Source organism: Phaenicophaeus curvirostris, chromosome 13 (genome assembly GCF_032191515.1).
Source record: "Phaenicophaeus curvirostris isolate KB17595 chromosome 13, BPBGC_Pcur_1.0, whole genome shotgun sequence".
Lineage (NCBI taxonomy): Eukaryota > Metazoa > Chordata > Aves > Cuculiformes > Cuculidae > Phaenicophaeus > Phaenicophaeus curvirostris.
This window is the reverse complement of record NC_091404.1, coordinates 14,597,154-14,711,252: the sequence shown is the minus strand read 5'-3', so window position 1 is coordinate 14,711,252 and position 114,099 is coordinate 14,597,154. Positions and strand designations below refer to the sequence as shown.

The following is a 114,099-nucleotide window of genomic DNA, read 5'->3' as shown; positions in this document are numbered from 1 at the left end:
TTTCCCTGCTTCCCCACAACGGCAAAGCACCGTTACTGGGACCCATCGTCTCAGGGCTGAGCAAAGCCCTGCTACCCACGAAGTGCTGGGAATCGTGCTCCCAGGCTGTTTCACACAAGGAAAATGCAGCACAAAAATTTTGTTTGTGGGGCGATTTGTCACCAGTCTCCCATCCTCTCTCAAAGCTAAAGCTTTTCCTGGCAACTCCAATATAATATGTGCCACCTTCAGATTCACAGACAGTTTCCAGGACAGAAAACAAACAGAAGGGATGCATTTCAAGTCAGTAGCCAGCGAGGAACCCAGCTGAAGAGAACACAGCAAAAATGATGCCAGAAGAGGAGTGTTTTCTTCAAAGCAGACGTGAGAAAAAGTACTATCAGCTAGCAAGTCATTCCTATTTTTAAACGAGTCTGCCTGTTTGCGCTGCATCATACCACACAAATCTGACAACATTCACATCTGCTTTCTTTTTCCCCTCCTCTCTCTATCCCTTATCTCCTTTTTTTTCTCCTGCTCCTATGTCTTCCAAGTTTGTCCTACTTTCTTCCATGCTTCTGCTATTGGATATGGCACCTACCAAGTAAGCGAGCTTGTTTTTTAACAGGAGGTGCTTGGGTTGGAGCTCTCACACTACAAATGGGCTTTTGTGGTGCCTTGGAGAGCCACAGAGCTTCTAACGGCACGAGGCGCTGGGCATCCCAGTGGCTATGCTGGATATACCACTGGTATCCCTGGAAAGCAGATCATTATCCTTGGGCCAAGGAATTTCTGTTTATTTAATAAAATGAAACAACCATCGCATAGATGCAAACACACTCTCTTTAAAAAAGCGTTTGTATTTCTGTGTGCCTCTATTCTCTCAACAGGTAAATCCCACAGATTCTTCCAACACCGCATCATCCATATTAGCAACATTCCCAGCAGGAACGAGAACATGGGGTTGCCCCAAGGTTCAAGGCTCAGACTGTCACCACTTGCCAAGATCAACTTCAGACACACATAAAATACAGATGCAAGACACCAACATTATTTATCATTATGGACTCAAGTTTACATTTGATTTCCGAAGGAATCTGAATACCCGTTTTAGTTTATTTTTCCAGCAGCTCTCCCAACAAGTATAGAACTTATTCACCATCAGCAAGAGCTTTTCTCTAGTGGCTGTCTGCAACCAACCATCACATTAACAAGAGTATTAGCAAAAGTCTCCTGCCCCCGGGCTATGATATCGCTTACGTGATCGCAGCTGGAGAGCTCTGGGATGCATGAGAAACGGCAGAGACTGAGACCCTTCAGGGATGGGACATTAAGACAGAACATTCCCAATTAGATCAATCAAGCCAAGAGCTCCAGGAGAAACCAGAGTTGTAGAGTGCAGGGTGCTGCATAGCTGTAGGAAAATGATACTGGGTCAAGTTACTCTGCAACTACGTCTTTCAGCATTTTTTCCTTCAAAAGTAGGAGTTCACCTTCTTCTGGTCATAGAATCATAGAATAACCAGGTTGGAAGAGACCCATCGGATCATCGAGTCCAAGTAGGAGGACACAGGATTAGCAAGAGCCCTGCTCCAGGGGCTGTGGGTAACATCATCAGGCTCTTCCGCCTCTTATTTAAAATATTCCACATACAACACAAACTAGAGATTTCACTGCCAAACCCTGAACACCAGCTACCATTAAAAACATCGCTAAGGCAGTGTGTCTGTCGGCCTGACAGAGCAGCAGCTAAATAACAAGCTGATCTTTTTAATGCACCTCCACCCCACCTTCAATACTGCGGCTCCTGACAGCAAGTGAGTGTTTGCAGGATCAGATTCTAGATCCGCAGGCTTCAAATGACCAGTATACCTGCCAGAGAAGAATTTAAACACTCTTAACTTTGCATGTGTCGCCACAGCAGCTGTATTCTGTTTGGAAAAGCACAGAAGACGATTTAGAGAGCAAGGACAGCACTCGACTAGAGTAAAGGAAAAGGCACAAGGGCATTGCTGTGTTACAGATACAATATAGCACTATAAAAATCTCTGCCAAAGCGCTGGATTAAAAAAAGAACAAACTGCAAGAATGACACAACTCATTTCAAAGGGTTGAGACAGCTCTGAGTCAGCCCCCACACTATCACCATTGCTTGCTAAGGAATAGAATCAGTTACCATGTGCGTGGATTTTTGGCAAACACAATAAATAAATTAAATTTAAAAAAAAAGACTTCGACGCTTGAATATATCCCTGACTAGTCATCCAAACAAAATGAGCTATGAGCAGAAAGCACTTAAAACCAGGTCCGTTGAATTACTCACTCAGATCTAACTGTTGAGAAACTTTATTTGGAAATGGTGGAGCTGCTGGAGCCATGCAGGGAGGTCGCCCTACAGCCAAGTGCTCTGCAAGAAACTCCATGGAGCAGGATGTGACACCAAGGCAAAGGGCTCACCTCAGAGTACGGTCTTGTCCACGGTGGTGAAGAGAGAGATGTTTTGCATCATCGGTTGGATCTCCATGCTCTTTTCATTAAATGCCTCTGCAGCCCCAGAAGGGAGGGAAGTCTTGCACACAACAGAGCTCATTTTTGCAAGTTGATGCTCTGCAGAAGGAAGCCACGTGCGTTTCAGGGTGAGTCCATGCAGAATGACGTTCACACATCGCTTGGGTAGGTTTGGCTGTCCTGGTTTCCACACACCAAGCTGGTACTGGAGGTGATGGACCCAGGCCAGAGCCAGCAGACGCAGCTTCAAGCCACCGCCCCACTCACCTGCTGTCTGTGGGACACAATGACCACACAACCACAGCACTTTCCACACCAACAAGGATGAACACCCCACACAAACCCTTCAGAACCCTCTTCTCTCAGCCTGCAGGCTTGGTGCCTCAGCCCTTACCCTCACCTTCCCCCAGTCCCTCCTCAGTTCCAGGTGAGGGCAATTACCACTCCCCCTTGTTAACCTTCTCCAGGCAGACCTGCTTTCTCACAAGAAACATTGCCCCTTCCTCCAAAAGAGGGGGAAGGACTCTTTTTTTTCACTCCAGCCTGAGGGATGCAGCTGCTTAGGGGCAAGGTGCCATCACAAACCCTCTTCCCTGCCCATCCACACTGGTACCATGGAGACACAGCCCTGTTATTTGCCTAATTACAGGCTTCGCCCATGTAAACACAGCCACCTCATTCCAACAGACCTTGGGAGCAGCAAATCCAGCCTGCCGGGGCAGCCGCATGCACTGGCTGCTCCTCTGCCATCTATTTAATTGTCCTTGACTCCGCATGGAAGTCAGAGTCATGCCCTGGTTTGGGCTGGTTGTTTTTCCACTTGCATATAAAGCCCCCGTGGCCCACACGGGACCTCCCAGCTGAAAAGGGAAAAAGAGAAGAGTCGCGTTGGAAAGCTGATCCCTTAAAGCCCTGGTGACGGCTTCCAACTCGATTTGTCCTCTGACTTCTCCAAAGGCTGTTTTTTAGCCCCAGATTCACAGAGGAAGATACAGCCCCCTGCAGTAGGCACTTCAAGAGACCTAAGGGAAAGGAGGGGGAAAAAAAAAAAAGAGAAAAATAAATAGGGAAAGAGATACAACAGCATCCACCCTGCAGAACCATCCCACCGTGCTGTCCTGAGGGATAACTTCAGGCCAAACCAAACCCCACCCTGCAGGCAGCTGGGTCTCACCTGCAACCAGCTAATTACCTCCCAGGCCATTAGCAGAATGTCTCCAGGCAGGTGAAGTAATGGAAAAGCTGAAACATTTCAGAGTCATTCCTCTCTGGGAGTAAGTAAGGGTGGGGCTGGGGGGGGGTTTATAACAGTGTGGTTAAACAGCAGTGATGTAAACCCTTTTTCCACCTAGTTTAGACACTTAACGGTGCTGCTTTCCAAGCTGACACGAATGAGAGCATTGCAACCTGCTGGCCGTGTCCCACAGGGTTGCCAAGTGCACCTCTGTACTAAACAGGCATCAGCCAGCTCTCCATCTTCGCATCCGCTGCGATTCTTCCTGTCCATGTGCTTGGGAAATCATATACATGCATAAAGTGAGCAGTTAAATTGCTGCTGAGGGGCATCAGTGGATTTGTCTTCATCAATGGTTGTGCAAACGAGGCCAGGACAAAGTAGGGAGTTCTGAATTTAGTGAGCAAAGCAGTAAGACACAAAAGAAAGGGCTGTGCTGGTTTTGGGTGACATGCATAAAGCTGCTCATCTCTCCACAATTTAGTGTCACAATATCTCTGCAGTGTAGCCTTACAACGCCACCGGCAAACCTGGTTCGATGGATCAAAGGAGATTTTTCAAACTGGACCATCACCTGCTGTAAGACCACGATCAAATAAGCCTGTGAGTAATTACAGTGATTCAAGGCATCACCGCTACTCAGACTTTCCTGAGTGACACCAGAATCTGCACATTGAGAGAGGATCTAGCCAGAGATCGTTCCCACCTTTAAAAAGCAACTGCCGGGATGGCTCAGCTATCAGATTAAGAGGAGCAGCTGCATCAGCCTGCTTGGTGTCCTTTGGCAGACGCCAAAATGCTTCTCCTGAAACAAGTTGCTTCTCTCATGCATGGAAAATTACAAAGGTGACTCCATTTATAAAAGATGATGCACCAGGGCCCCACAAAACCAGACCCATCTCTTGACTCTCCGGCCCCAGTAAGACTACATTTTGCAAAGGCAACAGAAACATAGGTTTCCAACTGTCTTTCCAGCAACAATATAAGTTTTCATGGAATGTTGGCAGCAGTCAGAGCTATTTATCTGCAGCCTGCAGGGGGCTATTCAAACTCACCAGGTCTTCTGCCAAGGGTAGGGCTTGAGATTTTCTGCTCCATGGTCATTTGAACCTCAGCGTTTCCGTCCACATTCGTGCACGGGGTCCTGGTGTCATTTCCTCTGCCTGCTGGATCCCAGGCAGGGACGTGGGAGCAGCGGGCAGGCTGTGGCCATGGGCATCACTCCAGCTGGGCGCGCACCCATGGGACACGTTGGATGGGGCCTTGGGCAGCCTGATCTAGTGGGAGTTGTCCGTCTGGTCTCATGCTTTGTGTAAAAACCCTGTCTAACCCTGAGCAGATCCCACAAAATGAAGCATGGGGAACAGTCTGGGCAAACAAAGAACTCCGTTCCTGCAGAACTATGGCTAAAACTAAAATTTTTCAGCCCCTGGCTGCTGAAGTCAAGTAAGTTTCCATTGACTTCGACAACTGCTGGGTCGCAATTTGCTTAAGTGTTTCCAGACTTTGGCCCTCCCAGCAAACACCTTGGCCAGCAGTTAAACAACTGAAATCCATCAAATATTTGAGTACTTGCATAAGCAAAACAGATAAAATATGAGACAGGGTTTGGTTCTTGTCTGTATCTATTGGTCAGCTTGGTCTTTATCAATTATCAGTTACTGGGTGGATACATATCCAGAGAGATTTAACACGGAAAGGATGCTAATAGCAACGAGGTAAAGAAACAGTGATATAATATAAGGTTTTAGTTTTAACAGCACAAAGGGATTTGTGATGGTATGGGTTATGGACATCTAAAACATGTTTATCTTTATCTTACTATACATAATTACCCCATCAGTGATCTCTTTGTTGGTGTCAGGCTCATCAGGTGTTTCACATTCTAGATTTGAAAAGATGGCTTCCAGGCATTAGCCTGAAATTAGGCCTTTTTATTAATTTTAGCTTTAGATTTTAGTCTCAGAAAAAAATTAATTCCAGGTACCCACAGGCTAGCGTTAGTAAAATGTGTGTTTTTATAGCAGAGGATGCTTCTGAAGCATGAAAAATTTCATTTTGCTTGAGTCTGCTGCTAAAACCAAATTGATTAGAAAGCCAAGGACCATGAAGATACACACACAACTGGATTAGATGACTGCAATGAACACGAGAAGTGATAGACGCAGCATGGGCTGGCACTTACAGCATCAGCCCACAGCTCAGGGGACCAAAATTCAATTCCTTGTCCTGGCACAAAGTTCTTGACTTCATCTGAGTCACACAGCATCTGTCCCTCAGGCTCTACCTGCTTGGCTCCAGGGAATCATACTTACTACTGCGGCCCACACTGATGATAAAGCAGAAAAGTCAGGTCACACCTTTCTGCCTTTTTTTTTCTTGTTCCTTGTGTTTGACAGCACTGGCCATATGAGCATTTTGACTTTCTCTGTGAGATCGATTTTCCCTTTGCTAAAAAGTTTGTATTAGAATTACAAGGCTATTTACAGAAGGCTTGGTCACAAATAAGGTTGGGGGGTTTTATTCCCTATGTCAAACAAATCAAGTGAACAGTATCCCCTCAAACTCTATACTTTGTGTTAGCTGCATAGTTAGGCAAAAAGTAAATCTGTGTATGCTTTTCAAAGGCTTTGTTTATCGAACAACAACAAAAAAGGAATAGTCATGGGAAAATTACAAACTACTTGGCACTAAGGAAATTATGAATGTAATTTCCTGAGCTCAGTGTGCTGAAGGAGCTGCAGTAAATAGCTGTCAGGCAGCTTTCCCTACCAAAAGATTTTAGACATGATACCTAGCTCTGAAGGAGATTTGTCTGTGCTGGACTTTTGCTTTTCTTCCAGTTCAAATGGGATTTTCAACTGATTTAGTTCACCTGGCACAAAGGGACCATGGGTTTGCTCTCTTTTTTTTTTTTAAATCAACTTTTCTGGGAATCACCTCTTACGTGAAAATGAGATAGCTCACTTCTTTGCTGAATTCTGCTGAAAACAGTGAATTAGAAATGAAGTCAAAGCTGAAAGCCACCCAAGAGAAAGATCTCAGATACCTGCATGGATATAGAGAACCTGTCTTCTTGCCACTTCCAAACATAAATAAATATCTTCAGTGAAAACAGATCATGATTTTTTTCCCCCCTCAGAAGCTCAAGACGGGATTTCAAACAGAACGAACTGAACCAACAGAGGGGGGAAATATTTGGCATTAGGCACTCTGAATCTGAGGGAGAACATTAGAGTTACACAGAGGCTGTGTAGATTTTGATGAAGAAGCCTTTCTCAGAAGAGCAGGTCTCTACAGCAAAGGAAGACAGAGCCATCCCTCGAGAGGAGAAGGGCTCTGGGTGCAGTCACTTCCCACCTCCCTCTTGCACACCTGAGCTGGTCAGTGAAAAAGCTTCTAGACTGAGTTTTAGGGGCTCATCAGTGCCTCATTTCCCCTTCCCAGAGCTGCTGGCTGAGATGCAGGTGCTGGGTGGGTGCAGTGGGTGCTGCTGCATGGCTCTCGGTGCTGGAATGAGTCGCCCAGTGCCCTGGATGCTGCCAGGCTGGCCCCGCTGCCTCAGAGGAGCATCGCAACAACGCCCTTAGCTCCCTTCGGCAAGGCTTCTGCCCCTTGAGCAACCCTCTGAGTGTCCTTGGCAACTCAGAGCCACAAACATCAAGTGGCAGGAGCCAAGAGGGATTGGTCAAGCGCGAAACCTGGTAACTGGGCTATAAATATTTACACGCTGCGCCTTGGCTTTACTCATTCTGCTGCATTAGGAGCACAGCCAGCCACAGAAGTCCAGGTATTAACTGTCCCACTTGTCGTGGTCCAGGACTTTCAGCAGGACCATAATACCCAACTTTCCAGTGTCCTGGATCAGATCCACTCCTGGGGAATTCAGCGGATGCTCCTCTTCCCAGCTCAAGGCTGCCAGTGCATCCCAATTTGATCTTGGTGTGCCTGCAGTATCGGATTTGCCCCACACTCTCCACATCAGCGGAGACTTGCAGCCCAGCCAGCTCAGCGCTGCTGTGAACACAACTGCTCTGGTGCCATCTGGGCACAACTGCCTCAGCCGTCCTCCTTAGAGCAATGAAATTCAGTCTTGTAAGCGTTACTGAGCCTTGGTGCTGGCTACGGAAGCTCAAATTAAATATCTCTAAAGCCAGAATGATCCATTTTTTCCAGGGGATTTTTTAATCAATCCCTACACCCTTGTCACAAGGGCCATCAGTCTATTATCAGCTCTGCCATCAGAGCACAGATTCCAGAAGAAGCAGCAAGTCACTGATGAGAGCCGGGTTTAGGCTCGTAACGGTGCCAAATGGCACTGGCTTCTCTCTAGTGGGACAAAAGCTTTCAGCCCTTTAAGACGTTGGTCCTAGAGCTAAGGCATTTTATCAAGGGCAAATATCTCAGCAACAAGGCTCCATCTGGTGAACCAGACCATGCAGAACAGAAACAAAATCACAAGGAAAATTCATTCACCTTTTGTGACAGTTTGAGTATTCTCGTGTGAGCAGCAGACACAGCTCTGAAATTCCAGGGTAGAAAACAGAACCCAGACATACCTTGTGCATTTGCAGTGTGTAGCACTTGACCTGTGTCCTCACCATAATCCTTGATTTTGCACCTTGAGAAATGGACACGAATGCAAATAGTGACTTTAGAGTCATAGAATCATAGAATCACCAGGTTGGAAAGGACCCACTGGATCATCAAGTCCAACCATTTGGACCACTTGGCCAGACATAATTTAGCTAAGCAGCTCTAGGGTGCTCATTTCTATTCCAAAGCTAAAAAATATGACAGTGTAGCTGGAAAAGGCAAGATTGTATTAAATCTGGCCCTTCTGCCATTGAGATCCAGAGGTATTTCCAATTCTCTCTTATTACAGCTCTCAAAAACTTCAGAGGCTGGGAGAATTCACACAACACATCCAAAAGCACAGGTGATTAATATTAACTGCCTAGCAAAGGGGAGAAGCAAGCAATGCTGCATCTGTTGCTCTCCTTCCACTTGTACCTCTGGGAGGTTCAGGAGTGAGCAGTATCACAGAGGAGCAGAGGTAGCCACCCATCGCCAAAGGATGCAAAGGAGACGCTCGGAGGTGCTGCAGAGAATGAGGATGCTGCAGGGATGTGGGAGACTTACTGCCCTTTGCTGTCTTTAGGTTTATGCCCATGGAGCAGCTAAGCAGAAAAAGTGCATTTTTGGTGTAGGCAGTGCCACAGGAGGGGTAAGGGAGATGCTGTAGGTGGGATGCAGAAGCAGAACCTACCTACCGCGACCTCCTTCTGATTTTCTGTGATTAGCCTATCTCAAATCAGGCAAAAGAGTTGCAGCTAGCGTAGAGGAGAGGGGGGAGGTCAGTGGGTTGCAGGACATTTCCTGCTACCAACACTGAAGGAGACAATAGCTCCTCTTATGTTTGGAGAATGAAGAGAGCAGGAGTGAGCCATGGGCTGCAGACACCAGGCCACTGAAACAGAGAGGAGGAGGATGCCCCTGACAGAAGGATCAGGCAGAATTCAGGATACAAAAGTCCTTTATGAACAAAAAGGGCTCAGGGGGAGCTTTCAGGTACCTTGTAGCTCTTGGCTGTATTCTCACAGTGCTTATAGCAGGAGGAAGGGCAAGGGGAAATATTTCTGCTGCTGTCTCAGTCTGGGCACATTTACATTGTGAAATGCTTTGATGCTCGGCGGGTTGGTATTTTCCTATTCACAAAGCATCCTTTGCACTGTGGTGCCTTCCCAGCTCAGCGCAGCACCGCGTGGGTAGGCTGGAACAACTAACCTCGCTGCGGCGGGTAGAAAAGCTGACATGCTGCATAAAGCTGACAGCTTTAATTTATACTCTTTTTTATCTCTGTCCGCGTTCCTGGGAGCTTATGCATACAGGAAGGGGAGCAATGTTCACACATATCCTTAAAAGTAGCTATGACCACACTATTCTGCAAAACACGCAGGGTTAGGAGATTGCAACCATATATGGACTCCTTGGGGCTGGAGCATCGCTGGCACCCCTCGGAGGAGGACAGCTGGTGGAATTTCCTATGAAAGGCCAATTAATAAAGCCCAAATCCTTTTGTTTATATGCATGTCTAAATATTGGACAACAAATGCAAAGCTTTGCTACCCCAGAGTCCTGAACCTCACAGAGTCTCCTGCAGTCGTTCAAGGATCTCGCAGACTCTGACCCAGGCTCTAAGTGCCCAGCACGGACTGTAAGGGCTGGAGTAAGTAAAAGCACCAAGATGGGCTGTACAAGGGCTGCATGTCCCAAAATAACATGTTCCAGAACCCCTGGTTCCCAAACACCCTTCTGAGAGCAGCCCTTTGCAAAACTTTGATGCCATCCCACAACACAGAGTGGTGACAGGCTGGAATTCTGCTTTCCCTGGCTTTGGGCTCCCTGGTCACAGCCTCACACCTGACATCTCACCTCCACAGCGGCCAACACACCGAGACTTCACCTTGCTTCTTATCAGGCTTATCCAAAATCTAGGAGCCTTCAGGGACACCAGTCCCACTGCATCGCTGTGCTGCTCTCCTTTTAGCCATGGAAGAGAGATGAGGATACTGGGATCCAGACTGTTCCCAGCGCTCCTCCAGCAAGGTGCAAAGCAGCTTCTGATGTTAACAAGGCTGAAGGCACCAGCTGAGTTGTAAATGCCTTTATATTAAGTGACACCCACATCACTCCCAGCTCAGCAGGGAGCAGAACAGATGAAAAGCAGCGGGCACACATGGTGTTTGCAATGGGCAGCGTTGCTATGCTTGCACTGGACACTGTCACACACAGACACTCCACAGCCTCTGCGTTCTCTCATCGCCTTGGCAGGTTTTGTTATAATCATCAGCAAGGACACCATTTCTTCATTTTCCTTTTACTTGCTTTATCTTCCAATTATTCTCCAATCACAGACACGTGTAGCCAAAAGGCTTTTTGCAATTTAGCACTATAAGGACGTATTTGTGCTCACCGGTATCTGAGAGGCACTTCCACCCCGACTTCTTCTCTTAATCTCACCAAGGTATTTCCTTCAGAATACTCCCCACATCTGGTGACAAACACTGTTTTGGGACTGTGATGAACAGCAGCCAAGCAGTGAGAAAAGTCCTTTTGCAACAGTGCAAACAGCCATTGTGACCACAAACTGGCTGCAGATGACAGCAGCTTCTAGTGCTGGAATGGCTTAAAGCTCAGGTGATTCCCTGTTTGTGAGAGCTGGGGAGCCTGGAAGGAGAAGTGGAGGAAGGTGCCTTTGTGGGCTTAGTGCTGGAGGGGGTGTTGAACCAGCTTTGATAAACATCAATAGCTCCAGCAAGGGCTGCAGCTCATCTCTGAGTGGCTAAAATTGAACCTGGAACTACCTTGTCAGCATTAGCCTTAAACTCCTGATTCTAAAAGCCTAATGGGGAAAAAAAAATGCCAACAAGCAGCTGGCCTTAAAGAGGAAAATAAGATGCAGCACAGATGCAGTCTCCGAGCACAAAGTCACCTCAGCCACCTCCGGACTCCTGGGTGTTTGCGAAGGTGATGGCTTCTGCAAAGAGGATCAAGGTGTAGGAACAGCTGGTGTTGCAACAGGATCTCTCCTCCTTTCTGCAGATCGAGACTCAAGCTGGGTGGTGCAGCAGGCGCGGTGAGCATGGCAGGGGATGGAGAGGGTCTCTGGAGCAAGGATGAGCCAGCAGCCTGGAGGGACACAGCAGTGATGGACAATTACTGTCCTTTCCAATATTGCCATCTAGAGGACCCAGCAAGGACAAGAGCTCCTTGCAGGCCACAAGGAGATAAGGAAGAATGAAGAGTGCTTTTTTTCAATTTTACCTCACACAAATGCTTCCCTGGTGTGACACGGAGACAGAGAGCTAGGTGAGCAGGACTGTCTGTGCCCTGGGTGTGACAACACAGGATTGCTCTAAAAAGAGGCTGTAGACACCTGGCATGGGCCCACTTTCCAGTGTTTTACCGATTCCTAGATGAATGTGCCTGAAAAAGCTGTCCTTCAACAGCTCAAATGGAACTGAACTAATAATGTGTGAGAGTGCACGGTGGAATTAGCATAATTTCATAGTAAGAAAATAAACACTGTTGTCTCCTGTCCCGCTCCTGTGACTTCCAGTAGCACAGGGCACCCGTAACCAGCACAGCTCTGGACAAGCCCTTTTCGCTTGCAGACTCGCGGTACTTTTGTGAGCTGCAGCCAAGGCCTTGGCAAAGCCCAGCACAAGAGCTCAGGACTTGCCACCCCACATGAAGTCCACAGTCATTTCATTAAGCAGAACAGACATCCCCACAGCCGTGTGCTGCGATGGATGGAAGGTGAGGGTGTGGAACTAGGTTCCCTTGGCTGCTCTCTTGCAGCGATACAGAGCTATAAGCAATGTATTTTTATAGCACTCAGAAGATGAAGGTTGTCCTTTGAGAACAAAAGCACTCAAAACCACATTCCTGAAGTTTCTGAGGTGCCATCTATACTGAAGATATTTGAACCACTAACCTCTGACAGCACACAGCATCAAAAAATGGTACAGATGGGAGATGGAGGCAGAATCACCTGACACAAGCCCAACTGCAAATGCAACAAAACCACAGGACATAAAAACCATGAAATCTCAGGAGCATCCGCCTTGCAGATGCCCTCACGCAGGTGCACCCACCACCCCCAGGCAGGAGCAGCCCTACCCCAGCTGGGTCCTGCTGCACCAGGAGCCCCAGAACCGCAGTGGCTCTTAGCAGACACCAGCATCTCTCCACTCCCCAGCCTGTTCCTGCAAGGGGGAGCAGCCCCAGGCTCAGCTGTGTCTCAGGAGCTGGGAGTGAAGGCAGGAGCTCCCAGCCCAGCAGCCCTCAGCGTTCAGCTCTCGCTTCCATGGCTGCTGCCTCACCCACCAGCCAAAAGCCAGGAACAAACTGGTCTGAGAAGGTCAACCAGCACGTCGTCACTTTGCTACAGGTTTATTTCCATGTGAATTAATGAAAAGATACACACAATTCCAGAAAAAAAAAAATTTATAGGCCCATAATCCTTCTTTCACAGTACAACGCCACAGTAAAGGATTTAGTCAGTGTAAACAGAAGGTCCAATAGTGATCATCAGCTATCACAGATCAGCTGCACAAACACCACAACTACGGAATTAATGCCATTACCACACAGATCGACAGTACTAGAACAAATCATAACTTTACCTACAATGTTTTTTCGTGTGCAAAAACCATGAAAATTCAATTTACAGAAGAAGAGCACCTTCTCTAAGCTGTAAACTCCCTCCTGGGGGCTGTCTTTATCTATTTGGCAAAAAGTCTTGGGGCCCAATTCTGCAAGGTACCCTTAATTTCATCGACACGCAAGCCCTCAGGGCTCTGCATCTGAAAACCAGGCATTCATGTATTCTCTGCTGCAGCAGGACAAAGAAAATAATCACCAGAGGATGAACCCAAGTCATTTATTAAATTGCTCCTGAACTGCAGCTTAGATTCATTCATCCACTAAGACTACTCAAAACAGTCCTGGTTATATTATGTATGGATTGTAAGAGTTCACAGGTAACCCATAAAATCACCATTTATCACTCTTTTTTTTTTCTCTAATGTACTAACAACCGTCAGTGGCGACAAGCTGAGGCTTATGGTAATGTGTTGGCAAGCTTAATGAGAGCAGATAAATTATTGAAGTTAAAGGGTCAGAGAAAGAGAAGGAGGCTACCAGTAAAATGTTGTGCTGTGGGCATCTCGCAGCCCTCGGCTGCAAATCTGCACCTCAGCTGGGGATTGCGATGGGGGGAGCCCGGCGCTGTGCCTGGGGATGGGAGCAGGGGCTCCCAGGGGGAGCAGAGCCCTTCGGCACCTCCGTCTGCTTTGTAAATTGAATTCATAGTCAGATTCTACAGGAAAAAACAAAAGGTAGTTATTTATCATACCTCTTCAAAAAGGCAAAACAAACATAAAACAGGATGTAGAAGTGATGCAGTAAACAGAAAGTCGACAGGTACCTACTTTTATTTTTTTTTCCTTTTTGTTTTTTTTAAACACATGAAGTTAAGTTACAGACATCATATAAAATGCACACTTTATGGAATTCCTGCATAGCAGGAAACAAAGAGGCTAGCGCTAATCCAACAGCTACGTTAACAGCAAGACTGCCATTGACTGGTGCAAGGAAGATGCCCTATCTAAATATAAACAGAGCGTTACCCCCCACTTCTAGAGGAGTCCTATGGCAACGCTTATACATTTTGTTCAGAATGGGGGAAAAAAAGCATTTTCTTGGGGATAAACTGCCAAAATAATTAGTTTGACATCCGTAAATTTAAGGCAATATTACTTAGACCTGAGAAAATGAAAAGAAAAAAAAAAATGTGTAAATTTGTTTTCTCAACTATACACATACACTGGGAATTTCAATATTTCCTGTCTCCTCCAACTCTTGGGTAATGCTGGGGAAAACAGCCCTGGGGACACTGCTCTGCAGCCTTGGGATCGGATCCCCCGAGCAGCAGAGTCTGTTCCAAGGAAAGCTAATAGGAGCTGTGAGTGCTCAGACTCACCCAGCTCTTTTTCATATATTTTCTTTTTAAACACCTCTGTTTAAGCCCTCTGGAGAGGGTTAACTCCAGAAGGGGCCTGTAGTGCACTGATAACCCTGAAAGGTTTGTATAGCAAAACTGCAGCTAAAATAGACAATAAAAGTACATACAGTAAATTTCTGTGATTCCTCCTTTCCAGGAGTAAAATAAAAAGGATGTCAGGGTTAACCGTTTCACTGTGCCCCTTTAGCCATTCCCATAACTACAGAGTAAATCCTGTAACACTAGTGTGAAATCGCAAATTGTTCTGTGCTCTTCCTTGGAAAATAAAAATTAAAATTTAAAAATCCCAAAAACAACAACAGAAAAATCAACTCGTGAACATTTCTCATTAAATGGTAAGAGATACAAGAGAGATCACGTGGGTGGGTGGGGATTACAGACACACAGCATGCTAAGGAGTTATTAAAACAAAGTGCAATGATTTTTTTTACTATACAAGAGGATGGACGGACAACTCCCCTTCGGCAGCACCGAGATGCTCAGTACCTCTGGTGAGGTCTGGAGGTACAGCGTCAGTCTGGAGCCATAAAGCTCACGTTCAAGGTCGACCAGGCTCCATGACCCTGCGTGCAACCGCAGTAGCTCTGCACATCTCAGCTACGTCTGTGACTGCAGGAGAAGGGATTTGCTCACACAAAGACACAGTGGCTTCCCAAATGTGAAATTTAGTTGAGGATTTGATGGCTGGTTCCAGAAAGCTGCTTGAGCCACAACTGAAAGATGGGCTCAGCCCTAAAATTTGTGCATGCCTGGTGTAGCTTTTGTGGGACCACTTCTTTCTCGTGAAAGTGACTACAGACACAAGCCATCCCTCCCTCCTGCTCCCATCCGAGCAGCCAGACACCTGCAGCGTTTGCCATCAGCTTTGGCCGGTGCCTGTCAGGAGGGCAGAGGCCCACTGAACAGCACAAAGTCTCCAGGTGTCAGCTCAGGTTCCTACAAAGCGAACAAGTTTATCACAAGCCGCTGCCTGGCAAGAGGGTCTGTGGGCAGATTTTTCGCTGATATCTCAAGTGTGACTATCCAAAGACCAGAGACAGGAAAAAAACCAAAACAAAACCAAAACTTAAAACATTCCTCATCTGAATAGAAAGCGATTTCCACTTCTCACCAGAACCTCCCTACCTCCTCTCCCAGGCTCAGACAATGAACAGGGAGTCCGCTCCTTTACTTACCCAGCTGGGAACTAAACCTTTCATCAAATCATACGTTAAAGAAGCTCACTGTGTGCAAAAGACTCTTACGTTAAAACAGTTCCACCCTACACAGTGCAGTCAACACAGTTTTTAACTTAAATTTGCAGCTTGTTCTTTACAAGTGCTTGGCAGAGAATATTTATATTCTTCTGACACCATATAAATAATATTTATACAGCTTAGACATTTTGAGACATGCATTAGACTTTAGGCAGTACATATTTCTTGATCATATATGCAAATATTACTGTCAATTAAACCAAGCAACCTTATGCTGGACCGTGTCTTGCACTATCCAGGACGTTTGACGGTGGCTCCGAATCGTCCATGGGAAGAACCAGGCGCGTCCCCCGGATTACAAGTTCATGGTCCCCAAAAGCAAGCTCCCGATCGAGCGCATCTTCAGAGCTGTTTCCCACGAATCGCCGCGACGTGCCGCTGGATGCGACAGAGTCGGTGTTGACAGTGGAATCCCCGTAGGTCAGACTGATGTCCCCGTCGTTCAAAATGAGGTCAGAGTCATCGTCCTTCAGCTGTTCTTGATTCTGGGCAACAATAAGGAGGAAAGTGCTTTTTAGCTCTTCCTGAATAGCTACGTTTGCCATCGCACGGTGGCAGTGAACAAGCAGATAAAGACATTGAATCATAGACTCCCCTGCACTGTGGCCATAAGCAGATGTGCCACACACATCTCTGCGACCGCTGCACTGAGCCAGTCAGTGAGGAACCACCATGAACACACTACGAGTTCCTTCATGACCAAACAGCTGTAAAAGCAAAATGCTCACAGGAATTAGCTCATCCCTCAGCCCCGCTTTCTCCCAGGCTCCCAGATGCTCTTTGCAGCATCCAAAAGCTACACAGAAATATAAACATATCAAAACTCCTCGGACACCATGACAGAAAGACACTGATGGACTCACTTCATACGCTTGCGGACTCGTCAGGCACCGGGCAATAGGCCCGCAGCACCCTGGAAGCGTGGTCGTCAGAGGAGGACCGCTGTGTGTCAGCAGAGGCTTTAGGTAGCTACAGAGAGGGTTAAGGAAGAGAGAGGAAGAGAACGATGCTGTTAAGCCAAGGGGTGGGCTGCAGAAGCAGCAGCAAGGGACTCGGTGTATCAAGGAAATCACAGGAAGGAAAGAAATAAAAGTCCCTGGAAGCACAAAAATTATCGAGATGAGCAACATGAATGTGACCCAATACAGTGGGACATGTGTGGACCAGGACACTCTCGGTAAGAAAAGCCTGGCAGCATCACCCATCCCATCACATCCTGTGCCTCTTAGCCTGACAAATTGCTCCTCCACTAACTCGTGGCAAAGCATTTGCAAGGGAGGATGGGCATGGATCTAGCAGGAGAGGTACAAATGAGAAGATCCCCTGCCCTTAGGCCTGTCTGCCACTGGGACTGGGGACTCCCTGGGCTTTCAGCCTTGGAGAGCCCAGCTTCAAACCAAGCTATTGCTGCATTCCCAGTAATGGCAGGTGGAGATGGTCCTTTCTCGCAGCTGCAGACACGAGGAGGTGTGAATCACATCAGTGTGACGGGAAAGCTCTGCTAAGCGGGGAGTGAGTCACGCCCCAAGTCAATGGAGCTGCTCAGGCAGACGAACTTGGCACAGCACGTGCCAACCACCATCCAAGGATACTTGTGATCGAAGTTGTACCACATGCGGAAGAGCCAGGCACTTTCTGCCTTCGTACTCCTCCTCTCGCTCTCCGGGACACCCTGCAGGAGAGCAAAACATCAAACAGCAGCAAGGCAACGTGCCACAAACAAGACCAGGGCCAGGAGCCCCAACGGGCACCAGGTTATCCCCAGGGGCTGGATGAAGACACACACCCTCCTACTGCCTCTTCAGAAGAAACCTTTGGGTGGCAGCGTGTATAAGGCTGTTCAGACCACAACAGGTTGAAGGTGCTTCCAGCACCACACTCTGCATTTAGCAGCACACAGCAACCTCAGGGAGGTGGTATCAAACCTCAGAGTGACCATTTTTCTATTAGAGCCTTCTAGTTTCTGGCTTCAAGGTTCACAGTACTTCAGAGCAAGCAGCTGCATCTAGACATCACATTTAATAGTGACTGACAGGTCCAATCTACATCAAATCTTGCCTGAGATTTTTGTATGCAAAGAATGGGGACTCCTGGCTTCCTTTTAGTTGGGAGAAAAAATATAAAACTGACTATGAGTACAACTACATATTTCACAGAAATTTGGCTTTCAGATTTATAGCTCTGGGCTGCCTTTAGTGTTTGACACTTTCTCTCCAGGAGGTGAGCCACTCAATAAATAACTGAATAAAACGAACCTCCAAGGCACAGAACCCACAATGAAACCAAGGAGAGCCACAGCATGACTGGGCTGCAGACGCACAAGTGACACAGCTCAGGTCTACCAGGCAGGAAAGCCCCGACGCTGCAGGGCTCCAGCATTTATCTCAGTATGGTCAGTGGTGCCAGGGGGCAAGGTTGAACGCAGCCCGGGGTAAAAGAAGGACAGAAAATTCTACATAAAAGGAGTCAGTAAATGATGTTCTTGCACTGCTCTGGAAACCAGGATGAGGCAGAAAGCCTCCACGTCATGCACATTTTGGTATTTTTTTCAAACCCAGCAAGGGAGAGGTGGAATCTGTTGCAGCAGTGATGTAGACTAAACAGTGTTTCTTCTATGCCCTTCTTTCCAAGTGAATAAAAGCAGCCTCATTATAACCACAGAAAACCCATGACACCCATTGACTGCAAACTCTTTCACCAAAGGAGCTAAACACTCTCCTACAGCTGGAAGAGAGCAGAGTATAAACGGGCATTCACAGCGTCTCAACGTAATCTCTGCACCAACAAGCCAGTGCAAAGTCCTCAACAGAGGCTGCCTGGCAGTGCCATACTCACCACGTTCTCCTGATCCGCGTCCACACCAACTCTGTGGAGGAGAAAACAAGCACAGGGTTAGCACCAGTAATGCCAGGCTGGTACATGCTGTGGTCTAGGAGGGGAAGAACACAATCTTCCCCTTGTCTCTTAAAAATTAATGTTAAGAGTGGGAAGAACAAGAGGAAGTGCTGTGCCAGGAAAGCCCCACGCATGCCGCACTCACCGGATATTCAGGCAGGACAGCATGGCTGTGGTGCCCCCACCAAAAACCCACACTGTAAAGAAGACGATGAGGAGCGTCGTGCTGAACATCATCTGCCGGGCGTAGGTGGCTGTGTCACGGATGGCCAAGGCAAACGCCATGGCTCCTCGCAGCCCTGACGGGGAAGGGACAGCAGAGGAGTTGCGTTAGCCCACAGCACAGGCAGCCCCACCCCCAACAGGCTTCCCCACCTGGGATTTACATCACACTGCTCCCCCATGCCGTCCTGTCCCTCGTCCTGTCCCTCGGATGGGACATCTACCACCAGAGACCACAGCACTTTAACAGTGATGACTCAAGCACATGCTGTGACCGCTGGGATTGTGGCCATTCTTTCCCAGCCCAGAAAAGCAAACCCTTTTCCTGCCCCACGCCGTGCCCTCAAGCGCGCAGCCGGAGGAGCTCATTTCTACATCTCAAACCTGGGGCGCACACACCACCGAGCCCTTTCCAGGCCAGCCTCTGCTCCAGACAGTGCCCCTAAGGGGTTTACAGTTGAATAAGGAATATTTCCAGGTGCTCAGGGGTGAAGAAGTGCAGGTTGGCCACATGGCTGGAGGCAAGGATGTAATAACGTACCAGCAAACATCATCATATGCTGTAAATTTGTTCCAATCTTATTTCTTCTCCCCAAATTCAGTAAAAATGACAGTGGGTAAATATTGGCAGCTCTTCCTAGGAAGATAGCAAGCTATATTTGCACATGTTAAGGAAATTGCTTTTCCTATGTCTCCCATCGCACCCCATCTCTGCACACAGAGCCAATTTCTACTGCCTGACAGAAATGCTGAGGAGCCTGGAAACACCAGTCCTCTGGACGCAAAGATAACAACCCAGTTCTGAGTGCTACAGCAGGGTGGGAAGAGCATGCTACTGCCTCACTGAAGCAAAGCATGCATTGCATTCACAAATATCATACCGAGACAAGCATAAATAAACAAGGGACACTATGAGAGGGCAGGTTAGACAAGTGAGAGAAGAGAAAAACCACCATTTCCTACTTTATGCTTTCCCTGACAGGCTAGTTTTCCATCCCAAAAATTCTTTGTCCTCTGCGAAGCTCAAGTTATCAGAGATACCACAACCCTTCTGACATTTGCCGGCACGCCACACTTCACAGCTGGGTTTGAAGCTTTAAGCCAAGTCCCATTCCCAAGGATAATTCAGCAAAATGAAAGCAGCATCAGTTGAGAAGGAAAAAAAAAAATCTAATACTCTTTCTGTTTTCATATCCTGTGAGATACAAGAATCACGAGCCCCTTCATATTGCTTTTTTCTTTGAAGCTGTGTCTTTTTTTTGCACCCAGATGGCAAAAATAATCTTGAAGCCAGTATTCAGCACAGCCTTGAATAATATGGATATGCTTCCAGCTTTTATGTTCTTTCCTGAACATCATGAATTTGCATAAGAGACGTATTTCATGATCTCTTTCATGAATGAGCTATTTCATCGGCGAGTCAGCCAGTTCCTACCAAAGAGGCACAGCACGAAATTTCAATCTAACATCCATATGGCATTTCTCTGCTCTCAACTCCCTTCACCCCACTGCAACCCTCCAAAAGCTCATTAGGGCAATCCAGCAGACCCCCCTGCAAACCCACATGCCAGCAGTGGCAAAGATAACAACATTTTATTTATCAGTATAAAACTGCTTCACTGTAGGCCAAGGGTGAAAATAATTCTGCACATCTGAACTGCCTTCCCTGCGATATGAAAAACAAAATCCTTCAAAATCCTTGTTTTTCTGAGTCATCCCAGGGCCAATAGCTCGTTTCCATTAGCATCAGCCCGCAGAAGGGAAAATCCTATCTCATTACATCATTCAGAGGCATCTACTGTCACTTTAACTGTATTATTTGACAAAAAAAAGCTTTTTTTCAGAGTTAACTGAATGGAATAGCAGAGAAAAGAGGAAATAAACAGCTATGCCAGGTTGTCCCCATTTGCAAAGCCACGTCTGGTGCCGTGCTGCTACATATCGAAGCCTGGTGCTTCAGCTACACGTTCACATTGAACACAGAATCCCTGTACGAGCTGATTTGAATGCCCACAAGAGAAGATAAAACAGGGGGAAGCAAAAAAAGTAGTAAAGCTGGGAAAAGAATCTCCATCTGCTTAAAATAACCAGCAAAGGCACCACTATGAAGGAGAAATCCCCTTTTAAAAATAATGCTAGACTGACTGAAGAAAACCCCACACATTTGAATGAAAAACATGAATTGGGAATGAGGCATCTCTCCCTTTTTTTTTTTGTCTTATGGTCTCCAAAGGATACGAAAGCCCCCACCACAAAAGTAGGGTTAAAGACGTGGTTCTGGAAGGTGAACAGTGCAAGTCCCATGTAGGAGAAGATGAAGTTTTCTGCCAAGAAATTCAGAAGCTCAAACAACTGAAAGAGAAAAACAAATTAAAAGTGAGTTAGACACAACAGATTTTATAAGAAAAACATGTTAGCCTATCCATCACACAATAAATACTTCTGCGGAAGCAACACAAGTTAAAATCCATCTGCAGAAAGACAGATGCACCTAATTCTAGCTAGAGGGGAGGAAAAAACATCAAATTGGAAATTCAGAGAAGCTGAATTAAGGTGGGCCAAGGAGCTCTCACCTGCTTAGTTCTGTGTTGGGACTCTGTAGATAAGTTGTTATAGGTATAATGGGCCTGTGTGATCCCACAGAAGAGTACGGCCACCACACCTGAGGAGCAGAGCATCACATTAGAGTCCTGGGCATGAAAAAGGAGCTGAGCTGCACCCCAGCAGCGCAGGGGACTTCACGCAATAAACCCAGAACCCAGAATAATTAAATTTCTGAAAGCAGAGGGAAAGCCCTGGCTGCAATTGATTCTGGGAGAAGGAAAACTCAACAGGCCCATCATCCCTGCAGATCTCCGTCCCAGATGCAGGGCTGTGCTGGAGCTTGCCTGTAAAGCCACATGCTTCGGCCAGCAGGAAGGTGCTCCAGGACATCAAGAAGAACAAGCCAGTCTCCAGCAATGGGAACTCCCGAAGTTTGGTGAACTTGGTGACGTTGAAGATGGTTAAGGACAATTTGGAGAAAAACTGTAGGCTAAGAGGATATCAGCTCCTGTGTATCACAGCAACACTCCATAGCCTGCCCTTAAAAATGCTATGGCATTGTCTTTCATTAATTTAAGGAAATAGAATTCTGAAGCAGTGGGTCTGGGTGAAATGCAGTGCAGACAAAAAAGCAGCTGTTATGGAAATAGTTGGAAAAAAAACAACAGAAAGGATATTAAAGCTGTCACGACTCCAGTAGCTGCTCCCATTGCAAAAGATCCACTGAATATCCCCAGGAAGATCCCAATGGACTTGAACATTGCTGTGACATCAAACGTGTGGCTGTTGTCGCCTGCTGGCTGGTACGCAACAATTGAACTGAAAGAGGGAGGAAAAGCACACACAAGAACAAAACACTGCATAGTCTGGAGGGAAAGACACCTCCACGGTGTTATACAAGCTTTGCAAACTGCTGCAACCACTACAAACACTGAGCCTGAGAAATCAAGGAGACAAAACCCAAGCCCCACACTGCAGTCCCTCTGCAAACACAGCACGCAGCTGCATCACGCTTGCCCCGTGAGAGTTTGGGATCCCCTTTGGTCCTGGCCAACTTTCTGCAGTTCAGCTGCCCCTCTTAGACAAGGCTCTGCATTTGCTCCTTCTAGATGTTAGAGAGCACCGGACCAGAGCCCATCTCTTGTACAATCTCCTGCTAATATGTTTGCTAGGTGACAGTCAGTCATTTGTGATGGTATCTGTGGGGTCTGGCATCAGCTCTCTACAAAATCAGACACTCTGGGACCACAAAGCATTCAAGTGGGAAGCGTACATTTCTCCATCCACTCCAGAGAGGCGGCTGATGTGAATATCCCCTGGAGAACTGCAAGTTATGCCATTTTACCACATTTAACATGCACTACATTTATTTTGCACTGCTCTGAGTTCTGAAGTGAAATAGCAGAGGGCAGCAAGGCAAATGGTATGGTGCTGGTTCACTACAGCAATGCTATTATCTTCATCCACCACAGCCCAACAGATCTTCGTGATTAAATAGCCAATTGGTCCGCCAGGCTGATCCCATCTTCGAATCTGCTCCCTCTGAACTCCTGATGAGCTGAGCCTTGCATCAACTGTTCCATTGCTTTATTTGGAAAGGCTGAGATACAGGTGTCCCCTATCCATCTCCTAAAACACCTTTTAATCTAAATCCTCCATGTTTTCTTCAACGCAAACTTACCCAAAACATTAACTTCCGAGTTAGCAATCCCTCAGCTGGCTCTGTGAAAACTCTCAGATGCGAACTTTGAACAGTCACTGTTTAACCTCCCTAGTTATGCTGGAACAGAAAGTTACTGGCCCCTGCAACAACCCTAACTACACACCAACATTTTTCTGTAACACGAATGACAATCCTCCCCTTTCCAACACGTCATGGATCACTTCTCTTGCTAAATTTCCCTAATTTTAATACATTTCATTCTTCTGCATCGTCCTTTACCTCTACTTCCCACTCAGCAATGTGCTTTTATTCTGGGACTTGGGGTTCTTTTTAAGTCCAGACGGGTTTCGTTTCCCCTCCAAAACCGACTGTTTGGATGTTGGGTTTGCACTCTAACCTGTTAACAGTTTTCCTTCTGGTTTTGCTTTTTGCATTGCTAATAAGACATTATTGCCAGCTGCCCTTTGCGTGCTTTATTTCCCCTGTACTTGCCCACAGGGCTCCCTGTGGCACTTAGCCCCTGTGAAACCTCCCTTCAGAAGAAGGAGGCAGAGCCCTCGTGGCTGCATTTACCTTACTGCTCCTGAACCACAGCCCTGGCAACTTGCTGCTCACCAGCTTTCAGTTCTGGGTTCAATTCCTCTTCATCAGTCAACCAGTTCCCTGCTGCCAAGCCAGGGCAGCCCCGGAGAGAACAAGGCAGGAACAGAAAGGCACCGATCCTGCTCCCCAGGCAGAGGAACAGATATCTGACCAGCACTGGAAGAGGGGAGGAGGTGCCCTCAGGGCTTGCAGCAGAAACTGGAGGAGTCCCAGCTCGTGGTATTGCCATCCCCTGGCTCCTCGTTTTCCCTCGGCATGGGGACAGTGCTCACAATGCTCACTTTCACCATGTGCAAGGAGCTGACGGTGCTTATCGATGCAATCACTGAATCTACACATTCGAACAGCCACAGCTGGAGCCCCTCTTCACCTCGTGGGATGAGGCAGGACCCACCACCAGCTGTCTCCCAGCTCCTCCATCAACACAGCCTGCTTGCCCAGAAACCTTGCAACTCTCTGTCTTCCAACTCACCCCTATGTCTCCTAACTGGGGAACAAGTCTTCTGCTTCCAGGAGCAGAACTGTCCCAGGGCGGTTCCCCACTGAAGCCTCTTCTGTGAAACACGCAAATGCCAAACTAAATTGAAAAAAGGGGAACCACAAACAGGTCCTGTGGGCTGCTCTTGGAGGAGCTCTCCTCCCTGGAGCAAGAGGCTCTCACCTCCTCCTTGCACCCAAGATACGGTTGTGTCCAGGCAACTCAAGGTTGTCTTTGAGCTACCTGCACCAACTGATACCTTCAGCACTGACCAGGGCTGCCCTGTGCTGCATTTTCTGCATTAGCCTTAGTTACACGTTAACCTGTCACCATTGTAGATATTATATATTTCCAAACACACTCCAATGATGACAACACACTGAAAATGCAGATAAGATAAGCCCTACATGCAGAGAACACAAAATATTAAAGAATATAAAACATTCTTTAGAAAGCCAGCAAGTTTCCCACATGTTCAGTCCAGGGTAATAACTCCAGCTATGAGAAATACCATCTTCTTTATGCACAGAGAGTGCAGAGAGAAAGGAAACAGCTGCTTCACCAACTATTTCCACCTAAACAACAGCAGGTTTTTGAGGATGGGAGGAAAGATAGTTAGGAGCGAAAGTACCAGCAAGGTGTTCCAGCGGGATTGTGTAGCTGAAAAGCAGACATGGTGCTTTTCCTGTTTCAGAGGGACATAAAAACTTCCTTCTAGCTGGCTCAACTGGCCATAAAAGCAAACCAAAACTATCCACCGTGCAGGGGGAAGTTGTAAGGACAAACCGCAACCCCAAGCTGTGGTCTGCAATGAGGAGATGCACCAGAAGGTCACTAGCACTTTTGGGGATATTTACCATGAAAATCTGCCCTTGCAAACACCAATGCTCCTGTTTTACAGGAGCAAGGCCAGGCAGCTCCCTCCCAACACCTGACATGTAACAAACATAATGATAAAAAATAAAAACAGAACACACTTACGAAGACAGCACTATGGCAACGGCATCATTGAGGACGCTTTCGCCAAAGAGAAGGGCATACAGCTCAACATCAACCTGGAGTTCATGGAATATGGCAAGAACAGTCACTGACAAATAGAAAAATAGAGAGACATTCAAAAAGGTGATGTTATTTTGGCGTAATCAAAGACAAAACACCCCTTTTTTAGAAAGCTGCTTTCTTGCACCTCTGTGCCCCTCCGCAGCAATGGTGCCAGCCACCCCCCATGCTTTCTTTGCTAGTCCTGCTCTTCAAGGTTTGTATTTGCTTTATTATTTCCCTCCCCCTTTTACTAAAAGACATCCTGAGCATTAGGTCTATGAAGTCTTTCATGAAGAGACGCACAAACTCCACTCTGAGCTTCCTGAGGGTCTGAGCTCGTGGGCTGGACCATGGTCGCATGCTGACACAAGCTGTCTGTCTTTTGGGCTGCCGGTTGCTCAGAGCATCAGGCAGAGCCTTCCTCCCCTTGCAGAAGGCCAGGAGGATGCAGGCTTGTCCAGGATGACAGCTGTCTTCTCCTTCCATCCCTCATACTCCAAGAAAAATCCTCAGATTCAATACAGGTTGACACACTGGAAATGCCAGCACTGATGTGTTAATATTTCACACCTTACTGGAAAAAGCGAGGTAATAGCTCAATAGGGGTTTCTTGTGATTTATAGCTACACTGCAGAGATCAGAATGCCCTCAAGCCCCTCCACAATCCAGCGACTCCAAGAAGATAATGAAAACGCAGCAGCTTTTATGTATCAGTGTTGCAAAAAACCCACATCATCTAAAGCAAGTGAGATACAACATGTGGTGCATCACGCAAAGGTCCATCTGCCACAGAGGGCTGAGCTAATTCCAATCAACATCTCTGAAAGTCCTTTAAAATAGTATTCAGGGACTCATCTGTGCCCACTGAAGGGAGTTCAGCGCACCTATGCACAGGGAAACTCCTTTTTCACCTGTAAAATCTCCTTGTTCCCATTATTAAGCATGAAGAAGGGACAGAACACCAACAGATCATCTGCAACATTTTTAAGTGTTACTTCTACCCACGGTCCTCGTCTGGCCTCTGCGCATTTGCTGTCAGGTCTACCACACCAGCATCACATCGGTGAGGTGCTCCTCGCTTTGCAAACATGCCCCTCCTCGATGTTGACCCTCCAGCTAAGTTACAGGGACAATGCTGGACCTCACAGCCACATGGAAACAGCTCCCTGCTAAAGGAACCCGTGGCTTGAATGCCCACCCATACAAAACACACTCAAGAGAAGCTGGGAAATCACTTTAGCTTGTTCTTTAAGTTTTTTTCTTTTTAAAATAAAAATATCACCAATTGTAGCCACGCCACTACCTGGCAAATCTTAGGGAAACGTAAGAAATAAATTATTAAAAACTCATGGGAAATGCACACCTCGCATCTCCACCTGGCAGACGGGTGTGGCTACTGCCACATTATGCTGCAGGTTATGTCTGCAGCGTTATTCTTGCATATATGCCTATAAATACAATGCTCCTCATTTTGCCTTTGAAAACAGAAATGACTCATTGTTAAGATGAGCAGGTAAAAGTTCTACTTAATCTGGAAATGACAGCCACTGGCATTTGCTTCAAAAGGGCAGATGACTTGTCTTATTCAGGCATGCAATCTCTCCTTCTATACAAAACTGACAAATATCTGCACATATAAAGTCCTCCCAAAGTTACGGTAACGTCAGGAAGTAGGTGATGCTACCACCCCCAGCCCCACCAGACTCAAATGGAGTAGCCAGGCTGAAAAGGAAGAAATTCAAGCCCTGTTCAGCAAAGGGCAGGAGGACAGAGAGGCTTTTTTGTGGTCCTGTGTTTATAGGTGAAGTTGGAACATGCCAATAAACAGCTACCATGTAAAAACAATCCTAAACTAAGTAAAATTCAGTTGGACAAGGCATGTTTTTCATAGTTTTGATTTACAAAGCACATCAGTAGATCAAGATGTCCGAACTGTCCTTGGTATTGCTCACTAAGATCAATTTTAAATTAGATAAGTGCCTTCCAAAATCACACCCAAGTGGAAACAAAACAAAATCACTAAACTAAAACTTCCAACTGAACCCTCCCCACATTACACATCTTGTTCAGCATAATCTGTTTGCGCAGGACGGCAGAGACACAGCAGACCTGTCCCAAACCCCAGTGAAGTTAAAAAAGGGACTGCCTAGGACTCCGCTGCAAACAAAAATTCAGGAAAGCAGAAGTCTGGAAGGGACACTACACATAATTGGAAGGAAATAAAAAGGCGTGGAGACAAATTTGACCTCTAAGAATGTCACAAATAAATTAAACTCCAAAATTCAAAAGGATGGAACTCACAGGGGTTTCAGACTTTCTTCCCTACTTCACCACAACTCAAAAAGAATCAAAATGAAGGAAAGGATACCCATCTAACATACCTGGGTCAGTAGCCGATACGATGGCACCAAAGAGGAGGCAGTCAGTGAAGTAGAAGTCTCCCCCAAGCTGCCCTGTGACTTTCATCAGTGCCACGCAGCCATACACAACAGAGCTGGTGATTAGAAAAAGCAATTACTCATCTCTGCAGTGCATTAAAATTACTTTCAAATGGCCTCAATTGCCCTGAACTTGCCAGATTAATCCCAAAAGTTATCCAAGTGTAGGAACACCAAGAACTGCACTGTGTGAGCTGAGCTTGGTGAAACCCCAGGACCACACACACCAAAGCGCCCGCTGCACTGGACCACAAACACAGTGTCAGCAAGGAACCAGGACCAAAACTCCTCCACGAGCGTAACACAGCTGAAGAAAAGCAGCAGCCAGGCTCATGGGGTCTCACAATCGCTTTGCAGTGTTTCACATTAACACATTTCAGCAGAATGACCTTGGCCTGACTTTGAAATGGCTGAAATTTTCAGTGAGGAAGAGATAATACGGATGCTGAGTTTGCTTGAATCCACTGGACTTACCAGTGGAAAACACCCTACGCCAGCCCGTGTGCTACTATTCAGAGCAGGAATCATCTAGTTCCCTCTGCACACAGGGATAAATAGTTTGAAACACAATCTGTGCTCACTAGGCATCTGCTTGCAGCAAGTAAGGACAGGACATGCATTTACCATCCTGCCCTCTACTCTGGTGTCTCACACTTGTTAGGCTGGGCTTTCAGTAATTTGAAGTTATTGACTGTTTTTTCAAGAGAATCTTCAAAGAATTGTGAAACTTTGCTTGCCATGTATATAAATATTCTGTATGGTATGCTGAGAAAGCACTATGCAACTAGACAGCCATCGACCTGTCCACATAGAAAGAGTTTGGGCAGTAAATAGTATTACTTGCCGCTGCTGAGCCGCAGTAGCAGAGAGCCCGTGTGATCTTTCAGGGCTGGGATTAGCAGCCACAGCTCTGGGCTCAGGGCACTGCCTCTGAGCACGGCTCAAACCCCCACAGGAGAACCACACCAGCTCCAACTACTCACCCGATCACCAGGCAGGAAATAGCAGTGCCGAGAAAAGCATATGCTAGGATAGATCCCAAGTTTCTGAAGAAGTGCCTCTAGAAGGAGGAAAAAAAACAAAACCAAAAACCTGAATTATATTTTGCTAACTATTTATTTCAAGCCTGCACAGGCACCCATGAGCTGGACAAGCACAGCTCAACAGTGCCCACCACAACACTGTACGCTGCCAGACCCGCAGATGTTAATGCAGCATTAATGAACATGAACATATCATTTTCTTGTACCCATGTACTTAAAGTGCTATTCCAAGTCCTGGGAACTGATTTCCCAACCCAGCAGCATGCCTCATTCCTTCTCCTGCAAGCTAAACAGGATCATTTTCCTCTCCTTCCAAATCAGTATTTTGTAGAGCTGCTGCTTTCTAAAACCTTCCCACTCTCCTATGCGTTTCAAAACTAAGGATGGCTGAAATGGCCCAGCTGACCTCAAAAACCACTGCACAAACTCATGCTGGAAAAGGCACTGACCCTTCCCAGGGCAGTGGGACAGACGAGACCCACTGGGGCACTCTCAGCCCAGCTTCCTACAATCCCACATGTACTGCGAGAAACCGTACCCAGCTCTGCAGCCTTGGCCTGCTGAGCAAGCATTAAAGCACTCTCAAGTATTACAAATGCACTGGAGGCAGAGGAACTAAAATCACAAGCACTGTAAAGGCACGTACCCTCTTCAAGCTGTAGCCTGCATAAAATATAATTGGAGGAAGCAAAATGTTGAAAAATACTTCAGGATCAAAAGTCACCTGTTTAAAAAAAAAAAAAAAAGAAAACAATAGTTAAATAGTTTCTTAAGAATTTGCAAGAGAAAACACAGATAAGAACATCACGTAAAATATATGGAGGAAACCCTGTACTCCCAACAGATGAAATGCTGCCAGGTGGACGTTGAGAGTGTGTGCGGGATCTTTTGGAGACACAGCTTAAATTAAGATCCGCTGAATGCAGAGTTTCATTACCTTGTGTTCAACGTAGATTTTATACCTGATCACAGTCCAAATGAGGTTAAAAAAAAAAACAATTTAAAAAAAAACATAACTTAATTCAGCAGATACAGGACCCATCCCCATGGAGGGAGGGGGGAGCATCACTCACTCTCCAGCTGCCGACTCTCTTACCTTTCTCAGCATCTCATTATCCTGGACATTATTGAGCTCCTGGGCGCTGATTTCCCCTTTCAGGGTGTACTCATAGTACTTTCCGCTGACGTTCACCAGCAGCGTGGCAGGACTGGTTTGCACTTGGCAGCTCAGTGTCACGTTGTTGACGTCGCTGGGGACGTGGATGCCATAGCGCAGGACCACACCGACCAGGACCCCTGCAAAGGGACACACGCTAGTGAAACGAGCCACAACAAACTCCTGGGATGATCTCTTTGAGCACGGGATGCAGCATCAGGCATGCCAGGATCCTGACCCTCTCAGCTGCTGAGTACAACCACCATCCAAATAATTGTCCAAGTGATATTAAACCACCCACATCCTCCAGTGAGCCATGCAAACACTCCATGCTTGCGCACACTTTCTAACACCAGGCATGGACTGGTCCTGAAGGCTTTTAATTACCCATCAACCAACCAGACCCTCGCTGTATTGCGGTGTACAGCCAGCTCTCAGAGCACACTGCTTTTCTTAGGGCAAACATCCTGTCATTGCTGGCACATGGCTGGAAACCTGGGCAAGGTGCTGCTGACATGTGCCCAGACTATGCACGCTGCACATGGAAACCTGACAGCATCATGTTTTGCCACTACAGAAACACATTAAATCCTTCATTTTTGTAAGGGATCAAAAAAAGTACCAAGCAACCAACAGGAATGCCTTGAGGGTAGTGAGCATCTTTCATAAGATACTGCAGCCTCCTCCTGCACCTGAGAGCTTTTGCAGCACACAGCAGCTATTCCCACTTCCTGAAAACCATGGAAGTTTCCCAATCCAGACCAATCATCTGGATCTGCTCCTTGCCCCCTGCAAGCTTCAGCTCTGCACCATGAGCAGCAGCCCCAGGGCAGCCCCATCCATGAGCCAATGCTGCCTCTAGCTCAGCTGCTGTGCAGGAAAATCGTGGTGTAATTTGCAAGTCAGCAGTTTATATGGCATTTTTCACTTGCAGCACAGCTGATGGGCTGCACTCTAAGGTCTCGCACCCAGATTAATGGCATTCACGCGGAGCAGGCTCCTCTGGCTCCTTCTCACCCACATGGTGTTCTGAGTGCTCTCCTGGCAGAGCTTTTTGACATCTGCAGGCTGGGGAGGAGGGATGTCCCACAAGACACCTTTCCACGTAGCCTTCAGCACAAAAGGGTTTGGAAATTCCTCGATTAAGGCAGCGCTAAGCCGCCACAGAAATTCTGGATCCTAACCCCATCTCTGAACCACACATTTATGAAAAGCTTTCAGACACGTGGGAAATAAACGGAGACCGCAAGACTCTGAAAGCTTCTCCGTTTGCCTCCCAGGATGCTCCTGCTTCTTTACTGTTGCCTTAATTAAGATTTTGTTCTGCGCTTTCCTACAGGCAGGGCACAACCCCGACCCAAGGGAACATCAAACTCTTCCTCTGCCGCCGTCTCACAGGAGCAGAGCCTGGGCAGGAGCTCTGAAGTGCCGGATGGGACTCTGCACAACCCCAGCACATACAGCATGCCCTGGATGAAAGGGAGGAAAGCCAGGCTGGAGAGTTCATTTACCTTCTACCCTTGCAACTGCTCTTCCATTCCTATGGAGCAGGTAGCACCAGGTACACCACACTACGCAGCCCTCCAGAGGTACCTGGACTGGCTTTTTTTAAGTCCTCTTTTAAAAAAAAAAAGAAGTTTATTTTAGAACTTCATGTGGGAGTCGGAATCCTCCAGCAGCAGCAGTTGCCTGTCTTTTCTCAGCTGGAAGGAAACCCATCCAACGATCCTTTTAATCACCCAGGCTCAGCACTTTGAGATGAGAGGCAGGAAGGACGGATGGAATTGCTGCTGGGAATTCAGAAAGGATCCTGACTCACCCACCTCTCCACTCCCAATCCCTGTCCCAGGGCGGTGCTACATCTGATAACACCCCTGCTGGTCCTCGCATCTCACTCACTCGGGCAGCTGTTCCCAGTCCCGCATGCCAGTCACAGCCAAATGCCCACTCTGGCTAGGAATAGGACAAGAGAAAACAGACCCATAAACCTACAATATCTGCTAACACCACTGCAGATGGGGCTCCAAAAATCAAACATTTTATCTTGCCCTGGAACACACCCCCTGGGAGGCTCCCAGAGCTCTCCAGACCACGATGGGAGGACACCCACATGCAAATACACATTTGCACAAAGGGCTCTTGGTGCTGGAACCAGCCAGCACCCCACCAGCAGCTCCCCACGCAGAGATACCATCAGAATTACCTAGCAGGAAAGCACACTCGCTCTGCCCAAAACCAATTACTCCGCCAACACTCAGATGACCCCCACCACCAGCCCCCCCTCTAGAGTGAACCTCTAATCAACCCTCCCCACCTAATAATGCTCACTGGAGGCATCGGGGACAAAGCTGATGCGGATGCCAAGTTTCTCCAGACAACAAATCCAGTCCCAGCCTCAGGCTGCCTGGACCAAGCCCAGGGGACCAGGTAGGTCCTCCTGGTTCTGAGAATCTCTCAGGAAATGGTTCAAACTCTCTGAGAGCTCAAAGGATCATCCCAGCAGCAACCTGTGAGCTGCTCTGCCAGTATCGACACGCCTTGGCAGCCAAAAGCTTTACAAAACTGAGCCCTGGGAGGGAGCCGAGCAGAGGGAACTTGACACTAAGGAAGCTGCCAGCCGAAAGCTGCAAGGAGTAGAGAAGCTAAAGGCAAAGCTGGTAAATTAACTGAGTTCTTTTATGCAAAGTGCAAGAGATTACTCTCATTGCATTTCTCCCAACTTCATTAAAAAGAACAAAAGCCCATGGGCTTTTTTTTTAGGTGCTGTTGAACATTTCCGAGGTAAGGTTTTAAATGAAGACTAACATATTACCATTTGGGCACTTAACAACAATGGAAGCACACAGGATCCCCAGGCAAGCGTTAATCTGGACACCAAAAGGAAAAAGAAATGCAGCAAGCAACTGAAGACATCCTGCCAACAAGCGAATTAGACGTATGCAGTCCAGGGGCCAAGTAGGAACAAGTACAAGGAAACAACTCCTAGAGAAGCTCCTGCTGCATCCACCATCAGACCCGTGGAAGAACTGAAACAAGATTGTTCAATTAATCATTCTAAATGTTGAGTGCCTTGGATGCGGGAACCTCATTTTAAACACTGGAATGAAGCTTAGAGGCTACTGAACGCCTCTGGCCTGTCACCGTGAAGTGACTCCAGCCTGTGCCCAGCTCTTGAGCACCAGCTCCGAGCCAACAGCATGACTTGTAAGACATAAATCCACCTGGAGCAAGAGCTTATAACTTCCAGTAAAAACACTGAAACTCTGATGTCTTTCAGCAGGACAGGATGTATGCAAAATTTTATTTGACTTAGCTGTTGGGGGAGGTATTAGAAAAAGACAGGCTTTTACAACTTGCTTCTCTTGCCCAGATTTTGGGATCTGTTTGTTTTGCAGCCTGCCTGCTGCTGCACTTCCACATTTTCCCCAAGTCTCGCGGGGCTGAAAGCATCTCAGCGGGTTGAAAGCATCACAAGGGGCTGGGGACAGCAAAGCAGAAGCGGTACCTGCTTTGCTCCCTGCAGCTTTTAAGTTGTCACAGTAAAACAATGGCATCTCCCCACTCCTTAGGAAACTACACATGCCTTTTCCTATGGCAGCTGTCACAACCTGAGAATGGAATGCCAAAAGCCTTGATAGAGGGGGAAAAAAAAGCCAGATTTTCTGCATGACCAGATGGGTAACACTACCAAACTAGCCAGCGATTCCTAAGCACAGCGTGCAAAAGAGCAGACAGAAAAAGTGTGTTTTACAGATTGACAGGAGACTCAAACAACCCCAGTTGTCCTCTGAGAGCAAGAGGAGAACAGAGGACCAGGAGGAAGAAAACTCCAGGAGAAGAACAAGGTTAAGGGCAATTTTGAAAGCATGAAAGGAACAGCACGTCAGCGCACTGGCGAGCTCTGGGGCAGAAGGAGGTCCTTCCATGCTGGAAGCACGCGCTCCCTCAGCACAGCTCCCATGTCAGGCAGGTGAGCACCCCCGCCCCAGGCAGGAGGTCAGCAACACCCGCACCCGCCTCAGCAGTGGCTCGCAGGAATCCAAAAAGGCAAACTGGTATTTTGTGCCTCTGGGCCAATGTGTCTCCGCCCCTTCGTCTGGAAGGACACTTCCCATTAACTGAAATTTAGGATCACAGAAACCAATGGCACAAGTGGTCCAAGACAGAGCCTACAGCAGAAAGCTTTCCGAGAGGGGGACTTGGCTACACGTCTGCTCAGACCAGGCTTGGTCACACATCACCCACCCCCAGCAAAGGCAAGGACAGCACAGAGAGACACAGCGCTCAGCAGAAGACGCTTTCTCAATCCTAAACTCAACAAATCCCGCCTAGATAAAGGTCCATGGCTGCGTTAGTCACTCGCCCAGCACAACTCCGAGTCCTACTTTGGCTGAACTCCAAATTATGCTAGATAATCTGGGCAGAGCCACGTATGGCATCTCCATACTGTAGTTAAGGCTGCTTCATGAGGCCACATCCCCTCCAGTAAATCATAGGCTACCACTAAAATCCAAATAACTGTGGAGCCATACCCCTGGCGTCACTCCACTTCTTGTGGGAGTACACACAGAGCATCTCTCCAAGAGGTCCTGTCACAGCAGGAGGAGGAACACCAAAAGTAGGAGCTTGTGCACACAGGTCCCCGAGCAGCAGGACATAAGGCTGCTGGCCCCGCAGACCCGAGTCATCAAAGGGTGGGAGCATGTCCCCATACGGCCTCTCCACTTTTCTTGGACAACTTCTGGAAATTCAGGTGCTGTAAACATAGGGTGGACACACAATCTTCCGTCTCAGCACATGGGACACAAGGCTCCTGACTGGGGCAAAACCTGCCTACATAGACTTGTGGCCCCACTCTCTGCCTTGGAGCACGGCAGTGGAACTTGCTGGTGCTCAGAGGCACAGTTTCAAGCCCATTTAGCACATGGTAAACCCCAGCCCCACCAGCTTCACCCACGCTGCGGCCACTGCGGAAAACCCAACCAGTTCCTCACCACTGGAAATTCTGGAGTAACGCTGCCCTTGAGATCTAGGGTTTGGAAACAACCAACCCTCCTTCCATCAACAGCCGGCACAGTGCATCTCCCACGGCAAGGCTGCCTGGGAAAACCTCACCAGTTCCTCACCACCAAAGATTTTTTAGTAGCACTGCCCTCAATACCTAGGGTTTAGAAAACAACCATCCCTCCCTCCATCAACACCAAGACAACGCCCGCCACGGGGTGAGCCAGGACAGGGCACACAACCCAGCCACCCCAGCAAGACGGGAGCAGCCAGGGCTGGGCTGGGATGCGGTGTGTGTGCCTGGATCCCTGCAAACACCGAGCATCAGAGAGGGACATGGGGGTCTGCTGGTCCCCAACAGCGCTGCCACAAAGGTGAGGGCTCAGGCATCAACCCAGCTGGCCCAGTGTGGAGCCGGGACTGGTTTGTATGGGGCTCCCAGCGCTCGGGACTGGTTCTCCCGGGGCTCCCGGCGCTCGGGACCGGTTCTCAGGGGCCGGGGGTGCCGCCGCCCCTCACCGTAGATCATGGCGAGCCCGGTCTCGTGCAGGAATCGCGCGCGGCGGTGCTTGAAGAGCCAGATGGTGAGGATGGTGAGGGTGAGCAGCAGGATGAAGACGAGCAGGTTGGCGCTGTCCTGCCGGTGGCTCTCCTCCGCCGCCTTCTCGGACACGATCTCCTCCTCCAGCGCCCCGGGGCGCAGCGCGGCCCCCGCCGCCCCCCGCGCCCACCGCCCCGGAGCCGCCATCGCCCCGGCCCCGCCGGAACCGCCCCGCGCGCAGGCGCCGCGGGCAGCGCGCGCGCCCGGAGCCCGGAATCCGGATCGGGACGGGACGGGAGGGCGGACCCGGAGCGGGGATTCCGGATCGGGAGGGAGACGATGGAGCCTGGAGCCCCCGGACCTCCCAGTCCCACCCCTGCCGGGCACTTCGTGTTTCTTCTTTTTATTACATTTACTGAATGCACCCTGGAATACGCAGGCTGCTTGTTGAACTGCAAAAGAAGCAGGAATATAAATTTATTATCACAGAATCACTAGGTTGGAAAGGACACCCAGGATCATCGAGTCCAACCATTCCCATCAATCACTAACCCATGTCCCTCAGCACCTCATCCACCCGTCCCTTAAACCCCTCAGGGAAGGGGACTCAACCCCCTCCCTGGGCAGCCTCTGCCATGGACCAATGACCCTTTCCGTGAAATTTTTTTTCTTAATGTCCAGCCTAAACCTCCCCTGGCGGAGCTTGAGGCCATTCCCTCTCGTCCTGTCCCCTGTCACTTGGGAGGAGGCCAGCTCCCTCCCCTCCACAACCTCCTTTCAGGCAGTTGTAGAGAGCAATGAGGTCTCCCCTCAGCCTCCTCTTCTCCAGGCTAAACAACCCCAGCTCTCTCAGCTGTTCCTCGTAAGGCCTGTTCTCCAGCCCCCTCACCAGCTTTGTTGCTCTTCTCTGGACTCGCTCCAGAGCCTCAACATCCTTCTTGTGGTGAGGGGCCCAGAACTGAACACAGTATTCGAGGAGCGGTCTCACCAGTGCCGAGTACAGAGGGAGGATAACCTCCCTGGACCTGCTGGTCACGCCGTTTCTGATCCAAGCCAAGATGCCATTGGCCTTCTTGGCCACCTGGGCCACTGCTGGCTCATGTTCAGTCCCTGTCAACCAACACCCCCAGGTCCCTCTCCTCCAGGCAGCTTTCTAGACAGACTTCTCCTAGTCTGTAGCTGCACAGGGTTGTTGTGCCCCAAGTGCAGGACCCGGCCTTTGGCCTTGTTAAACCTCATGCCAATATATACGCCTCGACCCCTTACAGGCGCTCTATGACCGCGCTCCCGCGTGGGAAAGCGGCAACGCAAACCACGCCCCCTGGCGCTCAGGTCGCGCCCACGTCGTACAAGCCCCGCCCCCTTCCGCGGAAGCCCCGCCCCTCGCGGCGCAAGCAGCGCGTCGCGAAGCCCCGCCCCCTGCGCTCCAGGCCCCGCCCCTCCGTGACGCCATCATCGCGCGCCCCTGGCGGCGGGGCGAGCGGCGGCGGCGATGGCGGCCGCCTCCTCGGTGTGGAAGGGGCTGGTGGGGCTCGGCCTTTTCGCCCTGGCCCACGCGGCCTTCTCGGCGGCGCAGCGTGAGTGAGCGGGGCGGGGGCGGCGCCTGAGCGGGGACTGCGGGGCGGGGAGACCCGCCGGGCCCCGACACACCGAGCGCCGGGCGGGGGCCGGGCCGCGGCGCCGTCTTCCTCACCGTCTCATTGTCCCCCCCTGGCCCCACAGCCCCTCGATCCCCGTTTCTCCCCCTCAGCGCGGGGCCAGCCGTGCCGGGGTGGCGGAGCCCCGAGCCGGGCCCTCAGCGCGTTGCGGTGTTTGATCCATTCGTGCGCTTCTGTTTTGCAGATCGTTCCTACATGAGGCTGACGGAGAAGGAAGACGAAACGTTGCCGATAGATGTAAGTTCAAGTGTTTGCAAAGTTTGAAGGGTGTGATGCCGTAGGGGGTGGGGGCGGGTGTCTCAGCTGGGGTGTTTTATGCGATAAGCAAGATGAAAGCAGGTTTTAAATTGTGCTTTCTTTTGAGCTCCCTCTGTCTGAAAGATCCGTGTGTCCTATGCCAGCCTCCCGTGTTGCGTTACATGTGTCAGAGAGAACAACCCTCACAGCTGGACCTCCCTCTCGTTTAGAGCTACCCTGAAGCTCCTTGTCCAGGAATTCCCTGATCGTAGCTCGGAGAGCTCTTGCATTTGTCTCCTCCTTTGCAGCATAAACATCCTCCTCCCTCTGGCTCTTGTTGGCTGACATCTATTTATCCACCGTGGCTGCGTGCCCATTTGAGCCAGCACGAGCTGCTTCAGAGAGGGGCTTTCTTTCTTTGTTTCATTTGCTTGCTTTTTAAATTCCACTTCCATTATTATCTGTTCCATTTTTGCTTAATCAGAAAAGTAAGGATGACACATACCCTTGACAACCAAGCTTGGTGTTCGGGCCGAGCGGCAGCTGCCACCGCTGCACAGCGTGTGTTGGCAGCCAGCTTGTTTCTCAGAGAGAATATTCAATCCTTCAGTGAACAAGAACATGGTGTTTTGTTCTAAGGATCTTGCTGGGGAGCTGTGTGAATCAATTCAATTCATGCAATGCAGACCGATGTCAGTCACCTGAAGCTCTTCTCAGCTCTGCCACTGTTTTGTCACGCTAAGCAGGCACAGTATTTAATCTTCCCGTGCCTCAGTTTCACTTGCAGGATGAAAAGCACAAGAGGTGCTGTTTGAAAGATGATATTTTTTGGTAAATATTCTGAATATTAAATAATGTGTGTGTTGCATCATGCTTCCCTCTGTTACAGATAGTTCTTCAGACGCTGTTAGCCTTTGCAGTTACCTGCTATGGGATCGTACATATCGCAGGAGAATTTAGAGACATGGATGCCACTTCAGAACTAAAAAATAAGTATGTTTTATTTCTCCTTTTCATAAACACCTGTATTTGCTGCTCGCTGTACAAGCTGAGTGCTGTGAAAGGGCTCGCTCTTTAGCTCAGGTTCTTCTCAAACACATGTTGTAGAGAATAACACTGAGAGGAACAGTCACACCTGGGAAAGCCAACAGCATCTGGAATTTCCAAGAGAGTTAGACAACTTCAACATGTTAAATAAACACATCAAATACATTTCTTGCTTTTCCTCATCCAAAATCCTGCTGTGCAGAGTTGGTAGAGGAATGAAATGTCTGCTTGGGAAGTAAGAGCTCAGCAGTCACGAACTGCTGTCGTTAGATGGTCTCACAGCCTGCGAGGCGGTGTGCCTGGCTCATCCTCTATTTGTCTTTGCTTCTTTACGTGAGTCTGATTTATTTGAATCTCGTAGTGCAATATTCAAGGCAGAATGTTGGCTATCTCAAAGATTTTGAGGAAATAAGGGATTTTAAGTCGAGGTTCTTAAAGGGATATGAAGTTGTGTGGGCAGACGCAGCCGCTCTGGGCATTCCCCTAAACAAGGGAGGTATGGAAAATTGACACAGTTGTGTCTCTTAGAGTTTACTTAAAACCCTCAGGTCAGGTGTCAAAAGGGATGGAATGTTGACAGTAAACAGCACCAAGGTGTTAACACATGTGACAGCTCAGCTGGGGCTGGCACATCTGGCACGAGCGCGTACAGTGTTCCTCAGGCCTGCCCCGGAGCTCAAGGAAGGAAATTGAAGTTTGTCCATGGGGCGGTCAACCTCTCTATTAAGCAGTCAATATTCTTCATGGTTGATTTTGCATTTCCTCTGTGGTTTGGTTTAGGAAACTTGTAATGTGAGCATGAGGTTTGGATTCAAAACTTGTGTTTCTGCGTCTATAAAAGCTGGTGTATGTGCACCCTAGAATGACTCTTCAAAAGCCCCTGTTCTAAACCAGTATTAACGTTGCCTTTTATATTTATTTTGAAGGACGTTTGACACATTAAGGAATCATCCATCTTTTTATGTATTTAATCATCGTGGTAGAGTATTGTTCCAGTCCCCAGACACAGTGAATTCTTCTTCAAACCAAGATGCTTTGTCATCCAGTGCGTCACTGAAATTTCGAAAACTTGAACCTCTGCGCCGCTAAGACTTTTACAGATGATAATAATAATCCAGGACACTGGGATGTAATATTCGAGTCGGGGATGTAAACACTTTTTTAATTTCTGGAGCAGTATTTATATTGATCTTCCAGACTTTATAAAGTATATATATATATAAACTAAGGACCTTCTTTGTACACTGTTAATGAAAATGACTGAATGGTGAATTGGCAATGCAGTGTAAATTATTCTACAGTTATGCTGTGAAACACGTCTTCAAATTTTCATATATTAAACCAAGTTGCAGCTGACTTAACTTCAGTTAAAACAAAAAGCAAGCTAGTTTTTACTGCAATTAATGTTCTTTGACAAGGGGGAATGTACGAGTGCTATTTGTTTTCTCAGTTTGCTTGCACTACAGTTTATGGAACTCCTTCAGAGATACTATGTGCGCTGCTTCACTTAACAGCAGAGAAAGGGGCAGTGTCTCCTGTTCCTAGAATGCCTGGGAGACCTGCATGGTGTAGGCACGGGAAGCAAAAAGGTTGCTTTCATTTTGAATTTTTTTTTTTTTTTTTACAGTGCTGAAAAATAGTTGCGTGAAGGTTTTTTTGTTTCCTAGTTTTTCCATTGTCACATTATTTCCTTGTTTAAGCATAGACTGTCCTGTGTTGCCCCAGGTTGCCTGGGATGTGGCTCTCTGTTCGGTGCCTGCCAGGGGAGGCATCTCACCTCAATCACATAGATCATCTACCACACGCAGCGCATTTACCCCCTGTATCCGTGTTCTCTTGGGTTGTGAGTACGGGAATGTCCATCAGACGTCTGAACGCTGTGTTGGTACCGCAGAATGGCACCAGATTCCAGTTCCCAAGTCACCTTCTATGAGAAGTATTTCAGTATCTGTGAGGAATATCCCTTTGGTCGGTGGGCTGGCAGTGGGCTCTGTTTGCCAGCACTTTTTTTTCTAGCTGAGCCCTTTATTAGTTCAACAATACTGTCTTGATTTCATGTGTTAGGACAGGTGATGCCGTTCTTAACTCTTACTGAAGTCTGAGCTCTGATCTCCCGTTAGGGGCTGGATCAGTGCCTAAATTTCCCTCGGTCTGGCTTTTCCCCTACCTGAGGCAGCAAAGGGAGGGTGGTTCGAGATACTGATGGGGCCAACCAGAATCTTACCTAGTCTGAGGGTGTCTCACTGCCGCTGTGGAAACTCAGCCTTTTGTCCTAGCATCTGTATTTTTTTTTTTTAACTGTTAAGAACAGTCAAAAGCTTAGCGAAAATACTGTGTAAACTGAAGCCTCTTTTTCTAGCTCTGCCCGTCCTATGGAGTGGGTGCCCCAGTGCTAGAGCAATATCCGTAGTTGCTGCTCTACAATCACTCTCGAGCACCTGGGTTGGGTTAGGGTTACTCTGTCAGCTGAAAGCCTCTGAGCTGCCAGATTACTTCCTAAAGCGTCCTGGTGCCCCCCTACCTGGTGACACAAACCAGCTGCTGTCACCAAAGGCCTCCGAACCAGTTAAATAAGTCTCAGGTCAGCTCTCTATTGCAGACCGCGCTCTTTCCCTGGGGAGGAGGGCTGCTGCCTGGAGGGAAGGGCTGAGCACTGGCCAGGTGAGGCACGGAGGAAAGGCAGAATTGGCAGAGGGAGGGAGAAACAAGACAGAAGGTCAGTAACCGCTGTACCACTGACACTGCAGCTGCGGTTGGCGGTCGGCCACGTGCAGAGGGTCTCTTAGAGCAGGGCTGCTCACCCTTCGTGGCTAAGAAGCCCCATTTGTAAGGTTACGTGGACCTGCCTGAGGCAGAAGGTGCTGCCGTGGGACAGGGTGAGTGGAGAACACGGTCTGCTCCTCGGAGCAGGGCCTGCCAGGAACACCCTGTTGGCTGCATCAGGCCTCTTCCCGTGAGAAGTAGCCTTACTCTTCAGCAGCAATGGTATATCACAAAGCTGTACAAATTATTTTTCTTATTGATCTCGCAATGTCCAATAAAAATTGATATCCTTGAAGTGTTCGGGAGTTTGTTTGTTTATTTCTGACCAGCCTGGAGCCTGCTGCAGCAAATCCCCTGTGACTGACTACTTAAAAGTGACTGCCTTGCATTGACAAGAAGTGATTGCCTCAGTTATGGCAGAGAGGCGAGATAAGATCTGTAAAAGGAGTAGAATAGCTGTGCTACACGTAGCTAAGCGAAATATTTAGGAGGGGAATGTTACCAGCCTGGGAATCTGCCTGCCTTTGAGGTTCCTAGTTGGGGCGTCCAGCTGAGCTGACATTTTCTGTCTTCCACTTAGCCACAGTAAAGGCTTTTTTACCATGTGCTCATCACGGTGGAAACGCTGTGCCTGCTCACAAGGCTGGAGACTGAACATCCTGGACTTGAGCAAGATCACTTTTCACTCCCTGTTCTGCTTTTCCGTTGGGGGAGGTTGAGGAGTTAGCAAAGAACTGGAGGAGTTTGCTTAAGGACAGCATCCACGGGGATTGCGCCAGAGTGCGCAGCGGGTTCACCCTTTGCTTGCCGAGCTGCTGCAGCCAGCGCTGCGCGGGAGGGTGACAAAAGGGGCACCAGCTCCCAAAGCTACGCTGGGCTTGCCTTGCAATGTGCAGTTTTTCACAGGCGAGCTTCCTTTCTCCAAAAGCAAAACAGAAGTTGTGCCCAGAGCTTCTTGGATTTGACTGCAGAGGAAGGGCTTCCCTCCTCGCCCTGTGTGCATTTACTGCCATTGCACCTTCACTTGCTGTGGCTACAGGACAGGATGTTTCTACTGGCTTAAATACTAAAAAAATGTGCTGATAATTTGCATTCGTCACTGGAGTAGCAGGTCTAATCTGCATCAATTTTGCTTTTTTTTTCCACTCTTCCAGTGAGAGCTCAGTGGGGAATTTTTGTTTGTTTAAAGCTAAGGAGGGCAGGAGCCACTCAGACCCTCACAAGGTGAGGAGACGGGGACCACAGTTAGTGTCAGAGCTCCTTCCCTGTCACTGCCCTTTCCATATTGGAGGCTTGGTGGAAGTGCAGCTGGCACAAATCCCTGTTCCTAGAAAGTTCAGCGAGGGCTGAACCGTAGCACTGCTTGTGAAAATAACTCCTGGTCACCCATGCCTGACAGCTGCAGAGGAGCTTTGTGCTTCCCATCCACACATCAGCAGAGACAGGAGAGCAAGGTGCAGCCGCAAGACCCGTCAGTGCTGCTTATAAAGGGCAAGGCTGGTGTGCCCTCTCCCCAGTGGATAAAGGTTTTCTCGGGAAAGCTGGTGGCTAATGGCTAGAGTGCCAGAGCACCAACACGGTACCGTCCCTGGAGAAAAAAAGGGAATGGCATTTACTTTCTTCTGTAAAGTGATTTTTGGCTTCCTTATCACTCACTCCCCTTCAGTTTGAGTTCCCTCGCCCTTCACTGTGCTGCAGCAGAGCTGCCCTTCTCCATCTCCGACACCTGCAGCGAGGACATTAGCTACAGGGCTGTCCTCCCGCTGGGTACAGCCTCCCCCCCTCAACAGGGGCACCTTTTCAGCTCCTTTTTGGGGGTCACCTGCAGCAGAAGGCAGCCAGTTCCCACCAGACGGTTGAGGAAGGCTGAGGCTCAGCCCACAGCGCAGCCCCTCAGCTCCCTGTCCCAGCGGTGCCCGCGCCAGGCTGGCACGCTGCCTGCACAAGGGGAAGGGCACAGGAAGGCGATTCTGAATGTTAAACAAGCAGAAAAAAATCTTTGCAACCAGCTTTCAACGGCCAGTGCCAATAGCAAAGGCAGAACACTGCTTTGATGTGGCCTTGAGGTTCACCTTGAAGCCACAGTCACCTGTGGGAGAACCATAAACCTGGTTTTCCGGCAGGTAAAAGCCTTTTAATCAGCCCCAGGTTGGTCTCTGTGATACGATGTCATTTCAAAACACTTTCATAGAATCATAGAACCACCAGGTTGGAAGAGACCCACTGGATCATCGAGTCCAACCATTCCTATCAAACACTAAACCATGTCCCTTAGCACCTCGTCCACCCGTGCCTTAAACCCCTCCAGGGAAGGTGACTCAACCCCCTCCCTGGGCAGCCTCTGCCAGTGCCCAATGACCCTTTCTGTGAAAAATTTTTTCCTAATGTTCAGACTAAACCTCCCCTGGCGGAGCTTGAGGCCATTCCCTCTCGTCCTGTCCCCTGTCACTTGGGAGAAGAGCCCAGCTCCCTCCTCTCCACAACCTCCTCTCAGGCAGTTGTAGAGAGCAATGAGGTCTCCCCTCAGCCTCCTCTTCTCCAGGCTAAACACCCCCAGCTCTCTCAGCCGTTCCTCATAAGGCCTGTTCTCCAGCCCCCTCACCAGCTTTGTTGCTCTTCTCTGGACTCGCTCCAGAGCCTCAACATCCTTCTTGTTCAAACCATCACTTTGAAATGCAACAAAAGCTACCTCCTTAAAATGGCAGCTACTTAATTTTCCTGTCCTGCTAACTTAATCTTTTTTTCCAGCCAAGAAAGGCAAATGGGAGTTCACGAGGCAGCCGGGTGCTGGCAGCGCGAGCAGGAACACGAGCCCCAGGGCTCTTTGGCAGCGGCCCAGGCCGTGCAGTGGCACAGCTCGCCAAGCCACGGTCAAAGGAAGGGGGGAGAGAGAAAAAAAATGTGAAAAAGGAGAGGTTTGGATTATCAAACCAATGGTTCATCCTGTGGTAGCGGGCCCAGGGAGCCCCCAGACCCGGCGTCACCCCCTCAGAGCCCTCTCCCGGCCTGCACTGTGCTGGCTTGGACCAGCTTCCTGGGATCCGCGTGCTGTGCTGCAGGAGGACTTCGCTGAGGATTAAAAGAAAAGGCAATAAAAAATTCCCCCTCCCCACCAAGGTATTTCTGCTGTGTGTTTTAGTGCAGTTCAGGGCCAGGCTCACAAGGGCAGCGCTCATATCGGCCAAGCCGCCAGCTGCCCCAGCATCCCCTGTGAGGATTCAGGGAGAGCACCCGGTGCACGCAGCGAACTCTGAAGCAGCGATACGCTCCCCACTCCGAGATGTAGAAGTGCGAACACAAGACGCTTGGATCAAAACGCAGTCCTGGAGGAGACCAGCTTGGCTCCAAAGCGCAGCTCGCTTCCCCACATCCTCACAAAGCTGTCACAGAATCATAGAATCACCAGGTTGGAAAAGACCCACTGGATCATCGAGTCCAACCATTCCTATCAAACACTAAACCATGTCCCTCAGCTCCTCATCCAGCCGTCCCTTAAACCCCTCCAGGGAAGGGGACTCAACCCCCTCCCTGGGCAGCCTCTGCCAGTGCCCAATGACCCTTTCCGTGAAAATTTTTTCCTGATGTCCAGCCTAAATCTCCCCTGGTGGAGCTTGAGGCCATTCCTTCTCATCCTGTCCCCTGTCACTTGGGAGAAGAGCCCAGCTCCCTCCTCTCCACAACCTCCTTTCAGGGAGTTGTAGAGAGCGATGAGGTCTCCCCTCAGCCTCCTCTTCTCCAGGCCATCAAAGGTACCATCACCTCTTTGAGGCAGAAGCAGGCGGCTACTTCAATCCCTGTTTGAATGCAGCAGCTTCAGATCACAAAGGAAAAGCCACAGCAGAGCAAAACACGTGTTCATCTCACACGGAAGGACCCACAGAAGGTGGTTAATAAACCCAGGCCCTACTACGAGCATGGCCACGCTGCTGCCCTGGGTTGGCAGGAGAGGACAACCTCCAAAACAACGTGAACAGAGCTCAGGGAGGTCTGCGAGGCTCTCTCCTCTCTGCCTTTGCCTCTTGCCCTCAAGTGGTAACTGCAGAGCTTGAAAGAGCCAGAAATGCGGCCCAACCGCGTTCCAGGTAGCAGCGCAGAGGGATGCTCAGCAGGGATCAGGTACCGTGCAGGTTACGACAGGAGCGCAGAGAGGAAAGAGGTGAGTCAGGGCACGGCAGATGCAGCTCCAGAAATAGCAGCACAGACGCCCATCAGCACAGCCCTGCGACACCCCACTCCCCAAAGACACCACCTTGGTGAAGGTTTCCACCTGAGATGCTCCTCATCTGAATGTCCATGCCTGAAGATGAACAGGGCAAGGCTTTCCCTGGCGTTTTCAACCTCTTACTGGTTTCCTATCAGGACAAGAGCCGTCCCTTTCCTTTCTTTGCTTTCACAGCCCTGTCTCGCCTCAACAGAGCAGGTGCACCAAGTCCAAGGGAGCAAGGAAGACCCTGGGAAGGAGAGCCCACTCTGCTTACACCTACAGGAATTGGGATTTGGCCACCTGGAACCACATAAAAACCAGCTTTCAGCTGCCCCACAAGGTCAGAGCCTCTTCGGGGTCCTGCTGTGTGCGCTTCTGGAAGGAGCCATCACCCGAACTGTTACCCAGCAAGTTTCCCACCACAGCCCAGACTGTGACTCACCAGCGACTGCCTTTCCCCAGGGGAATTCACGGCCAGTTCCCAGGAGTCGGTCTCACCCCGTTTCACCCCCTGCCAGCTGCAGGGAGAGCCACAGCAGCGGCTCGGTGAGCATCATCCTTGCCCACGTGCCTTTGCCAGCGTGCCGAGCCCTGGCACGCCCTGCCTGCATCCGGCTCCCGGCAAGCCAAACGCTGCAGCACAGCAAGTGCCACGCATTCCTATTCCTAACAGTGCTCCCACGGGAGGATTTGCTGAACAAGATGCCCTTAAAACAGCCTCATCCAGAGCTCTCATTCCCCCACTGCCTCCTTTTCCACTAACAATCACTTTGGATAGCAGCTTCTATGCTCCACTCTGCTCCTTGTTGTTCAGAGGGAGGGGCCCTGAATCCAGGGATGCCAGTAGAATTTAAAGACACAATTTACAGCTGAGAAAGAGGCACCGGAGCAGCTCAGGTCGGAAGCCAGAGCCTGACTTTAAAGAGAACACAGCACGCGTGCCTACAGGCTTGGCCAACTTCCCTACAGCCCTCCTACCTCCCTTTTTTCAAACTCCCACTTTCTTCTTCCAGCTCCAGAAGTGCATTTCCAGTGAAAGGCACCCACTGCAGCCACCTCTGCGTGGAGCCCGTCCCGTCCCCATCCCACAGTCCCATCGTGCCAGACAGACCCAGGCTGGCAGCGCGCAGGTTGGAGCACCTGGCACACAGAGCCCAGCAGCCAGTGGGATTTTCAACGCCAGGCAAAGAGTTCAGTGTGAGAGACCAAATAAGGACATGGATTTTATAACCATCTTTGCTAGTGACACGCCACACGACCTTGGGCAAGTCCCTCTATCCATCTTTAAAGACTCTCTCAGAGGAGTTCCACAAGACTTTAATTAGCAGCCCTAGAAGTACTTGAGGTACTTTGTCTCTCTTCCAAAATAACCAACTGCAGATGAATTGGAACAACCTTATTTTCAAATTCTGCAAGCGCCTGGGATCTGGGCTGCTCACAGATCAGTCACTTCAACAACATAATCAAAGTTAAATGTGCCAGCTGTGCATGAAGGATTTTAAAATGCTGTACAGACTGGAAAATAGCTCAAAGAACCAATGTTGTTTTTCCATGGCTGGGATGTCACTGTCAAGCAGCTGCATTACGATCATCTGCAATCAGCAAAACGCCTTTTTTTTTTAATCACTTTTCAGTCCTGGGGAAGAGAGCTCATTTTTATTTCTTTCCTACTTAAAAAAGCAACCTTGAATCCTGAGGCACCCACTACCACAAGATCAGGCAGCTACTACAGCAGCGTAGTGTGATGAAAACATCTCCACTGGCTATGGATCAAACCCTAATGACACAGGCTCCTAAGCTTAGAGGTTGCACCCAGACAGTAGCTGCTCACACTGCCACCCGCCACCTCAAGAAACACCACGTGCATCTCCATAAATCCAACAGAAAGCCAGCTCCAGATGCCAGGAGGCAGCTGCCTTTTCTCACATATCCAAGACCTGGGACGGCTCCAGGGAAAACCTGAGTGCAGCCCAGCATTCTCCTCTGCAAGGGCCACCTCTGCACAGGCAGATGGGTCACAGCTGCAGGATGAAGCAAGAGGGCAAGTCTCCCAACTCCATTCTTTACAAAAGGCTGAACCTCTCTCTGATCTATCTACATATTAAATATTTACAAAAAGAACATAACATTAAAATATGCATGTACTTTGGACAAGAAAAAGGCTGGCCACACAAATAAAGCTTTGCTCTTCTAACTACCATGCAAAGAAACCTCTCTGCCCACTTCACTGCCCTGTGAGGCTCCAAGCATTTTACAAATGGGGCCACACGAACAGCTTTCTGCCCCTCTACCAGCTGCTCGGCCGTGGCAAGCAGAGCACTGGATGCAGCAAACTGCCAGAGGTGCCCAATATTTTAAGGGGCATTATGCAAGACTGCTTGCGTTAGAGCAGCGACAGTGAGTGAATTGACAGCAAGCACACACACACGCCAAGGATCCGGCTATTTCCACGGCTGCTGGAGCTGCTCCAGGAGCAGGAAATAGCTCTGAAACTCCCATTGTCGATGTGGAGATGAAACTTCCCAAAGCTCTCAAAAAACCCCAAATCTCCAGAAAATATCTGATCGGGGGTTTCCATTCCACTGCTTTTCCCAGGCCAAACTATTCTTTTGGACTTCACCATAAATCAGTTAAGAGCCTCAGCCCAAGCTCAAAATGTTATGAAATGCAGCTTTTCCAAGAGCTTCCCAACTCATAGCAGAGGGGGATTTTGTTTTCTTTACATGGTATCAGCAGTCACCATTCCTGGCAAACCCACGTGGCTGCTGACTCAGGGAAGGTTACGCTCTTCCAGTGCGCAAGAAAATACCCTATGGTGAATTCAACACAAGACCGTATCAACAGCTTAACTCCTTCCTAGGCAAGTTCTTCTAACTCTGAACAACCTGCTGCTGAAGTGACCTGCACTCTCAGCCCCAAGGAGTATCACCAACTTTTAAAACGAAGGTTCTGAGGCTGAACAGATGAAGCTGAACCAGTTCTCACAGGATGCAAGCAGCGGCTGCTTTTACTGCCAACTGTACCCCCAGCCTCCTCTCATGCTCCCTGCTTGACAGACAGCAGGGCTCCTGCAAAACTGCCACGCTGTTTTAGCCACTACTAAGAGACAGACAAAAACATGGTCAATGCAGAAGAGAAACAACACTGCTAAAAACAAGCCAAGTCTACTTTCAAGGATGAAACAACACGCAATGAGAAAAATCACACAGGTCCAGCCTTTTTGGTCCTGTCTTCCCTCCCTGAAATAACAGCCTAAATAAAGCAGTCAAAAACTGATCACAAGATTCAGATTTACAATTGCAGCTCAACAACTTCGGCAGGCCACAGGATTTTTGCTAAATCCCAAGACGCTATTCTTTTCCAGTTTCCTCCTTTTTCACTTCAAACAGATTTCAGCTTGTTTTTGCAGACCTGAAAGCAGCAGCTCCTCTTAAATCCAGTGATTAACATCCTTCCTTCAGATCTCTGCCAAACCTTGTTTCTGCCAGATTTAAAGTCTTTGGTCTTGTTTTCAGCCTCACCAGGTTGCACATTCTGCAGGACAAGCGCTCTGGAGTCCATTTCTAAATGTGTGATGTTGCTGGTATGAAACAATCTAGTTTGGAGCTTTATAGGTTTTCCAATAGTCTGTTTGCTGGCCAGTGCATTTCTACTTGGATTTTTCCATCAGAAGTTTCTTCGTAGCTATTACAGGACAGAACAAGAGGAAACGAACTCAATACCCTACGTCATTGCCATTTCAGCTAGCCGGTTTAGAGGCAGAACCTGGAAAAATTACCACAAGAAACCATTAAAGAAAAAAAAAAAAGGGTTGGCTTTTCAGTGGTTTCCTGTAAAGGGAGTTACACAACTGTTTGACCATTGCAAAGTCAGGGATAGCACAGTAACAGCTCTGCAGCTTTTATTTTTTGGAAGATGCTGGTTAAGCACGGACAAGAACACACTTGCCCATCATAAACGCACTGTGCACACAAGCCGGGAACAGCAGCACCCAACAGAGCTCTGCCACCCACAATGGGACTGGGAGCTGCATGGCTAGGGGCTCGTGGTAGGGAAAAATGAAGATAAGAAGTACTTGTGACTGCCTACTAAGGAGGTCAGGACGTGAAGAACCAGAATACCTGCAGGCATTTCAACCCAAGTACCCATGTTAGGAAGATAAGCACTTAATTTGTTAATTCAGGTTGTTAAACAACGCTCCTTGCAGGAAACACAGCCAGCCATAGGTTCTTTCCCCACTTCCTAACGCTCCAGTTTAACTGTGCCACATTATTTCAACCTTAGGCAAGAGCTCAAAAATGTAAAGTCTGAGCAAGGCACATACAGCTTTCCAGGTTCTCTCTCTTGTCCGTATGCATTTGTGGACCCATGCTGGCTCCCCAGCCGAGGCTGAAGAACACTCCTGTTGTGCAGAGGCTCATCTGTTGCACGGGCAGAACCGGCTCTCAGTAGCGCTGCTGCTTCTGGGGTTGTGGTCTCCTCTGAGGAAAGGGAAGCCTTGGTACTAGTGTAACTTCTCCTGGCTCCACATCAAAGTGAAGCGTGCCAGTCAAAGCCAGAGGCTGCATTTGTTCAGTGAATGTTGTATCTGCATCCAGCATGGCCATTTGTCTTACAACGAGTCATCTCCCTTAAGATTCTCCTCAAGAGGGGCACGGAGCATTTACTATTTCCTAAGCAAACAATGTTGTTCTTGTATTCTATTTGGGTCACAGGGCTGTGTGCGCTCTTAGGTGGATCATTGCTGCTCCTTTTTTCTTCATCCCTTCACTGGCACAACCTGTGAGGAGAGTTCATCCTCCTTCCTTCTTACGAAGACTCACATCCAGTTCACTGTAAGATTTCTTGCCCTTATCCCTTGATCGAAATTCTCTTTATTAAGATAAAATAAGGATGAGGTAAAGGAAAGTTCTCACTGCTTCAACTCGAATGGACCGTTTTGTTTGTTCTGAGCATTTTCTGAATGTGAAGTGAATGAAAGCTACCTGCTTCCTGTAGCTCATTTGGCAGCCAACTGCATCACATCAAAAGAGCAAGTTTACATGCTAATGAGGTCACTAGTTAAAAACTCAACCCCTGCTCAGACACATTATCGAGTGAGTGTCTAAGGAAAGAGAATTAAAGAACCATTAACTAGATAGAAGAGAGCTGCCTCCTCTTACCACCTGCTGCTTCAAAAATAGCGTATTACAAGCAACTCCACACATGCAAACAGGCCATTTTAGAACAAGGTATGCACAGTATATCTGACCTTCTGTAAATAAATTCCCTTCTACAAGTCCAACACTGGGCATGGGAGGTCTAGCGTGGTGACATATAGCTTCCATGTAACGATGCTGAAAGAGTGAATCCCCCTCTTTGTATCATTCCAAGGTATTTCTGTGGTTTTTTAGAGATGTTCTACTGAACAGATGAATAAAAGGGACTTCTAAGAGCAAAATTAGGATACATTTATAGTAATGCTTTTCCCTGTGTCACTCCATTCATACAACACTGTGACAGAGATTTGCTGCTGCTGCTGGATTTTATTTCCTTCTTGAATTTTACTGGTATAGTTCCAATGGTCAAACTGTATCTTCCACAGACAAGAGCACTGCTTCAGAGTGGATGGAAAAGACGTCTCACAGGCTGGCTAGTACTATAAATATAAGTAGGAGCAGAGAAGTACAGGCTCACCAGCTAGAATCTGCTTCCCTGCCTCTCACGCACTGGCTAGTCAACCGGAATCCCTAGAGTATCTGCAGTACAAGGTAAAGAGCTAGTTAACAAAAGCACAACTTCAACCTGTCTTTAAAAGAAACCTGTTAAGAGGATAAGAGTATGTTATGTTTGAACAACTGAAAATACACAGCTATCAGCAGAGCCGCTCACTACTGGCACATCACTGGTACTGCTTTAAAGGAAGAAAAATATATTACAGGCAGGTGCTTCAGACTCCTCTGCATGTTCTGCAATCTATCAAATCACCTTGGGAGAAAAGAGTGAGAGGAACAGAGTAGAGGGAATCAGCTCATGTAACTAAAGGTCTGGTAAACTGGAGCCGAGTGAAAACATGAACCCCGTGCAGGCTGAGCTGAGTGATGGGGCAGGCGCTCCAGGGCACAAGCACTTCCAGCAACCGGAACCGCACGCTGTGCTTGAGGGGGTGCGGATCAGGTTCAGCTGCAGAACAGCTGCTCTCCTCACTGGTTTTACAAAAATATTAGCAGTCTGTCGCTAACAAACAACTGCAGGAACTCAGTGCTGCCCACTACAGACTCCTCAGATTAGCACTTATTAAAAATTAATAAAATGGTTTATTTTATATATACATATGTTCCAAAAAAATTTATACAGTTAAAATATCAAATTAGTGATCTGGTAACAATACTGTTCAAAATAATCTCTTTTGTATGAACATTAAAATACACGTTTTTAAAAGCGTTTCCTTTTAGTGCTTCCAAAGCACAGCGTGTGCCAAGGCCACCTGAAGAATCTCCGTCCTCCTCACAGGATGAAAGAGAACTGAAGTCGGGGACCTGGGAAGCCTCAGGTGCACTTTCATAATGTCTGCAGACAAAACAGAAGAGAGTCTGAGGTAGATTGTTTAGTGACCATCAGGTGGTAACAGTCACAGGGCTGTCTTTAGCTTTCATTAACACAATAGCAGTTTCTTTACTCTCAATCTACACTGAATCTCAAGTTTAAAGGCATGGCTAGCAGTTCTTGGGAACAAGACCCTTGTCTCTGTGGTGGCAACATGCAATTTTACCAGTGCAGGTGTTTCTGGGAGGGTTTTTTTGGGAACACACGGGCTCTCTCCACGATGCAGACAGTGTGTGCATTTGACAGTGCCCCATTTTAGTGCAACCTGCTGCCTACAGCACGTAAACGTCTAATGACAGCGTTCAAATGAGTAAATTCTCATCACCTGCAGGAGGGGCAGCAATGGTTATTTTCTTCAGCCTGTTGAGCAAATAGCACCCTCCACAGGAAAAAAGCCACACCTTTCATAGCAAATCCTTAAGGTTATAGCCCAGCTTCTGCCGATAGAGGTTCTTAAAGTTAAAGCTCCACTGCTTCTTCTTCTCAGACTGTGACAGTAAAATCACTTGACTGCCAAGATGGTGAGGGCGGCAGCTACATCCTCTTCCACTCTTCTGCGGCACAGCAAACTCACTCCTGGTCCGTATTCGTCTGGCCGGTACATTATTATCTACTGTTGACATGATTAACTCTGTTGGGTAGGCTGTTGAACTCTAGCTCCTCTAGTATTCTCTCTAAGTGTTGTATTAAGACCCGTTTTTTAAACCTAAGGAAGAGAGGGAGAGCAATTTAATTTTTTTTTTCCAAAAATACAGTTGAACAACTCAAGACTACTCAGTCACAACAGATGTCACTCCCAGAGGCTCTCTGTTTCCAGTATGGAAGAGCATGCTTTATTTCTGGCATTACAATGACCAGAAAATTCAATTAAATACAGCCACCCTTCTGCAAACCACCCAAATTTTGGGATTGTCTTCAAGAACGACCCATCTATTTCACATTTAAACTTTGAGTAAGGGCCATTTACTTCATAAAAATTTAACAGTAGTTTGACCACTAAAACAACTATAATAATTTAAGTATGTCAAAAAGAAAAAGAGAAAACACTAGTACTGGAAAAATTTATGAATTACTGTCATGATTCTAAATTAACATTTAGTTTAAGTCTCCAAGTCATTTAGATCCATACAAACCTGGCTGCTTCCTTTATAGCAAATTCAACAAAATACTTCTGAATTTCCACAGGCCCTTGCACCTCTTCAAGGAGAGAGAAAATTTTTTCATAATCTAAAAAAGAAAAAATCCACCCATGTATTAAAAATGCATCTTGCAAATGCATTTTCAATAAAGCTTTAAGAGCCAAAAGAAAAAACAAAGCCCCGCATTTCTTACTTCTGTGCACAGCAACACATGTAAGGCAATAACACCCCACATTAGTTTTGTGCACAGAAAGCAGGTGGTACCAATAATATGAAGTGATACTGACGATCTGGTACTCAAATGTGGCACCACAGAACGAGTTTCTCCTGAAGAGAAATGCAGAAAATGCAGCCTCGGTAGAGAAGCCTTGTGTCATCATGAACACAGTGCCACCACAAGCAGTTAATACACATGAAGGGCCACCAAGCCCTGGTTCCACCTACAGCTGTCATTTCTGAAAGCTGAGGTGAGGATTAGTTCTCTTAGAAGGACAGATTATCAGCTCTTAGAGCAAGCACAATTAATGGGACTCTCTTACACATACAAAGTGAATATATCCACTGCAAAAGAATGGACAGGACATATTAATGGAGAGAAAGAAAACAAATAAGTATCATTTCAATACTTTCCACAGTTAAACCCAGTGTATGGTGCTGGAACTATGCCTGCTCAGAGTGACACAGCAGGACAGTGAGGATGTATGTTCAGAATACGTGTACGTGTTTAACCCACTACTGTTTAGTTCTTTCTTTGATGACTCCCTGAACTCTGCAGCAACATGCGCAACTCACACTGAACACAGTGCTATCTTATTCCACACCACCATTTGGTAAAAGATTAGATGAGCCCACTTTGCAAAACAGGAAGCAAAGACCCGAGTACAGAGTGTCAAAACATCTTAAAAATTAAGTACAGATACAGCACAAACAAGACTTCATCTCTCAACAGCCTCAGTCTGCCACAAAGATTCTACATCTCAATGAAATACTAAGTTTGGGGAAAGCAAGGCAAGATCAGAAAAACATAGAAGTTAAGATTACTCCATTATAATAACTATTGTCACTTAACTTATTAGAAAAATATTCAGTAGTTTGATTTGTAGAAATAATTCACTCAGACACAGATCCATGTAAGGGCTGTCTGCCATTTAGGAAAAAAAGAAAGATTATGCCCATGGCAAATCCTACAGCACACACATTAGCTGAACTTTCAGGTTAGTGTTTTGATTTTGATCCTGTATACAGGCACATACAAAACACGTAACAAAGGCTGAGGAGGGAAATTACTTTTCCTCACTACATTTTAAATTTTGGGAGGGGTGTGGGGTGTTATCAGACCTTAGAAGAAAAAAAGAAGAAAGTAATTTTTAATTTTCAGTTCTTAAGGATTCCCAAGTGTGTTCCACCACTAATTACACTACCACACAAAGTAAAAAAAATACGAAGTGTTAAGTGCATCTGCAAAGGGCAGTGCAGCTTAAGGCCAAGCCTATCCAGTCTCATTAGATCACTGGTAACAAAACCAAAACCTCTGAAAGATGCTTTCACAGCGTACCTCTTACATCAGTTAACCTACCTTCAAGGGCAAAAAAGGTCATTTGGGACTGAACTTCCCAGGCACAGCTGTCTAAAAGTCAACTCGCCTGCCCAGCAGGCAAGATCTTTCTTCCTTGTTCTGTTCCTCCACTGATCATGTGGAAGCAATCAGAAATTATTCAAAATCTAAAGTTGTATGCTGAAAACAGCTCCTTATTTCAAGGAAAAAAGTCTTCTCTCTGCTACCATGTACAATATACTAATAAAAAAACAAACAAAAAAAACCCCAAAAAAACTTACTTCTTCCAGGTTTGCGCACCTCCTTCATCACTTTGATTTTGATGTCCGCATTGTTTCCCTCCAGCATCATCGGTGTTATTTTAAATGAATTTGGCACAGATTCGGAAGTAGATTCTGTCGCCCGTTTTTGGTCGTCTCCAGTCACGCTGTAATTTAGAGGCCCTCGAACAAGCGCGTTGGTACCAGGTTTATGATCCAACCCATCTTCACTTAAACAATTGAATTCAACAGGTAGAGAGTCTAAATCGTTGGGTAACATTTCATCCTCTCCCAGAGCAGCTGGAACCGAAGGAGCCATTGGCACAGGTAAGCCATCAATTTGTTTTTCCAGTGACTGACAATTCTCTGCTTTCTTCTCCCCGTTGCCATCCTGGACAACACTGTTATTGGCATCTGTAAGTGAAAAACATGTATTGTATAAAAAAACCACTATTGTATAACTGCAACATCAAAAAAAAAACACAGGAAGGAATACTTCTGTATCTTTTCTTGTTTGGAGTGTCACAATCTGACAGTGCTGGACAACCCTCCAATACTTTGATTATTTAACCTTTGACACAACCAAGGGAGTATTTACTTCCCTTTGGACTGTTATCATGTTGTATCACTAATACGAAGCCACCATTTTCGATATTTCTATTGCAGTGTTATGATTTCTAAGTAAGCTAATATTTTCCTTCCTTCCCTCAATTCCACTTAACAGTTTTCTTCTGCCTCCACATGCTGCAGGTGGGTAAGAAAAGTAATATTTGGGGGAAATGAAAACAGCCATATTTTACCTTTCCTTCCCCACCACAGATTGCACAAATGAGAACTAAAAGCCGATCTGAATCTTCGCTACTCCCAAACCCCCTTGGCGAAAGGCTTCAGTTTGTTTTCTTTTTAATATAGTTACTAAAAAATATTTTTTTTTCCAGATTTCATTAGCTATTGCAGCAGCCTTTTTCTCTAGGCCAAGAAAAGAAACTCGGTCCTAATTACCACTAAAGCATACATGTGTGCTGATATACCCTTTTGAATCAACTCAGAAAGCACACAGACTTGGTTGGTTTATTGGTTTTAGTGGCTTTTTTGGTTTGTATGTTTTACACAAAAATATTCCCACATGTGACCAAGCAGACTGCCTCACTGCAACTCAATGTACCTTTATTTGCTGGGATGCCTTTGAGGTTCAGATACGATGGGGATCCAGAAGCAGACGGTGGCCCTTTCCCACCAACATGGTTCGTTACAACAGGTGGCGACTGTGGCCGTCTCAACAAGGGTGACATACTACGCCTTCTCTTTAGAGAAGCTGGAGTATTGAGTTCTCCAGGACGCTTAATCTTATTCTGAGGCCCCGCGACAAATTCATCTGCTTCATCAATCATCATACCCTGAAAAGAAAAAAAGAAAAAAATTTTTCAAAACCAGTACAAAATAGAAATGGTTTCATCGATTCACCAATGGTATAAATTCCTCTATGGTAAAGTTAAAGTGGCTTCCAAAAAACTTCACAGGTCTCAGATCAGAGACACCTAATGTACACCGTAACCAGACAGACCAGTGCCACTCTGTAAATCAGCATGATTCTTCACACATTCCTCTTGGATCATGTAAAGACACCCTCTTTTCTGCACGTGACTGAAGAGCGACACAAGTTCGAAACGTAATTGTAGTTGCTGGAGAGAAATCCTACTCTCCAATTATCTCAAATCTCGTTAAATATAAAGACAGCATGGTTCTTCCTACCTTCTTGTCCTGTTTAAATGGATTGCCAAATGTATGAAGTCTTTTTGGTTGATCCGGGTCAATCTCCCGAAGCGGTGAAGGCATCATCTTCAGGTATTCCTGGTAATTTCCCATCTGAGCCACAGGAACGCTGTGAAGGCAGTCTGCAACAGAACAGAAGACCTTAAGTTAGCCTACGATCTTAAAACTAAGGCAATATGAACTTCACACATTTCAACTGCAAGCATTAGCATTTAAGAACTAGGACTGACTGTGTCTTCAGTACGGAGGAAGAGCTGAAGACTACAATTTTGGAAATAAGGCTGGTAAGAGCTGAACTTAAATGGTAGAAGAATGAAAAATAAGCAAGTTTGATCTATGCTAACAACTGCACCTTTAGATCACCAGCCCTTAACAAAGGTAAAACAAAATAATCCCCACTCCGCTTTAAGCTACCATCACTATAAAAAAAACACACCTACTGAACCTTATTGTATGGGAAAGCTCTCCCATGAAACATTTTCAAAATTCAAAGCAAGCATGAAAACCTGCAGGACAGAAGGCCGAAACTTCCTTGTTTCTCCTTCAGAATCAAGAAGGGGACACTGACCGATTCAACAATGACACAATGTCCATTATTTCTGCTCCCACACCCAGGACAGAAAACAGTTTTGGGGAATAAAATAACCTAGCAGCTACTTACCCTCATCCTGCCCCGAGATAAGCCTGTGTGTTTTCAGAAGATTGGCTCTCATTCTAGTTAGCTGGTCTAGAAGACTGTGACGAGGAATATCATATGCATTTCTGAATGCCTGTGGCTTAAGATCCTAGTTTTATAACAAAACAAATAACCTTCAGTTAACCCACTGGTTCTCAAGCACAAAGAAATTCCTCTATGAACTGTAATAATGTCAACTATTAAACTACTCTGAAGTAACTTCAGAGCTTCCTAACTGGATACAGCAAATTCAGTGACTGCCCTTCCAACAAGACCTTATGCAGCATTAGTACTCAGCTCTGTTAAAACTAAGCATGTTAATTCCTGGATGAACACCACTAGCTGTCTTTTACAGACTATTACTCAAAACACAGTAATTCTTCTTTACAACCATGGGGTTTTCAAACAGCATCCCAAAAGCAAGTGCAAAAACTTGCATTTGCTCTTCTCGCTATTTATGCCTATGCTGCACTCTTCACGATTCAGCGAAAAGCACTTACTTCCTTCTTCCACACAAAGTCCACAAAAGTTACCCATATATAACAGGTCAGATCAACTACTTAACCATGCAAGATCACTGTGCCATTTACCTTGTTTAACAGTCCTATGTGGAAGCCAGCAAATTCTTTAACATTCATTTCCGCCAGTCTCAGTGGAGATTCCCCAGTGATCCCTTGCAGCAGTTGCTTAAAATCCCTACTGTGTACCAAGGAGAGGCCACTGGAGTGGTTTTTCACTTTTATTCCAATTTCTTGTGGAACTTTCTTACCCACTGAACCTATTATCCGTTCCGACTCTATTTTTGTCTAAAATGGAATCACACCATGAGTTAAAGAATCAGCAGGCATTACAGATTTCCAGTATAATACACACAGTACAGTAACAGCATAAAACTATTAACTTAGTCCCCAACTACTCAACAAATAGGAGAACTACCTACCCAGGGATATACTGGACTATAAAGATTAGAACTGAAGTAGAAAGAAATCCTAACATGCTAGCATATGAAAAAAAAAAATTGGCCAACGTATCTAAATTTATGTGCCAGCAGGAGGTCTGAATACCCCTAATTTTGCTGGAAGTCTTGTGACTTTATTTTGTGACCCTGAAGAATCTTTAAAGGTAAAGAAAAAAGATAACTGAAGGTAGGATGCCTTAGGTTACTGTAACATTGCATCTAAAGCATTATTATTCAGATACAGTAACATAATTCCAGTTTTCGTTTTTGAAAAAACCTATGAACTAAGGTTTGCACTACATGTTTGCAACAAAGCAAGGAGTAAAGTCATAAAAGACATGTGCTTCATAAGGAAGTTTCTAAAAACATATTACTCCTTCCCCAATTAGCACAAATTTCTCATTATAGCTACAGGTAATTTTACTGTATTAAGCTTTAACTGTATTCAAAGTAAGACCCACTTAATACCTCCAAAAAACCCCAACCAACCAAAACCCAGGGTGACCACAACCCACTTCCCCCAGATCCCATTCTCTGCAGGGTTTGCTTCATTATCTGTGGGAAATTCTGAATTTAAGGACAGGAATTCTGGAATTGCTTGTCCCTGTACAGACGCTTAGAATGCATCCAATGTATTCAAACCGTTTCACATGCTGAGAATGCCTGTGAACACCACAGTATCCATCTCAAGCCATTCCAACTCCAAAATACAGATTCTTATTAATCTGCAATATAAGTTATCAAAATACAACAGGAAGCTTTATGTCTAATAGATGCTCAGCCATTCAGAGGCTTTTAGAATGTATTTTGTGCCTTCTTTAAGGCAGAGGATTTTTTCTTCGTAATTTTAAAGGCTGTGCTGCTTCCCCACTGCCTTCTAGATATTAAACTACTGTTGCAAGAACCATTTGTGCTAAGGAGGCACGGCTTTCAGACAGTTACACCTGAAATGGCATTCTCTACAAAGAGAAAAAGGTACAGAAGACCATTTCCCACCAGGTCGTGTTTAATACATAGCACAGATTTGACCTGAAGGAAAGAGGCAGCTCAGATATAAAGCTTGCCCCGTGGACAAGAACATCCACTTTTTTGAACATACACATTGTCGAGGCATATGTGGAAGTAAATATGAGACTGAGAGCAAGCCTCTGACTTCAGCTGCGAAGAACAATGGCAAGAGCAGTCATAAATTCAATCAGTCTTTGGAGTTCAAAGGTCTAGTGGATACTTAAAATGTAGCTGAAGAGGTCTCCTTCGCACTCCCCTCCACCACCTACAGAAGGCACAATCACTGGCTACAGAATCACTCTCTGTTCATCCATACGTGCAGTGGAAATGCTCAATCTTCAATTATAATATATGCTGTACACCCATATGAACTCCCACAGGGATTAAAGGCTTCATAATGAGATTACCACAAACTAAATAATCAACGCACTTCTAATGGCAAAGGTTTTATCAATACTACCTGTTGGCTGAGTTTTTTAAGGTAAGAGATAACACTGTAACTAAGTCCACAATCTAAATTATCTGATATCAGATTTGGAGCTCCCATCATCCTTAGGGCTTTCTTTAATGGCTATAAGGAAAACAAAATACAAAATAGTAAGAGAGTAAGTATTTAAAAAAAAAATTTATAAGATCAATTACAGGAAGCTAAGGCACATGGATTCGTGCTCTAGCTTTTCCACTTTTGGCCACTAAAATTCAAGTCTATTCAAGTAACACGTGAGGTGAGTTTTGTAGGCTAGCTAGCTCGCAATAGGCATTATGCCACATTACCAAGACACCACGCAGTGTGGTGCCACTGGCAATTTCCACTCGAAGGCTCAGTACCAGAATAGCCGGGATGATGCAAGTCCACATTGAGGTGCATTGTCCAAGCTACGTGCAAAAGGTGACACCGTGCCTCTCCCCACCCCCTATCTGGCCCAGCCAGCATTCGCTTCCCAAGTTCTAGCACTTCACCCACATTAATAAGGCAAATGCAGAATCGTTTATCAAGTCACAAACATAATGCCAGATTCAGGTTCTCTGAACAATCTAAAGTAGTTTAGATTAAAACTTATTTAATATTTAATCAACAGAAAACACATTTACTACCTTAATGTAGTTACTATTACTCAATATTACTATAAATTTATTTAAAATGTTTGACCTGATCTACATACCTCTGCAAAGCAAAATGTTTACTACCTAAAATGTCATCATAATTACGTAAACAAAATTTACTAGGAAGAGGTATGATGCACAGGCCTCTGGTCACACCAGCCGTTATACCCAGGAGGATGAAACGGGAAAAGGAACATACCAGTAAGTAGTAAGGAGGCATTGTTTTTAGGTAGTTGTCAAAAGCCTGTCGCCACTTCAGATTTGGCTTAAGTTTGTGAACCTTAAACAAGTCATCTGCAAAAAGGAAAACAACAAAAGGAAGTTTCACTTATGTAGTTCCAGACCATCAGCATTACCCAAAATTCAATGTGCCAAGTTTCCCCCTCTTTTCTTCTCCCTCCACCCATCTCCCAATGGGGCTTCCCCACAAAAACTGTTCTTAACCTTAAATTTGAAGGATTGTGAATCCCCAATCCTAGCTGCAGTGGACAATCCAGAACAAATCCTCGTTACAGGCAAACTTACAAGGTATGCCAGACTGAAACACTGCACACAACTACTAGCAGCATAGAAGGTGCAACAGATCCACCTGTTCAGAGTTTCACCTCCCCTGCCTCTCTCTTCCATCATCAGGGACTCCCTGTATCTGATCAAACCAAACAATACTCATTTGGTTTGATTTCCATTTTCAGACCAGCTCCTTTGTTCAACCTGGATGATGAATTCTGGTCTCCAATAAAAACATTCTTGGGCATCAAAGGGAAAGGAAAAAAAAAAAAAAAAAAGAGAGCAGGGAATCTTTCTGGTCAGGTTTGCTGGACTCTTGCTGACAGCAGCAGAGAAGGGGTGTTCCTCCAGCCACAATGCCTGCCTCGTGCCAGAGCTGCAAACTCCCACAGATCACAGAAAAGAGACAATAATTAGCTATAAAAACTGCTGCCCTTTAAAAGAGGGGCAGCCAGACAAATTATTTCCTTGGAGACAGTTTAAGAAACACCTTGCTTGTACTAGAGGTGCGCATATCGCTGTTTAGGAATCACTGAGTTGAAGCACATACCTACTTGCCATGCACACTATAAACCGTACAGTGATTTCTAAACATAAAAAAACCACCCTCACATTATCCTGCAATGTATCATTTGAAATAATGGATTATCAATCAAAATCAAGTTTCTCCTTAGTAAAGCTGTAACCTGCTGGCAAAGCAGGGTTTGGGAGGGTATGTAGGACTGGAGAAAGGGATGTCCAAAAATAAACTGGGGAGAGCTGCAGGAGATGGAGACGCACAGAAGAAGGTGTGCGAAAGACAGATGCAGCAAGGAAATTGTTTTCTCCAGACTGAGCTTTCATGAATTTGTATTTGGAGAAGAAAATTTGACTTGCATAGTATTCTAGACAAATCGAACAGATGTTAAGATGTGATTTGCCAAGTTGTCAAAGTCAAACCACACTTAATTACAAGTATTTTCCAATCTAAACAAATTCTGCATCACGTATAAAAACCACACTACAGATGCTAATCATTCTCTTTCCTGGCCAGAAGGAAATGGGGCAGTGTTTGAGAGGACAAGTTAGAACTCCATTAAAATCTCAATATACCACATGCTTAGCACTATTATCAACAAGAACTTGTGATGACACCACGACATATGGCAAATATAAAATAACATCCATTCTAATCTTATAAGTCTATTAACTTTTTGCAGCAAAATGGAAGTTAAACCACATTCCTCTCCCCAAATTAAAAATGAAAAAGAAAAAAAATTGAAATGTAAAATGTTCAGTATCAGAGCATGGCCTAACATTTTAAAAGGCTATAAGCTGGTTATGAGTGCAGCTTGAACCTTAAACTCCTTATCAGCACTTGATTGCTGTCTCACTTCCTGCACTGTGCAGGCTGTACCCTGCAGTTTGACTGCACAGCCACTCTAAAATGGCACAGAGGTTCTTGGTGCTCAGCTAGCTGCTATTTGCAATCCACAGCATCACTGCATTCTGAGAAGCCAAATGCAAAAGCACCTCCCTGATCTTTGCTACCCCAGTAAGAAGTTCTCAAATCTAAGCAGAGCTTCCACAAAGCTTTGTCTATTCAAAATGAGAGCCTCCCCAGAGCATGAACTTGCTGCAGGAACTCCTACCCTCTAAAAGGAAGACAGTCAGACAGTCATGGTGGTAAATGCAGCCACAAGCTTCAAAGAGAACATCACCATCTGCATCTTACCTGCCTCTATCATGAGCCTGAGACACGCTGTCAGCAGATTGCAACCCAGGCACTTGAAATGGACTTTTTCCACTGTGCCCCGGGTTGCACGTAATCATTTATAGAAGTGAGCAAACAAACGGTAATAACAGTTAACTCTTGTATTTCACAGATTAAATCGCAAACTTTTGTAGTCCGAAAGTATGGTTTAGTGACAGATAGAAATGGTTGGACTCCATGACCCAAGAGGTCTTTTCCAACCTGGTGATTCTATGATTCTATTGAAAAATCCTTTCTTAAATCAGTTTTGATCCAACCTATTAATTGTCAGATCCTACTCTGTACAGTCCACTTAATGCAGAATTCTTTTTAATTCTAAATTCAGAGGGAGCTAAAAGCACTGGATAATTGGGAATGTGGTATCAAGAACCACTGCAACAATTCAAGAGATCAGGTAAAATCACAGGCAGACCAGTTAATTTAAAACTGTGTTGCAAAGTCTCCATCCACTTCAGATTAACGTACAAAACATCCAAAGGGTGACAAACAGGATCCTGACACACATCTTTAATACCCAGTACCACATAAGGTGACTTGATGCACTTTCAAGCTCAGTGAAAAAGAGCATGAGAGAGAATGGTCAGTAGCTAACGACAGCAGTTCAGCTGGAGCCTAATTACAAGAACAGTTCACGTGGCAACAGTGCAGTTGTGAGTGACAGCTGCACCACAAAACCCACAGGAAAAACTTACTTTAAAAAAAAATAAAAATCACCACTCACATCCAATGCCACCTGAGCAAGTACACCACCATTCCCTGTTGATTCTTGTAATCCTCTCAGCTTTCTAATGCCTCTGCACTAACAGATGTACTCCTTTGTTGTAATGGAACAGAGACTGGTGATTTACACACAGGGAATGCAGTAGCCTTCCTTGCAAGCGCTCTAGTGAAATATCAGGAGCTACAATGTAAAACAGTATCCACCATTTAAAATCTGATTGTGGCACTCCCTTTCCATCAGCACAAATTGTTTGGCTCTCCCTCCCAGTGCCACAGCTTGCTATGTCCACATCTGTGAGAAATACAGCCCTTGGTTTCCAAAATATACAATCCTTACTCGCGAGTTCTCTCAAGGATGCTGTAAATGCACCAAAGGAAACTGTGATGCAGTCCTTCACGGGCAGACATTTTCTGAATGCTCATCCTTCTGCATATTTAGACCCACAGAGAAAGGATATTAACCACCTTCTCATGACATTTTCATCACAGTTGTTCCTGCTGACACTCCTACTGAATAACAACTCCTATTGCGCAGCACTGCCTGCCTCCCACCAAGGCAGCTAAGATCAGCCACAGAAACATCTTAGGCAAGGCAGGAACACTGCAGCAGCTCTTCACTAAGCCCTCTAACCCCTCGACTGACTTCTACTTTTGGAATTTAGCCATACAGTTGTTTCTAAACAGAAGGCTATCTGAAGCACAATAGCTTTGCTAGGATCAGATAAAGGCAGTGATGCTTCCATGGGAAATTTCTGTAATCCACAGGCCAAAAATATCCAGCATGAAAGTATGTCAGCATCTGACTGTGAAAAGTTCTGCATTCAGACGTTCTGCCTTGCACTGCACAAAAAGAAGACAAGAACTGCACACCAGCTTCTCAGTTCTCAGAGCAAACGGCCAGCCCAAGACAGTCATGATGCCTCTCCAGTCCTTCCTCTGAGATCAAACAGCAGCTGCTCAGTTGCAGCAGGACATCCCACACGGGCTCTCTTACCTCCGTGGAAGATCTAGAGATCACAATTTTTGTCTAAGCAATTTACCATGGCACATGGGTCAGGTTAACACACAGACCGTGCAGCCTCACTGCTTTACAAAGTCTCATTAATTGGCTCTTTTCCTTACAAAGCTTCTGACTCTAAAAGCAGACCCATTAAGTTACAAGCGAGAGGGTATAGCATTCCCAAATCCACTCTTGTAGGAACCAAGATACTAATCACCACAACAGGACATGGTGCAATTCACCACCTTTTGTCACAGACCACAACAACTCATTTCAGTTTGCTCGTCTCCTCCGCAAGCTCCCTCATACAGGCCCACCTCACCTGCCTTTTTGGGCTGGCTCTTACATTATTTTCACAAAGCAGAATTAAAGTTTGCCCTGCTCTGGAATGCAGGAGGAACACAAAAAAGTAAGAAAAAGGTTCTTAAGCATCTTGCTGTCTGTTCTAAGGCTGAACGCACGCAAGCCACTTGGTAAGACATTACACGCAATCCAGTTATAAAGTGGTTTTGTCTTTGTCTGAAAGAGTCACTGTAAGGAAGGGAGAGAGAGATTATCCACGGCACTATCCCGAAATAAGTCCCAGTCCTCAAGCACAATATTCTACCAGTAGGGCAGCAGCCAACTAGAACCTTGCTGATGCACCAATATGGGTAAGTAGTGTTTGAGCAGACCAGATTTCTCCTGGGCTTGGAAGTTCTCCCATCCTTTTTAATCTGGGTGAGAGTAATGTGGCTTTACACAGACACATCAGTCCTCTGCTGAACCGTAAGTATCCACTCTTGATGTGCATTAAGAGAGACAGGTGGAGGGTTGAAAAGCAAACAACGCCTCCCTACCCATAGAAACAGGGAATCACGATTTGTTAAAACATCTACAAATAATTTAACAGGTATGCTGCTTATCATCTTAATCATCTTCTGTACTGCTCAGTAGAAAAGAGGACAGATCTGCTTTTGTATCTTATGTATATTCCACAGAACTTGATCCTACCTTAGAGAGCAAGGATAAACAAAGCCCTGGAATGAGATCTAAAGGCTTCATGTATGTGTTTGCGTTAACAATATTGAATGTACAGTATTTGCATTCTAGAGAAAACATCCGCTTTATGACCCAGGCAACATGGAAGCTCTGCATTTTCTTGTCAACAGCCTTCAGAAATTTTAGACATGGGATACCAGGTGAGTAAACTCCAGAACAGCACTACATGTACTGAAAAATGCCTTTTTCCAAAGAGTAGGAAAGAGCTTTACACCCCTGCAAAAAAAGCAGGGAAGGGAAGACAAGAGCTGCTAGGGAAGACAGAGCAGAACTGCAAATGTCAACATCAAAATGAATAGGGGAATTCATTTAGCATCAGTGATGGTTTTCAGCTGGTGGATCTCCTGCAGCAATTCAACAGTGCCATAAAATCACAGAAATTCTCATTTGGTCTAGGAGTATCCTACTTGTACGCTTTGGGACAATTATTAGACTACACGGATGGCTGTATGAGACACATTCAGAATACCAGCGAGCATAAATTTCTTTTTTTGGTCATGACCAGGATTATGAAAAGGCATTCCTGAACTGCTCTGTTTTTTTTCAAGAAATGAATGGGAAACTCCTGTGTAAGGCAGTAAGAGTCAATGTTAATTCTCTTGATCTCCACTGTTATTCTGTATCACTAAACACCAACAAAAACCAGAACAAAAAAGCCTTATAGCATCTGAAACTAAAGAGGTTAGTAGCACCCAGCAAACTCTTTTCTCTGCCATCACCCATTGTGCCAGAACCCTATTAGCCACAGCTATTGTGGCAGTTATTCACACAGCATCTTTTCATACCACCTTTCCTGTAGAAAGTAATGTCACTGTGGGAGTGAAAAAAAAAAAACAAACACCAGTCCTTTGGGCAGGGAAGATATGTAGACTGTTTCACTACTCAATTCCTTCTCACTGCTCTAAACTGCATCAGGGAACTCCCTCTTCCCAACACCCATGACCAACACTGCATCTGATCTTCCAGTAAAAAATTAGCTGCTACAAGAGCAACTGCAAAACCTGGATACACCATACCCTAAATGAGGGAAAAGAATGGAGGTTGAAGCTTACTCCAGGTTAAGGAAGAGGCTATGTGTCTAGGAGGTGAACAGCATCAAACATGCACTGGAAGCAGGTAGCTCTCCTCCTCTGCTGGAGAGAAAAAAAGGGAGAGGGGGTATGAAAATCCTCTCCTCCCAAATTATGTTCAAAGAGTTTGCAACATTCTCTACTCTCTGTTCTCCATTATTTTATAATGTCTCAGACTAAGGCAGAACACCAACCATTATTGTTTTTCTTTTGCTCTGAAGTAGCTGTGTTCGCAGTCCAATGTAAATGTATTACCTACCTAACAACGGAAGTAAAACAGGATAGTTGTAAGGCATCACAAAGAGGTTTACACAGGTTAAAGTAGTGCTTGCTTTTAAATACCCAAACGGATAGCCAAGTTCGCTGTATTTTCCACTGCTGCTCACAAATACCTGGTAAAGAATAAGAAACATCGCTCATTAGAATACAAAAAATATTGAGCATGGGGCATTTAAAAATTAAACCCAAATCCAATTGCATTAAGACAGGAAATTATCGATAGCAGCCAAGTTTGCGGTGGCACACAGCAGGATGAGCATGCACTTACATTCTCCAGTCACAAAACAGACATGCAACACTTAGTTTGGAAATGCTCTTCGCAGCATAATCTTTAGAGATTTACTGAAACCACTTTGAAGTTTCTTTAAATTATTTAAAATAGGTTGGGGACTTCTGTTGAAGGTACGTTAAAAACCCATCTATTTGCAATTAGTCTCCTGACTCAAAATAGTAAGACTAAAATTTAAAACACTGATAAAAAAAACCTAACACTTTTTAAGAACAGAAATTAATCAAAAAAAACCCCAAATACTCAAGAAACGTCTTTTAATTATGCCAAGTGCCAACATCCTTAACATGTATTCGGTTTCTTCCTCGAAGTATAAGTATGTATGGGGGTATTAACTTCAGAAAGCAATACATGCAAACAATTATTTCAACAGGATAAAGATGGTAACATTCTTACCGGCACAGTCAAAATTACCCACATCTAACCAAAAATAGCTTTCCTAAAAAAAAGTAAACCTTGCAGTAAAAAGGAAGTGTTTTTCCTGTGTATTTTCAAAGCGTAAGGAACAGGGTTTGTTACATGGTTTCCATGACAGTGAGCCTATTTCTCTAGTTTGTAAGGGTCTGGTATGCAGCAGGGAGAACAAACAACATGGTTCTAGAAAAACAGAATTTTAGTAACTTCAACTAACGTACCCAGGAATGCCGAAAGGACATTTATGAACTTAGTTTATTAAAGTAACTTCAGTTTGTCTTCTGAATGTGCGAGTTATATTTTCAGTTAAGTTGTAACGTTTATTAGGTAAACAGAAATAATCAGAGACACATCCAAACCCATCCCTCCAGCTAAAGCACCATACTAAGCAAAATCTGATTGTACGTTGAGCTGTTCTTAAGAGCACCACTGAGAAGGGAACTGCAAACCTTATTTTATAGAGGATGCAGAAATAAGTCACTCATTCAAAAACAAGGAGCACACAACAAAGGATTTCAGCAACACAACTTTGACCTCTTCAAGGCCAGTCTGGTCAATAAGACCAACAGCTTCCATTCAATTCCCATTAGCAGCTTCAACATCTTGTGGAAATTACTTGCAGCTGTTGACTAGGTAACATGATGGAAAGTAGTGCTAGGTTTTCTGTGTAAGCAAATGGAAGCCTACAGAGAATTTCAATTTAGCCAAAAAATGGAACCTGTGGGACACGCTTCTTAGCAAAACGAGATGGACCCAGAAACACAATGAAATGAGATTACAAAGCCTGATGAGGGGACATTCATTCTGACTCCCGATAATTCTGTTAGGAAGGAGGTAACTGAAACCTTGACATGTTTTCCTCTCATAAACAGCAGAGCCTGCAACCAGACCCCAATTCTCTGGGTTTACAAAGACTGAAGTACCTTCAGACACCCATTATGTTCCTAGAATTAATAAAAGGCAAATACCTGCCAGCAGGTATGGGGAGACTTTCGTTCCAAGATGTACTGTGTTAAGGGTGAAGGTTCAAGCTCATACTTGTCGAAAGGAAGCTTGTCTATCACCATCGGCTCACAATCAACACAGGAGAATCTCACAACAGGGTGCGCTGTGCGCGGAGGCTGAAAAGAAGGGGAAAAACCATATCAATTGCCTGGCATTTACAGTAAATTTACAGTAAATCAATTTTCCTAAAAAGATTCAAACGTGTATTTTACCATCCTATGAGCTTAAACTCTCCATTTCTACTATTGCCTTTAAAAGGGAAAAAGATACAAGCTCCCAGAACAGATTAAGTAATTCTCTAACTTAAAGCCACACCCAGACGTACAGACCAAGAGAAAAACACAGTTAATATTCAACTATTTCTCTTGATATTTAAAAGCCTCCATGCTGATCCACCTGTAGCGTCACAGACAGGTTTAAAGAAAAACCTTCAACTCTGCTTCCCAGCTTGATGTTCACAGAATTAGATGTGAAACTGCTCCCTCTGCAAAGGATATAGCAAGATATTCCCTGTTAAGTCTGATTATTTTCCCTCTTGAATCATGGTGCGAGGGGCAGTACCTTGAACGCTTGCAAAGTACAGGAACAGAACACACCTAACAAGATGGATGTTTAGAAAGGCTAGGAAGTCATGTCAAATGCATGATAATTTCAGTAAGAAAAAAAAAAAAATCAGAAATGAATGCTGGTTTCCCGTCATTTTCTGAACAGTGTAATTCTGCTATTTCAATTTTAATTCCTCCTGCTAATGAAAGGAGTCCATAAATGAGATAACACTAACAGACAAAACAAGGCTGTTTTTCTATGAAAAACAAATACTCTCTTTTCATATAAATGCATTTTATAAAGAATTGAATAAAATTTCAGGTTCAATATGATTTGTGGTATGTGAAGTAATTCATAGTTAAATTTTATAACCTTTTAAAAACTATTTACCGAATTAACTAACCTCATACACTGACGTAAACCTTCCAGATGTAAAAAACATCACAATATATTGTGATATCTACCTTGGATTATACCATTCTGCCTTAAAATAGTTTTAATTACCCTTCTAAAGCAAAGTCAGATCATATTAGTAAACAAAGTGAAAGAATACCTTTATTAGTCATTTTCAGTCTGTTTCGTTAGGTGTAGAATCTTTTTTTCAGTGCTTATTTTACTTACCAGTGTTGGTGAATTCTGATCAGGCCAAAAAGATTCTGGGATCGGCCAATGCCCAACAGGAACACCAGTTTTAGGGTTAGGCCGTACATAAATGAGTTTATGACAACTATGCCACGGTTGAGAAGCAAATGAATTGATGGGCCTGGACGAATCAACAAGTCCATCTAAAATAAAAGAAGAGGAAAAAAAAAAGAAAAAGAAAATAAAAAAGCTGCACATAGTTGTGTCCCGGCAAAAATTCTGCATTAGCAAGCAATAGCATTTCATTACAGTTGTTTCAGAGACATAATAGATGTTTTACATCAGTGGCTGGTAAGATAATACATCAAAAAGTAGAACAGCATCATCTGAAAAACAATAACGTGTACCCTCTGCTCCTGTGCCATAGCCTTCAGACAATGAGTGCTGCGAGGCAAGCTCACACATTACAGAACAGGTTTTTTCTTAAGCTTGGTGCTTTGACATGGATTCAAAAGGCAACAGGAAGCCTACTGTTATTAGTACTGCAATCAATTATCAGAATTAAAACATCCAGAAAATTGAGCACTGAAACTACTTTGGAGATGTTTAAGTGTGCAAATACACTGGTCCTGGATTTAACTTTTTTAAAAGTAAGTTTGCACAACACTACAATTCAAACTTTACTACTTCCTGCAAACATGCACTTCTCTCAGTCCTCCAGAAAGAGGTGAGAAAGGAGTGACAGGAGAGCTGGCAAGCAGGTAGATCTCCACAAGACCACATGCAAACGCATGGCAGCATTTAACTTACAAAAGATCAAGCTAACTCTTGAAAAAATATAACAAAGACTAAACAAAAAAATAAAACTACACAAAAAAGAACAGTCCATCCATCACAATTTGGAGCACTCAGAGATAGTGGCTCTTGCCAAAGCACATAAGCCTGACAGTTAAATTGCTTTTTTAGAATGCAATGACCATTTGATGCATCTTGTATACTATGGTGAAAAGCTGGTAGGAGGGACATCAGACACTCTGGGACATTTGCACGCACACAAAACGTTTCTTCTCCAGCATGGGGGGGAAGAACAAAACAAAACAGTTACCATACCTTCTCCAACAGGAGCTGGATCTGGTCCTGACTTTTCGAAGTTAATAACAACTCCACTTTGGACTTTTTGAACTAGAGATTCCAAACACTGATTCAACATTCTTTGGGTCCGAACGCAGTAAGAACGACCTATGCAAGAGAAATCACACCGGGAAAATACAAAAGCAAGTTTTGAGTAATCTTAATTAAAGAAGATGTTTTATTGCATCAGTCACATTGCTAAGATCTGGGGTTCTATCCAAACAGCAACACACTCTGTACAAGTTCATGTAAAAGGCAAACCACTTTTCAAATGCAATACAAGCAAGGGGGATGAACCCACCAACCAGCTGAGCTTTTACTCATTGGTAAAAGAGGACTTTAGGACTAAATCAGGCTGGTCCAAGTTCATAAACATCCTTAAGAACACCTGGTTTCACAAGTCTATGCAACCTACCTGCTTTTGTCAACCCAAACCTTACCAACTTTATACCTATAAAATCCCAAACTTCCCCCTCCCACACATTGTCTTCAAGCACCAATTCAAAAAAATTCTGATGAACACCTCAAGGAACAGGCTCCAGAATTAATTCTTTTAAGATTAAATTTAGCTTATTAGCCCTGCAGCAGAATTAACATCTCAATAATACCTGTCCCACTCAATTCAAGATTTAAATAATATATCTCATGACTGAGCAAAGCCAACTTCTGGAAGGACAATCTAAGAAATTTTCCAGTCCCTTCTACTGGTGCATTAAGAAAATTCTCCTGCATCTAGAAGATCTAAAACAGGAATATCGTTTTATTTTAAGTTTCTCTTCTGCTACTACTAACCAAGCTCAAAAAACAACACCCAGATTCACATGGACACAGAGTAATTCAGATGGAAAAAACAGTAAGAGAAGTTGAAGCAGAGAAAAAGAAATAGTTTAAGGCAAATACCAAACGTGAATCAAAGCAAAGTAACACCCAATTACCTCCTGTAACTTCGCACATCTGTGTGATAGCAGATTCATCAGTAGGCACACTCCCAAGCTGCTCTGGTTCAGCAGATGCAGCTCCTGGCAAACGCAGCACTAGAGCAAACAGCCTTTGATCCCAACGAAATGGTTCTTTGGTTAGCTCACTTCCAGGCAAGGGAGAATTCAAAGGAAGATGAAGCTGGTAAAGAAAGATTTAAGAATATTTTCAAGTACTTGACAAATCAACACTCAAATTTACTCATTACTCTGTAAAGGACCCCATTTCTCTCCTATCCCACTAATTTATCTGAAGTTAATAGTCTGAAAACCCACACGACCTGTGAATCCAGGGGCTGGGCTATGACAGCATCGCTAGCTTCTTTTCAGTATTATAAGAAGGCTGATGAAGCAGAAGTACCATTAGCAGGAAAAAACAATTAATATTAACTTCAGCATAGTGCCAACTTGCAAGACTGTAACTTGAAAGAACTTAATGCATGTTTACCTCCTCTTGAACTCCAGCCGTGTTTGTCAGTTTGTTTCCATCTGTGATGGTAATCAAAATAGATGGTTCCAAGAAGAATGGATTCCTTCCCTAGAGACAAAAGCACAGGAATGCTAAGAGCAACCTTAACACTCAATTATAGGCTTATATATGGTGGGATAGATACTATGATTGGAATGTTGGGATTGAAGGATACAGACTCTTCAGGAAGGAGAGGCAGGGGAGATGCCCAACCTGTACACTGAGCTCTCCTACAAGCTCTCTGTCCCTCACACCCTGCAGCGTAACTCCCCCTGCTTGGCCAGCTTGCAGCCTCCTTCCCAACCAACCTTTCCTCTTCCAAACCTTTCTCTGCTCACTTCCAGCCCACTTTCCTCACTGTGAGCTCCCAAGCAACCCTCCTCTGCTCTGCTCCTTTGCTGGCTTTAAAGAATCCTGCCCTTCTCCAATCACACGGATCTGCTGGAGTGAGTCCAGAGAAGACCACAAAGATGATCTGAGAACTGGAGCACCTCCCATACGAGGACAGGCTGAGAGAGCTAGGCTTGTTTAGCCTGGAGAAAAGACTCCTGGGAGACCTTAGAGCAGCCTCCAGTACTGAAAGGGGGTCTACAGTAAAGCTGGGGAGGGGGTCTTTAGCAGAGAGCACAGGGATAAGGATGAGGGGGAACAGTTTTGAGCTGAAAAAAGGGAGATTGAGATGAGATCTTAGGAAGAAACGTTTATACTGTGAGGGTGGTGAGGCCCCAGCACAGGTTGCCCAGAGAAGTAGTGGCTGCCCCATCCCTGGAGGTGTCCAAGGGCAGGTTGGATGGGGCTTGGAGCAGCCTGGTCTGTGGGAGGTCTCCCTGCCCACGGCAGGGGTGTTGGAACCCGATGGGCTTTAAAGTCCCTTCTGACTCAAACCATTCTATGATTCTATGATTTTTGTCATTGTAAAAGGAATGGCAAGATGAGTGCTCTTTCAAAATAATCCTGTAATTTTCTTTCAACAGTTGTGGAGCTGTTCAGAACAATGCCAGAGCTGCTGCTCTGTGCACTCATACACACTTGCTAAAGATTTAGGATGACTTTCTCTTTCCTCTAGTAACAGTACAAAACTCCTCTAGCTCACACAAGTAGAAAATAAGACAGACAGCTCAGAACTTCATGACAACAGCAGAGGAAAAAAAAGTCCATTCAAATGGACTCTTCAAGTGTGAGAGAGGGAAGTCAAGACATGAACTACAGAGAACATAAAAGAGCAAAGCAGATTTGCTGCCTTCCATCGTACATACTCCTAGACAGCAACTGTGTATCTACAGTCAGAGTCATTTGTATTACTGCTTTCTTTGCAGTTCAACAAGGAAAAAGAGTGCTAGTATATTCCAGGGTATGTTCAGTTGATGTAATAAAAAGGAGGAAAAAAAAGTTCAGCTCAAATTTTAACACACACAGCTATCCAATATTTAAAAACAAGATCAACAGCAAAACCAAATGAGAACCACCAAATTCCCTCCACCATTATAATTTAAAAAAAACACAGAAAAATAAAAGACAGAAGATTTGTTACCTGTCCATAGTTGTCTATTCCAGACACTAATCTATTGAGATTTAACAAGTCAAACGATGACCTGAGTGCCTGACCAAGGGTTGTTAGTCCTGAAGCCTGAAGGTTTTTCAGTTCATTCATAAACGTTGCGTGGTTTTCCTTCCATCCAGCCTATTACATAAAACAAAGAAGGTTTTAAATTATTTTTGCAACAAACTGCAATTACATGTTGTCTTTTATCTGACTTCCAACCAAGTATTAGATGATATTCCTGATTACGGATATGCTGCATTATTTACATGCTACACACACCTAATCTATGTATATACTACTTGGTGTGAAACATAGTTAAGCCTACAATGGAAGTCTCGCAAAACACAGGCACCATCAAGCATTTGAAGAAATTTGCAAATACCCAGCTCTTGCCCATGAAACCTGCTGTAGAGGCAATAGAAGTATTTGGATTAAGCATCTGACTATTTTATTAGAAGAAACTGTCAGATTTGGAAATCAGAAATGCAGCTGCCAAAGTAACAGCAACAATAAAACAAAGATACAAGCAGCATAATATTGCTGTTTCTCCAGACACAGACCCATCCCCCTCACATCCTTTCTTTCCTCCTAGCTCCGATTTATGGAGGCAAGAATGAATTTGCAACATGTACTAATGCAGGAGGTACAAATCTAACAGTGGCAGTTAAAAAGAAGAAAGATAAATAAGTAACAGTAACTGCCCTCTTTTCTCCCCAATCACATCTTCCCCTTCCTACAATTCCCCTAAGCAGGACACAGCAAGCACATCAATTTAGCAGAAACCCCCTGCCTTCCTCCTGCCTTGGTATTCCGACTGCCAGTCCTCTAACTACTCTCTTCTGCTCCTACTTGTGAGCACAGAACTTTCTATGGAGCAGCTGCAAACACAACTTATAAGACAGAACCAAATCAATGCTACAGAGCTTCAGTATCACAGCCTGAAATTTCAGAGGTCATGAATAAAGCTGTTATTGAATGCTCCGCAGACTTTGTCAGCAAAGGACAGCAAAAAGAGATGAGGACTGACCAGTCCAACCAAGCCTTCTGGACCTAACAGATGCAGTGGTAATGCATATCAGCATCAGCTATGATTCACATTCCCTTCTCTTAAAAAGTGCTATGCTACACAGCTCAAAGTGACTCTGGAAACCATTAGCTCACAGGCAATTATGCAGGATTTAAGCTGCCTCACCTAAAACAAGCAAAGCTTGAAAACCCCAGATATTCACACAATTATCAGCCCTGCCATCACATCTTACTCCCCAAACCACTCTTGCAGTAAGGAAGCAGTTATATTCACCCAAGGTCACCATCAGCTGGGACTGGGGATGTTCCCATGTTCCAGCAGAAATCCTAGTTAGGCAGCTAAGGAGAGACTCATTTCAGACAGTCTGACTTTTGCTGGGGCAGCTACAAAAGGTTCTCTCCTCTCCAGTGCAGTGTGCTCAGCATCAACCACCTGCTGACTACACCAAGCTGTGCAAGAACCTGAAAGGTCAGGATGTTCCTGCACTGTTGAAACAGCTACATCCCACCACCTATCTCTCGTATGCCCTCTGGGCTCTGTAGATGGTCACAGACAAGCTTACAGTCACAAACAAACACAAGAATGGAGTAGATGTTTCATATTTCTGCTGACCTCTCCTGCCTAAGCTAAGTGGCCTTCTTTTAGAATGAGTAATTAACATTAGGAATTTCAAAAAAAACCCAGGTTTTGGTCAAGTTTAGCTCCTTGAAACAGTTCTTCAAGCTTTAGATTGGTGCAAGGGAGACAGAGAGAAAACTGCAATGCGTTGTCAACCGCCCGCAGAACAGGCTGCCTTAACAGAGTACGCTGAGGGCACAAGGAGCAGCTCAGCACCACTGGTTTGCCTTCTTAGAAGGCTCGTTTTCGTCTCACAGCCTCCCGCAGGATCCTTAAAGATAAAGCTGAGCAGAGCTGTGCCTCTTAAATAAACAGAGTAATAGTGAAGAACTTCTCATTAAGAGAACAAGGGCAGCAAATGCAAGACTTCCTAATTCCAAACCCAGTGTACCACACTCTCTAGGTTATTGTCTAAGCAAGCTTCTTGAATCAAAACCACCAATATCAATGGCTAGAAAGTAGTCTTCTGTGAGATGGTTTTTCCCAGAAAGGCTCTAGTCAATCTATATAATTAAATATTTATTTCAGGACTCAAGCTCCAAAGAACTCTGTGTGTTCTCCTCTCCATATATATAGTAGAATAGTTCTTAGGGCAAGACAGAATAAGAGTCAAGAAAGTAACACAGAGCACATACATAATAAGCTCAACAATGCACTTTAAAGTGATTTAACGATAATCCTCCATAAATTCAAAATACTGCCATTAATGCCAATTGGAAAAAAAACAAAAACCACACTGCTTTTAAGTAGCACTGCTTCCACTTGCCAGCAGAAGCACTAATGACCAAAAAACCCCCATGAATCAAAACAGCCGACCCAAACCCGACAAACCTAAGAAGACCAAACACAAACTCATCCTACAAAAACTATTTGTCCTCTTCAGGTCAGTAATTATGAGGTCAGAAGTATCATTAATCATTTTATTTGTTTATGAACCAATTCTAACAGTGAGAGCAATTTACTGCATTCCCACTTAGTCATGTTTATGCTCAGAATTTATTAAAAGCAATCAGAGCAGCCTTTATCTTGCCACTATGTTACCAGCTTCTGCTTTGGTAATTTACATGAACAAATAATTTTAGCCTGAATGCATATCCCAAAAGACTTTCAGAGATTGCTGGAGAAAAAAACCAAAGCACTGTAAGCAAAAACCTCACCCCGTCTGCCTATGCCAGGGACAGGCAAAAAATGCGGTGTCATTTAGCCTTCTGTGTTGACAACTGCCAGCTTTGGATACCATCCTATGAAGCCCTGAAATCTGGAAGCAGTATCCCACCTTCCTTCCAGCTCCTGGCCTTGGCCTTTGCAAGCAAATCACGTGAAAAAAATAACATGCTTGGAATGTAACTTTTTTTTATGGTGACTTAATTTTCAGACAAATCCATACCCTGCTTTATTTCACATACTGCCAGAGAAGCATTTCAGCTGTTTCAAGAAGCAGAGAAGGTCAAAATGGCTTATTTTGGTAGTAAACAGGCCTAGATTATCTGGAATTCAGGCAAGAGTCTAGGTGAAAAATTCAGTGGAGAAGGTTCTTCTTACACCAACCAGAACTAGGGCCAACTGGACAACAACAGGAACAGAGGTGAGCAGCAAACCAAAATCTTGCTCAGAATTGCTAGCTGAAAAAGACCTTCAGGACCTAGAAACAACAGAAGATTTCCCTTGCAAGATGCAGCAAAGAGAATCTTATAAAAAGCTTTAGTGGAAAAAAAACCAAACCCACACTACCTTTTATCACTCAAAAAGGAGAAACTTCAAAGTACAACAAAGAACATTTACTAAGTTTTTAATACACATACGTGCTGCAGTCTCAGCTGCACTGGCCTAACTCTTGTATTTGCTGTTTTTATTGGTGTGGATTTTTTTTTTCTTACACCTCACAACATTTTCAGGCAGCACAGTTGCTTTCAATTATTTTTTAGCAGAACCAAAGGTTGGGCATTAAAGCACAAGAATTACAGGTCCAATTCAGTCTCTCCTGATTCCACCAGCTCCATGAAATCCAGGCAGCTGCTGCTTTTGAGGCTGCAAGTCCCCATCTTTAGTGTTTCTACAGGCAACGCCAAAGGACAGATCTGCAGAGTTTCTTGTTCACTGGATTGCTTTCAGATCTGATTCAAAAATTGTAACATTACTAAAAATAATCTTCCAAGTAAGACAACAATTTGCAATCTAGCATGCCAATCACAACTGCCTGTGTACCAAAAAGCACTCATATTTATCTAAACATACAGATTTTGAGTTCTGCTAATGTTCCCCTGGAACGAAGAATTGCATTTCAGATACTCCAACTTGTTTGAGGTATTTAAGTTTTTCAATAATTCAAGCGTCTATTAAATGTAGGAAAACGAGACTGGTTCAGGACAACACGCCTGTGGCACAGTAGGTTGTCAGTGACATTCATTTGGAAAAAATAAGGTGAGAAAAGAATCCAGCTGTTGAAATCCGAAACCACTCCTGCTACAGAATTTCCAAGTACTGGGCGAAGACAATGAAACAGCACAGCACTCTGCCTTCCAAATCATCATAATGGTTAATTTTTAAGTTACCTGTACACCGCTCAAACCTGTTCTTGTCTGTGTGAGAACAGAGCAGATGTTTCTTTTTGACCCTCTGTAGTGCCAGAAGCTACTTCTCAAACTCCAAAATATCTTCAACTCCTTGTAATCACCTGAACACAGCTCCCGCATTTCTCAGTGGGTTCCGCAGCAGCGAATATCCTCCTCTGTAACCTAGAGCGTCCCTGGCCCAACTACACCAACTTTAGAGTAGAAAGTCTAGTAAACACAGACCTTTATCTTGGTCACCCTGGTTTTGCTATGACAAAACTTAGCAGAGGAGGAGAGGAGATGTGGTTCTAGTACCACGCTGTCTCTCTTCCCCATGACGGACAGGGGTAATGCTGCTTGTCAGTACAGCACAGTCAATGCCTACACTACCCCCACAGTAGAGATATACTGGCTAGAAATAGCGCACAGAAGAAGGAAGGTACTGACTATGCTATAAACATTGTGTACATTTTTATTTAACATTTAGAAGTCCTAAAATAAGTCAACATCACACAACCTACATCACCTACTAATTTCATCCTCAGAAATGTTTGTCTGCACTGTGCAAATGGGGCAGAAAGAATAACTCTAACAAGCACTTCAGACGTTGACATCCCTCCAAATACCTCTGAATGCCATTTTTGAGACAACAGAGCTCTCAGGTTCTACCTGTACCTTGCTGGCAGAAAAACTCTTCTCCCATTTCTGTACCTGCTCCAGTTACTTTTAGGCAACACACCAGCCCCATCAGTACACAGTATCAAACAGTCCTTATTAAAAAAAAAAAAAAAAACAAAATAGGTTCTTTTTTGTTCTTGGCACAAGACAGCATCACAACACCCACCTCTGAGATGCAAGATTAGCATAGCTCCAGCACAGAATGATACTGGCACACAGGCCTGCAATACGCTTAGCATCAGGGCGGTGCTGAACATAATGAGCCAGCTTGGATTTGAGCTGTGCTGTCCTGGATTTGAAGGACTAGTGAGAGCAGGTGCAGGTACATCACCAGATCTTACTGGGCTGATGCAAAGCTGGGATGATGTGGGAAGAATAGGAAGGTTTGATGGGACCAAGCCAGTTGTGTGCAACTACTATTGCTGCGTTAGCCTCTCCAGCACACAACATATCATTTGTATTATTAGTTTTACGCCTCCGTCTTCCAGCCTCCGCTTGCTTTAGGTAAGGGTTTGAAACACAGACAGCTGCTTCCCCTGTCCTTAACTAAGTAAGATTCTAGGGCAAGGAGAGACAAGAAGACAAATACATCTTGGTTAGCAAGCTAGGGGAGCCTATCTTTAGCTCTTCTCATGGAAGTCTGGAGTGGGAGTAGAGTTTCAGGTTAAAACTCAGACAGACATCACCCTACTGCAAGCACAACAGAAACAAGTCCTGGTCACTCAAGCAGGTATGCACCGCAAGTTACTATGGGACCAGCCTAAAAAAAATCAGCTTCTCAGTTCTCTTCTGAGGAAAATTTCAAGGAAGAGTAAATTCACAGGTTTAAACTATTTCCTCAGTCAGCCCACAGAGCACTCAAGTACAGTGAAGAGTCCACAAGAGCATCACTTGGTCCTCCTTACATCAGACCCAGTGAGCAGCAGGTTACCCTCGTAAGGTTAAAGCACTGTGAACAGTAAGTGACTGGTTTCTTCCCATCGATTATTTCTGCAGGTTGTGTAGGACACTCAAACTGAAATCCAGTGGTCAAGAGCTTCTTCATATCCAGAGTGGAGGGTTTTTTTAAATTTTATTTTTTGAAAAAGACTTGCTCAAGCCCTAGTCAAATAAAAATAGCCACAGAAATTTAATACAGATAAAACGTCTCCAAGAGAACAGAGAAACATGAACTGCTTTAATACTTCTTTGGAAAAAATACATCTTTAGGAAAAAAAAAAAGACACCAGAGTAGATGATTCCTTTAATCCCACACAGCTGAGACATTTTGACACTGGATTTCTACCAGAAAGCTGTCGCCTTCCTTGTCCTCCATTGCCATCCACTCCCAGGCACCACAATTATTCTCTTTTCTCCAGCTCTGGGACATACTTCAATAACAAACACAGAGTCTTCTCCCCTCACCCATATTCTTTTCGCCTACACAACTGGAAACCTTGTATAACTGTTACTGCCAGGCAATTACACAGGGAAGAAGTATTTCTTTATGCTATCTCAAAAAAAAAAAAAAATCACACCTTTTCAGATGACTTCAACACTAAACAAGATACAGAAATTCTTCTTCATCAAGAAGAATTCAAGACATTTCTGTAAGATCAACTCCTATTAATCTTTAAGCACACCATCCATGAAAAACACTAGCAGAAAGCTCTTAAGCTCTAGTTACAAAAGGAGAACTGGGTCCTTCTGTTAATGTCGGCATTTATGGAGAAGCAGTGCCTTCACCTGCTAGAAACATCAAAGATGCTGATAGCTGAAATTATGCCGGGAATCAAGTGATAATAAAATGCCAAGGAAAAAAAAATCCCAAACCAGCCTACATTACTTTTTTTATTCATTATCTGCTGTTTCTGCTTTAATCCATCTCCAGATTTAGCTTTTTGGTCAACAATATTTCACCTGTTTTGACAGCTACACTCGACACACTTTTTGCTGTACAAGGATAAAAGGACTACACATGAAGAAAGAAAAGTAGAAACACCAAAGAGATCATGGTATCACCCTGCTCCAAAAAGCATTCTTATTCAAATACAAGAACATTATCCAGTTAAAAAGCACTCATTTCTGAGAAACACTCCGCAAGCTAGGGTATTCCAGTACAGAGCTGAACCAGAACAAGCCACATTTCACACAACAGCTTAATGGAGAGGAACACAGAGGTAATCATACAATTTGCAGCTCTAGTACAGTAAGCAAAACAAGAGGCCGCGTGCTTCTGTTCAGTAGCATAGCAGGCGTTTTAGAAACACCATTATAGGTGCACCTGAAACAAACACTGTAGGGAGGGCAACTGCTGAGACATGGGCATTTCAATTAAAAAAAAAAAATCTGCATTTACCCCTAATGGCCATTGCTCTTCCAGACTATCAAAAACACCTTCAATGTCAACCAGCTCCGTCCTTCTCCTGGCACCTTCCTAACCCCAGTGTGGCTGAGAAAGTCACGAGGAATAAAGGCAACAACTAAGAGGTTATAGAGTGTGTGCTATCAGCACAAGGGATTCTTCATGGCACAGTTTTGGGAATCACATCGAAAATACCTGCTGACAATCCTCTAGCTTTAGAGCCCAGAGCTGAGATGACATAGCATGATTCACCCTCATTTTGAAAATTGTTGCATTCTTCCCCTCTCCTCCTAAAAGCAAATCACAGAACTGCTGCAGCACACCAAAGTGCTACAGGTATTGCAAGTTTACTTTGAATCTCAAGAACGCAGCAAATCTGGAAGGGGTCAGCTAATCAACCAGTTTCCTCAATTTATGTCTGAAATGCTATCCAAGACACTGCTGGGAAAAAAACCAACATATAATTAGACTTTAGATCACAATTAAGTTCATGTACTCATTGAAGGAACACAAGCTGAGCAACCTCAAAGAACTAGTCTAGCAAATAATGTCGACTTCACCTTCAAGCCTGGTGCAGCAAAAAAAGAATTGGTAGCATCATTACACTCAGTGCTGTATTTTAGAAAAGAGAAAGTCATGGCTTTCCTCTAGAGTCAGCCAGTTCAAAAGTAACAACCTCAGCTTTAGCTCTTTTCATCAGGTGGAGGCCCTTGCTGCCTCACAGCACCCTGCAGACTTCATGTGCTGTCACACTGAGGACCTGGCGAGCCAAAGACAGTACCCATGTCAGTCACCGGAGCTTGCAGGCTGCTGCCCCGCAGCAGGAGGGCACCCACCGGGCCCCTGGCAGCAGCTAAAGACACAGTGTTCTGCCCTGACAGATGCAGAGTTTCCCACAAAGCTGTGTTCAACATTTGTGCCTCTTTTTTTTTTTCCTTTAACTAAAAACTTGCCAGCTCTACCGCTAACATGCTGTGAAGACCAATACTAATGCATTATTCTCACTGATAAGCAGAGCACAACAACACCAGCTTAACCACACTGTAGATCTTTGTTTTCAGTCAAATTAGTTGTTCAACAACATCCATCTTATGAAGACTTGCATTTTTTTTAAACTATTAAGAGGTTAAAAGCACTTCTGAAAACACAGCCAAGTCAACAATCATCTTCAGAAAGCACAATTAAGGAGTTCCAAAGTGGTGTTTCTGTAGCCTAGAATGATATTTAATGCATTTAGCACTGCTCTACCTAGAGAGTTTGCATAGGAGCCCAAGCAAAGAAACAGTAACTGGGTAAAATGTGAAATTGCCCTTTAGCTAGAAAATAATAAGAGGGGGGAGCTACTTAAAAGAAAAGAAGGCTCTTACCTGGTAAGAAGTAGTTCAGGTTTCAGAGATACTTGTAAATGCCAATCTTACACCAGAAGAAATTTTATATTTCCAGGACTCTGCAGAGTGACTGCAAGGTCAGCACAAGTCTATGGGCAAGCACAGATTCTGCTGCACACAATAGCAGAGTTGTATTGCAAGAATGTACTCTTTCCTTGGCGCCTTACTACAACCTTAACCCTGGAACACCTACTTAGAGCTGAGTTGGTTGCTACACAGCCATTTTCTGACTATTCTAAAATTAGCAAGAAAAATGCAAAACACAAGATTCCTTTAAATTACTACCTGCTATGCTTTTTGGGGGGTAGAAGCACCCAAGTCATACACTAAGTGGTAAACTGTAAGAATAAACTTTAAGAAGGAAGAAAAAATTCCAGGACTAAATCACAAAGAGTGAATCACTTAACATTCTACATTTAAAATTCAGAAGAGCAGCAACTGCTTTCTTCCACTGATTTTTTGTAGCCTGTTATTAAACAAAATCAGGGATACAGGCATTCAAGATACAGAAAGTGAAGAAGAGCATCACTAGAGACTGGAGACATCCAGAATCTTCTCAGAGGGCCCTTGGACTTGCACTGCTCTCCCCCTCCAGAAGTACTGATCTTCCAGAAGATGGGATAGAAATGACATTTCTCTATTTGATTCTGCAGTAGGAGACAGCACTAAGTTTTGTCTTTTCTTGTCACAAGCTCAGAACATCATTCATGCACTATTGCTGCAACTCATGTTCTTTCTGGCAAGCTTTCTTGGGTGAACATTGTAGAAGCGTCTGCAGCCTGAATTACCTTTTCCATTGCTATAGTGTGAGTTAAGTCAGCACTTGACACCGTATTAGTTTTCACAAAGTCTAAAAAGAATAAATGTCCATTTTCCAGATATCACAGAAGTATTTTGTGCATACTTTTAGCTGAACTGCAAAGCCAGGTTATAATGCCAAGGCTTTCTTCCACAAGCATCAACAAAAAAGAAAACTTTTTTTAGAAACACACACACGAAACTCAAACACTAACGGCACCAAAGGGGAGGAGACAGCCAATAAAGATTACACGTGGCAGGAACCACTGACTGCACAAAGCACCTTCCTTCTTGCAGATCTCACTACAAAAATACAGCTAGAGATCCAACTCAACTGTCCGATTACACATTTTGAGCTTCTATTTTTAAAATAAAAGCGACCTTTGCACTGAGGATGGGTTAAGCCTCTTAGAGCAAACATATCTACTTTTGTCTAGTTTATCCTGCAGTCTTAAGGGCTTACATCTTTGAACACATCCAAGATCAAATAAAGAACCAAATAAAATATGAAAAAATAAACTGCTACAGTGGCTACAAACAACAGATGTTGGTTTCCATTCAAGGCCTCTGGCATCACATCAACAGTACAAAGCAGTTACCCACTTCAGATGAAAATGCAAGCTTTTTGTTTGCCAATTCCTGTAGAAACAGAACTGGTTAAATTATTTTCATTAACCTGGCAACACAACTCTCCCTCCCTTCCTGTAAGGCAGGCAGCAGGTGAAAGCACAGCTTGAAAAATTTAACTAACTTCAAAAACTAATCATAAAAATGACAGCCAAGCAGAATTCAATCCATCATATCTATCAAAACATTGTTAATTTCTGAACCACCCTTCCATTATAAATCTATTCCTTCCAAAAATGTAATCACTTTCTTCCATGAACTAAAATTTTTTACAAAAGACTTCAACTTCTGAACGCACCTACTTCTTTTAGAAAAGTGAATCTCAGTGATTATTACTGGTTTGTTTGTTTTTTAAAGGGAGCAGCACATTATTATGCAGAAAATTCCTTAGCATGGTGCTTTCTTCTCCTCACACCAGTTCCTGCAAAAGGGTCCTCACTGCAATGCTCAAACAAAAGGCAGACAGCAAGCAGCAGTGACTCAGGACAGGGAGAAAGAAGTAAGACTAGCATGCTTATGCACGTTTAAGTGCATTTTAACATGTTTAACACTACCCAATATGTTGTCTCTCAAGAAATGGAATGCGTCTTCCAAAGAATGCTTTCTATTGGAACCCATTTGGTCCTACCACACTTTATTGCATGCTTGCCATGAGGATGTCAACTGATAATTTCTAGGGTTTTAATAAAAGATTTTTAGACTTTGAGGCATGTGCTACAGTATATAAAATACAAACCTACCACTTGCACCAACAAGAACCTTTTAACTGCCTTTGGCTTTGCTTGTCTGATGTGAAAATAGTTACAAAAACAAAACAAGGACTTTTTTACACGCACAGAGACAGAGCACACATCCTTCATTCAAACGCTTAAGTGATAAGGCAGTTAGAGAAAAGCAGTGTTGGTGGGGTATTCACAAGCAGTATTAAGTGCATTTTATTTCGTCCTCAAAAAGAACTAGACAATCAGAATTTGCATGAATGCTTGTAAACCAATTCAGTTACTTCTGTTTCTTTTCCCAAATTCATTGTGTTTAACAGAGGAAGAGTGATCCTTGGCTTTAGCCTGCCAGTTATTTCCACTGAAAGTCAACCTCCTGAAAACACAAATTCCAAAACCCAAACTAAGCACAGCAGATGTATTTCAAAACTGGCGAACAGGTGTGCTTAGTACTTCACAGGCAATGGAAGACATGACTACTCAAAAATACTGCCCTCACTGACTCAAAACACCTATGTGGTAAAACAGGAACAGCTCGCTCTCTCTGCTAACACAGAACATCACCTCCCGAAAGAACAGACATTGCACATTCTACTTAACATTTCATCCCATTCTTAAGTACTAGATTCCGCATGGTTTTTTTTCTCCTTCCAATAATGCCTGTCTGGTAGGCTCCCTGAGTTTGTATATTATTTACAGTGTATGTGAAGAGAAAGATAGGCCTCTCCCAATTATCTCCCTTTTCTTTGCCTTTTGCATAGTTACTATTACAAAAAAGTGGAGTATTTTGATTTAAGCTAGAGTACAGTTAGAAAGTTAGACAGAATGTCCCTCTGATACTGTGTTTTCCTCCTCTGAGAGCATGGCTTCTTTGGACAGTTTTTCCCCAGATACAGCTCATTCTTTCAAGACAACACCTTTAATGAAGTCGGATCTGTGCTGAACAGACATCTCTTCTTCTGCCATCACCTCTGTTAGGAATCTCTTATCTGAAAGGCAAGGTCAAGCAGAGATCTAGAGCCAGCTCCAAAGTGGCAAGAGTTTTGACTGTTGTGAAGTTCCATAATAACATCAGAATTACACCTTGAAAAGTAAGAGAATATGCATAAGATTTCTGGGAAAATCTATACATTTGCATGTAAGCGGGAAACATATTCTGTAACTAACTTTGGTCTTGCTGCACTCAGTTGATGGAGATCACTCCCTTGCATTGCCCAGGCCTGATAAAGGACGCCTGCTTTCTAAAATTCTCTTAAGAGCGTTTGATTTGCCAGCATTTTCAGTATCAGTGTGTCTGATATCAGCTTCCCCCTCCTGCCCCTGCAGCTGCTATCTGCCTTGCAACAATTCTGCCTGCATATCTCACTACCAACTTGTAAACCACCAACTGTATTTCCAGCTGCTCGTACATCCTTCTCCACAGCACAGATCAGACCACCCAGTACTTGCATCTGCCAAAAGCCAGACCTTTTACATATAAAACTGATGGTTCTCAGCGTCTCAAGGTTCCTGTAAAGCCTAATCAACTTAAGATTATTCCATGGATTCTCTACAGGTTAGCTTACTAGGTATTGCTCTGGTTTTCTTCCTCAACAACAGTTAAACACACACAAATGCATTTCCCATCACCTCAGGCAGCTTTCCTGAATATGTCTGCCTCAAACCCAACAGGTTTCACAGCTGGGTTTCTCTTTCTCCCTGCAGCTCAGGGTCAGGAGCTCTTATTTCCTTTCTTCCAGAAACAGACAAATAGATCTCACATCTTTTTTTTGCAGCACAGCCTATTTGTTCGCCACCCCCTTTACAGAGTCAGTGGCAAGTGGTTATGTTCTGCACCAGCACAGCTTCCATGTGGAAGCAGAATTTAAAAATGCAGACCAAAGCTTTTGTGCCACTAAAAAAATGAGGTAGCAAAGTCAGTCTCCCTGAATCTGACCTTACAAACTCCCAGTTTTGAAGTACTATTTCAGTACCATAAATGAACATGTTATTTACATACTGCAAGAACTCTACAACAGACATTTAAGAGAGCCTTCTACAAATTCCTATTCCAGCCTCTGAGGAACCCCAATCCAACACCAAAAGACAAAGGTCTTTAAACTCAATCCCCTATGAAAATTTCAAGGAAAAGCAAGAGTCCACCACAAAGGGCTGCTTCCACAGGAGAGCTCTTTAGCACTGAAACATCAGACTAGCAGAGAACAGCAACAGAAGTGGAAGTAATTGTATACATCATTTGCAGCTTGGATTTATCAAACAGTAAATTGTTTCACATACACCGTATTACAGATTTTGAGCTACTTCTCACACAGTTACATGCATATTTCTGCACCCAGATTCAAGGAACCCATTTATAATGCAGTCACTGATTGAATTCAAGGGTCATACAGCAGGTAACAGAAAGAGGAAAATCTATATAATTTCAGCTTCAGCAGAGTAAACTTAAGTTCTCCCAGTCCTCTGACCTGTGACCAGATCATATATGAAGGTTAAACTACGTAGCGCCGCAAGAATGTAAAACACAAGCCAGATTTCTGTGCCCCTGTCATAATTAATATTTCTGAAGCACTGAGAAAAGGCGGTACCGCTGTCAGCAGCCAGGTATCAGTCACAAGGGAAAACAGGGCAGTCCAGTTAATCAATAACTTCACATAAGTCCACAACTTTTTTCCTGGGTCTGAAGTAGCCACTTGCAGCACAAATCCACAAGCAGACCACAAACTGCGGGATATGAGGTTTAACAAAAAACAAGAATGGAAAAAAAAAATCCAACCAAAGAGCTAAATCTTGCCTTCCTTTTCAAAAACTCTTCTTAGGCAGATTTTTGGTATAAGCTCCATTTACAGAGAAATCTAGGTAGATCTTGCTGAAACCTACCTCCCTCTTCTCTGCATCACTGGAAAACAGGAAATGCTTGAGTAACGAGGCGGATGAAAAGACTTTCCTTCTCCTCATACTTTTACCTTAGTACCACTACTTTGGGGAAAAAAAAATAAATGGCTTAAGATCCTGTCCATTTATCCCACGGTACATGCTTGGGTGTAGAGAAACACAGACATTGACAGAAGGGAAAAAGCATCTGAGGATGCTAAACGGTTCTACGATTTCAAAATAGAAATACACAGGGCAAATACAGAGAAAAAGCCATAGAAGGCCATCACTGGCACACCAACCCCCAGCATGGGTTTCTGAACTGCCAGTTGTGGGAGCTCGAGAACGTGCTCTGCAGAACCATCAGTAGCATGCTTGGCCTGTTTTCACGCCCCTCCCCAGGCATTCAAAATCAGACATGTTTTGCAGAAAAAGATGGGAAACATGGGGCCGGCACACAAGCCTTGGAGGTACTGCAACACCAGGTGAAAGCACAGGTGGGATGCAGCAAGCTCAATGTTCTAACAATCCATTAACATAAAGTCTCAAAACCAAGAACATATTAGGCACCATATTCACTGAATCAGGTAACACATCTATTTTAGCTACAAGGCCAAAAATGTCAAATACTGTGACAGACAGGGAGGCTATTTTTCTCACCCAGGAGAACTGGATACACTTGGGAGAGTAAATTCCTTCAATACCTAAATTTAAGCACTAGTGTTTTAATTGTAAGAGATACCTGACACATGCTGCTGGGTACAAAGGAGTTTTACCTCAGGTATCATCACTTCCCAAGCGCATCAAATACCCCCAGTCAGACTGGCCTCGCTTCCTTCAGTGCTGCTAACACACCACTAGCCCCAAATGGACTCACTTGACAGCATCCTATGACTATTGCAATCTTAAAACAGTGGAGGAAAAGCACATTATAAACATCAGGTTGAACATTTTTACTTAATGAAATAACATACTATTCCTCCCTCAGTCCATAAAACGAGAGTCTGACCCAACATTTACCAGAACTTACAGGCGTCTTTCCATTTACCTATACAGGATCACATCTTTTAACAACTACAAGTTAATACATTCTGTAACACGCTTTTAAAATATGAAATATTTGTCTCTTACTGGAGAGCAAAGCAAGAGCTGCAAATGGCTGCATCATAATTACTGTCACAAATCACCATCTATACATTACGTAACGAACAGGAGCAAAGCAGCTGGTGATGCTCCAGAGGCTTTTGCTGTGGGAGTGGAACTAAGATTCCTACCACCCCCATCTCCCTGTTCCCACCTTCCAAGAACAGCACCTTGTTTCCTCCTTAGACACACGCCACCACAGTTCTTTGTAGAACCATACACTGCAAACTCAGAGACTAAATAATCCCATTTTTAAGAGTGGCATGGAGAGCTACAAGCAGTCTATTAAAGACAGGAGTGACTGGGAGATGGGCCACAGGTCTCATAAATAATTTCAAACTCTCTACAGTTAAGACAGTTCCAAAAGCATCATCTTACTTGCACAGCTTTTAGCAAGTCACTTGTGCACTAGGAGGATCCTTTCACTTAGCACAATACCACCATGAGTGTGATGTTTTCCTTAAGATATTCTTGTCCTTCACAAGTGCTGTTGATTAAAAACACTTTGAGGCTACAGGTAAACAAACTGTGAAACAGAAGCAATGCACTCATCTCACAGTTACCCCTGCTTCAAGCTAAAGTACCCATAATGCTTCTACCTTCTGTGTGGTCAGCTCCACAACAAGTTTATGTCCCTCACTTGCTTCGCTGGCAACCTTAAGAGTTATCTGTGCTATTATACAATTTAATTAGTGTAAATCATAAAGAAAACAAGAGATAATGCAGCCACAAACTGAAAACAGCCACCACTGCACATACTTGGAAAGCAGACCTGCAAAATGCATTCACTTGTCAAGTTTGTTTTCTCCTTCTCTAAATAAAGAGAGATAAGGTATCTCGCTACAGCAGCATTAGGAAAGAAACTAAATTTATTTTTTTTTTTTAAAGAATGTTTTGTAGGACATAGAGATTTTGGCCTAGAACAGAAAGTTTTCCTGGAATAACACAGCAGAGGTGCATTATAAATACAAAGAAAACGTCTTGAGAACACACCTTCAAAAAGGGGAAAAATCTCATTATTGCTGTAAGGCCTCCACTGCTCGAATAAGAGAGGGTGACAGCCTAACCACACCAATGTATGCCACGAAGCCTTTACATAGTAATTGTACTGGAGTGTGATCATAATTATTACAAACATGTATTTATTGGATCTGCAGCCTGTTTCCAAACAAGCTAAAAAGTTTTGAAAAAATATTTTAAGATTGTTTAAGGTCCAGGATGCTAAAGGCAGAAAAATACATTTTTAAGGAGACAAATAACAAAACCCACAAAACATTTGGTTTTTCCCTTGGCTATTTACTGCGTGTCAAACATGATTCAACACTACGATGGGTATCACACAGTCCCATTTACTTAAATTGCTATTTACTATAACTGGGAACACAGTCAGATGCTCATTAGTACACAGAACGTACACAGATGCTCATTAAACCTAAGGATCTTCCTCAGCAAATCTGAGTACGTATGTGGTAATAAACTGTAGCATTACCACACACACCTCGAGCAGAAGGGCCACTTTTTTATTACATCACCAGTATGCTTGCTACCACTGCAGTGGAAGGGCTTCTTTCTCAAACTTAAGAAAGGTCTACCTGCAAAATACTTTGCACAACTAGGAAGAAAAAATCCTAACGCAAGAAATCTACAGTTAACACTGGCGTAACAGAGGTTTGGGTTTTGCATCCAGCCGTGGATGGGGAAAAGGATGTGTGCGTTACGTCTAAGAAAAAAAAAAAAACCCTCCTCTCCAAGACCCAGGTTTTTTGACAGATAGTAGGCTTCCGTTACTCAAGAAAGATGGTTCCAATTCACAGAACAGGATGACTTCTGCACCTTTTGCTGAGGAAACGAAAGACAAACAATAAATACTGAGTCACTAAATTAATTCTGTCACTTCAGAAAGCAGACCGTACTTCTTAGCTGTGTAAATACATTGCTGATGAAAGGAGTCAAGATTCATAGCTCTTGATGATTACGTTTCCTCATTATCAAAGATGCGATTAGAAAGCATCAGTGAGCACAGTTACTCTTAAGATTTCTCTTCAAGAAGTTTTAGCTGGGGGATCCAGAGAGGGTTCTCCCTTATTCTCTGGGATGACCAACAACCCATTTTTGCATAAAGCTCTTTAGCTTTCACAGTACAGGACTAAGGCCCAATGGTTGTGGTAACTACTTTATTAGTCATGGCGAATATAGTCCTAATTGCCAACCATTCACTCCCATAGCATTGATGCTTTCTGTGCCACGCTTTATTTAAATATTTTAAATTCAGTGAGACATTTCCATCAGCAAGCTGTAGGCTAGAGTTTAAGTGACATGGAGCCCTGATTTTTTTTTCCCTTGTGGTGTGGGTGAGATGATAAACAGTTGGGCCCTGCTTGCCTCAGCCTTGAGGAACAAGAAAAGAGGGACAGGAGAGGCTGGCGGGTGGTCTCGACATCAGCTCACCACATGCCTGTATGGGGATCTCTACTTGATTCCCACTTACCAGCACCTTACACAGAATGGTGCAGGTCACAGTGTGCAGCAGCAGGAAAACGAACCCCCACATCGCTGCTTCTTCTGCTTCGGTCCTTGCCCCTCGGGGAGGGGGAGAACAGCCCTCAGTGCCCCTCCACACTGGTGACCTTGTCCCACACCACAGCCATGCCCAGGGTGGCCTCGGACATGGTGGCACCAGGCCCTGGGATGGGGGGAGTGGGCGGATGAGCCCCGAGCAGTGGGAGGGTGGGAAAGTGGTGAGAGGTGTTTGAGTCCCATGCACTTTGGAGGGGAACCAGGGTGGCCAGTTGAGCCCCCTGCACTGGGAGGGGGAAGTGGGGTGGGGTGGGTGAGGTGGCTGAGCACCCTGAAACAGGATGAGGGTGTGCGACTGAGCCCCTTGAAATAGGGGCAGGGCGAGTGGGGGAGCACTGCGCGGGGGGAACTGTCTGAGCACTGACCCCCTGCACTTGGGGAGGTGGGGAGGGCTGAGCTCTGAACCCCTGCACTGGGGGAGGCTGAGGGGCAGCGTGGGGCTGAGCTCTGACCCCTGCACTGGGGAACGCTAAGGGGATAGCGGGGGGCTGAGCTCTGACCCCCTGCACTGGGGGAGGCTGGGGGGCAGCAGGGGGCTGAGCTCTGACCCCTTGCACTGTGGGGGAGGCTGGGGGGCGGCTGGGGGCTGAGCTCTGACCCCCTACACTGGGGAAGGCTGGGGGGCAGCTGGGGCCTGAGCTCTGACCCCCTGCACTGGGGGGAGGCGGGGGGCTGAGCTCTGACCCCCTGCACTGGGGGGAGGCTGGGGGGGGAGATAGCGGGGGGCTGAGCTCTGACCCCCTGCACTGGGGGGAGGCGGGGGGCTGAGCTCTGACCCCCTGCACTGGGGGGAGGCTGGGGGGGGGGATAGCGGGGGGCTGAGCTCTGACCCCCTGCACTGGGGGAGGCTGGGGGGGGGATAGCGGGGGGCTGAGCTCTGACCCCCTGCACTGGGGGAGGCTGGGGGGCGGCGGGGGGCTGAGCTCTGACCCCCGCAAGGGCGGGTGAGCCCGGCGGGAGGCGGCACCGCCCTCTCCGCACTGGGGGCGGCGCCTCTCGCCGCCACCGCCCGCCTCCCTCCCCCCCTTCCCCTCCTCCTCCTCCATCTCAGCAGCGCCCTCCGCCTCTCTCCTCCATACAAAAGCAAAATGTCCGCCATCTTCACGGGCCGCTGCTGCCGCCGCCGGGCGGGACGGGGCTGCGGGGGGGTGTGTGTGAGGGGGGGGTTACCTTGATGCAGTAGGGCGGCTCGTCGAAGGTGACCAGCATGTACCTGTCGCCGCGGCTGGCCGGGTCCCGGGCCCGCAGCTGTGAGGAGAGCGGAGAGAAGCGGCGCCGTGAGCGGGAGGCGAAGGAGGACTGAGGGGGGTTGGGGTGGGGGGGGGGGCGGTCGGGGCAGCCCCGCTCTCACCTTCATGAAAATCTCGACGGCGCCTTTGGCGATGTCCAGGTAGCTGGTGCCCAGATAGGCCCGCTGGTTCATGGACGCGGACGTGTCTATGAGGAAGAGGAGGATCGGCATGGTCCAGGCAGAGCCCCGGCCCGCCGGGCACCCCGCGGGGAGGATGGGGTGCGCTCGCTCCCGCCGCGGCTCCGCTCTGAGCCGCCTGCGCTCGCCGAGACCCAACTTCTCTTCCCTCGGCTTCCACCAGCACCACGTGACCAGCGCGCTCGCCATTGGCTGCCAATTATACCCGCATTTGCATATTCATGAAGGGAGCGAGGCGGGGGGGGAAGGGGGGTGGCGGGAGGGGGAGCGAGGCGGGAGGCGCCGCCGGGGCCGTGCGCGCGCGCGCGCGCCGCACCTGTCCCCCCGCCCCGCCCCGCTGCGGGGTTCCCCGCCCCGCTCCCCAGGGGCCGCCCCGCCCCGGGCTCCCCGGCCCAGTGAAGGGGGGGGGGGGGGGGGGGGGGGCGTAACTCGCCCTGCTCCTCAGGGCCCCCCCCCCGCGTTCCCCAAGGGAGGCCACGCCCCCACGGGAAGCCACGCCCACTCTCCAGGGAGGCCACGCCCCAGATTGACAGGTCCGTTTTCCATAAGGCCCCGCCCTCTCCTCATATAGGCCACGCCCCATTGGATGATCCCGCCTCCCGCCGTGAGGCCACGCCCCCAATAGCTCCGCCCCCCCGTCAGGCCCCGCCCCGCCACGAGGTCCCCGCTTGGGGCTGGGGGCGCCCCGCCTGCCCCCCCAGGCCCCAGTGCCCTCGGTGCCCTCCCTCAAGCCCTGACCCCCAGCCCTCCATGACTGGTTCTTTGCAAGGCTGGTGATGCTGTCGCCCAGCGGCCTTCCCGGTAAAGGCCGGATGGCAGCACAGCACCTGTGGAGAGGTTTATCTATGAAAATAGATAAAACCTGTGTGATTTCCTACAGCTCCAGCAGAAAACTAGAAGTCTGAAAAGAATCATAAAACTGTTAGGGTAAGAAGGGACCCCCAAAGCCCATCCAGTGCCACCCCCATGGGCAGGGACACCTCCCATAGACCAGACAGCTCAAAGCCCCGTTTAACCTGCCCTTGGACACCTCCAGGGCTGTTAAGCAGCGAGCTCTCCGGCTCCAAGCGAACTCCCATCCCTGTCCTATGCAAGGCCAGGAGTTGGGACTCGATGATCCTTGTGGGTCCCTTCCAACTCAGGTCATTCTGTGTTTCTATGAAAATACGGAGCCCCAGCCCCTTGCCGGGTGGTGCTGGGATGGGCCCCAGCCCACATACTGGCCCCCCAGCAGTGGCCACTGGCGGAAACTGGGCGAGGGGAACGAGACCGAAGAAATATTTAGCACTATGTCTGCTCCTGAATGCCTGTTTGCTTCCAGGATTGAATCCAAAGAACACAATAGCAGCACTGTCAACAGAGATCTTGGTTTAAAATAATAATTAAGTAACGGATAATATTTACCAACGTTTTTACATTCAAAGGCTTTGTTCACTGATTTTTTTTTTGCCATTCATTTGAACAACAGGCAAAGAATTGGTTTCAGTTTTCACTCTGTATCAGTGAAGCGTTTGGACAATGCTGTTGTTTCACACCACCACAGGTGAATTCCAAAACACCCCTTACAAAACATGACAAAATATGAGTGCTTGTAGAGATACGATTGCCCATCCTGATCAAAATAATCAGAGATGTAAATCTATTTAATTCAGGGATGTAGCCATCCCTTTTGTCACAAAAGAACCCCAACCCAACCATCTGAATACAGCACAGTGGCAGGTCTATGCTGTTTTTACAAAGATCAAACGGTCTTTCAAAAATCCTAGCTTCTGCAGATATTTTTCATATAACATTATGAAATTATTTAATTTTACTGAACCATACGGTGATAAATTAATAGTTGAAAAGCAGCTCATTTTGGAAACAGATAACTGTCAGACTTGGAGACTCTCCATTTAGTTATCCAAGCCCCCTCCATAAGTTGTGTATGTGCGAGTGCAACTGTGATCAAGGTTTCTGAGTTTTAGCAATCATACCAGAAATGCCGGGAAGGATAAACATAAATATTATTACGGAAGTGATCAGCACAGATGAATGGAGCCAGACTGAAAGAAATGGCATTTAAATCTCTAGGCAAGGCAAAAACGCAGATACCATAATTTTGCACCACTGCATGTTAGTCCAGAAAGACAATGCTTGGATGGGAATGGATTTGCTAAGGACTGAATGGAAACTAAATTGTTGGTAGAAGATTCCAGCTAATAACACTGGGTCCCAGCACCAAGAACTTGATGAGGCCACCTTTGCATCTCTCTCACAGCAGCCAGATGAGGTCACGGACTAACTTTTTACTCCAGCAGACCTCAGCCAATTTGAACTGGCAGCCCAGAGGCCCCGCGTCCCGCCGTGGCCTCAAATCAGACTACGTGAAAGGCTAAACAATTACAAGTTCATACCCTCGCTATATATATACATATATTAACTCCAGACTGCCAGATACCTAAAAGCCACTTCTCTTACATTCAAACATAGTATTTAAAGGTCAAGATGAAACTCTCTTGTTTCTTGTTTCAGAGGCTGACCTTTCTGAGGGCAGCAACAGGCAAGGTTCACATATTCTCCCTTTCTCTGTGGAAGATTTTGGCTTTCGGAGCCTGCTCCTGGTAGACACCACGAGAGCTGAAGTCGAGCGATTTTCTGGGCACAGTGCAAGGCATTTATTTAGTTTAATGAGACTTTCTTTATTCCTGAAAGTAACAGACACCATGTGCATAAATGCAGCTTGAGTGACTGGTTCTTTTCTGCTCCTCAATACGATTTATGTTTGCAGTACTGACCACCTGGCAGCTATAGCAGCAGACATTTGCTACTTCTATGAAGTTCAGACTTTTCTTGGGTTTTAATTGAAATTACACTCATCTATGCTACAATAGTTAAAGAAATGGTCTCTTTGAGGAAATTAACAAGAATAGCTGCTGCAGATTGAGATCTCCCACAACTGAAGATTTCAAAATTAGTTCCTCTGCACATATTCCATCACACAGTTAAAAAGGATCATCATCCTGGATGAATCATTTCAGTCAGCTTCTGACCAAACCGATCAGTGGTATTTCTCCCTGTTGTGCCGATAAGCTGTTATTTTTGTATTCCTTGTCCTAACAAAGCTTAACATCTAAGCTGTTGCCTCTAACAGGATTTTAGCTCTAACAATCTTCATTTCTTCTTAACACTTTCATATTGATTCACCTGCTACTTTTTTCTCACCTAGTTGCCTTCTGACCTGAACAAGTAATGCTCCTTTAGGCACTGAAGGAGGTCAGCTTTGGCACCGATTAGCCATCAGAATTTGGGGCACACTTGATACCTTGGTCAGAAATTATCTACTGAAAATCTAGATCAACAGCTAAACCCTTCAAACCTCCCTCGGCTTCTGCGATTCCCTATCTTGCTCTCGTAATACAGCTGCCCTGATGACTTTCCTGCTTGATTTAAAAGGCTTTCCAAGCCAGAACAGGAACAGCCACTGCTAAATCACTAGAAAAATACTGATTAATCCATCCCATGAGCTGGGAGGCACTATCCCTATCATACAGTAAAGAGGCTGCCATCAGAGCTAAGAGACTTGCTTGGCACCGCACAAGAGGCAATTTTCAATACCACAGTGAGAATTCAGAAGCATTTAGCTCTCAGCCAGCCACAGATCTATACTGTCCCTTTCGGAAAGATTAAATCCCCTATTTACAGAAATAATTTGTGTAGAGCTGAACCTCAGTCTGAAAGGTAAGAAATTGTGCTAAATAATTTCTCCCTCACTGCTCCAGTAACTGCATGGCAGAGCAAGAATACAGGGAATTATATTCAAGATGGCAGAAACCGAGCAAATTCCTTTGATATTGTGTGCTGTATCAGGGCTAAATATTCTCACCCGTCAGCAGTTCGCTGCTCTTAAGCCAGACACCAGAAAAGGCCAGGCTGCTTCTCCCAGTGTGTCACACAGCCCCTTTTGGGAAAAAAAAAAAAAAAAGAGCAAAAAAAAATAAAAAAGCAAGCCAATATATTCATTTTCCAGGATATTGCTCAGCAGCACCTTTTTTTTTTTTGTTCTATTTTGTAACTACATTACAAACTTCCACAAAATATTAATTCGCCCCTTAAAGATTTCTGCCCCTTTCCCTTACTCCATCTCCTTTCTGCTGTCATTCCACTAAAGAGAAGCAAGAGTTTGGGAAACTGATCCAAAACTTGCCTTTCAGGAGTCTGGGTTTGCAGACTGGAGGTGCAAAGCTGGCATTACTCTGGGCCGCCAGGCTTTGTGCAAGTCTCCCATGGAGGTGTTCACCTGAATTTCTTTTCACAGGCTTCAGCGGATTCAAGAATTCCATTTTCAGCTGAAGTGTAAGGAACAGACTACAGATACCTGCCCTGACTGCAGCACATTTTCTGCTGATTTATTGACTGTGCATAAATACTACACTATAACTGTCATATTTAACCACAAAAAGGGAAAGCTGTATGCTCAGGAAAATAATTCAGGGCAACTCTGAGATTTTTCATCTGTCTTCCCCGCACATCAGAAAAAGAGGCTTATTAGCCAAAGGGCAGAGTCCTGCTGGTTTTCTCCCCCTCTCCTCAACACATGAGTTAACCCTTTGCTGTGCATGGTGCAGAGTACCTTCCCTCTTTCTCCAAGGCTTTTATGCGAGCACAGCTAATACTGCCCACGGTCCAAAGGTGAAAGCCAGATCACTGTAGCCTGTGTAACAGCAGACACTGTTTAATTTCCATTTAGCTTTAAAGACCAATGAAAAGTGGATGAGGAAGTGATTTGTTGCCTAAGATAGTGGATCGTTTTGAAATAGTGGTAGATAAGCAACATTCTGACAAAAATCTCTCCAAGAAGATGCAAAATGAATCTATGAAGCAGCACTTTGAACAGCAAACCAAACTGGAACAAATTTCCAGACAGGCAAGGCTTTCCATACGAGGGCTGGTTTCAAAGTCCAAGAGCCTCCAAAGGAAAAACAGCACTCAGAATAAAAGCTTGAAAAACATTCTGGCTACTGAAAAAGAAACTGGAACCCTCTTGGTAAATTTAGCAAGCTGGAGAATTGAGTTACTCTGAAGGGGAAGCCGAGAAAAAGAAATTAAAGTCGCATACGCAGGGAGATATAAAACTGAAAGTGTGCACTTCAGCTTAGTGCATCTTTGTGATCAAGCGGCAAATAACATCAGATCAATGGAACGGGTCCCGCACCCGCAAGATTCTCTGTCCCACCAAGTTCTTCCCACATAAAGATTTATCATCACTCTCTCATAAATGCTGGGAGACAGCAGAGCTTGTTCGGGGTGGGGGCGAGGAGAAAGGGAGAAGAGTTTCTGGCTGAGACAGGAGACTTGCACCAGCAGCCACAGCCACGGGATGCAGGGGCTTAACGGGCTGGGGATGCTCCGACCTGTGAGTGCGTCTGAATTGACAGCCAGCCAAGAACTGCGTGAAATTCCATGTTACTTCCTTTTACTGGTCTTATGCTAAGTGTTGCTAAGCTGTACCTGGGAACTGGGCCAAATCAGCTTGGGATCTTTGGATGAAAGGCATTATAAAAAAAAAAAAAAAAATCCGGAGTATTACCCATGTGGAAAGCAACAATATGAATTAATTGAATGTGGAAAGCAACAATATGAATTAATTGAATATGCAAAGTAGTAGGATTTGGATTTTATTACATTCTACAAGGTAAAATATAAAGACAGCCAGAAAAAATTGTCTCTTCTGAGGAAAACTACATCCTTCTGCCTGGATTTGTGTGAAAAAGAGTCATAAAAGCAGTGTATCATTACCAGACTGATACCTGAAAACACACATTTTTAAAAGGACTGGAGCCAACAGGGACTGGTTAGGAAAGTCATTTTCTTAGGCTAGGCTACACAGATTTGTGCTACCAAGTGACAAGTTAGCATTGCTTCATCTATTACCTATCAGCATTTGTTTTATGACAAAGAATACCTGTATAGGCTAGGGACCTGCTCTGAACTGACAGGATTCATCACAAAGGGAAAGCCACGCTTGCCTGTTTCATTTCTGGACACAGTTATGATTTTTTACTATATACATGGCTTGCCTGAATACAAGTTCTCCATTACAGAGTTCAAAGTATCTCAATGACAGTAAGTTTACCTAACCCGATGGTGCACTCCACATCCTTCTCATGCCTGATCCAAAGCAGATCAGACCCTGCTGTGAGTCTTGGGGAGCTTCGGCCCTCATACAGACCCATCAGTCTCCAACTTCAGCTCTGCAAGTCACTTTTCAGCCTTCACCATCATTTCATTCCACCAGGAACACCCACTACTGTCCCCCCCCGGCATGACACCTTATGTCTCAAAAATAAAAGTTAAGGACAATCTCCAAAATACCAAGGGATATCACTCTGTAGGAGATAACTGTGTGCTGAGAGCACCTAAAATTGAGTAACTGGTCCTGAACTGGAAACCTGATATATTATTTAGGGATGAATTAATATTGCCAACATCACCTTAACAGATAATTATCATCACCTGGATTCTTTCAAAGCATCAGTACATTTATTTTGTCATCATTTACTTGCCCCCCAAAAAACAAAGCTACTCAGACAACACTGAGCAATAAAAGTGTTCCACTTCACTACCGTCATTCCTTGCAAAAATATTTTTTCCCCAAAGGAATCCAATATTTCATCCTCACGACTGTTCACACTGAACACAGTTACAGAAGTGGACACAATCATCTGCTTGGATTATGGTGTCCTTTGGTGCCACGTGAGCTCTCGCTGGCTCTGCTACAAGTCTTCACCAGCATCTTCCATAGATACCTGGCCTTCCTACCTTGGTTTCCCCAGCTGCACAGGACTTATTTTGTTGGTTTTACCATTCTTTCAAATCCATGCCAAGCTCTCAGTAGTGAGGCCAGAGAAATTGCCCCTGCCCCGTAGTTCTCGCAAGCTAATTTCAGGCATGACCTAATGAGTAGGTGGTAACAAGACAGGAAAGCAGGACAGGAGAGCAAGACCCAAGTAGCACTGCTGAGATTAGAAGGAAACTCGGCAAAAGCAAGTGCACGAAAGAATAAAACAAAGATCCTTTCATTCTTCAATAAGATTTTCAAATTTTTTTGATAAATAATGAGGGAAAGGGAGTGAAGGCTCATCTCCTTAGGCATCTGGAAGACAAAATTTCCAGGAAGAACTCAGGCAGGGACACAACCTCATCTTGCAAGATCACCTCGCTGTGTAGCAGCATGAAAATAGGAGAGGGCAGGAGCAGACAGCACTGCCAGCAGCGCAGATCAGATGGGAAACTCAAAAAACCGAGACACAGCAGCAAGAAAGAAATAGGTGTGCAGAGTCTTGAAGAGTCAGCTCAAACGCGATGGAGTAGGAAAAGAGGGTACAAGGTGGAAGAGCTGTGCAACTTGGCCAGACTGAAAGAGTGGCAAGATGTTCCCTGCAGATGTTTGCACCTGGTTCTGAAGGCATTTGCCGGTGCCTCTCTCAAATGAGGTGTTTATGCCAGAGATAGAACATTCTTATTGTAAATTTCTGTCTCTTTTACTCCTCTGTGTCTTAAGATTTACACACAATAGCATATATTGTGCTCATTCTGGACTAGGTAGGAAAAAAATATCCTGCACTCTCTGTAGTTGTTATCTTTGTTCCTGTTTAACGCTGCTGACCTTGCTCAGTACAGCCTGAATTACTGAACTTCCTTATCTCTCAGGTCTCCATTTTGTCACTTCCTTGCACTCACTTGGTATTTGTGTATTTAGTTTGAAGGTTTGTTGGCAGCAAAGGAGAACTCGAATTCAGACGCTTCTCCTGTTTACTTGCTGCATGCTCTTGCCTAGTTTTGGACATGAATGCATCCTCGAGCTGGAGAGAGTTAGAAGAAAAAAAGTTTTCACATCCTTTCAAAAGCTTTTGGCAATTTTTAAGAGCTGAAAGCTAATTATTTTGGCACAAAGAGGCACCACAGAATCTTTTAACTATGGCATTCCTGTATAAGGTTTCCTTGACACTTTTGTCTGAGAGGTAAAAGAAGGAGAAGAGTAACAAAAAGCCCACATTTATCTTTTTTTGAGATATATAACAGCTTCACTACCAGAAGAAATTAAATAGACAAAAACTCTTCAGGTTGGAAGAGAAAAGATGACTGCAGATGAAAATGATAGCAGTTTGTAAAATGCCAAATGGAGAAGGTGAATACAGAATAATTGTTCACTTTCTCTTACAGTACAAAAGCTGAGGGGGCATCCAACAAGGTCATTAAGCAGCAGGGTTAAAACAAACACGCCCAAAAGGAAGTACTCTTTCATACTATCTGTAATCGCATTGTGTCACTCAGTGCCTGGGGAGGTTGCGGACACTGAAAATGGATTTTAAAAAGCATTACATAAATTTAGAAGGGATGGTGTGATCAACAGCAAATGAACACAGTAGCTTAGGTAAAAACTGGGGGTTTCAAACCCTCAGCCAGCTGATTTCCCAAAGCTGGGAGGAGACACTGAGTCAAGATGATTTGGTACGTGGCCTTTTTCTTCACCACCAAGCATCTGCTGCTGGCTGTTCCTGGAAATAGCACGGCAGTTTCTGTTCACGCTGAGCTATGAAGCCAAGCGTTGCACACCAGTAACAAGCAGGGAAGGGTTCTCTGTGTTCTCCTGCTCAGCTCTTCTCCGTCTTCCAGCGGGCTTCCCCCAAGGGCAAGAGATGCCTCTGGCAGAGGTTCACAATCCAACTCTCCTCACCATTTTCCTTAGAGCAAGCACACTTATAACTGGGCGGAGAGAGACCATTGCATTAGGTCTTTCTAATGAAGCACAAACCTAAAGTTAAAGCAAGGAAAATTTTAATCCTATGTTTTGGTATTTTAACTGCAGACTCTGCATCTCGTGTTCAAAGGGTAGAAAATGCAGCTGTCCTCCATTCATAGTCAAAAAGCTCCCAGTCCCCAATAATGTCGTTACTAACTACAAAAAAAGGAAGACAAGGCAACCAAACAACCGGTTGCTGTAACCAAGTGAAAGTAACAATTTACCTCAGACAGCAAGGAAAAACAAACAAACAAAAAGAAAAACCAGAAACTCCACCCAGAAGTCGCTCAGTTTCATTTTAAAAAACAGTAACTCCAATCTTATATGCAACATTTATGAAAGACAAGAACTTCTGATAACGATTATGCCCAGCCTTTAAAAAAAAAAAAAAGAAAAAAAGGAAAAGCTATAATAATGCCAATTATCTTTCCAAACAATTTCAAAACAGAGACATTTTCAAACATCACTCATTCCCTATTCAGCTAAAGCCATCGTGTTTGCAAAGAAAATCCAAACAAGCTGGGAGTTTGTGCCAGCTATTTTCCATGTCACAACATGCTCATTCATCACTCCAACACTTCTCCAGCCTTGCACAACACATACTCTACGGCATCCCTGAGCCTGGGACGGGCAGCTCATCCCTTACCCCCCAGTAGTCCTTCCCTCTCCTGCTGTCCTTTTCCATCGCCTGTTTGCAGCCTCCCGATTACTCCTAAGATGCACACCTCCTGCTCCCTCATTTCCCCATCAAGCAGTGAGGCAGAAAAGAGAGGAGAAAGCAGCAGAGAAGAAAGGATGGAAAAAGACATGGTGGGTGACCAGTGCTCAGCACAGACTTTTTATATACACAAGGAAAGAAACAAGATGGAAAATTCAAGGGGAAAGACCACAAAAGGGATGGTCCAGCACAGTGGAAATCTATGAGGAGCCACGGATGACTCAACATTTCTATAGCACTTGTATTGCCTGCTTTGGAGCACACTAAAAAAAAATATATAAGGCAAGTGGTGTACTTGCACTGAGGTGGGTGATCCGGAGTTCTTCGGCACCCCTGCTGATGTGGTTCTCCTGTAAGAGAGTCACTGATACTGGGCTGCACCCTGTGAGGGTCAGTATCTCAGTGCCACTGCTTTAGAGTTTCCTACTGAGAGCTCACAGACCCTTCACCCCTTTCCAGATGCCCAGCTGTCCTCCGTGCTCACACACATTGAGGAACACAGACAAGAGAGAAAGGAAAAACCACAGAAGAATGGATGCATAGAAGCAAAACGGGTTAAATACACCTTAAAAGTTGTCTTGAAAACAGAAGAGTAGATGAGAAGGAAAACAAGCACAGTAAGAAGCATATTTTTGCAAGGCTGCTGTTGTCCTTTAGGAAGGACCACAATTACACAAAATACATAAATTATAAACTGAAACCGTAAATTACTCCTTGAAACACTAAGAGGAGCTTACCTGAATTATGTCCCAGGCAGCCACAGTCATCTGATAAAACTAAAATGACCATAAAAATAGAAGTTAATTTTTTTGATTTAGAAATTAGTGCCAGAGAGGGTATTTAGCCATTAGATTACGTAAAAAATATTTCATAGCACTATATTACATCTCACCAAGGCACAACACTTGGTGGCAATGAAGACAAACAACAAGAAACCCCACCCATCCAAAGAGAGTTTCAGTGAAAAACAGACATTTCAGTTAATGGGCTTCAACTGTGGGTATTTTAGATCTAGAAAGTCTAACCTAGTGTGCTTTGAGCTCAATTCCCAGAGGAATCAGTCACTTGAAACTCCAGACTCGGGCCCAGCTGTCCTGACACAATTGATTGAGCAGAGGCACAAACACCAGGGAGCTATCAAGATTTTGATGACCTGGGAGTTATCTGTAATAAGACTAAGAGGGCAGCAGGGCCTTAAATCCAAGGATTCTGCCTGCATCACTGGCAGAGTAATGAACAGAAAATAGAAGGACTTTTGTCCTGATAGCGATATCCAAACACATTCATTTCCATATGGTGGTGATGTGCAGCACTCCTGCATGAAGAAGGGCAGTCCCTGAGCCTGGAGAGAGAGCAGGACAGCACCTGTAGCCATGGGGGTGGCAGCTCGCACAGGGAATGCAGCTACAGCCCCAGCATTCCTTGCTAATTAAATACAGTCCCCAGGCTGCCAGCCAATTGCCCCTGCAACCCTTCCACGGCCACGGTTCCAAACCTCTAGTCAAATAAGGGATACGTGGAGAGCTTAGAAGGTAAGAAAACTCAGATTTAAAGACTTGCTGCATACCAGATACAACCATAATATTTTTCTTACTCGTTTACTATTTTCAAAACAAAAGCAGCAAAAGAGATCTGTTATTAAGCTGGACTCCTGCTTCCTATCTTGTGGAGCTGCAGCTCGCTTGCAGAGACTCAGAAAGCTGTTCTGTGGACCCTTCACTTGTGGCCTCCAGGACCAGGGTGTCCACACGCCCCTAACTACTGGGAGTTGGTGATGTGGCAAACTGAGAGGGCAGTAAAATAAGGCAGTAATGCCACAGAAAATTGCTGTTCTTGCTGCAAGTACAGCATGGAAATTCTTGCAGTCAGCGCAACTCTGCCCAAGTACAAAATGAGAATTTTCTCTTTTTCAAAGCTTTGCCTGAGATCCTATGCAGGGCTGCCTGTGCACAAGCATTATACTCAGCTGCTCTTTTTCCCAGTAGACAGGCAAAAGAGTGCTATCTGATTTCATAGACCAGGTCTACACATGCCTTCTGTCTCACAATGGAGCTTTTCCCTAATGCCATTAAAATAAAGCAAGCCCTAGATAGAAATGGGACTCTCTGCAGACAGTGGACTTTAGGGTTTCTCTAACTGTTCTTTCCTGCTGAGATTTATGTTCTCATCATAGCCTAATCATTAGTTTCACAGAGGTACAGAACATAATTCAGCAAGGCGATTGGCAGTGGCCACATCCTGCCTCCTGCCAAAATCCACTTATGAGGATCTAAACAAGCTTGGTAAAAATCCTCATTTTGCAATTGCTCTCCAACCAAGAGAATTATTCTGTCACAATCAGGTCTTCCCTCACGCCCCTGCTTCCATCTTAATTTTTATTAATAGCAACATGCAAATTTCCTGTGACAGGGGCTGAAAATTGATTCTATTCCATTTCCAAAAGGCGTCAGAGGATTTCAGCATCAGTCACTGTGTCACGCAGGCCACAAAACAAATTTTAACAGACAATAGTGGAAAAAAATCCTGAACCAAGAACTAGCACAACAAACATACACAGAAACTCAGTCCCCCCTCTGAAAACATTACTGTTATTGCTGCCGAGGCCAATGAAAATACAAGCAAACAGCTTTAGCAGACCCCACAGATACTCTGAAGATCTTGGAATAATGGTTAATATCAGAAATAGGCAGCTGAACAAAAACTCAGTGGGCTTGAATGTCATCAAGGTCAGCGTGCTGCTTCTCCAACAAACTCCTTTTCCTTTTGAATCTTGGGAGGGAGGGACAAATATGTCAATTTTCAGAGCACTGAGCAAAGCAAGTATGACTTTCCGGCCTCAAAATCTAGGGACAATTTGATACTTCCTCAAGGGGACCAGAATTTTACCCAATGGCTTAAGCCATCGCAGATGTCTACCCCAAAATCCTTCAGAGCAAGGAAAAAAGTCCAACATCTGCCATGGATTTCTCAGGGTCCAGTTAAATCCAAGCATTGCCAGCTCAGAAGAAGCTCCTGGAAGAGTCCAGATCTGGTTTAGGAGCATAACAAAGTGAAAACCTCCTGCTTAGCCACAGTCACGGGCATGTCATGCAACTCTAATGATAAATGATTACTTTGTGTGAAAGTCAAGGCTTTCGTGCCTCGGCAAAAGCTGAAGAGGGGAGCATAAACAACCAGCAAGACTGAGAAACAGTTATGCTTTCCTATTACTTGCATACTTGCCAATATTTTGGTTTAGTGGCAAATATTAATCCCAACTGTTAATAGTCATATAAACTAACTCACATCCAACACGCTTCACATGGTGTGTTTTATTCACCAAGGGAGAAATCAAAGTCTAATCAGTAGGAACCAAAGGCACTTTCGCCACTGAAAATCACCGTGACTGCTATGTGCCTCCTTTTCTTCACCAGGAGGCATAATTTTTACTATTGGTTACAAGTTCTTTTTTTTTTTTTTTTTAATTTTAATTTACACTGGCTGCCTTTTTAACTTGAATTGGGTGGCATTTGGAGTCTGGTCTTAAACAACTTGCACTGGGCAATACATGGAATACAAGGCAGAAGTGAGAGCAGAACCTTTGTTTTCTTACTTATATTCTTGAGCTTTAACCACTATTCTGCGCTGCCTGCCTTGCTGAAATAGTAAAGTATAAATGCAGATAGTTCCAGCTTTCAGATTATTTGATCCCAGCCCTCCTCTTTTGTTGTTGCTCATTCATCCTTTTTTATGTAACCATTGCCTTAGCTGTGAAAACCAACCAGGTCAACTAGGCTGTATAACTGGGAAGAGTTATCAAAATTGTGGACAAAGCATAACAGGTTGCCACCCATTTTCAAGATTTTCAGGAGATGGCATGTTGGTAACATTATTCTAAACACAACTGCTCCGGTGACCTGCACTCAAAATGCTTCTGCAATCAAATTTACTGCCTGAGATCGTGTGTGTGACAGGGGAAGCTGTAAATAAATGGCACGGTCTTGCTAATAGAATCATAGAATAACCAGGTTGGAAGAGACCCACCGGATCATTGAGTCCAACCATTCCTATCAAACACTAAACCATGCCCCTCAGCACCTCGTCCACCCGTCCCTTAAACCCCTCCAGGGAAGGTGACTCAACCACCTCCCTGGGCAGCCTGTTCCAATGCCCAATGACCCTTTCTGTGAAAAATTTTTCCTAATGTCCAGCCTAAACCTCCCCTGGGCACATAATGACTACAGGGTAGAAGTAAGGTCAGATAGCAGTGCTGTTATTTTCAATAAATTCAGTGCATCCAATGTTACCTCACATCGCTATACTTTCAGTTATATCACTTTATCAACTTTTCCCCTAATGTAATCTGAAGTATCCCAATTGTAGACTGTTTCTCCTAGTCAAAAATTTCTCATGAGTGTAGTAAGACTCCAGTGAATTTATCAATATTACTGCAAAAAGCCTGAGAAAACTAAAATGTAAGACCCACCAAGAAGACAGTAAGTGCAGTATCTGGGTTGTCTGCACTGAACTGTCCCGTTAGCATTGTACTGGGGAAGGGAGCAACCCAACAGCCAGATTTATGCGGTCCTGTGCTTTGTTTACAAACATCTTTCCCATCAAAAGCCTGTTTTTACTGTAATTAAATGCTTCAAGAAATCAGTAATTTTGCAAAAATTTCATTTTAGGGGGAAAGACAAAAATTTCTGAGAGCGTCTGGTGTCTTGTTTCAGTATTTGCCCTTCAAAATAATTTCTCGGCACTGTGACATGAAGCATTGTGCCTATAAATATGGTGTCTACCATACTGTAGTGCAATAGATTCTAAATTAAACAGACATTTCAATCTATCCACTATGCCTTTATTTTCTAACGCTGCTATTTTACACCAGATAACAAACTAAACTTCGCGAAACCAGTGGAAGAGATCTCTCCCTCCGGTGTTCATCAGGGAGTTTCCTGGTTTTTTTCCATCCTTCCTTGAGAGAGGTGGGTGCAATCCTGCGAGGAGAACATGGCAGGAGGGCTGCTTTGGGGCTTGTTCTCCTTGACGAGATTGGCAGCTCAGGCTTGCATCACCTTGCATTCCCCACGCTCGCTCCTGAGCTGGCACGCTGGCGTCTTGCTGGGCTGCGCTCATCGAGCAGAGCTGAGGAGGAGGTGAAAAGCAGCATGTGGAAATGCAGTGGGAAGCTGAAGCGGGCTGTGCCGGTTGCAGCGGGAGAGCTTGCGACAGCCGTGGCGTTGTGATGGCCCAGCGGGCAGTTCCCACAGCAACCCACCGCTCCCTGGCTCCTCTGAACAGGCTGGCAGAGCCTTGCTCCGAGAAAGAAAGGTTGCAAACTTCAAACGGTCAGAGATTATGCTCCAGCAGGGTTGCAGCTAGGTGTAATTTAGCCAACCTCCACCTCCCCCCCAAAAAAAACCCCATCACCAGAGAGCTGAGCCTTCCCTTCCACTGCACTCAGACTGCAAACACCAGGTTATGCGGCAATTCTCCTGCCAGTCCCACCTGGGAGCTTCCTTGCTATCCCTGTCCCCACGGACATTTTCATGAGTTTTAAAAGGGAGGTTATATTTGAGGTTTGGTCATCGCACCCAAAAAAAGGAAGTTGATCTTAAATAATTTTTGGTTTGTTTGTGTATTTTTGCACCAGAACGAGCAACGTGGAATGAGACAGATACGTTGGTACAGCCTGAGGCAGTCACAAATGATTGGTGCGATGACTGATACTATAATATAGCTTTTTATGCAGTTTAAATGAGCACTCCGTTCTGTCCCCTTTAATCACAAAGCAGCATTTCACCTCATGGGTAGTCAGCTGTAGTTCAGCAAAGGAAAAACTGCTCAACAGGAATAGGCAAAGCAGGCTGAGGCCTCCAAAAAAACCCAGATCAAAAACATTATTTGAAAAATGAAATATTAATATGGGCAAGGCTTCCAACTAAATGTTTCCTTTGGTATTCGCTCGAGTGAATGCTATACCTCTAGTGGCAGTAGAATGAATTACTTAACATAATGACTGGAAAATTCAGACTACAGTTAAGTAGTTTCTACATCTTGGATATAGGTATGTACATACAAAAACGTGCGTCATTTTTGAAAAATGAAATCTTAAATCCCCACGTTGGTAATTCACACTGCTCAGAGCCTGAAAGTTGAGCAAGAGACATAAGCAGGCCTTTCCAAGTTAAATACTGTAATTTATCCAAATAAAATGACACCACACAGGCTCACACCCAGTGTGAGGATGCGCCCATGGCTTCTGCTGAAGTTACCAGATCTGTCCATCACCTCCCCTGAAAGGGAAGCTTGTTATAAAAATGCTAATGTACAGCTCGTCCCTGCAGGCACGTGGGAAGGCAAACTGCGTGCAGCAGCTGTGCGAGGAGACAGGCTGCTCTGGAGAGGGACGCACACAGCAAGACTGGTTTAGGCTGTGACGGTGCCGGGAGTCTGTCTGTGGACACGTCCTCCCAAATCCAGCTGTGTTGACAGCAGAGTCCTCCCCGAGTCTGCCCACAGGCTGGTGAGCATCGCCCTGCAATAGGTTACCACCCCTCTGATCTGGATATACTTGTTTGAACACTCCCTAACCTATTTCAGAGAATATCAGCTAGCCCAGCAAACCCTTATTACTTAAAATGTTAGGCCATGCTTGCCCAGATATTTCTTCTTCCCTGCAAAGCAAGCTCCAGCTGTTTACGTATTTCCACTCCCATAATCTTTGGCCATGCTTTGGTTCTCCACCCCTCACCCCATTGGTCCTTTCTCTATTTTGTCTGGTTTTATAAACCTAAGATGTTGGAGTGTTCTAAGCTCAGCTCCCCCTATCTGTAATTCACTTAACGTTATGATCTGCGCTAACGCAACAGAGGAGATGGTGTGGGTTTGGAAAAAATGGCCAGCAGGTCCCTACATCAAATTTGTCGTCAGGATAAACCATGGCTTGATATTCCCTAATCCCACTCTGAATTTGGCCTTTGTTAAACTACATGACTCAAGTTACATTAGAGTCACTTCATCAATCATCTCAATCTCGTTAGTGTCTCGCTCTCCAGATCCATCAAACTCAGTAAAATCTCCGCAGCCAAAGTTTTTCTGGCCTGAGCTTTTGTGTGGGTAATTCAAGATGCGGCTGTTGCTGAGTTGCACCCTCCTAGTTCAGACCATGCCCAGGGCAGGTTGCTTCTAACGCCGTGAAGCCAACGGGGTCACCATAACACCCCATGAGAAATAAACTTTCACCACTATGTGTGCAAATTTGCTAATTGCACACACACTGCATGCTCTGGGCAAAGTACAAGCAAGATTTATGCTGATGGTGTCCTCTTCAAGCCAGTGCATGTAGGTTATCCGCATCGAAAACTTCTCGGTTATTGATGGCAGCGAAGCCCAGTTGCAGAAGCTTTTTGAATTTCCAGGTCCGAGATCAACTCCAGCCTGCTCACATCCCAGCTCTCTCTCTTTTCTCAAGTGTTTGCCATGTACCAAAAGCTGCACAAATGTCCCGGGTTAGGTCAATAGCTAAAGTGGGCACCTGTAATCCCAACTGCCCCCACAAGGAAATGGAAATGAGAGAGACTTTGGGGTTGGAAACTAAAACCAAAACAGCTTTAACGAAAAAATAATAATAAAAAGGAAAATAATAATATCAGTAAGAATATAATAAAATATATACAAGTGTACAAAACCAATTCTAACTTCCCCAGGACAATGTGTCACCACTGATGCTGCAGGGCAGGTGCAGGTAAAGCCCCAGACTGGATCAGAAACTGGATTCAGGAACATGTGGATCATTAACAAAAGCAGACAGACGGACAAGGACCTCCTCACTGCATATCAGCCTTCGAAGAAGAAGGCTTGACCCTCACGATCCCCAGGTTTTACACTGTGTACGGTGTGTATAGTATGGAATTCTTTGTTGGTCCCTCATCCCATCTGACCTCCCCACAGGTGCGACTGCATTCCTACCAACTCTGGGGTGGCCTTGATTGACATCGGAATTGTTGTGAGCAGTGTCATGTGCAGACACCAGTACCCCACTACCCTGGTGATAACTATCGTGTGTTGTCACTTCCAGAGGTAGCTGCTGTCTGAAAAACCTGTTGGTACTTTTCAGAAACTGCAGCTGCTCAGCAAACACTCAGCTGGGAAGTCAAAGAATTATTCTGGCTCCAGCACAAACCAGAACACACCAAACTACACACCAAACCATCTGCTCAGCAGCGACAGTTGCTTGTTCTCCACTTCTTGCCTTCTTTAAGTCCCTTGTCTTTGTCCTGTTGGCCATCATAAGGAACAAGTTGAGCAGGAAGGATGAGTGGTTTCCAGAGTAATTCCCAGCAGAACTCCACGAGGGAGCCTGGAGCGTGCAGAGCACGCAGTGTGGAAAGCCCTTCAGAGAGGGGCCAGGATCAGAAAGGGAAGGACAAACAGTGCTTGTGGTCAGCCTCGAAAGACAAGTCTAAACATCCGTGTAGGCGTTTGCTCGGGCGATAGCAAATCATCGGTGAGGCTGCCCTGCCTCTCCCCTGTACGGCTGCACAGAGATTTTAGAAGTTGCAGACACAGAATGCTTGAGCAGTGGAGGTGCAAAGTGGATTGTATTAAGTGAAGCTTTTAATAAGATTTTGATAACGATTTTTATGTTAATCTTTAAAGAGTTTGCTTTTGTAACATTTAACTGATAAGCATATAATCTAGTTTTAATTTAATCTCTGCAGGTGTTTCCCAATGGTAAATGTTAAATTTTTATTGCTTCCTTAGGCAGTAATAATAGGGGAAATGTCTGTAAGGCTCCTACTGTCCATTTGTATGCAGATAACATCATATTTTATAATAGCTGTAAATCTGACAGGATAGCCTCTTACTTGTGAGATGACATTATAAATACGTGTCAATCCTGAAGTAAACATCTTTGGAAGGAAAATGAAATAGAGATGTTATTAGAGGCCTAATGAAACAACCATAACTGCTCATTTATAAGAGATGTATGCGCACATCCTTGAAAGAAGCAGAGCCCATGCTGGGTTTGCAGCTTTCCAGTGAGCAGGACAATGGAAATTCTCAGCAGGGTCTTACAGAGGACGCAGAAATAGATCCTACGCTTCATAAAGATGATTGTCTATAAAACTCTTAAATGTTTGCTTTCTCTGAGGTATGTAAATGATTATAAATGCCACGATGTCTAAGCTCAATTATAACTTCTTTCATACAGCTTCACGGAGCAAAGCTTATGCCAGGCGCTCCCACATGAAAAACCGCAAGACACCAGGTACGAGGAGGTGACCCCCGATTCCTGTCTGAAGTGTAACACAAGCATACTTGGGGCAGCATTCGCTTAGCAGAAGACCTGAGAGGGGCGTGAATGATCACTTAGAGCTTACGCTGGCCTTTTGCTCAGGAAAAAGCACGCATGAAACCTGCCTTTGTTTACATTTGCACTAGATGACCTTCACAGTCCCTTCCAATCCACACCATTCCATGATTCTATTCTATGATACATTTAATATTTTAAAGACGGCTCCACTTTAGGCTGTATTTTCCTGAAATCATTTTATCTGTCCTGCAGCAAATAGGGCTCTCTGGCATGCTGTGCTCCCGGCATCTATCAGCACATCCCAGGGACCCATTAGCGCGGGCAGAGAGCTAAGCTAAAGGACTTCTAAGGTGGAACTGGCTTGTCTCCAGCCAGCACAGAGCACAGGCAGAGAGAACTTCAAGCTGCCTTTGCTCTCCTGTATAGGCATGCCCTGAAAGGGATTACACTTTAACAGAGGTCTAGATATTTCCTCAACGGTGCTTAGATATGTGGTTCCCAAGGTCCACATTATTAGTCACAAAAACAAACAGCCTAACCTCTGACACACACACACAAAAAAAAAAATACAGGCTGGTAGGTTTAAGTCCCTGGTGACAGACATGGGAATACAGCAGGCGGCCACTGGAGGGGATTGGGAACTGCCACATGGACGAGGAAAAAAAAAACCTACCGGTGAATTAAAGTTACAACAACAGCTTGGACAGTTTAGGTTGAGCAATTCTTGCTTCTGTTATAAGTCAGAACACGTATGCTGCTTTAAGGGGGTAGTTTGAATGAGGTATTTTGCTTCTTCTGAAAGACTTCTAAGATGAAAAAAAAAATCCTTTATCATGACTTTTTTATAAATAGGTATTAATTAGAAAGAAAATAAAAAGAATTCTACAGAAAAACCAGATGAAAACAACATGAGCGTGAATGGAAATGCAGATATATCAGTCCGTTTTCTGAGTTACTTCAAAGTCAAGGAGGATCTGCCATGTTGTGCCATGGACACGGGAACTGTCAAGAAAAACAAAGTATCACAGTAAAAATATTCACTGTTAAGAATTAAATGCATTAAAAGCGATAAGTAAGACTATATATATGAAACTGTTTAGCTCACTTCTGCCTGCACACTCATTCTTTTCCCAACAGAGTTGGGAAAACTACAATTTATTTTGTGTAACTGCTTCAGACTGAAGAGTCATGAAAGGAGACCCCCTCACAAAGTGTTTGCAGTCAGCTTCTCCAACCACACTGCTGTTACAGGGACCCTGGGCTAGCAGTGAACACAGAACCCCAGTCCCGTCTCCTCTGCATCAAAATTCTACACAACATGCTGATGCCAGGGCAGATGAAGTTTTTGCTAATCAAGCGTAAAAATGACAGGAATCGGGCATAATGCTGTGTTCCTCACAACTTAAAATCTTCTCCACAATAAACGAGTTCAGAATCTCCCATATAAAGTATTTAAACAGATGGATAATCACCACAGCAACCAAAACCACGGCAGAGCCATTCAGGAGCATTCCCTATCTGCAGACTCCAGTCTCAGGTTTCATGCTGCAAGGAGGCAATATTTTACGTAACAGAAGACTCGCCAGTGCTCTTAGGTAACTCAGCAGTTTCTACGCTAGGTAAAAAAATCAAAGACCAAAAATTAGCTACAGATTTTTAATTTTTTTTTATGCCTCAGATCACACTTAAAGTGACCTGACAAACTCGTCACAGATTCTCTGCTTTATCTTATGTCCCTAGGCCTTTGCATCTGTATTTCTGACTATTTCTTCATCCCCGCTTTTTCTTCTCATCTTTTCCCTGCTTTACCAGCATCATAACAAGGACTGCAATCTCAATCTGCCTCTGATCCCAGAAATAATTAATTATTCAGGCGCAATAAAGCAGCCTGAGAAGCAGAAAGCGAAAGAGACTAACCTAATGATGAAGAGAACTTCCCACAGATCTAAGATAATTCTAGTCGCTGCCACACACCACTGTAGTCTGCATCTCCCACATGGCAGATGAGAGTCTACCCGTGGCACATGGCACGTGGGCACACGCCTATACATCCTCTCAGCACTTTTTTCATACACCTAAAGCACTGAGCCTGGCTGGCAGGGAAGCCAGAAGAGCAGCAGGACTGTGCCAAGCCAGGCTTTGTGCACTGCCCAAACCAAAAAGCTCAGCACCAGGAAGTTTACCGAGCAGCTCTGTAATATTTTTTGCATGTGTCTCTGCTGGATAAATAGAGATGGCACCTACGTACCTGTAATAGCATCTGGGGCGATCTCCCTCAAGGGCACATCCTTGCACAACTGCCGGTGAGGTGGGGTTTGTGCTCTCTGAAGCATCAAGCGCTGGCGACACAGATGGTAGAACACTGACACCTCCTCGCATGCAGGCAGCGGTTTTCATAGAATCATAGAAGAGCGTGGGTTGGAAGGGACCTTAAAGCCCATCCAGTCCCACCCCCTGACATGGGCAGGGACATGTCCCACTAGATCAGGCTGCTCCAAGCCTTGAAGGTCTTGAACACCTCCAGGGATGGGGCAGCCACAGCTTCCCTGGGAACCTGTGCCTCACCATCCTTAGCGTGAAGAAATTCCTTATGTCCAGTCCAAATCTGCCCCTCTCCAGTTTATCCCCATTGCCCCTCGTCCTATCACCACAAGCCTTTGTAAAAAGTCCTTCCCCAGCTTTCCTGCAGCCCCTTCAGGTACTGGAAGGTCACTATAAGATCTTCTTGGAGCCTTCTCCTCTCCAGGCTGAACAACCCCAACTCTCTCAGCCTGTCCTCGTATGGGAGGTGCTCCAGACCTCAGATCATCTTCGTAGCCTCGTCTGGACCCGTTCCAATGGCTCCATATCCTACTTATGTTGAGGATTCCAGAACTGGACACAAGACACCATTCATGTTAACGGGAGTTAACACAGGGCTTTAAAAATAACAACATAACCTCAACACAAGATGCAGCAATAGATGGGTGGAAGAGGAAGGAGACCAGCATGATTTCTGGTTTCCAACAGGTGGACAGCAGATGCAAACGCTAGTAAAT

At 45.3% G+C, this 114,099-nt stretch overlaps 3 protein-coding genes across 6 annotated transcripts; 1 reads left to right on the top strand and 2 right to left on the bottom strand.

The window, feature by feature from the left end:
• Positions 1–12,660: 12,660 nt before the first annotated feature.
• On the bottom strand, positions 12,661–35,434 carry SLC9A6 (solute carrier family 9 member A6). Its single transcript, XM_069867335.1, has 16 exons — positions 35,175–35,434; positions 29,592–29,791; positions 29,142–29,219; positions 28,436–28,512; positions 27,396–27,508; positions 24,955–25,060; positions 21,907–22,048; positions 21,574–21,679; positions 21,259–21,347; positions 20,924–21,037; positions 19,227–19,338; positions 18,609–18,762; positions 18,404–18,434; positions 17,161–17,240; positions 16,432–16,537; positions 12,661–16,053 (listed from the first exon to the last, which is right to left on the bottom strand). Exons 1-16 carry the CDS (start codon positions 35,401–35,403, stop codon positions 15,778–15,780), a joined length of 2,013 nt encoding a protein of 670 aa, XP_069723436.1. The 5' UTR covers positions 35,404–35,434; the 3' UTR covers positions 12,661–15,777.
• A 1,196-nt stretch (positions 35,435–36,630) lies between these two features.
• MMGT1 (membrane magnesium transporter 1) lies at positions 36,631–39,502 on the top strand. The gene is made up of 4 exons (XM_069867334.1): positions 36,631–36,773; positions 37,039–37,091; positions 37,981–38,084; positions 39,065–39,502. The coding sequence occupies exons 1-4, from the start codon at positions 36,689–36,691 to the stop codon at positions 39,225–39,227; spliced, it is 405 nt and encodes a 134-aa protein (XP_069723435.1). The 5' UTR covers positions 36,631–36,688; the 3' UTR covers positions 39,228–39,502.
• An 11,174-nt stretch (positions 39,503–50,676) lies between these two features.
• Positions 50,677–92,434, bottom strand: LOC138725975 (integrator complex subunit 6-like). 4 transcript variants are annotated; one of them, XR_011338335.1, is made up of 19 exons: positions 92,183–92,434; positions 92,002–92,079; positions 73,478–73,627; positions 71,926–72,015; positions 71,436–71,619; positions 70,480–70,608; positions 69,409–69,572; positions 68,205–68,357; positions 66,514–66,646; positions 60,363–60,457; positions 59,520–59,630; positions 57,684–57,899; positions 57,079–57,202; positions 56,397–56,539; positions 55,810–56,041; positions 54,666–55,058; positions 52,824–52,917; positions 52,016–52,396; positions 50,677–51,654 (listed from the first exon to the last, which is right to left on the bottom strand). XR_011338335.1 is itself a non-coding variant. In XM_069867319.1 (18 exons), exons 1-18 carry the CDS (start codon positions 92,291–92,293, stop codon positions 52,297–52,299), a joined length of 2,700 nt encoding a protein of 899 aa, XP_069723420.1. In that variant the 5' UTR covers positions 92,294–92,434; the 3' UTR covers positions 50,677–52,296. The 4 variants fall into 4 exon arrangements, 2 of the variants coding, with proteins under 2 accessions (XP_069723420.1, XP_069723421.1); XR_011338336.1 differs by having other exon boundaries at positions 52,092–52,396; XM_069867319.1 differs by having other exon boundaries at positions 50,677–52,396.
• Between the last annotated feature and the right edge of the window lie 21,665 nt (positions 92,435–114,099).

Coding starts and splice junctions, on each gene's coding strand:
- MMGT1 (XM_069867334.1), top strand. CDS start 36,689: ATGGCGGCCGCCTCCTCGGTGTGGAAGGGGCTGGTGGGGCTCGGCCTT. Junction 37,092..37,980: donor ACGAAACGTTGCCGATAGAT/GTAAGTTCAAGT, acceptor CCTCTGTTACAG/ATAGTTCTTCAGACGCTGTT. Junction 38,085..39,064: donor ACTTCAGAACTAAAAAATAA/GTATGTTTTATT, acceptor TTTATTTTGAAG/GACGTTTGACACATTAAGGA.
- SLC9A6 (XM_069867335.1), bottom strand. CDS start 35,403: ATGGCGGCTCCGGGGCGGTGGGCGCGGGGGGCGGCGGGGGCCGCGCTG. Junction 19,339..20,923: donor CTTTTGTGGTGGGGGCTTTC/GTATCCTTTGGA, acceptor GTGCAAATATAG/CTTGCTATCTTCCTAGGAAG. Junction 16,538..17,160: donor TGGTACAACTTCGATCACAA/GTATCCTTGGAT, acceptor CCCTCTCTGTAG/CTACCTAAAGCCTCTGCTGA.
- LOC138725975 (XM_069867319.1), bottom strand. CDS start 92,293: ATGCCGATCCTCCTCTTCCTCATAGACACGTCCGCGTCCATGAACCAG. Junction 71,620..71,925: donor CGGCTGGAGTTCAAGAGGAG/GTAAACATGCAT, acceptor TTTCTTTACCAG/CTTCATCTTCCTTTGAATTC. Junction 52,397..52,823: donor GCTATAAAGGAAGCAGCCAG/GTTTGTATGGAT, acceptor TCTCTTCCTTAG/GTTTAAAAAACGGGTCTTAA.